This window comes from Brassica napus, chromosome C5 (assembly GCF_020379485.1).
Source record: "Brassica napus cultivar Da-Ae chromosome C5, Da-Ae, whole genome shotgun sequence".
In the NCBI taxonomy this organism is placed as follows: Eukaryota; Viridiplantae; Streptophyta; class Magnoliopsida; order Brassicales; family Brassicaceae; genus Brassica; species Brassica napus.
In genome coordinates, this window is record NC_063448.1 from 25,423,715 (window position 1) to 25,538,626 (window position 114,912).

The 114,912-nt window shown below is 36.3% G+C and overlaps 7 protein-coding genes and 2 pseudogenes across 8 annotated transcripts; 6 read left to right on the plus strand and 3 right to left on the minus strand.

Annotated features, from left to right (window-relative positions):
- Window positions 1-31,910: 31,910 nt before the first annotated feature.
- LOC106376310 (putative ubiquitin carboxyl-terminal hydrolase 11) lies at window positions 31,911-36,270 on the plus strand. Of its 2 annotated transcripts, XM_013816375.3 has the most exons (14): window positions 31,911-32,045; window positions 32,133-32,219; window positions 32,298-32,452; window positions 32,595-32,783; window positions 32,857-33,001; window positions 33,072-33,131; window positions 33,214-33,312; window positions 33,392-33,754; window positions 33,841-33,981; window positions 34,044-34,214; window positions 34,335-34,592; window positions 34,682-34,836; window positions 35,033-35,834; window positions 35,913-36,270. In XM_013816375.3, exons 1-14 carry the CDS (start codon window positions 31,932-31,934, stop codon window positions 36,057-36,059), a joined length of 2,886 nt encoding a protein of 961 aa, XP_013671829.1. In that variant the 5' UTR covers window positions 31,911-31,931; the 3' UTR covers window positions 36,060-36,270. The 2 variants fall into 2 exon arrangements, with proteins under 2 accessions (XP_013671829.1, XP_013671830.1); XM_013816376.3 differs by lacking the exon at window positions 32,133-32,219 and having other exon boundaries at window positions 31,917-32,045.
- A 10,404-nt stretch (window positions 36,271-46,674) lies between these two features.
- LOC106376312 (glucan endo-1,3-beta-glucosidase 11-like) lies at window positions 46,675-48,837 on the minus strand. The gene is made up of 3 exons (XM_048757087.1): window positions 48,544-48,837; window positions 47,320-48,452; window positions 46,675-46,956 (listed from the first exon to the last, which is right to left on the minus strand). The coding sequence occupies exons 1-3, from the start codon at window positions 48,593-48,595 to the stop codon at window positions 46,885-46,887; spliced, it is 1,257 nt and encodes a 418-aa protein (XP_048613044.1). The 5' UTR covers window positions 48,596-48,837; the 3' UTR covers window positions 46,675-46,884.
- Window positions 48,838-60,702: 11,865 nt separating this feature from the next.
- BNAC05G51340D lies at window positions 60,703-61,265 on the plus strand. Its single transcript, XM_013814554.3, has one exon. It carries the CDS (start codon window positions 60,873-60,875, stop codon window positions 61,104-61,106), a length of 234 nt encoding a protein of 77 aa, XP_013670008.1. The 5' UTR covers window positions 60,703-60,872; the 3' UTR covers window positions 61,107-61,265.
- A 5,588-nt stretch (window positions 61,266-66,853) lies between these two features.
- On the plus strand, window positions 66,854-67,160 carry BNAC05G51330D. The gene has a single exon (XM_013814555.3). It carries the CDS (start codon window positions 66,854-66,856, stop codon window positions 67,103-67,105), a length of 252 nt encoding a protein of 83 aa, XP_013670009.1. The 3' UTR covers window positions 67,106-67,160.
- Window positions 67,161-67,401: 241 nt separating this feature from the next.
- Window positions 67,402-70,034, minus strand: LOC106376313 (beta-1,6-galactosyltransferase GALT31A). The gene is made up of 11 exons (XM_013816378.3): window positions 69,721-70,034; window positions 69,266-69,359; window positions 69,145-69,191; window positions 68,852-69,057; window positions 68,694-68,757; window positions 68,542-68,614; window positions 68,326-68,446; window positions 68,155-68,242; window positions 67,944-68,069; window positions 67,768-67,877; window positions 67,402-67,693 (listed from the first exon to the last, which is right to left on the minus strand). The coding sequence occupies exons 1-11, from the start codon at window positions 69,816-69,818 to the stop codon at window positions 67,545-67,547; spliced, it is 1,176 nt and encodes a 391-aa protein (XP_013671832.1). The 5' UTR covers window positions 69,819-70,034; the 3' UTR covers window positions 67,402-67,544.
- On the plus strand, window positions 69,857-72,724 carry LOC125587166 (annotated as a pseudogene).
- A 4,030-nt stretch (window positions 72,725-76,754) lies between these two features.
- On the minus strand, window positions 76,755-81,326 carry LOC106403232. Its single transcript, XM_048757088.1, has 2 exons — window positions 79,395-81,326; window positions 76,755-78,990 (listed from the first exon to the last, which is right to left on the minus strand). Exons 1-2 carry the CDS (start codon window positions 80,494-80,496, stop codon window positions 77,726-77,728), a joined length of 2,367 nt encoding a protein of 788 aa, XP_048613045.1. The 5' UTR covers window positions 80,497-81,326; the 3' UTR covers window positions 76,755-77,725.
- Window positions 81,327-99,194: 17,868 nt separating this feature from the next.
- Window positions 99,195-102,657, plus strand: LOC106376314 (annotated as a pseudogene).
- Window positions 102,658-102,841: 184 nt separating this feature from the next.
- LOC106376315 (subtilisin-like protease SBT3.4) lies at window positions 102,842-106,616 on the plus strand. Its single transcript, XM_013816380.3, has 10 exons — window positions 102,842-103,215; window positions 103,302-103,393; window positions 103,474-103,571; window positions 103,668-103,823; window positions 103,920-104,596; window positions 104,712-104,800; window positions 104,881-105,129; window positions 105,227-105,341; window positions 105,430-105,622; window positions 105,712-106,616. The coding sequence occupies exons 1-10, from the start codon at window positions 103,138-103,140 to the stop codon at window positions 106,281-106,283; spliced, it is 2,319 nt and encodes a 772-aa protein (XP_013671834.3). The 5' UTR covers window positions 102,842-103,137; the 3' UTR covers window positions 106,284-106,616.
- Window positions 106,617-114,912: the final 8,296 nt, after the last annotated feature.

Genomic DNA, 114,912 nt, shown 5'->3' on the forward strand with positions numbered 1-114,912 from the left:
ATTGATTAAATGTCCGAATGGGTTCAAAATTTTGGTATTTAGAGAACCGAAACCGAACCCGATCCGATCTGAAGTATTTTGGGTACTCGATTATATCCAAATTTGATTTATATACCTATATATATTAGTTATTTTTAGATTTAATATATATTAAGAACATTAAAATATATAAGATACTTTTAAGTTGTCCAAAATACTTATAAATATATACAAATAGTCAAAAGTACATGTCTAAAATAGCTAAACTATACTCAAAACACCAACAATACTTAAAATATCTATTGATTCTCAATACAAATATTCAAACCAAACCAATTTATATGTTAATTTTAGGTACTTTGACATATGATGTTCAAATTTATATGTAATATATTGTTTTGTTTATAGATTTTAAAAATTTGAAAGTAAATAATGAATTTTAAAAATTTTAAAATAATTTAAATGGGTTATCTGAACCCGAATCGAACCCGTGAAGATCCGAACCGACTCCGAACTGAAATTTAGAAATACCCGAATGGAGCTGAAATCTTTGAACCCGAAACCCGAATAGACCCGAACCGAACCCGAATGGGCACCCGAACGCCCACCCCTAGTTTCTAGATTTTGGATTTTGGTTTTTAGTTTTTGGTTTTTGAATTTTATATTTAGATTTTGGGTTTTTGATTTTGCAGTAGATTTTAGTTTTTTTGAAAAACATGATTGGTGATTTTAGATTTTGGTTTTTAGTTTTTGTTTTTTCTTTTAAAATAATAAAACAAAAAATATTTTACTTAAAATATTTTTTTTGGGAAATAATAAAATATAAAATATCATTACCAAAACACACATAACGTTGTTTAAAAATTAAAACAAAAACAGCAAAAAAAACAAATAATACAATTCTGTGTTTAAATTTACACTTAAAATTTTAAGTATATATTTAAACATAAATTATATATATTATATATACATACATCTATACTTTATTTTATTTATTTTTCTTTTACTTATTCATAATAAAATAATATTTTTAGTAAAAACAAAGAAGAACTGAAAATTCATAGGACAAGTTTTGAAGAAAACCAATGAAAACCATAATTTTATTTTATTTTTGTTTAGAAATAGATATTTTTTTTATTTAAATAGTTTCTCTGTACTTTTAACTGGTGATTTCTGTAGATATTACTTTATAAATATACAACTATTTTAACAAAGAAAAAACAACAACGATAGTTTGCTAAGAGAAACCAAGAAAACATAGATTTTAGTTTTTGTGTATAAAGAGGTAGTTTTCTCAAAATCTGGTTTCTCTAAATTTTAGGGAATCTATTTTAGAAAAATCTTGATTGGTGAAAAAATAATTTTTAGAGAATCAAAAACGAAAATCCATTTTAAAACCCACAAACAATCAACCTCTCTATCAACAATGGAGGACATATATATTTAAGAAAATGGCCATTATGCGTAGTTAGAGTTAGGTAAATAAATAGGGTCTTAACGAATTAAAGGTAAAAAAGAAACCGTGGCCTTCGAACCTAGAACCTGAAGGACAACAACTGTGTGTTTCGCCACTATACTAAAAAAATATTGGAACTCTGTCGCCTCTGGAATGTTTATATGCTTTGGCACCTAAAGCCAATGTTTTATGGGCTTTAGCCCAGGACCGGCTCTGATGTAAAGCTATCTCTGCAACCCTAAAATCATGTTGTGATTTATCGCGAACAAAGATCAAATTTTGGTGATTGTTTTGTCTTTGCTACCTGAATTTTTGAAACAAATCGCCTCTTACCGTAATTCACACCGTCTACTGTAGTTCCTAAACCAACACACGATAAAATCATGGTACCGCGAGATAAAAAAGTTCTTGTTATAAATCATATTGTGGATGTCCATAACCGGCCCGGTCTATAACCGGCCCGGTCTATAACCGGCCCATACTTAGAGAGAGAGAGTCGGCGGCCATGAGAGAGAGAGAGAGAGAGAAACTCTAGTTTCCCTTTTCCTTATAGATCTATGATTTGTAATATTTACATATTCTAGTCTTTCCATATTTGTGTTTCCTTTTATCTCTCTTGTAATTCTCCATATATAAAGGGCTCTTTATGTTTATGAATAATACAGAAACAAAAAAAACATACAGATTCTATTATCTTGTTTCACAACACGTTATCAGCACGATTACGCTCTAAACCCTAAGCTAAAGTCCGAACCCTAACACCCTAATCTCATCCCGGCGATAAACCCTAAACCCGACGACGAACCCTAATCTGATCGAGAACCTAAAACCCCATACTCAAGGCGTTCCCGATCTCAGCACGCGACCTCAGTCCGTTCCTCAGCTCGCGACTTCAGCCTGTTCGTGAGACACGATCTCAGCCTACTCGACGCGACCCGATACCGTTCGATAGCCAGCACGTTCACGACCCGATAGCTGCTTGCTCCCGTTCGCGACTCGTCTCAGCTTCAATCCGTTCGCGACATACAGCAACCCGTTCACGACCCGACAGCAACGATCAGCTCGCGTTCTTCTCTATTCGGTGGTCCATTCAACCCGACTTGAGGTTTAGGTAAAACTAAAACCTAAAAACCAAACCCTAAGGCAATAGATCCAATCCCTAATAACCTAAATTGAATCTTATTGCTTGATTAAAATCGAAACCCTAATTCCCTAAAGCCTAGCCGCATGCATACCATGCAAACCCTAATCGAAATTTGATTTGATTGTTTATGTGATTGAATGTTTTGAATCTGATTATCATACCATAGAACCGATTGCTAGGATTGATTAATCTCATACTTGAATTTGGTTGATTGAATTGATGAACTAATTGAATGTTATCTTGCGATAGAAATCGCCTAAGTTGATTAGTTCTCATCTTGTTTAAAACTTGAAACCGACAGGCTTGTTCATATTGAAACCCTAATTGCATCAATCTCATTGAATATGATCGTTAGGTTGATAGTACTAAACCCCTTGATGCATTGCTTGATTGTTTTATTGAGGTTTCATGATCACTTAGAATCGTTCTTGCTAAGATGAATAACCGATTACATTAAGATCATATAGAAATCGATTGCTAAGATTTTTCATACCCTTGGTCGTGCGGCTTGTCTTGCGTTATGCATGTTCGGATTGTTTGGCCGTGCGGCTTGTTAGCATATCATGCATGCATAATCATATGAACTAAATGCATCATATCCGTTTGGTCGTGTGACCAATTTACATTATATATCTGATTGTCTTGTATGCATTATAAGAACATTATAAATTCTAAGAATGAAATATATGATTTCAGATGTCGAAAATCAACAACTTGGATTTTGCTGCCCTAAATCTCTCTGGAGATAATTACTTGCAATGGGCACTTGATGCTAAGATCATCCTAAAATCCAAGGGACTCGGTGAATGTATCACCGAGGGTAATAATGCAAGTGAGAAAGATAGATATGGAGCTATATTAATTATACGCCATCATCTTATTGAGGTCTCAAAGATCAGTATTTGACTATTGAGAATCCTCTAGACCTTTGGACAGAGTTGAAAACGAGATATGATCACCAGAGAACGATGTTATTACCAAAGGCTATGTATGATTGGAGGAATCTCATAATCCAGGACTTCAAGTCCGTGGACAAGTATAACTCGGCCCTGTTTAAGATAGTTTCTAAATTGAAACTGTGTGGTGAGGATATAACGGATAAGGATATGCTTGAGAAAACCTTTTCCACCTTCCACACAAGCAATGTGTTGTTACAACAACAGTACCGAGAGAAGGGCTTCACAACTTATGCTAATCTGATCTCTTGTCTCTTGTTCGCTGAGAAAAACAATGAGTTGTTGATGAGAAACAGTGAAATGAGACCTCCTGGATCAACCCCATTACCTGAGGCACATGCGCTGTAGAGCCTAAGAAAGAGTCGAACCATGTCCAGAGTGATAGCCAACACGGCCGTGGTCGTGGAAAATGGCATGCATGTGGTGGTCGAGGCTGAAACTCGTTTGGTCGAGGCCGAGGCAACTCATATGGTCGTGTCCAAGGAAACTCTTATGGAGGCCGTGGTCATGGCCGAGGCCGTGGTACATCATTTAAACCATAAAACTCGACCAAATCTGTGTGTCATAGATGTGGTATGGATAATCATTGGGCTAAGACATGTAGGACTCCCAAACATCTAGTTGACCTCTACCAAGAGAGTTTGAAAGGGAAGAATCCTGAAGCTCATATGACTTATCAAGATGGTGAAGATGATTTCGATCATGAACAAGACGATCTCATAGAGTATGAAACGTCTGATTGTTTAAAAGAATGAAGTTGAATTCGACATCTATGTTTTTGTGTTCTTTGCTTTGTGTTTTCTATGTTTTGATTGCTTTGAACTTATTTTATTAATGAATGAAAGTTTTTGATATAAAAGTCTCTAAAGTCTCATAGAGGGCTACGGCCAGGCTAATATCATGTTGCCTAAGGGTACGCATCTAGAGATATCTGATGAATTGTATTCACCCAGCTCTAAGAGAAGCCTGTTGAGCTTTAAAGACATTCGAATGAATGGCTTTCATATTGAGACTAAGGGCGAAGGAAACAAAGATTTCCTTCAGATCATAGAGATCGGCCAAGGCTATAAGAAAGTCCTAGAGTCTATACATGCGCTCTCTACTGGCCTTTTACTATGCTAAGATCGGAATGATAGAGACCAATGCTGGTGAGTTCACGTCCCAAGCGTTTAATAATTACTGTATGTTCATGGGGGTAAGTGTGAAACACTCTGTGGCACATGTACATACACAGAACGGCTTGCCCGAATTATTCACAAAACGAATTCAGCTAATAGCTAGACCATTGCTTATGAGGTCTAAGCTTCCGGCCCATGGGCAAGGGCAGTTGGCGGGGAAGCAAGAAGAAATCCAAGTGGCCGAACTGATTTGTATAAGACCGTCTAGTGAACATAAATATTCCCCATTACAATGGCTTACAGGTCATGAGCCAGACATATCCCATCTTAAGACATTTGGCTGTGCCGTCTATGTGCCAATTGCTCCACCATAGAGAACAAAGATGGGACCTCAAAGGAGGATGGGGATATATGTTGGATATGATTCTCCCACGATTATTAAGTACCTTGAGCCAACTACGAGTGATTTATTTAAGGCCAGGTATGCGGTAGTCTAGACAACGTTTGAAACGTGGTAGACCAATAGGTTCCAAAGATAAGAACCCTTGGAAAACTAAGAAAGGTGCAGAGAATGAAACCGAGGTTGTTGAAACCCTAGACACGACCGCGGCCGTTCCTAAATCCCGGGACTTAACCGCGGCCGATCCCAAAACCCTAATAGTGATCGCGGCCGATCATGAATGCTTAGATGCGGCCGGCCCTGATGTATCTAATACTGATTCTTGGGACGCCAAGATTCAAGATACTGAAGGTCCTGATAATAATGAGATCTCAATAAACTATGTCTTGTCTGGGATACAATGAAACAAAAAGAATGTCGACATTGATGATATATTTGCATACAAGGTAGCACTTGAACTTATGTATTTAAATGAGGATCATGAACCCACGTCTATTAATGAGTGCACTCAACGATCAGATTGGATCAAATGGAAAGAAGTTATAAACGTGGAGTTAAACTCTTTAAAGAAGAGTGATATCTTTGGACCAATAGTCCGGACACCATATGATGTTAAACCAGTCGGCTATAAGTGGGTCTTTGTGAGCAAAAGAAATGAACACGGCAAGGTCGTGAGATATAAAGCACGGCTTGTTGCACAAGGATTCTCACAGAGACCAGAAATCGATTATGAGGAGACATACTCCCCTGTGGTGTATGCTACTACTTTTAGATTCATGATAAGTCTGGCTATAAGAGAGAAATTAGACTTGCGGTTAATGGATGTTGTAACTGCATACTTATGGGCCACTAGATAATGAGATTTATATGAAAGTACCAGAGGGTATAGAGTTGAAAAAAAAATCGAGTACTCGAGAACAACACTGTATAAAGTTGAATAAGTCACTTTATGGATTGAAACAATCAGGCCGAATGTGGTACAATACGTTAAGTGAGTACCTAGAGAGAGAATGATACAAGAATGATCCGATCAGCCCTTGTATCTTTATAAAGAAATTCGGCCAGGGCTTTGTGATTATAGCAGTGTATGTTGATGATTTAAATATCCTAGGAACCTCTGGAGAGATTTCCCAAACAGTTGAATATCTTAAGAAAGAATTCGAGATGAAAGATCTTGAAAAAAACAAAGTTTTGTTTGGGATTACAGCTTGAGTACATAAGAGATGGAATCCTTGTGCATCAAATGGCATATACAGAAAAAGTACTCAAGAGATTTAACATGGCCGAGTCTCACCCCTTATCTATCCCCATGGTCGTGAGGTCTCTCGGCCTGGACACTGATCCATTCCGTCCTAAGATGGACGATGAAGATGTCCTCGGTCCCGAAGTGCCATATCTCAGTGCCATAGGAGCTTTGATGTTCAGACCAGGGGGAGTAATACGTGTTGTACTCTTTTTTCTTCACCATGGTTTTGTCCCACTGAGTTTTCCTGGTAAGATTTTAATGAAGCAACATCTAAAGCGTATTACAATCCATGTATGGTTATGGCATCCAAGTGGGAGTGTTATAAATCATATTGTGGATGTCCATAACCGGCCCGGTCTATAACCGGCCCGGTGTATAACCGGCCCATACTTAGAGAGAGAGAGAGAGAGAGTCAGCGGCCATGAGAGAGAGAGAGAGAGAGCCGGCGGCTAGAGAGAAAGAGAAACCCTAGTTTCCCTTTTCCTTATAGATCTATGATTTGTAATATTTACATATTTTAGTATTTCCCTATTTGTGTTTCTTTTTATCTCTCTTGTAATTCCCTATATATAAAGGGCTCCTTATTTTTATGAATAATACAGAAACAGAAAAAAACATATATATTATATTCTCTTGTTTCACAAGAGTTCTTTTTCACTATAGTGAGTGACCAATTTACGTATTTTTAGCTACTTTTTCGGCAAAACGGCTGCATTTCGAACATTGTTTATAGTTATTTTATAGTCCATCAGAGGAAAGTAAATATTTTTAATCTAAAAATCTATTGAAAAATTATTAATAATTCTAACTAAAAATTGACCAATTTTGTTCGATTAAACATTAAAAAATAATGAAACTTTATAAATGAAATTTTAGATTAAAAACTAAAAAAATTTGTAGGCTACATTGAAAATGCTTTATAAAACTCTCAAACATTACTTAAAGTTCAAAACATCAGTTCCCATGATCTTTATAGTCATGTGCTTTGATTCACACAATCAATCATTACATGCATCACAAAAAGATGCAGTGATATACAAAAAATACTCAGTGATGACATTCAGTATCATTCACATGCAACCAACAATCAATATAATCAAATTTACGAATTCCACTCTAAAACCTAGCAATATCTTTTTCATCATTTTCTTAATTAGATATAATCTTTACTACTTAGTCATTTTCTTATTACCTAACAATTTGACAAAAAAAAAAAACTTAACCATTTTACACACGTACACCCAAAGATCAACCGACCCAATGGCCGTTCAATCGAAGGTCCACCAAACCGACGATCCACAAAACCTGAAGGTCCATCCTACAAAAGGTCCACAAACTCGGCGGTTCTTACAATCGAAGGTCAAATGACCGACGATCCACACAACCTAAAAGTCCTGTTAGAGATAAGCTTCAACATCAATAAAAAAAAAAATCACGAAGAAAAGGAAGTTATCCTTAAAGGAATTATGATAACTAAAGCTATTAGAATTAGGATAAATGAAATTTCCAATTCAAAGTGTAATAGGATAGAAAAGGAAATCTAACTCCTATACATTGTGATTATCGTGTGTGATGAATCATAAAAAAGAATAATAGCTTGTGTTTAGTTTTTGAAAAGTTTTTTAAACACTAATAAATGAAGTACTCTTTATTAAGCTATTGTGTTCAAGACCTAAAACTAGGTTGAACACTTTCATTCTCTAGTCACTTTATTTGGTATCAGAGCTCAAGGTTTAATGTATTGAAAAAGTTTTACCGAAGGAATGAATGATTCAAAATCAACATTGAAAACAAGAGAAGTCGTTCCTTCCACGGTGGTCTGCCCGATGTTATCTTCAACGAACTAAACGGTGTGAGCGATGAGAATGAAGGTGTTACTACGAGTACACAAGGTTTGGGAATTAGTTGAAACATGGACAAACGATGAAGAGAAGAATGATATTTCTACTGTTCTCCTGTTCCAATCGATTCCGGAAAACCTAATCTTGCAAGTTGGTGAAGTCGACTCCCCTAAAGAAATCTGGGAAGCCGTGAAATCAAGAAATCTTCGTGCTGAACAGGTGAAGGAAGCTCGTCTTCAGACCTTGATGAATGAGTTGAACGTCTAAGGATGAAAGACACAGACTCAATCGATATCTTTACGGGCAAGATATCAGAATTGGCCTCAAAATCCGCAGCTTTAGGTCAAACGTTAGAAGAACCTAAGCTAGTAAAGAAGTTCCTGAACAGTTTACCGCGAAGCAAGTATATTCAGATCATAGCCTCACTTGAACAAGTTCTCGATCTGAATAAAACGAGCTTCGAAAATATTGTTGGGAGACTCAAGGCTTATGAAGAACGGATTCAGGAAGAAGATACGCAAAAGCCACAAGGGAACCTTCTGTATACGAACTCCAATCAATCATACAACTCAAGAGGAAGAGATAGAGGTTGGAATCGTGGTCGAGGAAACAGAGGAAGAGGGCGTGGAAGAAGCAACACACAAGAGAGAAGCAAAGAGAAGAAGAACTACTCTCAAATTACTTGTTACAGTTGTAAGAAGAAAGGCCACTTCGTCTCTGTTTGTCCCGAGAAGAAAAAAAACGATCACGAGCTAAACAAAGCAGATACTGAGGAAGCTGATGTCGCTTTGTATATGCACGAGATCATATTCCTTAACGAAGAGAATGTCATACCGAAGACGTTGGTACAAAGCAAACGAGAAGATGGAATGTGGTACTTGGATAATGGAACTAATAACCATATGGACGGGCGAGAGTAGGTACATGCATTCTCCAAGTGAGTCACACAGCAATGCACTAAAACATGTGCTAAGGTATTTGCGAGGCACAGTCGGATACGATTTGGTGTTTAAACAAGGAGGACCTCAAAGACTCATTGGGTACAGCGACAACTGTCATAACATGGATCAAGACGATGGAAAGAGCACGCCAGGGCATCTGTTTTGCTATGATGAAACGCCAATTACATGGTGTTCTCAGAAGAAAGAAACAGTGGCTTTGTCATCTTGTGAAGCTGAATTCATGGCTGCAACGGAAGCTGCGAAACAAACGATATGGCTTCAAGAATTGTTGAGTGAAATTACGGGAAGGGAGTGCGTGAAGACAACATTATATGTTGACAACAAATCTACCATTGCACTTACCAAGAATCCAGTGTTTCACCGTCGAAGCAAACACATTCACAAACGATATCATTTTATTCGAGAATGTGTTGAGAAGGAACAGATCGATGTTGAACACATTATAGGAAGTGAGCAAGGCGCAGACATTTGGACCAAGGTGTTGGCAAGAATAAAGTTCAAAGAGACGAGGGAGCTGATTCAAGTTCAAGACCTTTCAAATGGAAGCTTGAAGCTTAAGGGGGAGAATGTTGGAGATAAGTTTCAATATCACTAAAAAGGAAGCCATGAAGAAAAGAAAGTTATCCTTAAAGGAATTAAGATAACTAAAGCTATTAGAAATATGATAAAGGAAATTCCCAATTTAAGGTGTAATAGGATATAAAAGGAAATCTAGCTCATATATATTGTGATCATCGTGTGTGATGAATCATAAGAAAGAATAATAGCTTATGTTAGTTTTTGAGAAGTTTTCTAAATACTAGTAAAGAAAGTACTCTTTATTAAGCTATTGTGTTCAAGACCTAAAACTAGGTTGAACACTTTCGTTCTCTAGTCACTTTAGGTCCATCCTACTGAAGGTTCATCACGACTTGTACGATCAGAGGTCCATAAACTCAAAGATCAATGCAACAAGGTCCATCACGACCGTCATTCCATCACGGGCTGAAGCCATACGACCTGAAGGTCCATCATGGTTGAGGCCAATAGAACAGCTGAAGCCAAAGCACGCTCATAAAAATACAGCTCGACTCCAAAACATACTTTCTTTATTTAATCTCGTTCGTCTAATTCTGTACTTTCATTATTTATTTCTATTTTCTTCAATTTTTTTCATTTATCATGCCACTTCTATTAAAGATCAATTTCTTATTTTCACCTAAACATAACAATTTAAACATACATTTATCACATACAATTTATCCTTCAAAATTTTAAGAAAGCGAAGAACTTTTTTCAATTTCGTTTTTTGATTCTTAAAGAATTAACTTCGAAGAATAAAGAAGAAACTATCCATAAACATTTTACTTAAGCAAAAAAAACTCGAATAAAAATATCAACACTCGTTAAAACATAAACTATCAGGTTGCGACAAATCACGTCCTCTCATTAGATGAATCTCAAGGATAAAAGAGTCTAAATTTTCTAACATTTCTGGAAAACATTCTTTTGCTCCTCTTTCAATCCTTCTTCTCTAACTTCTCTCACTACAAACTTGTTTTTGCACTGAATTTTCTCTAAGACTTGTATTCTGAGCTTCAAGCATAATGAGAGCTGCACGTCTCTTTTTATAGCATTTTATGGCCATACTCACCAAGCCGGATACTTAATGATGTTTTATTATTTGGCTTGGTCAAAATTTCTCATCAATTACCTAACTAATTTTCCATTGTTATGAACCAGATTGTGGATGGCTCATAACCAAGAGATTATAATTTGTAATCTTTCCATTTATCTATGACGGAGTAATCTCATATATAAGGAACCTCTATGTTATGAATAAAGATAGACTTTTCCATTACTTTTATAACACGTTATCAGCACGAAACTCTAAATTCCTAAGCTAATACTCAAATCGAAAAACCCTAAAACCCTAACCCTAGCCGGCGATCCGACGAACCCTAAACCCCGATCGCGTCTCTTGTTCCCGCATATGTTCCAGCTCGCGTCCCTGATCAGCTTAGCCCAAGGCGTTCCTGATCCTAGCTCAGACGTTCACGACCCGAGAGCAGCTCCAGCACGCGACCTCTTCCTTGTTCGCGACAGCATCAGACAGCTCACGTCCGACGATCAAGGCGTTCCCGATCAAGCAACAAAGGACGTCCGCGACCCGATAGTAGCGACTCGATCCATTCCAGCTCGTGTTCCGTTCGTGTCCAGCTCGCGACTCAACTCTTTTGGGGGTCCGATTCAACAATCATCTAAGGTTAAAAGGTAATTCAAAACCTAAGAACCCATAATCGAACATGGATTGATTGATAAAGAATTAAACCCTAAAACCCTAATCTTTATGAATCAAAACCATAGGGTAATAGATCAAAAATCATAATTGAGTAAATTGTAGCTCTAAAAGTTCGATACCCCCAAACCTTAAATCATGTTCCTACATGATTAAAACCCAAAATCGGTTTTTACAAGTTAAAATCCGATAAACCTTAACCCTATATCTATAAACCCTAAATAATATAAGTATCAGAATTAATTATACTATAATTATCAAATCACATATTAAAACCCTAATCGAATATTTTGAAATCAAAATAGTTTTCGGTTTTGATCATTGAGGTTTTAAATCAAATTGAATCTGATGCTATGTTGCTAGAATTGTTTGACCGTTAAATTGGTAGATTTATTTTCTCATCATGCTTGGTTAATTGTTCATCTGATTTAAAATTGTTTAAACCGACTAGACTGTTAAAACTTTGATTGAATCTGATAGGTTGTTAGCTTGCTTTGCTTATATAATCCGATAGGTTGATAGATTGATTGAGTTTTACTTGTTTAAAATCCAAATGATCTGATTGCATGATTCTTGAGGTTTAATATCATCTGCTAGGATTGATAGTTTTGTAATCTGATCTGTTTTAAATAGAAACCCTAAATAATCCGTATGATAGGTTATATTGGTATGATTTGGATGTCTTTGAGAATTGAGAATCCGTATGCTAGGTTGATAGATTCATGATAAAATCTAATGTCTTGAGGTTTAAGATTGTATGCTAAGTTTGATTAAATTGATTGATCTGATTATATGTTTTTGTGGTTTGATAAATTCGGATACTAGATAAATTATTTTCACATGGTTTATGCTAAATACCAATCAGCCTTGAAACTGATTCATTGAAATTCATGCTTGAAATCTATATTCTAGTATTGCTAAAATCAGCCTTGAAACTGATTCATTGAAATTCATGCTTGAAATCTATATTCTAGTATTGCTAAAATCAGCCTTGAAACTGATTGAGTGATTAATAAATCTTTTTACTAGTCTTGCTAAAATCCATTGATTGTTAAACCCTAATTGCATGATTAATTGAATATGTTTTTGCTAGTGTTGATAAACCATAATATTATGTAGGCATGGGCATTCGGGGTCCCAATCGGGTTTCGGTTTAGTCCAATCAGGTTTCAGTTTTTCGGGTTTATCAAAATCAGCCCCATTCGGGTTATATGAAAATTTGGTTCGGGGGACCGGTTCGGGTTCTATCGGGTTCGGGTCGGGGTTAGTAAATCTTCAAAAAACCGGTACAACCCGATGTACTTTCGGGTTCGGGTCCCAATCGGTTCTTCTGTTTAAATGTACCTGATTTTTATCTACTTTGTAACCAAAAAATAAGTAAAATCAGTTCTTCGGTTTTAAAATACTTGATTTGTACCTATTTTGTAACCAAAACATAAATAAAACCGGTTCAAAAAAAGAAAGGAACATCAAATGTGATCATTCAAAATCAAATGAAAGTTAAACATAGTTATTAATCGAAAGAAAACCAAATAAATGAAAGCATAAAACTAAAACCAAGTTCTCATGAAATAAAAAACATTATTCAATGAAAACAAAACCAAAATCTAAAAACTTTAACCTTCAACCATAAATCTTCGTATAATAGATAATTATTTTAGATGTTCAATATATATTGAATACATATTAGGAATTGAGATCATGTTTGGTACAAGTTATTTTTGAGAATTTTAAATGTTTCAGGTTCTATCGGATATCCATTTAGATTCGGGTTCGGTTCGGATAATACCTATAACCCAATTTACCATAAACCAAGATCCATTCGGTATTTATGCCGGGTTTGGATCGGTTCGGATTCATTTTTATCGGATCGGATTCGGTTCGGGTTTTCGGGTTCGGTTTATTTGCCCAGCCCTAATATTATGAGCACATAGAAATAGTATTGCTGAGACTTGCTAGAAATTGACTGATTGATTAAATGCCTTTAAGATTGATAGTCTCATTGTCCTCACAAGATTGAAATCCGAATTGATTTTTTTTACGAGTAAGGCCGCATGAAAATTATACCTAAATATTGAGTGATATATGATTTGAGATGTCAAAAATCAATCTGGATTTTGCTGACCTAAATCTCTCTGGAGATAATTATTTACGGTGGGCATTGGATACAAAGATTATCCTAAAGTCAAAAAGACTTGGTGAATGTATCATAGAAGGCAATAATGCCAATGAGAAAGATTGATACATGGCAATATTAATTATTAGCCATCATCTTATTAAGAGTCTCAAAGATCAGTATCTGACTATAGAGAATCCTCTAAACCTTTGGACATAGTTAAAAATCGAGATATGATCACCAAAAAACGGTGTTATTACCAAAGGCCCTATTTGATTGGAGGAATCCAAGAATCCAGGACTATAAGTTCGTGGATGAGTCTATTGCTAGCTGGGCAAAATAATGGATTACTGATGAGAAACAGTGAATTGAGACCTCCTGGATTAACCCCATTACATGATACCAATAAGGCCGCAGAAGAAAAAAAAAAAAGGTAACCACGTCCAGAGTGATATACCACACGGTCATGGACGTGGAGGGTGGAAAGGACGTGGCCATGGCCACTATAACACATTTGGCCGTGGGAATCACTATGGCAGAGGCCGTGGGTAATGTGTGTTGTACTCTTTTTTCTTCACCATGGTTTTGTCCCAATTGGGTTTTCTTGGTACAGTTTTAATGAGGCAACATTAAATCACATTACAAGCTCTAAATGATTATGGCATCCAAGGGGGAGTGTTATGAACCAGATTGTGGATGGCTCATAACCAAGAGATTATGATTTGTAATATTTCCATTTATCTATGACGGTGTAATCTTTTATATAAGGAACCTTTATGTTATGAATAAAGATAGATTTTTCCATTATTTTTATACCATCCATGATACTTTACTTAATTGATTCCTACAGACCCAACTTTTCTTTCGTATAATCCCTCATCAATAGTTAGTCAAACTTGTATTAATTGGAATCTACATTCAAACTTTTCTAAACTGGCTTGTGGTTCCATCTTTCTGTACTTTAGACTCGGTCATTCCATAGTCGGTTTATCATCACTCAACCCAAGAGAATGGCGTTTCAAGTGTTCATGGAACATCCGACACAGTCAAAATTTGGTATTTTCACTCCAAGCTTTAACAGACACATGTGTTTTATCACTTAAAGAATCAATATAATTTTAAAAAGTATTTCATGGTCCATTTTATTCAAAATTAAATTACTCCAAGAGTAGGTCCATACAAAAAGGTACACAAGTCGTGTGAATTCAGCTGAAAGAATCTGACAATCTGCGATGGAGCTAAGTGAACCTAGTGAATTGCGCCAATCGTAATAAGAACCTAGAAGAATGATGACCTATGCCAATGATCCTACTTCAGAGAGAGAGAATAAAACTTCCTAATAAATATGAAATAATAGTCAAGAGAAAAAGGCATATAAATGAGGGAAACTTATTTTTCAGAGCAAGAAATGATAACTATATCCTTTTAAACTAATATCTATTTTATGTCATTTTTGCCTATAATACCTTTTAAGATTTTTGAAAATAAATTTAATAAATAGTTGTACAAACAAAACAATTTTGGATAAATAGTAACTATTGATAAAATACCTATACGAATTTAATGGTATTTTTTTTAGTTCTAAAAATGTTTAAATCCTAATTTTCAGATTCTGTTATAAATAAAGTAGAATTGACATTCTACGAAGCAGAAAGCGAAATCCAGTTTTTCATTGAATCTACAATGTTCAGAATACGTGATCTACGTAAATAAGAATATTCTAAAAATATTTGGAATACACATTCCGCGCTTAACCTACCGATCTAAAATCTTTAGAAATCAAAATCTACACATTAATATAAATCTAAAATACGTAGAAACCGACTTCTACAGATTTAAATCTAAAACATGTAGAATTCAAAATCTACACATTACTATAATTCTAAAAACCTATAGAAACCGATTTCTACAGATTAGATGTATTCTACGGATAAGAAATCAGTTCCTAAAAATATGGAAACAAAATATTTGGGAATATTCACTTTCATATTTTGAAAAAACGATTTTTTTTAAAAACAAAAACAAAAAAAACGAAGAAAAAAACGTGGTAACATTCTTCTCACGTCGTTTTCTATATTCCATTGATTGTTCACAAAATTTTCACAAAAATTTTTACATTATCGTCCAAATCAGTGTGAAATTGAGTGAGTTAGGGTTTATAAACTTGAAACTTTGATTTTCTCCCCCTTTGTTCGTGAAGGAGATGAGAAATTATGGGTTTCATCCCAAAGAAATCGAGTTTAAAGAGTTGAAATCGTGTTTGATCGGTTCAAATCAAGTGGGAATCAAACCGGATATAACCGAAGAAAACCAGGAATCGATTTGGAGTACTTACCTGGGCACGGGATCGATCGGTCTATAATTCGAGATCGGTCGATCTGTATGAAATCGACCTTTGCCGATCGAGTGAAATGGACCAGGTCGATCAGTATATGCTCCGCTTTTTTTTTGTTCTGCATAATGATCAGGATCGATCGATCCGTTCAACCTTGTAATTTCGGATCGATCGATCCCGCTTGATCGAACTCATTATTTATTATATTTAAAAATTACAATTTTAAGGGCATTATTATCATTTTGAAAATAATTAGCCTAATAGGACATAAAGTATACGAGATTAGTGTAAAGGGGACATAGTTATCATTTTTTGCTCTGAAAAAAAAAATCTCTGTGAATAATTACAAATCACAATAACTCTTGTAGACGACCTGTTGATAGATTGGTCGACGACTTGTTCCCCTTCATATTTTTATTTGTATGCTCTAACAACCATTATAATCATACTTTAGTTAATCAAAGTCCCCAAGAATTTTTTTTAATTTACCTTTTTTATTGATTGAAACTGATATCTTCCTTCAAAAATTGGTGTCCACCATTGGGCCGGGAGATTTATCATGCACAAAGAAAATCAATGGAAACATACAAACTGACCATACCAGCGGCCAAACTACAGCACGTTCACGCCGGAAGAATGGTTAGAAAATGCGACCGAACAAGTTCATTCATCAGTCATTACTAAGTACACCACCCTCGCTCCATTAACCCTCTTTGTCCTTAATTGATATACTAATCGCCGGTGCTATGAGTACACCATGTTTGTCTATGCTAGCCTCATGCACGTCTCACCCTTCACGATATCCACAGCTCCACAAATGTTCAAACCACTTTTGCAAACTCTAAGTACGGGCAACGATCGCCCCCCATGCCTCCAAGCCCTAATATGCAATAATGAACTTCAAACAGGGGCATGCTCACTTACCACCATCACCAACAACACCAGCATCGTTCACGACATCATCTACCACATGTCCATCTTAGCTCCCTTGAGGTTCAGTGGCATTCCCAGATGGCTGGATCCAGATCCTCAGCCGTAAACACTGGAAGATTTAGTGAGATATCCAAATCGCCAATCTTTAGATCGGCAACATTCACTGCAACCAAAAGGGTCGAGCCTGCCGCTAGAACCACCTTTTTCTCGTGATTATTTTTGGGATTGTTGTCTCCTTTTTCACACTGATCTTGAGGCAAGAGAGGACGCCTAAAATTTAGTTCTCGACTTGATCTTTTTTTTTTATTATCATCCTTCTCATTGACATAAGCTCTCACTTTGGCCAGGTATCCCTCATACCTCGACACCATCAAAATACCCACTATTTCGTGTTCAAAAGAGTAACCATCTCCCTGAGATTTCCTTATGAGAGATACCTTAGTGTTTGATGCCTCCTGTTGGGCTTACAGAACATCCTTGCAAATGTCCATGGAAAAAGGACAAACCAAGAACAAGCCTAACAAGATCAGTTAGAGTTTACCCTCTTGTTGGGTTTTCAGCACCTTCTTGTTGTCCTCCCTGCTGACTCAGCTTAAGTAGCTCACACCCTTATTTACTCTTCCTTATGCTTGGCTGACAAAATCAGTTCATAAAAATCATCTTGGCCGAATTTCTCTCTCACCATGAAGCATTGTATGAGATTCTGAAGGTAAGCTATATGAGTCCATGTTTGGAATGTGTCAACCATATAGGCTGGATCCGCATTTTGATATTGCTTTCATCCAAGGATCTTTGTCTTAGTTTGCATGTAAATCGTGAGATCTTTCTGAAGATTTTTATCAACCAAGTTCAATAGCTTAACCTAGAAGCGATCGCAAGCCGTTCAACCTAGTCCGGCAAGGTGTTTAGCATTTTTATGGCATCAATTTTTGTTATAGCCGACTGACTGATTTATATTTTCTAATCAGATATATTTAGGTTCAGGTGGTCGAGGAGAAAGGTGGGATTAATAAAGTTATCCCTTTTACCGATTGTTTTCTCAATAATTCAGTTAAACTGGCCGAATGCTTGTATTGAATCCGCCTGAGTAAGCATTATGAACCTTAAGCTTTTCACAAAATTTTCAAGCCAAGTTTTTTGCTCTAGTCCTAGTCTTTCTTAGCCAAAAACGTGTTCAAGTCTATGATGAACCTTGGCATTTGTGTTTCCATCATAAATTTGTTTTAGTGTTAAACTTAAGTGTTTGGGGGTTTGGCTCTAATGACGTGTATAGATGACTGCTATGTTGAAAATTTCATGTTGATGACAGAATTAGCTATACTAGGCTCATTTAGCCTATGTGACTTCAAGTTTAGCATATATTTATATTTACAAGTATGTGGGAAGGCATGTAGTATGGAAGAATATTTTAAGAATAAGATTATGTAATGATTTTTAAAAAGACCAAATTATGATATTAGTACTTACTTAATTTTTCTTATGCACTTTCATGTTTGATGGGGTTAAAGGTTGTATGTGTAGCGAGTAGAAACTAAACTCACCGAATAAAACTTCGGGTCGACAGACTCCTTATTTCAATATTACCGAAAGAAATATTTGACGGACTCTTCTAATCTCCCCGGCGATTGGGGGTGACACCCTGCTAAGGTAGATTTTTTTTCTAAAAAATACCATACCTTAACCTATTTAAGTGTAGAACCCGTTTAGTGGCTTACACTCGAAGTCAATAATGTATTCAATATCGACGAAATTCGATTAGGAATATTTTTGGTTCCGATTTGGTTTGCAAACCATGGAGGATCAACCTTATATTGCATTACAGTTGGCTAAACAACTATCCCTTACCATACATCATCAAAATGAGATCTAAAGAATTTATAAGTTTAGAAATCATTAATTACTTATGACTCATTTTTGTGTGAATTAAACCAGTAACCGAGAGCCTCTCATCTTATGGACGTAAATGAACATTAATTTTTGTTGTTCTTGCAATGATTATCTTGATGTAACCTCCTACGAAATGGAGAATTTGCAACATACACGTTGATTTGCAAAACATTTCGGGGTTGTCGTGATTAAGTTGTCTCCAATCCAGCGGCCCTAACTCACATATTCTCGCAATACCTTTGATGAAATTTTGTAGGAACGCAAAGAGTTTGGATGGTGATATGTAAAAAGGTGGTAATTAAGAACATCAAAAATCTAGATCATCGTAGATATAAAGTTTGATATAAATGATTAGCTACCATGAGCTGGGTTCCAATCAGCCTTGAAGGATGCATTGACATCACCCATCGACGCCAAATCCAAAAAAAAATGTATATGCATTTAATCGTAGGACTTATAGGCCGATGAATATACAAGATGTCATACTTCGGTTTAATGTTCCTACCAAGCTGGGAAAACTCCTAGAAATAACAAAGATCAACGTCTATATTAGCCTCAACACCCATCACGAGTGCATCACCCATATTCCTATCACCTACAGTGTTAGATGTGAAAACGGCTTAGTAATCCTGATAACAGGCATTAGAACGGAAAACCATAACCTCGACTGATAGTAGAACGTCTCATAGAGAAAGATCCACCTGATAGGAGGAGTCCAGGACATATCATCCGACAATGGCTGCCTCATATAACCAGACTGGCATGGAACCAGTGGCGGAGACAGAAACTTTTTTTATTGGGGGCATAATTTTTTCAAAAAATATTTAATTTTAAATAAATTATTTTATATAAATAAATAAATATTTATTATTAAATAAAGTGATAAACAGCTGGTATTTTTAAATAAATATTTGTATTATTTATATGATTTAACATATAACTTAAATATTTTTAATCAAAAATGTATATAGTGTTTGTAAAGAAAATAACCTAATCATGGTTCATGGGGAAATAATAAAAACCTAATTATCTCATCAAAATAATTAACCAATAAAAAATATATAAAAGAGTTATTGAACACGAAAGTTACTGAACAAACCTCTTTAAATAAAATACAAAAATGCATTGAATATTTTGTTACGGATATTAGTGTACATGCAAAATAGGAAAGTATCAATAATTTATTACAACTGATAAATATGAGATTAAGAAAAATGAAATGGTGAGATGTGAGGCTTGAACGAAGGTTTGGTGGGGGCACGAAGAAAATTTCAACGGGGGCAAGATAAACTGATCTAGCGAAGCTTTGGTTAATTACTTAACGATTTTGATAAATATTTTGTTTTATCTGGGGCAGCTGCCCCCCTCTCCACTAACGTAGCTCCGCCACTGCATGGAACTGGCAGGTTTTGTCGAGATTCATTATGACTTTTTCAAAAGATTGTCTACTATTTGGCATCAGCTTCCCTTCCTTTGTCTGCATATTTTTTCATGCTCTTTAAGCTCCTCAGTAGAAAAAGTTTGATGAAATCCTCACTGGAACCATCATGAACCAATGAGAAGCAGAAATTTGGAACCAAGACACTGGCAAATGGTCTCTTCCTCTATGTTAGTAATGAATTTTTTTTTTACGAACGGCTTCATATGGAATCACGACATTATCCTGGAGTGGGGTCACTAGGGAGTCGCATTTATGGTGCCAGATAATCCGATTTAGTCTGGTTGGAGTCCCGAACAAAAAAGTATGAGAAAAATTCTAATTCAATGCAAAATTTGTCTATTTTAAAGAAGAAGAAGAAAATCGAAAAGAAAAAAAAACACATAAAACACTTGCAAAAGCCTAGACAGAAGCAACAATTTGAGAACTCTGACAAAGACGTGTAAATCACAACTAAACAGAAAACAAAGAGAAATGAAAATGGGAAGGGGCTCTAAACTCACAAAACAACAAAAATAGAAAGATTTAGAAGAGTACTTTTTGCTGGTATAGTACTCTCACACATCTGTGGTGAGCTCAGCGGGTTTGCCACACTCATATCTCTTCACGATCCAGTCACCCTTCCTGTTGGAGATCGTGTCCAACAAGCAAACTTTCGCCTTTGTGTAAAACACTTTCCTCACCCTCTCATTGACCCCCATGGACCAGTGATATTTTTGCTGTAAAAAACAAATTAAATTAATAATTTTTTTAAAAAAAATATATATAAATCATGAAAAAATTAAAGTACATATAATTAATTAATAGTAACTTATAGGGAAAATTTTGTACCACGTCTTTTTGACATAGATCGGCGTCTTTTTCCAGTTCGGATGTGACTTGGAGAAGTAACCTTTCATTGTGTCGGTTACGTCCGATGCAAGACATCCGTCAACCCCAACCCTGAAAAAAAAACAAATTTAAAGTATAAATTATTTATTAATGTTATAAAAGAATTTAAAAAGAATAAAAAAAAAATTAATGTAACATACCACAAAGTTACGTCCGGTTGGTCGGGGTCTATGACTGGTAAACCTTCTCTGCCTGGCTGACTGAGAATGTCCTCGAAAGTGTACTGCGAGTAAGGAGCACTCGGAGGCACCATCAAATCGGGATGAATCTCGGCGGGCATGGGAGGAGCCATCGGAGGAGGCACAGGAGGAGGCATCGTCGGAGGAGGCACAGGAGGAACCGATGGTGCACTAAAAGAAGGCGACCGAGAGACTCTCTGAGAAGGCTGAGTCTCGGGGACAGTCTCCGGACCCGAAGAACCGGGAGCTGAAGAAGAACCGGGAGCTGAAGAAGACGACGGGTCTAAACGACTACCAGGCTCACCGAACATCTGTCTGTAATGTGGAGTAAGTCTGTTCTTTCGAATCGTCTTGAAAAAAAAAAATTAAATTAACATCAACAGTAATTAACAAATTCTATAAATCTAGCTAAATTTGGCTGCAAGAAAGTTGTTATTACTGAGAATCAGACAGAAGATACATTCTGGCTATGAAGTCAGATTTTGGGAGGACCCATGGATTCCAACGACTCCGGCGAGACCAGCTATTCCTCTAGCGCCGGTTATGCACCCCAACATGAGAGTCAGTGATCTCATTAATCAGGAGTCAAAGGATTGGGATGTTGGTCTTTTGGAGAACTATGTCAATCGTGCTGACATACCACTCATAAGGAGTTTGGCCATAAGCTCGACTCATCGTCATGATACATTCTGCTGGAACTACACAAGGATTGGCCAATATACGGTTAAGTCTGGATATTGGGTGCCTCAGAACTTATTACAGACACAAGAAGAGAAGGAAGTATTGGAGCCTAGTATCACGAAGCTTCAAGCCTTTGCTTAGAAGTTAAAGGCGCCTAAAAAGATATGTCATCTTATATGGCAATTGTTGACTGGCCATGTAGCAGTAACGAGGAACTTAGCAAGACGAAATATGCGGTGTGACAATTACTGCCCAAGATGTGGCGACCCAGAAGAATTTGTAACCCATGCCATATTCGAATGTCCGCCAGCTCTACAAGTTTGGTCTTTATCATTGACTCCAACAAGCCCAACTATATTTCCAGTATCAAGCGTTTACACAAATATGGATTACCTATTCTGGAGAAAAAATAATATCATCGAGCCACAACAAGACAGGAATCCTTATCTCTGGATAATCTGGTATATTAGGAAGGCTAAGAATGAAAAGCTTTTCAGGGGGATAGACAGAGATCATTTGGATTTAGTTCGACATGCAGAAAGTGAATGCAATGCATGGTTTGATGCAAACGAAGCAGGCAACCAGTGGTACAAGATAATAATACTGAGGAACCCCAAGTTATAAGCTTAGGGACTATATGTTTGCTCGATGGATCTTGGACAGCCTCTGCCCCTTTTAGGGAATGTGGATGGGTCTGGATGGGCAGTGGTGGAGTCATTCAGCTAATGGGGACAAGAAATTTCACTCGGCGCGAATCATCCTTGCATTCGGAAGTAGAAGCACTACGGTGGGCAATGGAGAACATGCTTCAACATTCACCATGTCAAACCTTTGGGACATATTGTAAGGAGCTGATTGCAATGATAAAGGAGCCTAAAGCTTGGCCAAGTTTTGCTACAAAATTGGAGAGAATAGAGACGCTACTGATATGCTTCCCGGACTTCAAAATCATTCACGTACCACGAGGGCGCAATCATTTTTCAGACTTTTTAGCTAAGATTGCTTGATCTTTCCATAGGGAGTTATATTTTGTTGGTTGTTCTATTCCGGTTTGGTAACCCAGACCACCTCAAGCTTGAGTAATAGAATGACCGTTTGACGTCCAAAAAAAAAAACCACCAAATCAACACTAATTAACAAAAAATCAGTAAACCTATCTAAATTCCCTACACTAACCACCTAATCTACCCTAAACTAATCAAATTAGAGAGGAAATAGAGAGAGAACGTACCATAGCTACGAAAGAGAGAGGAAGTGGATAGGAAATGGGAGAGCGAAGTTCGCATGTTTATATAAGAAATTAGTAATCATCGTAATTTCCTTATAAATTTACGAGGAACTAGCGAGGCCCGTGTTTTTCCTTACAAGGAATTAGCGAGGCCCGCGTTTTTTTTCCTCGTAACGTCCTCGTTGATTAACGAGGGATTAGCGAGGCCCTCGTTTTCCTATTACGAGGTCTTTACGACGAATTGTGCTTACGTGAAATTAACGAGAAACTCGCGAGGCCCGTGTTGGGTTTCCTCGTAATGTCCTCGTTCACTTACGAGGAATTAGCGAGGCCCGCTTTTTTATTTACGAGGAAGGAGCTGAAGCTAATTGGTCGTAAAATCTTTCGAAATTTCCTATAAATACACACCAGTTTGCTTCTCAAATCAAAGATAAACTCACTGATTTGCTTCACAAATCAGAGATAATTACTCACCAGTTTGCTTCTCAAATTAGAAAGACTTGAAAAAAAAAGAAGGGGAGAAAGATACGGGAACACATGTGGGCGGAGACAAGGCTAGACTTACGTAGGTCTCGCCTTGTTTCTTCCCTCCTATGATTCCGGTATCTTTCTTCTCATTCTTTTTTTCTCTTCTTTTTTATTGGTCGTTCATTTACGAGGAAGTAGCGAGGCCCGTGTTTTTATTTACGAGGAAATAGCGAGGCCTGCGTTTTCCGGTTACGAGGTCTTACTAGGTCTTTACGACGAATTGTGGTTACGTGGAATTAACGAGTCCTGCGTTCTTTTCGTCGTTATTTACTCGTTAACTTACGAGGAAATTATGAGGATTATGTTTAAATCCCCAAAATCCGAAACTCCAAACCTCATCTTCCTTATCTTCTACTTCATATATCTCAAACCTCAAACCCATCTTCCCTTTAACCTCAATCTATTCTTTCCATTCCAAACCCCAAATTCTAAAACCAGAATTCCTTAACTTATAATCTCAATCTCTTATTTCTAATACAAACTCTCATTACCTTACACAAAGTCAAATTATATAAATAGTTTTTCATGATTAAATCCATCAAATCACATGCATTAAGTCTGAAAATCAATCTTATTAAAAACAAATACATCAATCGGATACATCGACATTCTCGTCAACACTAGAAACATCATCATTTTCATTAAACACGTCTTCAACAGCATCGTCTGTGGCATCGTCGGTAAGATCTTCGTATTCATGATTAAGCGGATCAATGAGAAGGATGTCATCAATTTCTTGTTCAGGTTCCTCGACTTCATTTATCTGTTCTTCTTGCAATGGTGGTTCTTCTCCACTGATGATTATTCCTCGAAGTGTAACTTTGATCACGGTTAACCAATTTATTCCCGATTCTCTCATCCAAAGGTATGGAAGGGAGCTAACTTTGTCTGCTTGTGAAGCTAAGAAATGCTCGAATTTGTTATACCTGCAAAAATAAAGAAAACGTAGAAATTAATTTATTTTGCTCATGTATGACAAAAAAAAAAGAATTTGTTGTACCTTCGTCCACCATTGACATCAACTACACCGAATTTGTTAAACCGAACACCTCTGTTGACGACGGGGTCGAACCATTCAGATTTGAACAGGACGCATTTCAGCTTCAATATCCCCGGGAATTCGACTTCAATAATCTCCGTCAAGATCCCGTAGAAATATGTTTCCCCTTTCACACACATTCCATAGTTACTGGTCGTCTGCTGTCTACCATACTCATATGTGTAAAAAGTATAGCCTCGTATGAAATACATCTGTGATGTGGTGACCTTTACAAGTGGAGATTGAATTACTTCGTGTAACCATTTAGGATAATCTGCATCGTCGTCATAATCAACCTGCAAAAATAAAGAGAACGTTGAAATACAGATCATGTATGAAAAAAAAGTTTGATCGACCTGAAAAAAATAAGGTTTTGAGTTAATACATGATTCTTCAACCACTTAATAAAGTGTTGATCTTTCCTTTTGTCTACGCCACTTGTGGATATACCTGGGAATGTTTCTTCGACTTGAGAAACAAATAGGCTGTAAAATCACATTTTATATTAATTAATCTTTGGCAATTATATAATTTATACTTATAGGTGTTTAGAAGTGTCCATATATGTTACCTTTCAAAATAACGCATCAATGGATCCTCGCAATTGGTAGAATATAGGTGTGTGCACTATGAGCGTCTTCTTCACTCGACCACCAAACCTCTTTTAATTTCCCACCAAGTCGTCCAATCTGGCTAAAAATGTCTGGAACACCAGCAACTGCATATGTTGGCGCGACACCACCATCATCATATCTTCTTGGAGCTCTTTTCCGGGTACGTACTTTTGACGCAAAGTAGTACGATGTGAAGTGAGAAGTTTCTTCCGTCAAACTTCTAGCAATTATAGAACCTTCAACTTTTGCGAGGTTCTTTGCTTTTCCCTTCAAATATGTCATGGCTCGCTCATACTGATACATCCATCTGTAATGTATAGGTCCACGAAGCAATGCCTCATATGGGAGGTGGACAGCTAGATGCTCCATGACGTCAAAAAATCCCGGAGGAAATATCTTTTTCAAGTTGCACAGTAAGATGGAAATGTTCTGCTGAAGCTGTTCCACGACTTCTTCTTTAAGAGTATGTGTGCTCAGATCCCTGAAAAATGCTCCAATGCCTTGTATATTCCAAAAACAATTAAACACATTATATTAGTCATATATTATTGTAAACTAAACCATTATAAAATTACTGCGTTATAATATACTACCTGCAAGTGCTTCATGTACGTTTGTTGGAAGTAGCTCCGCAAATGCAAAGGGAAGTAGTCGCTGCATAAAGACATGGCAATCATGACTCTTCATCCCGGAGAACTTTTGACCATTTTCAACACATCTAGAGAGATTTGAAACATACCCATTGGGGAACTTCACTTCTGATGCCACCCAGTTGAACAACACCGACTTTTTTTCTGAAGACAATCTGAATATCGGAACGAGAACTTGTCCATTGCTTTTTATATGTAACTCACTTCTTGAACAAATATCCGGCAAATCCAACCTTGATTTTATGTTGTCTTTTGTCTTCCCTGGGACATTCAATATTGTATTCATGATGTTCTCAAAGAAATTCTTCTCTATATGCATCACATTGAGGTTGTGGAGCATAAGAAGATCCTTCCAATATGGCAACTCCCAAAATATACTCTTCTTGTGCTAGTTGTGATGAACACCGTAAGAATTAGGCATATTACGAGGGACATGCCAATTACCACCACAACGAACTGTTTCGTTAGCTCAGTAGTAGTCGATTTGCGCTTCAATTTGTTCTCCAGTTAGATATGGAGGAGGAGTGTCTCTCACAACCCTTTTGTGCCTAAACAAATTCTTGTTTCTTCGGTAAGGATGGCCAATGGGAAGAAATCGACGGTGACAGTCGAACCAACTTGTCTTCCTACCATTCTTCAGTTGAAACGCATCTGTCGTTCTATTACAATATAGACAAGCTAATCTCCCATGTGTAGTCCATCCAGACAACATCCCATAGGCAGGAAAGTCACTTATGGTCCACAAAAGCTTCGCTCGCTCGTAAAATTTGTCTTTGTTGAGCAGTCTTCCTCACCCCTGTTGACCACAAATCTTTCAACTCTTTTATCAGTCGTTGTAGGAAAACATCCAGAGACCTTTTTGGATGGTTCGGACCAGGTATTAATATGGTCAAGAATAGCAACTCCCATTGCATGCACATCTCTGGTGGCAGGTCGTATGGCGTAAGAAAGACTGGCCACAATGAATATTGTCTCCCTGGCATTCCGAATGAACTAAATCCATCTGTGCATAATCCGAGATACACATTCCGGCTATTGCTAGCGAAATCCGGATGTACTTTGTTAAAATGTTTCCAGGCTCTTACATCTGATGGATGAGTTATCTCACCATCCGTCTGAGTATGCTCGGCATGTCATCTAATCTTTCCAGCAGTCTGCTCTGATTGGTACAATCTTTTCAATCTGTCTTTAATTGGTAGGTATCACATCCTTTGGTACGGTACCCTATTACGTCCCCGTCCTTGTGGCTTGAATCGTGGCTTCTTGCAGAATCTACATTCTTCTAACTTCTCATCATCTCCCCAGTAGATCATGCAGTTGTCGATGCAAACATCTATCATCTCCGAAGGCAACTTAAGACTATAAACCAGTTTCTGAATCTCATAATAAAAATCAGGAGACACATTGTCTTCCGGCAAATACTCTTTAAACAAGTCTGCCCATTCATTCATGCAACTTTCAGGTAGATTGTGATCAGTTTTAATATTCATCATTCTAGAAGCCAACGACAATTTAGAGAGACCTTCTCTACAACCACTGTAAAGTGGCTGATTCGCCGCATTTAACATTTCATAAAACTTTTTTGCATCTATATTAGGTTCTTCATCTTCATCATGAGCTACGAATGCATCAGCTACCATATCATGAACCCTATCATAATCTACCATCTTCTCTTCCTGATGGTAATTATGTTCATTATGCAAATGATGATCAACCGGTTCTTCCTGAAAATTGCTATTACTACTACTAGCTTCATTCTGATCATAATTATAACCTTCTCCATGTTGAAACCAGATATAGTAATTTGGCGTGAAACCTCTATTTATTAAATGCTTCCAAACATTTTCACGATTTGACAATTTCGAATTGTTGCATTTCCGACAAGGACAGAACATCTTACCACTTTTTTGGGCGAGCGGTGTGGAATCTGCTTGATGCATAAATGTCTCCAGCCCCGAAAGGTATTATGTCGTCACTCTCCCGTTAGCATCTCTATGCATATACATCCACCTCCGCAACTCAAAAATATTCCCGGAGCCCGACATTTTTTTTTCTTTCACGTTTTTTTTTTCTTGTTGGTGTGTTTAAAATGATGTTCAAATGTCCATATTTATAGGAAATTTTCGAATCTGGTAGTGGTAATTTTCCTACGAATTTACGACGAAATTTAGTTAGGTGCCCGGAAAAAAACGTGTTACAACTACAAAATTGGTGGATTCAAAATTTCCTTGCTAAGTAGACGTAAAATATTTCCTCGTAAAGTACACACTACATTTACGTCGAGTTTACGAGGAAATCGTAATTCCTCGTAAAAGCCACGTGATATTACATCGACTTTACGACGAAATGATTTCGTCGTTATTTTACGAGGAAATAACGCTGATTTTATATTTCCTCGTAAGTTCCTCGTAAAGTCGACGTAAATTTACGATGATTACTTTTCCTCGTTAAATTTCCTCGCTAAACTTGTGTTTTCTTGTAGTGAATAATTTACTGAAAACATGTGAATTTTCTAGACGATGAACTAAAATTACACAAAAATGACAATTATCTCAAATAGCTTTTTTTAAAGTTTTTATCACAAAAATAGTCCAAAAAATGACCAAAATAGCTTTTTTTATTTTGAAAATTTTAATATTTATTTTTTAAAATTTGAAACCCTATCCCTAAAACCTCACTCCTTAACTCTAAACCATAAGTCTAGATTAGTTAACCATAGGGTGAAAATGTACTTTTACCTTTTAATAAAACTTCTTTGGGTCATTTTTCTCATTGAAGCCTATTTTTGTGACAAAAAAAAAAAAAAAAAGGCTATTGTAAGGAATTTCTAAAAAAATAACTCAGAGGAAAAGGCAAAAAATATATAATATACCTTACCTTCTTTGTCATATAATCTATATTGCTTCACCAATATAAACTCGCTAAGGAAACAAAACAGAAAAAGGAATATAATCCCCATACCGTTTATAATTCCATTCAAGACTAGTTAAAAATCCAAGATAAATACTGAAATACACACAAATATTTTAAAAAAATTAAAAAGAAAATAAATAACCAACATATAATATAAATAAATAAAATAAAATATATATATATATAAAGTAGTGTTTGTTTCACTCCTGGGCTATCCACATAGGATGCCACGTCACAAATTCGTCTCTTGACGTTGCAACACGTGTCCTGGATGTAAAACTCAGTGTTTCATTAATTCTGGTGCGGGCTTCGATTTTCATTTGGTATAATCGCGTGTTTGGGCCGATATCGTGGTGTGGCCCGTGAAGTAGAGTTCTTCTGTAACCCTAATAACGCAGAGACGATGAATAGGTGTTCGTATATCCTCATCGTGCGACGGCGACACGGTGACGTTTGTGCTTCTTCTCACCACCTATCCATTTCCAATCAAACGTTCAGATCAACTGGAAAGACACCAACGGAGACGTTCTTGAATGATGTCGGTCTCGAATTGGGACGAGCGGAGCTTCGATTCTGGCTAATTGATTTGTTTGGATTTTTTTTGGGAAGCGAGGAACACGGTGAATGGGCATTTTAATTGGTTTATAGCTTCTGCTTATTGACGAACAGGTTAGAACTCTGTGTTGATTAATTTTACTGCTTTCATTTGTTCCTATTAACTAATATCATTCTGTGAAAGGCAACTGAGCGTGGACAAGAATAAATTCTTATTATTTTCTTTGCAACAAAAGAAAAAGAAAAGGTTCTGCAACTCCGGTTGGTGATTTTGGAAATATGAAGAAGTGCAAGCAAGGAGCTTTATCAGACATTTATTCTGCTAGAAAACGTAAGAATGTCTTAATGGATATACTCTTCTTTTATCTTTTTAAAAAGTTACCCAACTGCTCAAGTTATATACTTTAATCATTCTTTCTTTATAAAAAGCAGTAAAGAACAATTGACGCTCAACGTAATTCTTCACAACAAAACTCACATCAGGTTATGGCAAATCGCAGATTGTTAGATGCATCTGATGGTTATAGACTATGAGAATTATGGAATACCTAATGCCGAGTACCATTCAATTGTGAGGAGGTGGTAGAGAAGTCGATTCCATTCTCCAGGTTTCACCTTTTTCTCTCCCTCACTGATTGCTCAAGTTCCTTCTTGGAAGATTGTGTAGTAATTGATTTGCTTTCTCATCAGGTGGTGCGCTTCTTTGAGGACAACGATATTTATCATGTCGGTGGCAAAGAAAATCCCACGTCTAACCTTGATTTCATCAATCTCGAACTCATTTTCTGCGACTTGGATCAGGTTACACTTACTTATTCATTCCCTTTCTCGAACCTGCTGGCTAAGCATAGTTTTTAAAGCTGATTTACTTCACCTTCTTACAAGAAATACAGATTTGTAAAATACTCGGAACTTACGAAATGCAAGGCAAGAGGTTTCACAATCTAAAGTCAAAGAAAACTATTGTCTGAATGCCTTTGGTATAATCGTAGTGTGCTTTATAGTGATACTGCAGTAGATGTGTAGCTACGTAGTCTAGACAAGTAAATTCAGAAAACACGAAGGATCAGTTTAGCTTCTATAGATAATGGGATTTGATGTATTTGATTCACTAAATGAATGGAGTTATAGCTTTACAAAAAAAAAATGTTTCTTTTATTGCATATCTTTTGGCAATTTTTGACCCGTTCAAACTAATGTGTTATATATGCACACAACTATTCTGATGGATCAAGATTTCTTGCAGGGAAATTGAGAAATTAAAATTATCTGAGATGTCAAGCAAAGAAGACGTCATTGAAGTGGCGAAGATGTGAGCAGTGCTTGCTTCTCATATACTCAACTTCAGTAGTAAACTTTTGTGATTCTCTTTATAACGACCGATGATTGTTTGAAACCATATGTTTTTGAATCTTCAGAGTTTCATTTTAGAGCAAGATCTAAAGTGAGGTGCATGTGCAGCATTTACAAGCTACACGATGAAGCCAAATACAAGGTCTTCATGCGCTGGATATCTGATGAGTCAAAATGGGAGCACCAATTTAAATGTTGTTCTAAAGATGGTGTAAAGAAATGATGTTCTAAATCTTCCCATAAACCATGTTTTGTTCTTGGATATGATCTTGCAACTTTGAATTTAATAAATTATTTATTATTTTGTTTGACTTAAAAATTATTAAGCTGTCAAAATCCATTTATAAAAAAATTAACAAAAATTAGCTCTTTTGTCTTCTTTTTTGTTTAACAATATACAGTCACGATCTTATACTTGGACCCCAGAACTACTATGAATGTATCTTGATCTAAAATTATAGCACACGATACATTTTTAACTAATACATATATCATATTATGTTTTTTTTCTGTTTCATAATAAATTTATAGTAAAATTCTAAAATAAAATAATAAATTATTCGGTATAACAAATAAAAACAATATAGGAGGTAATATAATAAGTAAAAAAAGCCACCGATTATATATAAAACTGAATAATAATATTTTATAAAAACACAAGTACAATATATACAAAATATAAAATAATCAATATTTGGAGTATTAAACCTAACAACAACAATACAAACTTGAATTTACTTACTATATATAAAAACATTAAGCAAACCTTAAGAAAATATATACCATTTCAATCATGAAATTCGTGTCATACAACTCTATAATCTCTTACAAAAATAATAAAAAATAAAGAATTTTAGTTAGAGATTTGCCAAGATATGTATTCTCATTATAAAAAACATAATAAGAAAGAAAAACAATACCTAAAACAGCATAATGTCATAAAATATATTTGACAACAAATAAAAGAACAAAAACAAGTTACAAAAAGAAGCAAACATCAAACGTTAAGTAAAATGAATATAATATTTTTCATCACTTAAAATTTTCTATTAGACAACAATCATTTTAATACATATTTCTTACAAATTCTAACCTAAAACACAAATCACAAAATCGTACAAAAAATTAAAATATAGATCACAAGTAAAATTATATTCCGCCCGTAGGGCGGGCCTACCCTAGTATATATAAATAAAGAGAGGAATGAAAGAATGGCGCTAGGGATTGGGCGTTGTTTACTGGAGAAGAGGAAAGGGCATAAAAGGGATCGTGAATCTGACCACAAGTCTTCTTCTCCCTATCTTTGCCGATTTCTCTCCAACGCGGTCTGGTCTTTTTGTCTCCTTCCTTGGATCTAGGGTTCCCTTACACATCTCCTTATATATCTTTCCTGTCAAATCTTGTTGAAACAGAGGAAAAAGTGTTTCTCCGGATTCGGGTTTCCATCAATTTCTCGAATCTTCTCCTATTCTTCTTCTTTTTCTTCTTCCGATTCCACCGTACGTTGACACAATCATTGATCCTCAATCCCGTGTTTAGCTATTGAATCGTGATCTTTAATCTATTGTATTGTGTAGTGTGATTCGATTAAGATGACAAACTCTGACTCCGAATCAATGGGTTGTGACTTTCCGTGCACTCTCGAGGAAGAGAGACGTATTGTGACGGAGCTGATGAGCGAAGCTGAGGATCAATTGAAAGAGGGCAACTTGTACTTCGTCATCTCAAACAGGTAACAACGAATGAATGATTCTCTTATTGCATTGCCATCTCTCGTCAGACTGATTGTGTATAAGCTTTGTTGGAAACTAGACAATGTGTGTTTGGTTTCACAAGTTTTTGGATGTGTTTTGAGGCTTAATCGGTTATTTCAGGTGGTATACAAGCTGGAAGAGGTGTGTTAGTCAAGAGGCTTCAGAAGTTACTAGGCCCGGACCAATTGACAATCATGATATTATTGATAGCGAAAGTGACGCTAGTGATCCGCAGCTTCTTAAGAATCTGGAGGAAGCTGTTGACTACGTTCTAGTTCCTGAACAAGTTTGGAAAAAGCTCGTCGAATGGTGACTGATTGTTTCCTCTGTCCTACATAAATAAGAAACGTCCGGTTTTGTCATACTTGTATATCTTTTTCAGGTATAAAGGAGGTCCTCCAATAGAGAGGAAGTTGATCTCTCAGGGGTTTCATAGTAAGAGCTATAGCGTTGAGGTTTACCCACTCTGCCTTAAGTTGACAGACAGCAGAGACGGAAGCAGTTCCATCATAAGGTTGAGCAAGCAGGTATGTGCTGTCAAGTGTTTTGTTAGAGTTCTTTTGTTCCCTTCTGATATGGATTCTGTTGACGTTACAGGCTTCTGTAGGTCAACTTTTTGAGACGGTTTGTGCTGCAAGAGGGGTATCAAAAGAAAAGGTGTCTGCTCGAAACCTTTTTCTCTTCTTCCTTGTATAGGATGATATGATATATTCAACTGTTTGATGATGTGTATAAGCAGGCTCGCATCTGGGATTACTTCCAGAAGAATAAAAGCGTACTCTTGGATCCTTCATCTGAAAAAACCTTGGAGGAATCTTGCCTTCAGATAGACCAGGATGTAAGTGTCTTGGTTCATGACAGCTTTTGATGGTGAAGATTGTTTCTTTGTTTGGCACTGATGTATGTATTCCATGCAGATTCTTCTTGAAGTTGATGGGTCTGCGTCATCTCAACATGACATGAGCTCGACGGGAAATGAGTTAGCTCTCGTACCTTTAGAGCCTACGACGAATACTATGCTTAGCGAGGGGACCGTATCGAATGGTCACTCCAACGGTTCCATGTTTAGCCTCTGGAAAAACCCTTTCAAAGATGATGGTGGTTCCTCGAGTGGTTTTGGGAAAAGAGACAAGAGAGGCTTGGTAGGATTGCAGAATCTTGGAAACACGTGTTTCATGAATAGCACTCTTCAGTGTTTGGCCCATACCCCTCCTATTGTTGATTACTTCTTGAAAGATTACAGCGGTGACATAAATGAAGATAATCCTTTGGGAATGAGAGTAAGCTAACTTGAATTGGTCTCTCTCTGTTTATATTCTTTCCAATGTGAAAAGTTGTTTATAACGAATCTGTATATGTAATGCAGGGTGAGCTTGCGGTTGAGTTTGGTGAACTTTTGAGGAAACTGTGGTCATCCGGACAAAATACAGTTGCGCCCCGCTCCTTTAAGACAAAGCTGGGTCGATTTGCACCGCAGTTCAGTGGTTATAATCAGCATGATTCTCAAGTAAGTTGACAAATAAGAGAGAGTATGTTGAGAAACAAATTTCTTAACTCTTTTGTTTACAGGAAATGCTATCTTTCCTGTTGGATGGGCTTCATGAAGATTTGAACAAGGTTAAACAAAAGCCTTACATTGAATCTAAAGATTCAGATGGTCGTCCAGATGATGAAGTTGCCGAAGAAATGTGGAAATATCACAAGGCTCGTAATGATTCCGTCATTGTTGATGTCTGCCAAGTAAGCAATCCTTCCTTGCCTCTTTTTTGTAACCTCTTTCGCTTCTAAATGTGTTTGAAGTTTCTGCCCCTTCTCTGTCTGTTGTTTACTTATATGCTTGTATGTGTTTTTTACTTACAGGGACAATACAAGTCAACGCTGGACTGTCCAGATTGTGGAAAAATCTCAATCACCTTTGATCCCTTCATGTACTTAACTTTGCCGCTGCCAACAAGTCGCACTCGATCAATGACAGTTGCAGTGTTTTACGGCGACAGTGACCGTCTTTTGACGCCGTACACAGTAACAGTTCCCAAAGATGGTTCTTTGAGAGATCTAAGCAGTGCAGTAGGAGCTGCTTGCGGCTTGAAAGATGATGAAAGCCTTTTATTCGCAGATGTAATGATTTTTCACGACCCCTTTACGCTGTGCTTAACATGTAAGAACAAAAAAAAGACATCTAAAACGTCGGATTTTCTCTCTCTCAGGTGTTTTCTCACAAGGTGTTTAAATATCTTGACAAACCCCTGGAGCCTCTGAGTGAGATAAAAGACAACGATCGTGTTGTGGCGTATCGGTTCAACCAGATGCACAGAGGACCAGGCAAAGCCAAACTTGAAATTCTTCATTGGGAGCAGAAAAAGTAATCTTGCTTTCTTTCTACTCCTGTGATATGATGTTTTTTATTTAGAAAGTATACAAAGTTAAATGTTTTCTTAATCCATATGCATAAATTTAAAACGATACTTAAAATGAAACGGAGGGGTGTTTTTACTATATCATTCTTTTTCGGTCTTGAGTTGGAGCTTCTAATGGATTGTAGCTTTCAAATTTTACAGGTTTGTTATTGGCAGAGACACAAAGTATTTTGGAATCCCCCTTGTTACTTATGTCAACACAGAACCACTTAGTAAAAGTGATATTGATGCAATTATATCTGGATTGCTGTCACCTCTACACCGGACTCATTCATCATCATCTACTGTTCATGTTGGAGAGGAAAACGGTCACATTCCAGATGTTGCTGTTGAAACATCTGGAATCTCATCACCTAAAGACACTGAAATAGAGGAGGATAATGCAGGTGGTGATGGAGAGTTATCTTTCAACGTCTTCTTTACAGAAACCTATTCCAGCAGTCTGAAGCCACTTGAACCCGGTTTTGTTGCGAATCCTTGTAGTGCTACAAAGGTTGTAGTCAAGTGGAGCGAGAAAGAGCATGAAAAATATGATTCGAGCTCCTTGGATGTTGATCTACCTGAGGTTTATAAACCTAGTCTCTTTGTGAAGAAGCCAAAGAAAGAGGTTTCTTTGTTTTCGTGCTTGGAAGCCTTTATAGCAGAAGAGCCTCTCGGCCCAGAGGACATGTGGTACTGTCCTGGTTGCAAAGAACACAGACAAGCAAAGAAGAAGCTCGACTTGTGGAAGCTGCCAGAAATACTTGTGGTCCACCTCAAGCGGTTCACGTACAGCAGATTCTTGAAGAATAAGATTGATACGCTCGTGAATTTCCCGATTCATGATCTGGATCTAAGCAAGTACGTGATGAATAAAGATGGTCAGTCGTGTCTTTACGAACTGTACGCGGTTAGCAATCATTACGGTGGTATGGGAGGTGGTCACTACACTGCTTACGCTAAGGTTTTGTGCCATCTTATTTTTTTTTCATTTCCTATGAGTATAATAATGACAAATGCGTGGTGCTGTTCCTTTCTGCAGCTGATGGATGAGAACAAGTGGTACGACTTTGATGACAGCCGTGTTTCACCTGTAGATGAATCCGAGATCAAGACTTCGGCTGCATATGTTTTGTTCTATCAAAGAGTGAAAAGTGAATCAGCGTCATCATATATGGATGAAGATTAGTTGAAGAAAAGCTTTTCATTCTTCAGGATTCATGACAACGGTTGCTGCTTTTCTCAAGATTCATTCATTAGAAAAAGAGTTTAGATTCTTTAAGATTGATTACAAAATTTTTGGGCAAACAGATTATACAAGTATCTAAGGCGGGGGAGAATTGGCATATTGTTGTTCTTACCTTTTTTAACTAATTACTACTAAGTTAATTGTTTCAGCAGATGATTTGGTCTGAATAGCTTATGTTTTACCGAGGAAGGACAAGAAACCTCTTCTGTCTTGGCTATACAAGAACTAAAAGAGAATGCTTTTTAACTAGGGAAGTTAACTTAATTATACAAAATTTTAGCACAATTGACAAGAACAATGCCGATCTTTTTTTTATTACTGGTATTTTTTAAATACCAATCGTGTCCTTTTTTTACGTTATGAGAAAAAACATATTTACAGGAATGCCATTACTTTTCGCTGCAACATAAGCAAAAATCCGGTGCCACGTAGGAATTATGTTTTGTGTTTTCATTAAGTCAGCCGTAATACACGCTACATACGTCGTTACGGTTGATTTATACCTACATCTCGGCTGAATAAACAAACGCGGCTGAGTTAAGAGGAAAAGACTGACTTAAGAACATAAGTCAGTCGGACGGTACGACTGAATTACAAAAATATGGCTGATTTATGAGATAAAGGCTGACTTACAGACAAAGGTTACGGCTGACATATAATCGGCGGTTTGTTTTCTGGAAAATTTGGCTGAGTTGTAACTAAGAGACGGCTGAGTTATGTTTCCACGGCTGAGTTAATGAATATCGACTGGCTGAGTTATATAATTTACGGCTGACTAATGTGATGTTGTTACGGCTGAGTTTATGATTAGTCGGCCGTAATAGGATGGATTAACAGTAAACTCAGCTCGGTTACGGCTGACTTATTTGCGAAAGATTAATTACTAGAATATCATTCGTTTGACGGCTGATCTATGTGACGATACGGCTGATTTATCGTTTTTCATCCTAATTACGGCTGATTAAGGATCAAAAGATTAATTACTGAAATATTTTCATGGTTCGGCTGACTTACATTGTAAATGCGAGCTGATTTACGGAGGCTGAGTTATATATTTGTTTGTCGGCTGATTAACCGATTTTCCATGTCATCCGCCATGTCATCAACTCGGATTTGCCATGTCATTGCTAATGAACTACTTTACAACTACGTTTGTCTGTCTGTTCATCTTTTTTCTTCATCTTCTTTATCTATCTATATATCTATCTTCTTCATCTTATTCTTCACCTTTCTCCGAGATCTTATGGATCCGGTAATTATTGTTTATGGTAACTGGATTAAGAAAAACAGATATGTATTCAACGCCGACAGTAGAGAGTGTAGAGTTCTGCATTTAAATAAGAAAACAAAACATGAAGAATTCGCAAAGTCTGTATTCGATGATTACAGATTACAGATTGAATGAATTAAGAACAACAGATTGAATTCGCAACAACAGATATGTATTCAACGAACGACACTCCACCAGTTTACGGAGAACAAGGATGACGAAATGAATCGGAATGACAGAGCAAGAGAGACGATGAAAAGAATTGGGTTTTAATGTTTTGTATTACGACTGGGTTTTGGGTTTTAATGTTTTACATTACGACTGAGTTATATAAACATGTTACAATTATATTGGGTTTTCTTGATTAGTATAACGGCTCAGGTATGGATTTTAATGTTTTCGTATTACGACTGAGTTATCGTTAATTTCTGCCTTATTTAACTTTTTAAACTCCTCGTGATTATCTTCTCCATGTTATAAATGGCCTCGATATTAGTTCTGAGCCGTCAAATCAAGAAAGACGAAATGTCCCATTATTATAAGGCGTTTAATATTATAAAAAAGGATTACCGTGAATGTTAAATCAGTTTTTAAATACTAAAGTATTGTCTCGATGTTATAAAAGCTTCGATATTAGTTCTGAGCCGTATTTTCCACACTCAGCTGTCCCAAAGTATCAATCCTAAATCTCGATGGGCCATGATAAAACCCAAAATATTAACGGCTGAGTAATGTTGATATTAATTAAATAATAAAGTATTACCGTATCGATCTCTACGAAGGCATCGATGTTATATTAACCAACATGGTTGAGTTATGTCAAATATCATTGCTTAGTTATATGAACGTTACATTAATGGATTATTTCCCGATACTTGAATTGCCTGAAGAGATTCAGACATTAGTGGTTGAACGTGTGGCCGGTAAATCCTTCACAGATCTCTATGGCCTAAGAGCATCGTGCAAGACGATGAAGGCGTTAGCAGAGCGGAGCAGGGTAAACCATTTTTATGATGTGTTATCCGTTCCTAGGAGACTCAATATGCCTCCTGAGTTGTTTAAAACTTGCTATGCAGAGAGAAATCCAAGCACACTTTTTATGAAGGGTGTACAGTTTTTCTTCACATTTAACCTTCTGGAAGAAGGACTTGCTTTCATGAAGCTTCCAGCTGATGAAGGATATGAGCGTGCTGTGTATACATACGCAATGACTAGAAAAATATTTTGGGGTGATGAGAAGTATTTTGCTCGTTTTACGAGGGAATCAGTTGTCAGGATCGGGAAACTAGTTCGATCTCTAAAATGGGCATGGGGTTTGTCGCACAGTGACGAGTTTCTGGCAAAGAGGGACGAGTTCATTTCAACCGTTGTTCCTTCATTCTATAGTTGCCAATGTGTTCCTGTTATGGAGCGAGATTGGGTCTTGTGGTACATTGAAAACAAAAAGGGTGACAAAATGTGTAACCGCTGGTTTAGGATCAAAGAGTTGGGGCTCTTCTTCCGTGAGTTTGAACCGATGAGCGTGATTATAGACACAAGGGAGTGGTGAAGATGTATTCTATCAGAATCTTTTCTCTTTTTATGTTCTTTGCTGTGACATTATTACGGCTGGTTTATATTTTACATTATGGTTGGGTTGTTGTCTTTTAATTACGGCTGATTTTTGTAAAAAGGGTTCTCTTCAATTACGGCTGAGTTTTAATTTCATAATGACTGAGATATTTTGTTGGAGTGTTATTAAATACGACAAGGCTGGGTTAATTAAATACGTGATAGCCGATTTATTGTTGCTTAAAGGTTGAGGTAATGTTAACTTTTTGGCTGAGTTTTGTAAAAAAATCCAAGATACAGACTCGGAATCCGCCATGTCAACAAACTCCTTGCCTTGTCATCACTAACGAACAAAATTTATAACTTGCTTTATGAGACTGTTCATGTTCTTCTTCATCTTTCTTAGTTGGTTATCGATCCGGTAATTATTGTTTCTGGTAACTGGATTAAGAAAAACAAATATGTATTCAACGTCGACAGTAGAGGGTGTAAAGTTCTTCATTTAGATGAGAAAACAACACATGAAGATTTCGCAAAGTCTGTTCTCGATGATTACGGATTGAATGATTTGAAGGATCATATTCAGCTTAGCTACATGTTCTCGAATAAAGCATTGAAAAGGATGGCGCACGACACTCCACCAGTTTACGTGTCCAATACTCGACAATTGCAAGGTTTTCTAAGACTGAAGAAAATCGAACAACTAAGTCTCTGTGTGGAGATTACGGAGAACAGAGCAAGAGAGAAGAGTAAAACATTTTTGAGCTTTAGCTCAGAAGCAGAAGCAGAAGCTTCAGTAGTTGAGTCTAGAGACGAAAATTACAGTGGGAGTTACGATGGTTGCAGTTTGGAGAAGGAACAAGAGGACAATGAGAATGACTGCTCTAGTAATGTCGAAGGAGAAAAACATGACGTAGTCGGAGAAGATGAAATAGGCGAAGAAAACAAAGAAGATGATGAATTTGAAAGCCGATTTGATATGTTCGACGATTCAGACGGTGCGTCATCTGAAGATGATAACTTCAGCTCATACGGTGAGTCTCCTACAGATGACGAAGATTCACCAACGCTACCTCCCAAGAAGAGATATCAGAACTTCTCAATGAGCGGATCTAAAGGGAATCTGGAGGTTCTAAGTTTGGAGATGTCGTCGATAGACATTGCGGTAGGTCAACGATACGATAGTAAAGACGATTTGGAGAGATGACTGAAACTTCTTACAGTGAGGTATAAATTTGATTTTGATGTAGAAACATCAACCCCGACATCATACGTTGTTAAGTGTTGGGTTGATGGATGTCTCTGGAGAGTTTGTGCTTCTACCCAAGGAGAATCCAAGGCGTTTTATGTTCGTATTTACGATTCGAAGCATACATGTTCCTGCACAAAGCGTTCTAATCGATCTCGACAAGCAACACCAGCTATTTTTGGTATGTTGTACAAGAACTTTCTCGGCGACGTTGGTCCGGCCGTTCGCCCTACGAGCGTCGGAATATCTATCACTAAGCAGTTTGGTATAAAGGTAATTACTTTGTTGTGGCTAAATTATTTTAATGACACGGCTGAGTAATGTCAAATGTACAGGCTGACATAATCATACAATTCAGCTGGGTTACTATATATTTAGATGCGGCCGAGTTATAGTAAAATAGGGTTGAGTTATTCAGTACGTTATCTTAATTATTTCATGCGGCTGAGTAATGAGGATCGTTTTTTCATGTGAACAGATGGATTATTGGAAATCACACCGGACGCTGAAATTTGCAAGGGAAATCGATGAGGGAACACCTGAGTGTGGGTTTGAAAGCTTGCCTTCTTACTTATACATGATAAGAAGGGCAAATCCGATTACAGTTATGCGTCTTCAAATCGATGAGCTTGGAAGATTCATGTATGTGTTTCTTGCCTTTGGTGCGAGCGTTAATGGGTTTCCTTTTATGCGCAAAGTTGTTGTAGTCGACGGTACGTTTCTCAATGGTAAATACAAAGGGACGCTACTCAAAGCACTAGCTCAGGACGGTAAATACAAAGGGACGCTATTTTACGATGTGTTATCCGTTCCCTAGGGACTCAATATGCCTTCGCAGTTGTTGAAATCTTGCTACGCTGAGGGAAATCCAAGCACACTTAATATAAAGGGTGTACATTTCTACTTCACATTCGGCCTTCAAGAAGAAGGCCTTTCTCTCATGAAGCGTGCATCAGATGCAGGATATGAGCGTGCTGTGTATACACACGCAATTACTCAAGCAATCTTTTTGTGTGATGTGCAGTATTTTCATGGTATTTCAAGAGAATGGGTTCATAGGATAGGGAAACTAGTGACACAACAGAAAAATAACTCAGCAACGCTATGCTGCCATTTTAAGTGGACAAACTGTTCTTACAGCGAGTTGAAGAAACCAGTGTTCCTTAAAATGATCGGGAATTGCACGGTATGTCGGCCAATCATGAACCCAGCCTTCTGCAAGAATCGACGGGATGACGAGAGAGAGATCACTTAAAAATTTGAACCAGATAGTCCTGGTTGTGTCAAGTAATTCACCCAGACCAGGGTATAGAAGAAGGAGGTTTTCACGATTTGCAGAGCTTAGTATCGCATTGACACTGTTCTCTAACATCGTCGAATAACCAGAAACAATCGTCATAACTTTTGATGGGGATAGAGAGTTTTTGTTTAGGTTTTTTTTAGAGAGAGAAAGGTGTAAGAGAGGAGACAGTATATAGAAAGGTACAGAACGTCAAACGTCTCGAGTTAAAATTTCCCAAGAAGCAATTATCTTTTTCCCGCCAAACATCAGGATGAAGTTACACTTTACGGCTGAGTTACAGACCACATTTACGGCTGACTTAGTAAATGGGGTTTAGGGTTGCTTAGTTAGGGTTTAGGTTTGCTTTTTTGGGTTTTTAAGTTTGGGATTTGGATTTATGGTGAATAGTTATAAAACACACAAATTCATGATAAATAACACAATAATAGTTTATGAGTTTTGAATTATGCTCACACCTTATATGTATCAGTTAAGTTTATGAGTAATTGTAAAACAAACATATACCTCAAGATCATGATTGATTCTAAATTCGTAGATTCAATAAAGAAGACACATTCAGTTGATTATATATTCACTTTAGATATATAATTGGAGTTTCAATTTAACATTTTAAAGTATAAACATTTTTTTTTATTATAGGGTATGTTTGAGGTATGGCTGAGTTATAATATCGTAACGGCTGACTAATACTAATCGATACGGCTGAGTTATATAAACATGTTACGATTATAGGGTATGTTTGGGGTAAGGCTGAGTTACGTATATACGACACAACATGGTTATAAAAACGATAAGACTGAGTCAAATACTTAATAACAACATAAGTTAAGTACAAAATAACAACATAAGTTCATCATAAAACAACAACAACATAAGTCAAGTACTTCATAACAACACATGTTCATTTAGCCATCATTTGGTCTGTCACAACATTTCCTCCTTCAGCGAGGATATCTGCTGCCATCTTCATCCGTAAACCTTGAATATTTTGATCGTTTATCCCATCAAACGTTACACCAAGCGCTAGACAATCCACAAACTTCAACGAATACACCCCATAATCGCCAACCTGGGTGTTTTGTGGAGTGTATCTTTTGCTCCTCCTTCTGAATGAGAACTTCTTCCTGCTAATGGGTCGGATATTGGCAGGAATATGTACACTCAACATAGCGGGAATCATGTGCGTCAGCGGTTTAAATGAATTCAGAATTCTCTGCTCACTTTCGAGTTTTACCTCTCCAAAGATTGGATTGTAGCAATCAATCTTCTCCTTCTTCAGATCCACGTGATACGCAACCCAGTGATTTCCGCCGGTTTGAAGACATCCGTACAAGTGATCCACATCTTCATACCACTTCAAGTTTGTTCGACAATGATCGGGAATCCTACCATTTATCATATCTTCATAACCATTGCCTTTGAACATGAACATTGTGGGTTTCATCTTGAACTGAGCGTAATCGTGAATCAAAAAACTTTACCACCAAACGTCAACGAAGGTAATCCGCTTGGACCAGAATGGAGTGGGCTCTCGCATGGACCTTTTAATGAGGACGTTCATATACGCCACAACATGCTACATAAATAATATTAACAAGTCTGCCGTAATCAAATATATAACTCAGCCGTTATATAATAAAAAGAATATATAACTCAGCCGTGATATAATAAAAGAATATATAACTCAGCCGTAAAAATTAGATAACACACCCGTAATAAAATAAAATAATATATAACTCAGCCGTAAAAAAGACTTACATTACACCCATCCATACTCATTCTCCAGCCACATTCTCTCATGGATGAGTATGATGTAGAAGTCACTCTCATGATCAGCTGTTAGTACTTCTTTTTTACCTGGTGCTGCTGGTTGTTTGGGTGGAATTGCCTTGATGTGTTGCATAAGTTTTTCCAATAGCGCCGGATCAACAGGTGCTAGAGGGTCATATATTTCTGATGAAGGAGTAACATTCTTTCTCATGCACGTCGTTCCATTATGTCCTACGTTCGGAAAAACTAATGATGAAGAAGCTGCCGTCATTGACAACCCTTTTGGAGTTAACCGAACATTTTTCTCCCGGTAGTCCATAATTATGGCAGATCTATTCACTTCAGAATTCTCGACATCAGACTCCGGTGCGAATTCATTCTGTTCTGCAACAACTTTGTCAGTTATATCAGCCAATGAACTGTCCTCTACATCAGGTTGTACCTTGCATCTTGTTACACCGTCACGCGGTGGAGTCACCTTTTGTACTTTGACCCAGCCTGTTTTTGCTTCTTTAGCTCAGCCTCTTGTTTCTTCTTTAACTCAGCCTCTTTTTTCTTAGCCTCAGCCACGTTTTTCCTAGCTTCAACCTATTTTTTCTTAGCTTCAGCCTCTTTTTCTTATCCTCAGCAGCTTTTTTCTTAACCTCAGCCTTCTCCTTCCATTTAAACGCAACATCTGCCTGCGCTGCTTTTTTCTTCTCATCGGCTTCCTCACCCTTAACAATACGCTTGCGCCTGCAGCCACGTCCATAGGCTGGATCCTTAGCAGCCTTATCATCCTTAGTAGCCTTTGCAGGAGAAACTACTACGAAATCAAGAGGCCGCATACCAGTAGCTTTATTGACACTACCAAACTCCTCATCCAAAGTCCTTTTCAACCCTGATTCCTTTTCAAGCTCTTTGGCCAAATTCTTTTTCGGTCCAAACTCTTTACCAGGAGTCGCAGCTACTAACGTTGGACTATTGACAGACTTCTGATGCGTTCGAACCACCGGTGATGCCATCGATAAAGAGTTATCTGATAATGGTAGAGAGGGGTTATCATGGTTTTCGGGAATTTTCCCAATCCCCAGATCTTTCAGACGCTCCTCCAGTAAATCATTCACCATGTCATCAATGGTCTTTTGGTCCATCAATGGTCTGTTCCGGTCTAACTCGTAAGCTTCCAACCGTGAGTCAACCTGATCAAATTTTCTGAAAATAATATCCAGAGTACTCACAATGGTCGTTACAGTCGCTTTGTTCTCCAACTCCAACTCTTTGCTACCTTCCTTCTCGATAGAACCCTTTCCCCCTGCATCAGCTTCAGACTCATTATGTGTCTTAACTTTCTTCTGCTTCTTAGTGGGTGGCTCATCTTCTGACGAAACTCCACCATTCATTCTCTTCTTCTCATTCCCCTTCCCCTTTGCATTCCCCTGCACTTCCCACAAACCTTTCACAAATCTACCTGAATGTATGTCTGTTATCAACCTAACGAGTTGTGGGTCGTCATCTTCATCCGGCCAAATAGGAAACATCTCTTCAATTGAGTCCTTCAAAACCATTCTCCTCACACGCACCCGCAACACCAGGTTATAACAAAACTCAGCCTCCAAACTAACACAAAACTCAGCCATCAACTAAAATAATCCAGCCGTAATTTAACACATAACTCAGCCATTAAGTAACTCCGAACTCAGCCATCAAATAAATTAAGTCAGCGTTAAACCTTACTTCGCCATGCTTTTCGATTTCGGCAGACAACAATTTATCAAAGCTTGCACGTGTACGCTTTCCACCCCATTACAAAAGCGGAACGTCTTCGTTATTGATTACTCTCCCAAAACTCTCACCGAAGCATGTGACGGATTCATAAGCCCAAATCAATAACGCGTCCTTCATGCCGCTTATTGTGTATGAACCTCCATCTGGAGCCAACGTTTTAATAGAGTCAATTAGAACTTCGTATGCAGTCTGACCCCATGGATACGACCTCATGGCTTCATCGTCGAATACCCTTATTGCACTTTGAAAGGGTATCTTTGAATTGTGATGCAAACAATAGACTCCCATGGCTCGAAGAAGTAGTAGCCCCAACCACTTGCGCTTTTCAAAACTCCAAAGCGGACAGAACGCTAATGCTGCCTTCAGTTCATCTAACTTTGGTCCCATCCCAAGCGGCACCTTCAACGCCCCCCAAAACTCGTTGTATTGACCAGGATCAAATTTTTCTGTTGGCAATGGACCTGTGTTTAGCCCAGTGATCTCACCAAACTCGAGCAAGCTAAACCTGATAGCCTCATCAGCCACGAGACACCATATCTCTTTCTTTATAACTCGCAGCTGTCTACACAGTAGATAGTGCACGGTCCTACCAGACCACATGCTTTCGCGTTCAGCTAGCCTAGCAACTACTTCAATGGGAGAGTTCACCAGTTCTTCCCACACATCAAGTACTATTGTTTCTCTAACGTGGGGGAAATGCCCTAGATGGAAATTGTGATTAATAACTTTACCATCTAGGTTAGAAGACCCTTCAGGGTAAAGTCTTGGTGGGTAATCCTCTGATTTAACTTCAACAGCATCCATCTGATCATATAACCCAACAATAAAATTAGCCACAACAAAACAGTAACTCAGCCGTATCATAAGAGTAACACAGTCATAACATAACATTAGGTTATTCACGACACAAATATAACTCAGCCATAACATAACCATAACTCAGCCGCAGCAAAACTCTAACTCAGACGCAACGAAACCCCCAACAAAACAAAATCACAGCCGCAACACAACCCTATCTCAGTCGCAACAAAATTTAAATCAGATGAAATATAATACATAACTGGCCCACAAACTCAACAAAACACAATATATAAGGTCGCGATATCCTACCGGAAAAGACGAACTCGAAGACAAGAATGCGGCGAAGACGGCGGCGAAGACGATTTCGTACAAACGAGTTCAGAATTCTGATTTCGGGCACGATGATAACAGAGAAAACAGAGTACAACGACAGAGAGCTATTTCGACGAAGAGGAAGTTAACACAGACAATGTCGATGACGGAGAATGGGAGTATCCTCGCGGTTCCTTCTTCGACGGTTCTTCTTCGAGACGACAAAACGATGTTCTTAGTTAGTTTTTTTTTTTGAAACTTCGATTTAGTTATGTTGGAAAAGAGACGGTTTGGTTTCTATTGTGGTGGTGATGTGTAATTTTAATTACTGATGTGAATTATATATTTAAAATAATTTCAATTAAAAAAAACTAACTAAAGGCCCTTAGAGTCATTTACGTCCAAATATTATAGTCATTTAAAAAAAATGTTTAACACTCTAATAATAAATCAACTTTTGTTATACATTCAAGTCATTTTCTCTTTTAACTATTGTGATTTTATTGGACACCGAATGTGATCATCACTAACATTAGCATAATAAGAGTATTATTGATTGGGAATATAAAAAGTGAATTACATAAGGTGACAAAATGAATTTCTAACATAAATATAATAATAGATAAAAGAAAAAAATAGCCGTGAAGATAAGCTCCAATGGTATGAGTTTCGAAGAATGCAAAAACAGATTTTGCACTCTTTAATTAACCTCTTTTATAAGTTAAACTCTGTTTTCGTGTAATCAAAGTAAGTGTCGGGCCAATAACATGATCACCACCATTGACAATACTGCCTCTTTCCCTTTTCTATTCCCCTGCAACAAACGGTAACACATTAAAGCACTTTATCACTAGATTCATTAAACACGCAAAGGTAAAAGAGAGTAACGTCTCTAGCATTGGTATCATCACATATGTTATCTGAATATTAACAAGTTCAGTATCATCACGTCTGTCCATTTTAGAGCATTGCTCAAGCAAAATGAAATGTAAAAAGAAAATCCCATCCTAAAATCGCCTATTAACCATTTTCAAAAAAGAACTACGAAAATGGAATAATTATGAGCGCATGACAAAGTTGTAACGTAAGGTTGAAAAGGTTCGAATCTTTCACTTTACTCAACCAAAACTAAAAAATATGGCAACTTTAACGAAAATGAAAATGCGAAGAATCTTACTGGAGCTGACGAAATTGCCAAATAACCGGTCGATGCATTATCTGGAGCCACCGGCGTCATCGGTAAAACTGGTGTTTTTCCTCCTCCATTGCTACTACTATTACCACCGCCACTACCACCTTTTACGACATCGTTGAGAGTGAACCCAAGCGAGTAAGCCTGAGTCCCGTCAGGTTTAAACAGACCGTAGTTCCTCTCCGAGGTCGGACCAGGTTTCATGTTCTCGTTGAACAATGCAAACACGTAGATGATAAGATCGTTGTTCGGTCGTAGGGGCGTTTTGGTCTTTTCATTCTTCATAAGCTTAATCAAGTTTCCATTGTACCTCTTCGCATTCTCCGGCGTGGCTCCGAACTCGTCGTCGTCTCCTTTCGACGGCCACCCCGTCTCCGATATCTGCACTTTAAGGGTTTTATATCCCGCCGCCGCTAAAGCAGAGTAGACGGCGTCGATCTGCGCGAACAGCATGTTGTCGTAGTGGAAACCGGTGGTCGGATCCACGACTCCTTGGTTCTGTTGGAAGAGGACGAAGTCGAGAGGGATCTCTTTAGGGCTTCCTTTGTAAGCGAAGAAAGGGTAGGCGTTGATCAAGAACGGAGAGTCTGTCTTCCGGTGAAACTCGAGGATCGGCTTGAGGTAATCTATTACACCTGGTGAAAACTCTCCGGCGGAAGGAGGGAACGATGTTTGGAGGATGGCGAGAGAATGTGCGGTGGTGACGGCGATTTGATCGGAGAGTCCGGCGGTTACTAAAGCGGAGTGGACCCCTTGCATCGCCGGGAGGAGACTGTCGGTGAGGGAAGAGTCGTTGAGAGCTAAGATCTCGTTACCGATGGTGATGCAGGTGATGTTCGTCGCCGGTAGAAATGGAGTGACGTTTTGTTTGATCCATGTTAAGGCTTTGGAAGGATCTTTCATTTTGGAGAGGTACTCGTTGCCGAGTCCGACGATGAACTCTACGCCGGTGCCGGAGAATGCTTTGAGGATCTCTGGGTTTGCATCGTAGAGTTTCACTTTGGTTGCTCCGATTGATTTCACTAGTGGAACTACTTCTTCCGGTGATGGGAGGTTATCTCCGATTTGACCGTAGTTTACTCCGATTGAAGTCACCATCACCGGGGAAATCATCACCACTGTGTACCACATTGAGGTTAAAGTGTTAATAAACTGTGACAAATAAACACTTAAGATAATAAAGAAGGAAGCTGTAATAAGATTTTGAACCTGAGAGGAGGAATAAGAGGGAAGAAGAGCGGTGGAAGCTTTTAAGCTCCATTTTAATGCGGCGGAATCCAGGAATGCCGGTGGTGGAGACCGGCGAAGAGGAGGAGAAGTGGTGATAGAGTGGAATCGACACGACGGAGACTTATTGCAGAGTGGAGTTTTGTGTCTATTAAAAGTGGTCGGACAGAGAACGCCGGAAGCTGAGGTTGTGTGATGTTGATATATGATTCGTTATTACTTTTAATTATTAAATTTTTGATTTGAGATATTTTTTTACGTCGGCCATCTAAGGAGGGAATCTCGATGTAGTTTGCCTATATATATTTTTTTAAAATTAATAGTAATTCGAAACAGTAAGGAAATAATAAGTGAACTGAAGAGAAGATCCAAGCGTGTTAAAGACAAGGAGTTACAATAAAAGAATGAAGAGTAGATATGAAACTAAAGTAACTATTAATAAATTTGCAGGTGTCATTTTAAATCATCATAATCCATCCTCCATTTTCAAAAATTTAATTTTATAGTTTGTTTAAAAACTTGCTTTGACAAGACAATTTTTTACATATACAGCGAATGATCTAGAGAGAAGCAAAATCAAATAGAAAAAGCAAGAAAACAAGCTTCACATGGACGACTCATTCACTGATTTTTTTTTTCGAGACTTAGAGCATCTCTAATGTATTATTCTATTTTCTACTCCAAAATAGAGTAACTCCAAAATAGAGTTAAATTTTACTCCAATGTATTACTCCATTTCCCACTCCAAAATAGAATATTCATAATATTTTATATTTTATATTTATTTAAAAATTAGTAATATCACCTTTCATTTATACTATTTGCAAAACAGTCTATTTTCAGATTGTAATAATTATATTAAATACAATATTAACCACAATTAATTTTTTATTATATAAATACTCGACAAGATTTAAAAAGAAAATATTTATTACATTAAAAATTACATTACATAGCATAAACACAATAATACATCAACTTAAATTATTCATTAGAATTAGTATAATTTTCCCACAAATGATCAACTAATGCATTTCGAAGTAAAAAATGAGCTTCTTTATCTTTGATTTTTCTGAAACGGGAAAGAAACTCTTGGAATCTCGCATTATTATTTCCTACAATCTCGCATTATTACAAAATCGAAGTCTTCAACAACAAGCTCAGCAAGCTCATCTTCCATCTACATCATTTGGACAATATTTTAATAACTTTAATGGATCCAGAGGTGATTTACCGGATTATTAAGCAATTATCTTTGTTGTAAGATTTATTTTATGTTATTAAACAATAATATTAATATACTTATTTATAACAATTTTACTGAAAATGAAAATATTTAAAGGTAGAGGACCATTTTATAAATAAAAAAGTTTAACTCCATTTTGGAGTAATGAGTTGGTTTACTCCATATTTGGAGTAATCATGTCTATTACTCTATTTTGGAATGAGTTTTGCAGTTGGGTTGAAGATGATTTTACTGTAAAATTGAGTTTGGAGTGGGTTTTAGAGTAGGGTTAGAGATGATCTTACTTACTGATTGAAATCCCTGAAAATACATTTTTTATACATTTCTTTTTGGGGAAACTGACAAAGGTTTTTTATGAGAATGTCCATCGTTTATAAGCTCAACGGCTCTGATCTGCTCTTCTTTTTCTCTCATGATCTGACTTTGCGTGGCGTTTGCACTTTGCACCGCCAAGGGTCGGCTCCATACTCATAATTTAATTTTCTAACAGAAAGTACCTAATTTAATTTATGAAAGAAATAATCTTAGACTTAAATAACAATTTTCATTTGGTGTTTGTGACATTCGGATAATATATGTTGGTCTATTGGGTAAGGAACATATTCTTATCTTAGCTTTCTTGGATGAATGTAGCTAGCTAGTTGTCGCCTTTACACAGCTTTCACCTCTATATGCTATAACTAAAAGTGCTTCGTCCCATCCCTATTTTCATCTTCAAAATAGAAATTGCTATTTTTTCTTCTATTTTTAGAGTCATATTTTTTTATTTTCAAAATAGTCTTTTAACTTTCAAATTTTTATAGTTGTAACCAAAATAATTATATTTATAGAGAAATACAGTTTTTGTAGGAGTATAATAACATTTTTTTATTTACATAATAGTCTTTTAACAAAACTTTACTTTAAAAAAATTCATAAGTTTATGAAAATATTTTAAAAGTTAAAAATAAATATGGTTAGTTATCAACTTTTATAAACAAAATGTATCTTTTGTAAAATTAAAATAGAATCTTTTGATAATATTCTTTTATAGAGGCAAAAATAGAGAAATACATTGGAGAGAAACTCATCTCTATTTTAGAGATGTTCTATTTTAGAGGTAAAAATATGGGAATACATTGGAGATGGTCTTAGGTTCAACTTAAAAACTACATAACAATATGCCTTTTATAACGGAAAGTTTCTGTGGTATATATTGTTTTTTGAGGTGCCTTCCTATTTTAACAATATTTAGTTATTTACGGGACACTGCCAAGAGATTATTTTTAAACTATAACTAGATCTCGATGTCCACAACCGCGCGCGGATTTTGTTTTCATTTATTTTTATATAAATATTTTATTTTCAATTCTAAATTGGTATATATTATAATATATATATGTCAATCAATTTTAAAACATAATAAATTTACGGTAAATTTTTTTCATTGAATAGATTGTTTTAAATTTTCACATGTATTTGTATCTTTTTCTATATATATATTTTCGGATTATTATTTCATTATTAAAATCGTAACTTTATATATAAAGATTAGTAAAATATTGTTTTATTGTCATATTCAAAGATATTGTAACATTTCACAAATTTAGAAAGTTTTTAAAAAATTAAATTTTTCGCTTCATAGATTTATATTATCGAGTAAATAAATAAAAATTTAGTTTTTGTTTAATTTTTAAAATAAACTATATAGTTTAAAAAAAAATTTCATTGGTTTAAGGTAGTAAAAATTAATCATTGTTAGATAATATGATTTTCGTTATTTTAAAAAAAATCTTTATAATTTTAAAAGTTGACATCGACAAATATTTAAATATTTAATATACGAAGGTATAGTATTACAACATTAAATTATATCCATTTAATTTATACTATTTATAAATCCAATGGATAATCTATTCTTTAAATCTAATTATTGATAGTCCAATAAAAATTTCTTGTAGGCCCAAAATTTAAATGATAAGAATAAAGATTAAAAGTAACATAACTTTCTAGGAATAGGTCCATTAGATCCATTTTCTAAAAAATCACACATGAATCAAGGTTGTGACTTATGTTTTAATATATAAATTTTTTAATTATTGATATATTCAACTAAATATCTTTTGATCCAAAAAATTATTTATTGTTTAATTTCCTTTACTGTTATGAAAATAAGGGGAAAGTCTGTATATTTATTAGACAATAAGGAGCTTTTATATAGGGAATTATATAAGTATGAAAACCTAATACAATATGGGCTAGGAAATACGAAGACATAAGAATATGGGCATTCAAATATGGGCCTTCGAATATAGGCTTCCACCAGACCTTGGTTTATAACACTCCCCCTTGGAAGATCATCTCCGAAGTGGTTTGTAATACGCTTTGGATGTTGCCTCATTAAAACCTTAGCAGAAAAACCCAATTGAATAAAACCATGGTGAACGAAAAAGAGTACAACACGTATTACTCCCCCTGTTGAGTACATCTCTGAATGTCAGTAACGCCTTAGTAATTAGATCCACCAAATCCTCGCTTGAGTGAACTTGGACGGACAAACAACCTGTATCATCAAAATAATTTACCCTTATTCGGGTAGGTTAGTATCAAATGGACCCAAGTCTTTAGTTCCTTGTAGGTAACAAAAATATGTATAATATCGTTCTAATGCCTTTGGGTCGATCATGAGCTATATCTAGCTCATAGATTACGGCAAATTATTTATCTAGCCTTGTATGGCTCGCCAAATCCGTCAAAACTTTATGGCACTTAGACATGGCATTTCGGGACCAAAGATCTCCTCATTTTCTTCATTAGGGCCGAAATTATCTTTTCTAAACTGAAGAACCTTATAATTATGGGACTTGTCAATTCGTAAGCTTAGTCCATATCAAACTTCTTGAGCACGTTATCTATGTATGTCATTTGATGCTAAGGATTTTCCTTTCAAGGTGCTCAATGTATAATCCAATATATAATCTTGTTTTCCCAAAACCTTTCATGTTGAATTTAAATTCTTTCTTGATGTATTCTATCTTTGGAAAATTTCTCCAGAGGTTCCTAGGATTTTCAAGTCGTTCACATAAAGATATTCAATATTGTTCTCGAGAACTTGATGTGTTCGGTAGTTCGATACCCTCTGAAACTTTCACATAAATTTTGTTATCCAGTGGACCGTATAGATATGTATTTTATTTGCTAGACTTATAAGGAATCAGAATTTCGCTGCATCCACCACATAGGAGTATGTCTCTTTTATAATTGATTACAGGTCTTTGTGAGAACCTTATGCAATTTCGACATTCTTATTATGTTTTCTCACCAAAGACTTACTTATGTCCAACTGGTTTGACTACATCTCTTCTCTTAAGAGATTTCATATACCGCGTCTTATATCATTATCAATTTGCTTAATCAATTTCCCTGAGTAATTTTTCTGAGTGCACTCTATGATAGACGTTGGTTTCATGATCCTCGCTTTTGTCAAGCGCTTCTGTATTCAAATATTATATCATCATCGACGTCGATATTATTTTACCGGTTCCATTTATAATCCAGACATGACATAATGCATTTAGATCTTATTATTTTCAGGTATCTGATCTTTATTCATGGTCATTCTAAGGTTTCCTTTGGAAAACCTTAATTTCGGATCTGCCATTTCAATTTTATGCTCTTCTCATTTTCGAGTAATACATGTATGGAACCGTCTTATCTTAACTAAGTCCAATATCAATTTTATTAGAGCATAACCCGCTGGTATATTTCAATTTGGGTCATCAAACATGTCTGGCAATTGACTTGTTTAAGTTCTGAGAATGATTCATTCTTTGGACTCTTATTCTATATTCATATTTGAGGATCATTATTCATTCTCGAAATCGTTTACCAGCTTATTATTTCTCTCTCTGAAGTTGGATATACGGATTTATCTAATTCATGGCTTAGCCTTAATCATATCTCTCGTGGCCTTATGTATTCTTATGGAGATTTATATCCAACGTATACACTTAATTAAATTTCAGATCTCATCTTATAACTTTGTGGTGGAGCAACTTATTTAAGTTCTCTATACGGGAACATTAATTCTTGACCCTTTATCAAATTTATGGGAGAGTCTCTATTTGTTCTTTGGCATTATGCGAACAAATTTTGCTGCAACTTATAAGGATTCATAAATCCACCGGTATCACCAATTACTCTTGCAAACGTATTGCAGATTTTGACAAGGATATGTACAACCATATGTCGTCATATATGATGGATGATCAGTCCATCCGTGGGTGATCAAGCCCACGAAATTTCTTGCTTATTTTTTGAAATATCATGGTGAATACACATATTATCAATTCTCTTATTCAAAGGGGCAGCATATCTTAAACCATTCAATAGAATGTCGCATACTTAACCGGAATGGCATGACCGGGTTTCCAATCATTAATCTCTATATAATCTTTTTGTTGTGCAATTTTGTTTTCAGATTTGATTTTGGCCGAGTTCTATTTGGGCTATTGTTGTCGTGGATGCTTAACTTATTTAAGGATTCTCTGATTCTCCCCCTCGAGATAATAACATTTAATGTTCATTTATCTCGTATTGAATCCGAAACTTAGGTAATTTAATATCAAATTTTGTTCCCTTAGACAATAATTTTGAAAACATCATGCATTAAATAAATCAAAGTGTGCAACAAATAGCCAGAAATAAATTAAGTCTGATTGGATTAATAGAGATTTAAATTCGGCCAAGATAGATTATTCAAAAGACTTTGGCCAAGGGGATTCGGCCAAGATGATTTTACCAAAATGCTTTGGCCAAGAGATTCTATTAGTTTGACTAGATTTCATATTTGGCCAATAGAAATTTCAATTTGGCCAAGCTTTTGCCTTCGGTCAAGGTCTTTTAAAAGTTGGCCAAGAGAATTTAGAATTTGCATTTGATAAGATTTAAGCTAGGCCAAGCTTTTAATCATGCAAATAGGATTTCATGCAATCTCTATGTTTTAAACAAGCAATGCATCATTTTCAATCAAGTAATCAGCTAGCATATCAGATTTGGATCATGTGAGCATGTGACTGAGCAAATTAAATCTAGGTTCCATGCTGCATGCAATCGGATTTTATCTTTAACAATCAATCCATATTTTAATTTCTTAGCATGCGAGCTAGGCGATCAAACAAATCAGATTTTGGGTTTGAAGCATGCGAATCAGATTTGGTTAAGACATACGATTCAGATTTTAAACATATCATGTGATCAAGCAACCAAATCAGATTTCAATCAATAGCATGTGATCAAGGCAATTTCTATTTCTAATAGGATTTAATCATGCGATTTCAATTTCCTACGTCTAATCGATTTTTAATCAATTAGCATATGAATAATTTCAATCTAATCATGAAATTTTATCCCTAGGTTTCATATGATCAAATTCTGGAATTATAATTTAAATTTATTAAGTTTTAAATTTTTCAGGAAATTCCAATAAACATGCGATCAGATTTTAGGTTAAATTTCAAATCCTAATTCTAATAGGATTTAGACACAAGAACATGTAATTATTCTTAGTCTAATTATGCAACCCCAAACATGTATTTATGCATGAAAAATATCAAGTTATACAAGCATAAAATTGGCCAAGACAAAAACCCTAATAACTTAGGGGTTCTAGGTTTTAGCATGCAATTTCAGTTTTAATGTTTATGTTTCGATTTCTAAAATTAAAACATGTAATTTCTATTAGAGATCAGATCAAACAATTAGGTTTTATCAATCCTATCATGTGATTAACAAAAACAGATTTTAAACCTAAACATGCGATTTAATTTTCTATGTCTAGCATGCGATTTTGATTTTAATGTTTAGCATATGATTTGCAAACCTAAAACATGCAATTTATATTAACAAACAGATCATACAATCAAGTTTTAATAATCCTAGCATGTGATTAGGTGGTTTCTATCAGTTCATACGAAATATGCATGATGCAATCAATACAGTAATGCACAAACAAATCTCTCGGCCAAGTCAAAGATCAAGCCACACGGCTACTTGATGGAATCAATTCATTACCATCCTAGCATAAGATTCTAAGCGTAATTGCAATCAATCAATATGATCAAATTAGGTTATGTATGAATGATGCAACAAGCCGCACGACCACAAGGTATGATCAAGTCTAAAACAATTAACCTAGCATGTAGTTTCAGTTTCAACCAGATTATACATTTTCAGATTCAAGTATTCGATATCAAACAATCAAGACTAGGTTATATGGAAACACTTATCATAACAGGCGGTTTCAATTAGGGTTTCAATCTTGAATCATTCAATCAATTAATCAATTTTAGTTATGAATCAATACTAGCAACAATTCTATGTGATCAAATTCAAATTTCGATTACAAAATTAGGGTTTTGGATTTCAATCTATCAAAGCTAGTAATTTTGATTTCAATATGATCAAATTCAATCTCAATCAACATTCAATTAGTTTTAATCAATCAATCAGATTTCAAATTAGGGTTTATGCAAAAATTGAATGTGTTTTAGGGTTTTAGGTTTTCGAGTTTGATCTTAGATCAATGGGATTCGATTTGAGATTCAAAACCATTAAAGATTTCGATTTTAATTGATCAAGTGATCAATCTCGATTAGGGTTTGGGGTATCGAACTTTTGAGCTTCGATTTACTCTTTGGGGTTTTGATCTATTACCCTATGGTTTTTGATTCATAAAAGATTAGGGTTTTATGGTTTTAATTCTTTGTCAAACAATCCATATTCGATTATGGGTTCTTAGGTTTCAAATTACCTTTAACCTTACATGTTTGTTGAACGGACCACCAAAGGGATGAACCGCAAACTGGAGCACGAACGGGACGCGAGCTGACTGCTATCGGATCGCCAACGGATTGAGGCTGAGGTCGTGAGCTGGAGTTGTCGCGAACGGGATGCTTGCTGTCGGGAACGCGAACTGTCCGGGATGCGAGCTGAGGCTGAGTTCGTCTGAGCTAGGATCGGACTGAGATCGTCTGTAGGCTGAGCTGAGACGGATCGGGAACGCCTACGAACTCCTTTTGATCTGAATGGAAAAAAAAATTGATCTCACGGGCAGGAACTCCTCTCGGCTTGAACTCCTTGTTGATATTAGATTTTAATTCCTTCGACTCATGAAACAACACGAAGAGCATTAGATAACATGAATGCCAACAAGATAACATGAATCAACTAAGGTATGATAAACTTATCTTGCACAAGAGTTGAGTTCGAATATGGGCCTTCGAATATGGACTTCTACCGTACTTTGGTTTATAACATTTACTTTATTTTCAGCCTAATGAATAGTTGAAGGAATTAGATTTCTTTCCAGTTTTTTGATGCGATGAAGAAGCTTTGTTGTTTCCCAAAACTTAAGATTTTTTCTCATTAGTTCGTCCATTCTTTGTTTCTTCCATTGTTCTACCATTTAGTTAAAAAAATAGTCTCTTTGCTGACTTTGGCTCTTCACCTTTTGCTCCTTTCGCTCTGTGATTTTTTTTTGCTGATTCATCTTTCTTTTCTCGCTGATGAAGCTCTCAAGTCTCAGGTATGTGTAACCACTTTCTTCTAAATACAATAAGAGTATGGTTCTATGTTTGTAAAATCAGAAAAAATTCCTTGAAATCAAAACTTTAGAATTGAAGCTCAATGTACTGTGTGATTTATTTTAGTAGCTATTCTATAAAATTTCAAAATATAGTGTGATTTCTTTTTCATCAATGTATTGACATGATTCAGTTTATTGAAAGATATTTGTTATGATTGAAGTTTTTGATACAACATACCAAGAAACATTTTAACCATTCAACTACGCCTTTCTTTGTCTACCACGAAACTCCACTCGTCATTGCAACTACACATCCATTCACCAGATTTAACATAGATTAGAACCATGTTGTATTGATAGAGAGAAGAGATGATTATGTCGATGAAGAAGAGAGAAACACAAAGAACGAAAGAGAAAAAGATCAGGGAAAGATCATGGGAGGAGCCAAAAAAACGTGGGAGAAAATATTCTATAAGAGATTTATGGTAGATTTAGTTTAGATTTAGGAAACATCTTTAACCGAATATGGAAGTTTCCATATTTTTCGGATTTGCCTAGAATATGTATCTTACCTTACGCAGAACACAGTAGAGTAGGTGAGAAACATATTCTTCCTTAAGCGTCACATAAGGTAAAATACAGAAAAGGTTATGGCAAATAATATAGATAAGGTATATCATTGCGTTGTGGCTATATGTCGTTATCAAGCTGTAGGTAGACTGAAGACAACTTTCTTGATTATAACGTAACGGATTATAGCTTCGTTAGAATATATAAGAAATGTTAGTTTACGCTATATACGATGGATATATCTATCTATAAAACTTAGTATCCGATTTCTAAACTAAGTAGATTACTAGAATGAGTTTTCTAACTGTAGTTAGAAGATAAAATAAAATTTGATTTCTTTTTAAAAAAAAATTAAAGCATATATAGTGTCATGTTTATGTTTCCAATAGTTTTCATATTTTTCTTTTACTTTTTTAACATTCAGTTTATTATTTTCTCATAAAAGAAATGTAAAACATGTCTAGAATTGCAAAAAATATTAAAAGTATTAAAAGGACAATTAAAAATTGAGAGTGTCTATTTTGTCTAATTTTCCATTTATTTTAATTGGTTTAATTTTTCAGAAGCTCATTAAGAGCTTTACCGATGCAGATGGCTTTATACCTTTGGTGGGCTTTACCGATGCAGATGGCCTTCTACCTTTTGTGGGCTTGTTCTCTTCGGAACAGTGAATATTATAAAAAAAACAAGCGATTTGTCATCGGTGATCGGTCCAATAAGCCGCATATGCACTTTATAAACCCTTTTTTATTTGCAACAAATATGTGTATAAACTAATAAAGTTTTTAACGTATTTATTTTGGTCTCGAGGTGGTGGAAACGCAATTTCGAGTGTTACGACATGCCTAAACACGAGAAGGAAAAAGCCATGTGAATGGGAGGACCCACAACGCAAACTATTTAAGATTCAATAACGGCCTTCCAATGTCTATCCACATTCAAGTTTCAAGTTTCAAGTTTCAAGTTTCAACCCCAACTTGGACCATATTAGACCATCTCCAACCCCACTCCATTTTATTTAGGACAGAACTTAGGTTCACCCCATAAGGTGAACCTTTAAATTTACCCCACCCTTTATGATCAATCAAACTGATACATAGATTATTAATTAAAAAATATTAAATTAAACAAAAAATAGTTACAAAAACTAAAAACGCTAATTTTAACGACACTAACGCTTCCAGCTAAACTCTAAACCGTATATCCTAAATTCTAAACCCAAATCCAAACCTTTAAACTCAAACCCTATACCCTAAAACCTAATCCTAGATCCTAAACCCAAATTATATACCCTAAACCCAAAAACTAGACTATAAATCTAAACTCTAAACCCTAAACCCAAGTCCTACACCATAAACCCAAACCATAAACTTTAAACTCTAATCCTAGACCCTAAACCCTAATCCTAGACCCTAAACCCAAATTATATACCTTAAACCCAAAAAATAAACTATAAACCTAAACTCTATACCCTAAACCCAAGTCTTAGACTATAAACCCAAACCGTAAACCTTAACCCAAACCCTATAGTATCTAAGTTTGGGGTTTCAGTGTAGGGTTTACTATTTGGGTTCTAGGTCTAGGATTTGGGTTTAGGATATAGGTTTTGGGTTTAGGATTTACGGTTTGGGATTAGGATTTACCGTTTGGACTTATAGTTAATGTTTTGGGTTTAGGATATATAATTTGGATTTAAGGTTTACGGTTTGGGTTTAGGGTCTAAGACTTGGGTTTAGGGTATAGAGTTTAGGTTTATAGTCTAGTTTTTGGGTTCAGGGTATATAATTTGGGTTTAGGGTCTAGGATTATGGTTTAGGGTATAGGGTTTGGGTTTAGGGATTTGGATTGGGTTTAGAATTTAGGGTATAGGGTTTAGAATTTAAGATTTAGGGTTTAGCTGGAAGCGTTAACGTCGTTAAAATTAGAGTTTTTATTTTTTGTAGCTATTTTTTATTTAATTTAATATTTTTTAATTAATAATCTATGTGTCATTTTGATTGGTCATAAAGTGTGCAGTTAATTTAAAGGTTCACCCTAGGGGGTGAACCTAAGTTCTGTCCTTTTATTTATTCATCACTCCATTTTTTGCTTTATTTTACAGTAAATTATGGAATGGGGTTGGAGATGCTCTTAGGCTGCTTCGTGCTCCATCTTCTCTTCAGCGCGTGTAACCTACGCCACACCCTTTGTAAAAATTTATCAATCAAAAGGATTCTTTCGGATAATTGAAACTTTCTTCAACTAGATTGCACGTAAAGAAACGAATACACTTATGACTTATACAAATCCTGTTTTCTCAGTAATGCACGCTTACAACCTTTATTCTTTCGGTGAATTATAATTAAACTTTTTCGTTTCTGGTAATATTTGTAAAAGCGTTTACATCCATGTTATCTTATAAAGAAATTCAAATATCATAAGTACAAGTAACAGTATAATAATTATAAATTCAAAATTATAAACTAATTTTCATAATGAAATATCATATATTAATTATTTTTTGAGAATTTCTATGAGATATGTGCGTTAAATTACCTTTATGTTACCCTTTAAATACGGAAAACGAAAGTGGATTACTTGCGAATGACTGACTGTATCATGTGAGAATCTGACATGGTGACATGACTTATATGTTTTTTTTGCAATTTGTTACGTAACGCGCAGGGGTGGCTTCTCACGCGTCCAAGAAGCAACTTGGAAATAAATTGTTGGGGAAAGCCACCCAAATTCTTCGTCATTGTAAATAAATAAACCCAGAGTCAGAAGCAACACGGTCTCTCTGACTCTCTCTGTATATAAATAAACTCTATTCGTCATTGTAAATCATAATAACCTCACAAACACATTTCTTAATTTGAAAAATCTCTCTCTCTCTCTCTCTCCGGAAACTTCAAAGTCTCTTGGTCTTGTTAATTATCTTTAATTTTCATCATGAACTCGATGTTCAGTGCCTTCGACGCCCTCTTCGTAGAGCTTATGGGAAAGAACCTTATGGTTTCTTCGCTTAACGCTACCTCCACCGCCACCCTCAAACCTGCCGTACTGCAAAAGCAAACGCAGAAGGAGGAAAACGCAAGCAATAAGATAAGTTTGGTGCAGAAGACTCCGAGGTTTGCTCTGGAGCTCGACGGTCTCCACTGCTTCGAGACAATAGTCCGTTCTTGATTTTGATTCGTATTGGTCCGTCTTGTAGCTTGACCTCGAGATCAAGAAACAAATTTTCTGAGATTGTTATTTTAATTGGATTTATTCATTATATCATATTATCATGTGTTTGTGAATACATTTTTTAATATCGATTGATTATGTATAATTTATTTTATATATTTCTTATCAATTTAGTTAAAGTCGAACCAGAACATAACAAATTTCAGTATTGGTATTCTTGAGTTTGCTCATAGCCTCGAACTTTAGATTCCTGGAAATACATCATCAGATTAGTCGTATTCTTAAAATCGAATCCAAATTAAAACATTAGATTGTTTCAAAAAAAATAAAACAATTAAAACATTAGATTAAACAGAACTAAAGAACATATTACATACGGATTGAAACAAAACCAAAAGCGAGATTAGGTGTACCCTACTTGATAAAGTGTAGTTTCATGGTTAATTAATTTTTATATAAGATAATTTAATAAATTGGCATCTAAGCAAATGGAACAAAAATGATAAGTTGATAACTATTCCCTTGCATTCCAAGTGTATGGTTTAGGATGTGTTCTCTATTCCCTTCCCTAGTTTAGAATGTGTTTTCTATTCCCTTGCCTAATTTAACATTACGTAGTCCGGATAAAGAACACGATAGATTCAACATAACGATATTGGATATTTGTGCATATATAGATACAAACAAATTAATTTTGTAAACAATATAAATAGAACTGCAACACGCAAAAGTGTTTTTTCATCTTTTAAAGAATTGATACTTTTTTTTTATTTCAGGTCTTAGAGCTTCTTTTCGTTCAAGTTAAAGAAAATGCAATGAAGAAAAAATATAGAAGATATTTTTAAAAGGGTCTATATTTAATGTTTCGCCTAGAGTCATTATATTGGTTAAGACGGCACTGGGTTGGCGTATGTGGTATTGAACATGAATATATGTTAAAAATAAACCATGAAGCTATTCCAACAATATCCGTTTATATATTAAAACAACCATCGAGAAAAGTTCACAATACACATATACCATTCCTAACGATGTCTTACAAACATGTATCTAAAGAAACAGATATATTCATCAACTTTTGTAGTTGAAATTTGACCAAGTACTGGTTTATATGACTGTTTATGTTTGACTCGGTTAGCTCTACTACAGAAACAGAACTTTCCAAAAGTCAATAATAGTATTCCAAGAAATACTTTTCATTGAACTGCGATTATAAGTCAATGAATTCTATAAACAGTTGAGGCTGTCTAAGCTCTCGCGTCACTAATCACATAGAATTGCGAGTGGTGTGCACGGGGCCGGCCCTCAAATTTTGGAGGTTTTAGGTGATTTTTGTAAAGATTTCATTGAAAAAAAAAATTTAAAAAATTTAGGGGCCTTTTTAAAAAATTTGGGGATCCTAGACGAATGTTTCATTCGGCTTTGCCCAGAACCAGCGGTGGGTGTGCACTATAAAATCAGTTATCCTATCCACGAGGTTACTAAACCATTGTTGCAGAGGTTCACAGGCTGTTGATTTGCATTAGTGCTTGCGAACTAGCTATATTAGCATCCGTATTTAGTGAAGATTTGTATGTACACATAATCTGAAGACGTTTCCACTTTCCACCAATAGTAAGGTAAGAACAAAAGTTATGTCCACCCCATATGAAAAACTTTTAAATTCGCCTTTTCTTCTATGACCAATCAAAGTGTCACGTACATTATTAATTAAAAAATATTAAATTTATTTTAAAATAACTAAAAAAAATAATGTTAATTTTAACAACGCTGACGCCGCCAGTTAACCGTAAACCTGAAATGTTAAATTCTCAACCTTAAACCATAAATCTTAAACCCAAATCCTATAACGTAAACCCAAATCCTAGACCCTAAACCCAAACCCTAAACCTAAACTCCAAACCCTATACCCTAAACCAAATCCTAGACTCTAAACCCAAATCGTATACCCTAAACTCAAATCTTAGGGTTTAGGTTTATGATTTAAGGTTCCGGGTTTAGAATTTAAGATTTAGGGTTTACGGTTTAGCTAGCGGCGTCATGACGTTATTTTTTTTTTAGTTATTTTTAAATAAATTTAATATTATTAATTAATTATCTATGTGGAACTTTGATTGGTCCTACAAAGAGAGATGAACATTTAAATTCACCTCACATTCTATGACCAATCAAAGTGCCACGTAAATTATTAATTAAAAACTTTTAAATTTATTTTAAAATAACTAAAAAATAATAATGCTAATTTTAACAAGACGCCGCCAGGTAAACCGTAAACCTGAAATCTTAAATTCTTAACCCTAAACCGTAAATCTTAAACCCAAACCTTGTACCCTAAACCCAAATCCTAGACCCTAAACCCATATCGTATACTCTAAACCCAAATCCTAGACCCTAAACCCAAACCGTGAACCCTAAACCCAAACCTATACCCTAAACCAAATCCTAGACCCTAAACACAAACTGTATACCCTAAACTCAAATCTTACTTTGAACATTTAAATTCACCTCTCCTTCTAGGACCAATCAAAGTACCACATAAATAATTAATTAAAAAATATTAAATTATTTTAAAATAACTAAAAAATAATAATGCTAATTTTAACAACGCTAACGCCGCCAGCTAAACCGTAAACCTGAAATCATAAATTCTTAACCCTAAACCGTAAATCTTAAACCCAAACCCTATACCCTAAACTCAAATCCTAGACCCTAAACCCAAACCGTATACTCTAAACCCAAATCCTAGACTCTAAACCCAAACCGTAAACCTTAAATCCAAACCCTATACCCTAAACCAAATCCTAGACCCTAAACCTAAATCGTATACCCTAAACCCAAATCTTAGACTTAAAACCCAAACCGTAAACCCTAAACCCAAACCCTAAACCTAGACGCTATAAGGTTTGGGTTTAGGGTCTAGGATTTAGGTTTAGGGTATATGGTTTGGGTTTATGGTTTGGGTTTACGGTATACAGTTTGGGTCTAGGGTATACAATATGGGTTTAGGGTTTAGGGTCTAGGATTTGGGTTTAGGATTTAGGTTTAGGATTTAAGGTTTAGGGTTTAAAATTTAAGATTTACGGTTTACGGTTTAGCTAGCGGAGTCATGGCGTTTTTTTTAAAGTTATTTTTAAATAAATTTAATATTTTAAATTAATTATCTATGTGGTATTTTGATTGGTCCTAGAAGGTGAGGTTAATTGGCGGTGAACCTAAGTATTGTTCGTAACTAAAACATCTCTTCGTGTCCATAAGGAAACCCTATATTAGAGCATGATTATCGGGTGAGGGTTTTTAAATTTTTTTTTTTTTTGTTTTATCTGATTTAAAAATAAAAAATAAAACGAAACCAATCGCGTGCCGCCACGTGTCGTGGGACCCGCAAAATAGTGTAACAAACTGGCCAAGAGCGATCCGTAACTGAGAACTTTAGGGACCGCTTTTTAAAAAAAACGTGGGTTCACATCCTTATTTGATGCAGAAACCCATTTTGGATTCCGCGGTAAAGCTGCTCTTAGTTATTCACCAAAAAGGTAATAAATTTTGGTCAACACGATTCCTGACTCCGGTCTCTGGAGGGAAATCAAGTTGGAATGGAAATTGGAAATAGTTATAAACTGGTGAGCATTCAAAAAGAGCGTTATTGGTCAAACTATATTCTCTAGGGTTGGGAGAAAACCCGAATCCAAAAAAAGAACCGAATCCGATCCCAAAAAGTAGTACCGAAACCGATCCGAAAAAGTATTTTAACATATTTTATTCAAATTTATATGTAATATATTATTTTGTTTATAGATTTTGAGTAATTTAAAATATATAATGAATTTTAAAATTTTAAAGATAATTTAAATAGGTTATCCGAACCCAAATCGAACCTGCAAAGATCTGAACCGAACCCGAACCCGAACCGAAATTTAGAAATATCCAAATGAGACTGAAATCTTTAATCCCGAAAACCTAAAACCCGAATAGACCCGAACCGAACCCGAATGGGTACCCGAACGCCCACCCGACATTCTCCAACTAATAATGTTTACCACAAAATAGTGAAGTAAGACTTGCCAAACAAAATGTTCGTTTTCCATTTGATAACGAAATTTAACCGTAAGACTCAGCTTTTGTAAAATGTCAATGTATTGAATTGTTTTTAGGGATGTTCAATCCGGATATCGGTTCGGTTTAGGTTCGGTTTTTTTCGGTTTCCGGTATTTCGATTAGTAAAATATAACTACCATTTTAAATCCATATTTACTTCGGTTCGGTTCGGTTTATATACCGTCGGTTTTCGGTTTATTCGGTTTTATACCAAAAAACATAATTATTTAGTTTGAGATCATATTATATGAATTTTAGAGTCATATTGTCAACACAATCATTTATTAAAAATATATTACATGTTCAAATAAATGAAAAAAAAAAATGCTTCTACCATCAAATAAAATAATCAAATCTATAACTAAAATCAAAGCTTGAAATTTTAAAAATAAAAATATGAAACAAAACAGAAACATGAAAGAAAATTTTTTCCACTCTTCCATATTTAGTGTTCATTAAAGTCATGCTTTTTCAATTGAACAAGAAACTCTGTTTGTTTACAGATAAGAAAAAAAGTTGTGAAATTTTTTCATTAATTATTGTCCATCAAATTTATAATCTTCATATTAATTTAGTGAAGACTAAAATAAAACAAAAATATCAAAAGAAGACGTAGAAAATAAAATGTCTGAATTGCGATGTATTGTTATTTAATTATGGTTCAAGTGTTTTACAAATTAAGGTTTTTTATTACTATTTTATATGGTAATAGTTATTAACACAAATTTAACTTATGTCACAGATAGTTTTTCATGTATTGTTATAAAATAGATACATATTTACATGTTTCTACTTTTAATCGGTTTTGTTCGATTTATTCGGTTTAATCGGTTATATACCAAACCATATCCAAATCCTACGGTTTTTATAAAATTATATCTATTCAGTTTATATGGTATATACCAAAACCAAACCATATTGTCTATTTCGGTTCGGTTCAGTTTTACCATATTGAACGGACTTATTTTTAATTAACAGGATATCGGATCGGTCAATGTCTTCCAGCATGTTAATTTATATTTTTGTTAGTTGGGTCTAAATAAGTCGGCTAACCTTGCCTTTGGCCCCAAATATTTTTTTGAGATAAAATTTTTTCTTCAAACCAAACAAATGACCTAATTCTGTTTCTGTTTTTGTTTTTGGCTACCGGAACACCTAATCAACACCAAAAAGACAATTAAATATTAGTTTCGAAATGGAACCAAACATTAACTTCTATGTAGATCATAGTTTTCATGAACCAGGTTCAGGTGTATCTAACCCAAAAACACAAGAATAATTAACATAAAGCACGAACATGTTCCCTTCTATAGTAAGATTCAAGGGTGACCATTAATTAGTTTTTTCATACAAAAAAAAGTACTTGGATTTGATAAATTAAGTTCAATCAGAAGTCCAAACCTAAAATTCTAAAGGCCGTCGTAGTATTTGTCAAATTTGCCATATATCACGCAGAGCAAATTAAGAAAATAGGTCGAGGCGTGTGGGGTTGACACGCTCTTGCAAAAAAAAAGAGAGGAAATTTTCAACTTCGCTTTCCTAATCCAACAAGACCGAGTTTCGTCGCGTCTTTATAAACTCTTTTATATAAAAAAAAAAAAAAAAACAAAGCTTAAGTTTTGTCATAATCTCTCCTAATTCTTGAGATAATGAATTCGATGTTCAGTGCTTTCGACGCCATGTGCGCTGAGATGATGGGCAAGAAAGTCACCGCTGCGTCTTACATCTGCAACCGCTCTGAAATCAGCGGTGCTTCTTCCGGCGGTGGCGGCGGCGGCGGCCAAACCGTGTCTTCGCTGAAGAAAGACAAAAAAGCTACAAAGTTGGCGGCGGTGAAGCAACCGAGGTTTGCTCTTGAGCTCGACGGGCTTCAATTCTTCGAAACCATTGTTCGTTCTTGATTCCAACCCAAAGATTACATATCTTTTTCTGAGTCTTTCTTTGTTTTCTTCTTTTTTTTTTTTTTTTTTTGTGTTTCCGAATGTAAATACAATTTTTTTTGGAAAAATATAACCAAACACTTTTGCAGTTTTATGATTGCTTCTGTTTCGTTTTCTGATTCTTGAATAATGTACATAATAATAATATAAAAACAAAAGAAATTATTTTTGTGTTTCTCTAATATAATCCAAACACAAAAAGAACCAAACTTTGCAAGTAGAACCATTCATTATCAAATTTAGGATTTAGAATTTGATTAAGGAGGCAAAACTTGAGGCTTTAGATGATGATCCCTTTAATGTTAAACATGAACATCATCATTATGATCATAAGCTATACTAATCATCATCCATAATATAAGAAGCTGAAGCTATACAACATTAAACTTGGTCAAAGAGTTTAGAAACTGGTGTGCCAGATTGCTCCTTGGCCTTCTCCGCAACGTTGGTGTACTTCAAGCATTCTATCCACAGATTTGCAGATTCCACTGCAGCTCCAGTCGAAGGATGCTGCGCAAGGGTTTCCTGCTTGACCCTTCCACTCACAATCTGCCACCATATCTCATCTAAACACAGAAGAACCAAACTTTGCTATGAGTCAATAGGGATCATAGATCTTTTACCTAAGGGTGTCCCGCAGCAGAGGCTTCTGTCATCGATGTGTTCAACATCTAGACCAATGAACCATGATCCTAAAGAGACATCTTCATTCGCGTACTTGTGAAGTAGTTGCCTGAAACAAATAAGACATTGTCAACAAGTTAGTGGGGTTTGAGAAAGATCATTGTGAAGAACTCACCTGTTTACTGAGATATAAGTTGCTAAATCTTTGGAGACGGCGTAGATTTGTCCAGTGGCATGTCTGAAGTATTTGTTTCCTTCTTCACCAAACTTCCAGTATTCCGGCTCATGGTACTTGACTCCTCTGCACACACGAAAATCCAGAGAAAAGAGTCAATGATCTGTGTAAAAATAAAACACGAGAGCTTGTGACAGACTTTGTTGCTTACTTTTGAGCAAGGACAGGTCCAGACTTCATGCAGCCAATGTACACTCGCGGTTTTGATCTGTGGCGAGCCAACGTAGAACCAAGCATTCCTGAATAATAACACTATAGATTGATCAAGCTTTTCTTGGAACAAATGCTTTGAAAGAGATGAGAATGGTTTATGGAAACTGACCAAGATTAACGTGAACATCATCATCCACTTTGATGTAGAAGTCTGCATCCCATTTTGCAACAGCAGATGAGAAGTATATTTGGGTTTTAGATGATAACTCATGATAACCTTCTATGTGATTCTGCAACATTTGTTTAGTTTTTTTTTAGTAACAAATGCAAAAAAAAAAAAGAACAGAACAGAACAAGACATAAGCACGTGGGAGAGGGGATGTACCAGGCGAAAGAAGTCCTTGTGTTGTTCTTCTTCTGCTTCAATGGTGTGGTCCAAGACTCCCCCAGGAGAAGAACTATTAAGGAAGGGTTTATGATATAAATCAAATAATATTCAATGTTTTGAAACTACAGATAAGTTTCAAGATTCTCTACCTGTGACCAATGACAAATCGCATAATGATTCCTTTCTCTGTCTCTAATCTTTTCAGTTCATCTCCTGCAAAAGGAAATGAACAAAGCAAACATTTTTTAAGCACTTATGTTACATCTGCAAAGGAGAAAGAAGAGGTGTTTTTTTGTTCTTGTTGAACCTTTAGGGAGCCAGGTTCCTCTTATGGAGTCTCTTCGTTTTCTGCTACTGAAAGCAGTCATGATTCCCATCACGAAGAACATCCGAGGCCGTTCCTTTGATTGATCAGCTACTGCTTTTGAAACAGCTGGAGATCCATCAGATCTTGCTGCTGCTCGAGCTGTAGCTAGTTCTACTTCAAGGGACGATATTGTTTTGTCTAATGTCCTGTACATGAAGTGCATAATAATCAGTTGAAGTTTCTGTATACACAAAACATGTTACAGGCTCCCAGACAAAAAAAAGGCAGTTTACTTGATAACATCATGAGTATGGGAAACTCGAGATAGAATGTCTCCTTCCTGAACAGAAGAATCATTTACCAAAATGAGATTACTAAGTTTGAAAAACCTTCGGTTGTGTAATTGTGACTTGCCTTGTTCTGGCAATCAACAAGAGGATGAAGTGATGTAGCTTGATCAGATGAAGCTCTCCCATTGCTATCTACGGTTTCAGAAGTAGCCAAAAGCCTAAAGAAAGAAAAGCTTTAATTTATGTAAGAGATAACAGAACAATAGAGCTTGTTTGTTTTATCTTCTGAGATTGCCTAAACTGTGACAAAGAATCAAAGATATTAATGGCATCAGAATGTTTGATGTTTCAGTAGAGTAACCAGCTTTATGAAAATTTTTGCACCAGAATGTTTCAGATTCACTAATGAGAAGACAGAACACACAGTAGAAGGGACATTCTAAACGAAATCCCTTAAAGTATCATTACGGTATAATCTGAACTAAAAAAGCTTGTTGACAGGGAAACAAGACCAGACCCATTAGAAAGAGAGAGAGAGAGAGAGAGAGAGAGAGAGAGAGAGAGAGAGAAGCAAAGAACCTGTTAATGACAAGAACACCGAGGAGGAAGCTAGAAATGCAGAGAACAAGAACCCATCTCGCTGGAACTCCAGATTTCTGATGCCTCCCCATTCCCATTTTTTACTATAAATAAAAAAAAATGTTCCTTCTCTCAGATGAAGAACTCTGAAGAGAAGAGAGAAAGCTTCTTCCTTTGGTTTTAAGGTTGTCGAAAGAAAACACCAGCTGAACTCATCATCTTCTTCTCTCGGAATAGAAACACTCTCAATAATGTCTTTAATTGATTCCTACTTTTCTTTTCTTTTTTCACCACTCCCTATTTTGCAGTAGTCTCATTTCTTTTCTTAAAAAAAAAAACAAAAAATGAATGATTTGTTATAAATCATAGCGTGAATGTCCATGACCGACCCGGTCCATAACCGGCCCAATGCTAGAAAGAGAGAGAGTCGACCGTGAGGAGAGAGAGAAAGTCGACCGCGAGGAGAGAGAGAAAGTCGACCGCGATGAGAGAGAGAGATAATCGGCATCTTGCATTTTTTTTTCCTTATTAGATTATGATTTGTACTCTTTCCATATTTGTATTTCATTTCTTTACTCTTTCCATTATTCTATGACGGTGTAATTCCCTATATAAAGGGCTCTTTATATTTATGAATAATATAGAAACATAGATTTCATTCTCTAGTTTCACAAAACGTTATCAGCACAATTACTCTAAACCCAAAGCTAAACAAAACCTAGCCGGCGAATCCATAATCCCCTCGACGATAAACCCTAACCGTTGAGAACTCCCGATCACGAACCCTAAACCTAATACTCATCCTGTTCCCGTTCGTGCCACGATCCCAGCTCACGACCTCAGACCGTCTCAGCTCGATCCCGAGACACGATCTCAGCCAGCTCGCGATAGACGACTCGATACCGCTCGCGATAACAGCTTGTTTCCGTTCGTGATCAGACGATCTCAGCTTCAGCTTGCGTTCCCGATACCAGCAAGGACAGCTCGCGATACGTTCCAGCTCTAGACGACCTCAGCTCGTTCGCGTATCAATCTCAACGTTCAGCTCGCGATCCTCATCTCATTGGTGGTCCATTCAACCCTACTTGAGGTTAAGGTAATCCTTAAACCCTAATTGAAACCCTAGGGTAATAGATCAAAACCCCAATGAGTAAATCGAAGCTCATTATCATAAGTTCGATTCCCTAAACCCCAATTGATCTAATGATCAAAATCGTTTTCCTAATACCTTTAGCCGCATACATGCATAATGCATGCTATGCATGAAATTGATTAAAACCCTAAAGCTAATGCATAATCGATTTTATCCAAACCCTAATTAATCTTTGAGATCGAAATTAATTGTTTGAATGATTGTATGTTTTGATATAGTATGCTAGCCTTGATTAATTAAAACCGTATTGAATTTGATCACATAGAAATCGATTGCTAGGATTGATAATCTCATTCTTGAATTTGGTTGTTTGAATTGATAAAACCGATTGAATGATTTTCAAATTGAAGTCGTATTGATTGTTTGATTGAAACCCTAATGTCTTGAAATTAAAATCGAATACTATCTTGTTTGATTGATTAAAACCGAATGCTTGAATTGAAATAGAAATCGCTAGCTAGGTTAAATGATTTATGCATTCTCGTCTTGATAATGATCCGGCTAGTATTGATAGTTTTCATACATTCTCGAATGAACCCTAATTGATGCATTGCTCGACTGTTTGATTGCAATTACACATTGAACTCTTAGAAAACCGTTTGCTAAGATTGAAAACGAATGACCATTGTATTGATTGCATTGAAACCGTTTGCTAAGATTGTAGCCGTGCGGCTTGTTTGCATCATGCACGCATAATAGTAAGAACTGATTGCATATAGAATCCGAATGTTAAGATTGAACATGTATGCATCATATACGAATGACCTATTTGCATCATACCTAGAATCTGGATTGCTTGAGCATATTGATTGCATTCGCTTGAACACTTTTAAATCTAAATTATGAAACATATGATTTCAGATGTCGAAAATCAACAACTTGGATTTTGCTGCCCTAAATCTCTCTGGAGATAATTACTTGCAATGTGCACTTGATGCTAAGATCATCCTAAAATCCAAGGGACTCGGTGAATGTATCACCGAGGGCAATAATGCAAGTGAGAAAGATAGATTTGGAGCTATATTAATTATACGCCATCATCTTATTGAGAGTCTCAAAGATCAGTATTTGACTATTGAGAATCCTCTAGACCTTTGGACAGAGTTGAAAACGAGATATGATCACCAGAGAACAGTGTTATTACCAAAGGCTACGTATGATTGAAGGAATCTCAGAATCTAGGACTTCAAGTCTGTGGACGAGTATAACTCGGCCCTGTTTAAGATAGTTTCTAAATTGAAACTGTGTGGTGAGGATATAACGGATAAGGATATGCTTGAGAAAACCTTTTCCACCTTCCACACAAGCAATGTGTTGTTACAATAACAGTACCGTGAGAAGGGCTTCACAACTTATGCTAATCTGATCTCTTGTCTCTTGCTCGCTGAGCAGAACAATGAACTGTTGATGAGAAACAGTGAATTGAGACCTCCTGGAACAAACCCATTACCTGAGGCACATGCGGCCGTAGAGGATAAGAAAGAGTCGAACCATGTCCAAAGTGATAGCCAACACGGCTGTGGTCGTGGAAAATGGCATGGACGTGGTGGTCGAGGCCGAGACAACTCATATGGCCGTAGCCAAGGAAACTCTTATGGAGGTCGTGGTCATGGCCGAGGTACATCATTTAAACCACAACACTCGACCAAATCCGTGTGCCATAGATGTGGTATGGATAATCATTGGGCTAAGACATGTAGGACTCCCAAACATCTCGTTGACCTCTACCAAGAGAGTTTGAAAGGGAAGAATCCTGAAGCTCATATGACTTATCAAGATGGTGAAGATGATTTCAATCATGAACGAGACGATCTTATGGATTATGAAACTTCAGATTGTTTAAAAGAATGAAGTTGAATTCGACATCTATGTTTTGTGTTCTTTGCTTTGTGTTTTCTATGTTTTAATTGCTTTGAACTTATTTTATTAATGAATGAAAGTTTTTATATGAAGTCTCTAAAGTATCATTCCGGGTATAGCCAGTCTCATAGAGGGCTACGGCCAGGCTAACATCCTGTTGCCTAAGGGTACGCATCTAGAGATATCTAATGCATTGTATTCACCCAGCTCTAAGAGAAGCCTATTGAGCTTTAAAGACGTTCGAATGAATGGTTTTCATATTGAGACTAAGGGCAAAGGAAACAAAGAGTTCCTTCAGATCATAGAAATCGGTCAAGGACATAAGAAAGTCCTAGAGTCTATACCTACGCTCTCTACTGGACTTTATTACGCCAATGTCAGTATGATGGAGGCAATTGCCGCATTTAATAAAGTGGCCACCGATAATTTTACTCTCTGGCACGACCGTTTTTTGAATACAAACGGCCATCCTTTTAAAGGCTATACGTTTTGATAATGTTGGTGAGTTCACGTCCCAAGCGTTTAATGATTACTGTATGTCCATGGGGGTAAGTGTGGAACACTTCGTGGCACATGTACATACACAGAACTGTTTGGCCGAATCATTCATAAAACGAATTCAGCTGATAGCTAGACTATTGCTTATGAGGTCTAAGCTTCCGGCCACAGCTTGGGGACACGCGGTCTTGCACGCGGCCGAACTGATTCGTATCAGACCGTCCAGTGAACATAAATATTCCCCATCACAATTGCTTACGGGTCATGAGCCAGACATATTCCATCTTAAGACATTTGGCTGTGCCGTCTATGTGTCAATTGCACCACCACAGAGAACAAAGATGGGACCTCAAAGGAGGATGGAGATATATGTTGGATATGATTCTCCCACGATTATAAAATACCTTGAGCCAACTACGGGTGATTTATTTAAGGTCAGGTATGCGGATTATCACTTTGATGAATCCGAACATCCAACATTAGGGGGAGATAGCAGTAACCTGGTAAAAGAAATTACATGGAATCAAACATCCTTATCTTGTCAAGATCCTCAGACTCAAAGAGTGTGATTTAGAAGTCCAAAATATTATACATTTACAAAAGCTAGCTAATCAATTGTCAGGTTCCTTTGTTGACCCGAAAAGAGTGACTAAGTCATATATACCAGCTGCTAATGCACCAATCAGAATTGATGTTCAAGAGGGACACAATCAAGTTACTACAGAGTCTAGGCAACGTTTGAAACGTGGTAGACTAATAGGTTCCAAAGTTAAGAACCCTCGGAAAACTAAAAAAGGTGCAGAGAATGAAACCAAGGTTGTTGAAACCCTAGACACGACCGCGGCCGTTCCTAAATCCCGGGACTTAACCGCGGCCGATCCCAAAACCCTAATAGCGATCGCGGCCGACCGGCCCTGATGTATCTAATACTGATTCTTGGGACGCCAATATTCAAGGCACTGAAGGTCCTGATAATAATGAGATCTCAATAAACTATGTCTTGTCTGGGATACAATGGAACAGAAAGAATGTCGACATTGATGATATATTTTCATGCAATGTAGCACTTGAAATCATGGATGATAATGAGGATCATGAACCCACGTCTATTTATGAGTGCACTCAACAATCAGATTGGATCAAATGGAAAAAAAGCTATAAACGTGGAGTTAAACTCTTTAAAGAAGAGAGATGTCTTTGGACCAATAGTCCGGACACCTTATGACGTTAAACCAGTCGCCTATAAGTGGGTCTTTGTGAGGAAAAGAAATCAACACAGCAAGGTCGTGAGATATAAAGCACGGCTTGTTCCACAAGGATTCTCACAGAGACCAGAAATCGATTATGAGGAGACATACTCCCCTATGGTGGATGCTACTACTTTTAGATTCATGATAAGTCTGGCTATAAGAGAGAAATTACACTTGCGGTTAATGGATGTTGTAACTGCATACTTATATGGGCCACTAGATAATGAGATTTATATGAAAGTACCAGAGGGTATATAGTTGAAAAACAAATCGAGTACTCGAGAACAACACTGTATAAAGTTGAATAATTCACTTTATGGATTGAAACAATCAGACCGAATATGGTACAATAGGTTAAGTGAGTACCTAGAGAGAGAAGGATACGAGATACAAGAATGATCCGATCAGCCCTTGTATCTTTATAAAGAAATTCGGCCAGAGCTTTGTGATTATAGCAGTGTATGTTGATGATTTAAATATCCTAGGAACCTTTGGAGAGATTTCCCAAACAGTTGAATATCTTAAGAAAGAATTCGAGATGAAAGGTCTTAAAAAAACAAAGTTTTGTTTGGGATTACAGCTTGAGTACATAAGAGATGGAATCCTTGTGCATCAAATGGCATATACAGAAAAGTACTCAAGAGATTCAACATGGCCGAGTCTCACCCATTATCTAGCCCCATGGTCGTGAGGTCCCTCGGCCTGGACACTGATCTGTTCCGTCCTAAGATGGACGATAAAGATGTCCTTGGTCCCCATGTTTGGGATTACAGCTTGAGTACATAAGAGATGGAATCCTTGTGCATCAAATGGCATATACAGAAAAGTACTCAAGAGATTCAACATGGTCGAGTCTCACCCATTATCTAGCCCCATGGTCGTGAGGTCCCTCGGCCTGGACACTGATCCGTTTCGTCCTAAGATGGACGATAAAGATGTCCTTGGTCCCGAAGTGCCATATCTCAGTGTCATAGGAGTTTTGATGTATCTGGCTAGTCACACGACCAGATATATGTTTTGCCGTGAATCTATTGTCTAGATTAAGCTCTTGTCCAACCCAAAGGCACTGGAACGAGATTAAACATGTTCTTCGTTACCTGCAAGGAACGAAAGACTTGGGTTTATTTTATACTAACCAAAACAAAGAAGGTTTAGTTGATTTTGCTGATGCAGGTTATCTTTCGGATCCACACAATGCTCGATCACAGACAAGCTATGTTTTCACACATGATGGAATTGCCATATCATGGCGTTCCATGAAGTAGACGATTGCAGCCACATCTTCAAACCATTCGGAGATCTTTGCTGTTCATGAGGCCAGCCGCGAGTTGTTCAGAACATAGGGAGTAATACGTGTTGTACTTTTTTTCCTTTACCATGGTTTTGTCCTACTGGGTTTTCCTGGTAAGGTTTTAATGAGGCAACATCTAAAGCGTATTACAATCTCTGTATGGTTATGAAATCCAAGGGGGAGTGTTATAAATCATATTGTGGATGTCCATAACCGGCCCGGTTCATAACCGGCCCAATGCTAGAGAGAGAGAGAGAGTCGACCGTGAGGAGAGAGAGAGAGAGTCGACCGTGAGGAGAGAGAGAGAATCGACATCTTGCTTTTTCCTTATTAGATTATGATTTGTACTATTTCCATATTTATATTTCTTTTCTTTAGTCTTTCCATTATTTTATGACGGTGTAATTCCCTATATATAAATGGCTCCTTATGTTTATGAATAATATAGAAACATAGATTTCATTCTTTAGTTTCACAACATGATTTTGTTTTCATTTTTTTTATTCCTTTTGTTTTAATAATATAAATTATTTTAAAAGTTTTTTTATTTCAAATGTAATTTGTTTTCATATTCGATGTAATTTTTTGCATTTATTAGATCAATTATATTTTTTTATTGATTGATTAAAGAAAAAAAGACAAAAATAACACTAAATCAAGTTTTTGTTCGCAAACTAGCACTCAAGGTCAAAAGTCACAAAAATGGCACTTAATGTTTTATCAAAAGTCACAAACTTAGCGTTTAGAGTTAAATGGTGGGATTTAGGATTTAGGATTTAGGGTTTAGGGTTTAGAGTTTAGGGTTTAGGGTTTAGAGTTTAGGGTTTAGGTTTTAGGGTTTAGGATTTAGGGTTTAGAGTTTAGGGTTTAGGGTTTAGAGTGTAGGGTTTAGAGTTTAGAGTTTAGGGTTTAGGGTTTAGAGTTGAGAAATGAGGTTTTGGGGATAAGATTTCAAATTTTGAAAAATAAAAAAATTTAAATTTTCAAAGGTTAAACTTAGAAAGGTGCTATTTTGGTCATTTTAGTTTTTGAGTGCTATTTTTGTGATATAAACTTAGAAATGTGCTATTTTGGAGATTTGCCCTTGATTAAACTGTAGCTAAAATTCTCTAATTTATACTAAAAAGGAAGAAATATATTTTTTCACACATAAATGCTTTTTAAAAGAATATATAAATGTTAACAAAAAAATGAATATACAAATCTGTGCTTTTGCTTGTGTCGCATGAATCTCAGCTTCACGTTCTGTCCCAAGACAAAATACTAACTTCCAAATTTACCCTCCTTTATTCTTACAACCACCACTAATTGGTTTTTTTTTGTTTCTTTTTGTCAACGACCACCACCAATTATTTTATTTCTGATTTCTCGTCTCTCTTCAACGGTTATGTTACAATTTCGAAAGTAGCGCCAGTTTTAATTGGTCTTTTCGGACGTCTAGTTAGGTGACAATTGTCTTTTTCTTTCTCATTTAACTATCTACAATGGTTAGTCATTTACAACACCCATTTTTTTCCTTTTAACACTCCACCTCATCTTCTCTCTCTTCCACATCATTATTCAACATTTACATAACTTTTACCTTCTACAATAGTTTTGTTTAATAAAATTACAACACCTTACCCCACCATTTTTATTTCATATTTTTCATTTTATTTATGTTTATGTTTTTTGTGATTACATATTATTAATCACCGTTAATATCAAATTAAATATAAATAAGTAAAATTAAATAATTTTATAAAATACTTTTAGTTTTAATATTTGCTTTTAATTTTATATATTATTTTAATTTTTTTATACAAATAATAAAAAAAGAGAAATAGAAATAGTCATTACTAAAACACATACAGTGAACATAGATTTAAAATGCAATACAATAAGCACACAACAAGTAAGGAAACACTCATAACTTAATTAGTACAATAATCTCAACTCACAAAATTAAAAATCTCATTCACCACGGAACATTCCGAATTGGGCCCATATGTGTTTGACTAGATCTGCTTGCAATTCGTGATGTACATTTGAATCACGCAACTCGGATCTAGAACGCACATGATCTGCAAATACGGGTAGCACTTCGGTCGAGAATGGTTGTTGTGTACTCGGCCCACTTGCCTCAGATTGATCATAATCAGTCCAATGTTGAGCATATGTCTCTCGTTCATCCTCACCAATCATATTATGAAATATGATACACGACCTCATGATGATAGCCAAATCGGCTATGTCCCACAGGCGAGCTGGTTCACGAATGATTTTAAATCGAGCCTGCAAAACTCCAAATGCACGTTCGATGTCCTTCTGACACGCCTCCTGACGTTGTGCAAATAACTTGTCTGGTTCACTTTGAGGTAACCTAATTGATTTGACAAAAGTAGGATAAGAAGGATAGATACCATCAGCTAGATAGTAAGCCATATTATATGGACGTTGGTTCACAAAGAAATTCACTTTTGGAGTATTTCCTTGTTCAACATCATCGAACACCGGTGAACGGTCTAGAACGTTTATATCGTTCAACGTGCCCGGACATCCAAAAAAAGCATGCCAGATCCATAGATCATGAGATGCAACTGCTTCAAGAATAGCAGTTGTGGTTCCCTTATCTCCCCGAGTAAATTGACCTTCCCACGCTGTAGGACAATTTTTCCATTCCCAGTGCATGCAATCAATACTCTCAATCATCCCCGAAAACCCTCGCATCTCACTAACACGTAAAATTCTCTGGAGGTCATCTTGAGTTGGGGCTCTGAGATACTCTTGCTCATACAGCCGTATGATTCCTTTACAAAATCTTCGCAAGCACTCTAAAGCAGTAGTACCTCCAATTTTGATGTATTCATCCACCGCGTCAGCTGCCACACCATAAGCTAACATTCGCATGGCCGTAGTACATTTTGCTAATGGAGATATACCTTCTTTCTTGGCTGCGTCAGATCGTTGGGTAAAGTAGTTGTCGCTGCTTGATAGGTCTCCAACGATCCGAAGGAAAATATGTTTTCGCATCCGGAATCGCCGACGAAATATTGCATCGTCATATGTAGGTTGATTGGCAAAGTAGTCGTCAATTAGTCTTTGATTTGCTGCTGCATGATCTCTTTTGAAGTATTTTCTCTTGCTACGAGCTGCATAGTCTTCCTCTATCTTGTTTCGACGCTCCCTAAACCGGTTGATGATATACCTCTCTTCAATTTCAGACTGCCTCTTGTAAGCTTCGACATCAAAAAGAAATTCTGATGGATCCATTGAGATTTTTTTAGTAAGGTGAGATTTATGGTATTGGTACATTAATGGAAGAATGAGTTCCAATTTATAAAAAAAAATGGAACCAATGAATTGAGTGGTTGTAGCCTTGGATTCGAATTGAGTGGTTCAAACCAAAAGTCACGGATAAGATGAGATTCTCTTTTTAAAAGCCAAAAATCACGGATAACATTATTAAAGCATAATATGACAATACAAATTATTAAAGTAGAAAATGACAAACACACATTATTAAAGCATAACGTGACAATACAAATTATTAAAGTAGAAAGTGACAAACACCCATTATTAAAGCATGAAGTAACAAAATACAGATAACCATTTGACAATAATTAATTTCCAAATAGATCCTGGGTCAATTTCTGCAACAGCTCTTTGCTCTTGTCATCGAGATTCTCCTTTTCAGTTATCTTGATAAACATCTTCATCTTTTTAGCCTGAGTTTTTTCCTTAATCAATTGGTTTGCTTCATTTTGCATCATAACTATTTTGTCCAACCGATCCAACTCTTGTGCCTTGAATTCTTTAAATTCATTCCACTCTTCGTTGACCACTTCCAAGGATGCACCTTTACCTTTCTTTTTAGCCTTTTTCTTAGCAGCATCTCTTCCCATTGGACGAGCACTAGATCCTACAGAGTTTGAGTCACTAGCATCACTCTCACGGGACCTTTTAGATCCACTGCTTCCAGAGCCAGTATTTCCTCCTACCTGACTACCATAACGTGGTTGATCAGGTATAGCGAGCCATTCTTTTATGTATTTGAAACTTCCTTTACCAGCACTTGAATATAATTCATGCGCTTTCGCCAATACATCATCTTCCGACCACCCGCTTTGGTGCATACGTTTAGCGTTATCATAAGCGCCAACCCATTTGTTCACGCTTTTGTTAACATAGTTATAGTGATTTCTGCATGCTTCTCCATCACGCGGAGGATTAAATGAGCAATGTTCATTACAGTATTCAACAATTTTACCCCAGTATGACTCACCTTTTTGGTTTTTGCCAATAATGCTGTTTGTTCCAAATTTAATCCACCCACTCAGTAGAACCAAATTTTGCTCAGTGGTCCATTTCGGACTTCTCCGACGAGCAGGAGTTGAATCTTCTGCATCTGGAATGGCTTCATGAATACCGCTAATATCACCAAGAGCCATCTGTGTAGAAAACTCAGGAAAATCAGTTGCTCCAACATTCAAATCAGCTACATAACCCGTTGGAGCAGAAGAATATGGGGATGCTTGAGATGGATAAGACATCATCGATCCATGATATGGACGATAATTTGGAATGGCTGACGGCATGAAGAAATTTGGTGGATAACCATAATTTGGCATATGCTGGGGTTGGTTGGGAGATTGATTTTGAAACTGATAGTTGTTGGGATTTGGATAGTTAAAAGGGTAATTAGAAGAGTTTTGGGTGTTGAAAGGGTTATTGTTTGGATCCATTTAGGTAAACGGATATTTAAAGCTAAAACAAAAGTTTATTAGAGACTAAACTTTTTTTTTTCAAAGACGAGTTTTTTTCTGTGTCCAAATCAAATGAAAGTAGTCTCTATTTATAGAGAATGATAAATTATAAATTTCGATATAAATTTTGATATATTTATTTATAAATATTATGAAATAATTGAAGTTATATAATTGAGATGGAAAAAAAAACATGAAAATCAAAGCAATTAATCATAATGCAACACTTGTCACACTTATTCTCTTCTTTCTACTTTCACGGGTGTTGAAAGTTTTCAACACTAAATTTGCCATCTCACGCCACATCACTTCCTTTTTTATTACAACAAACCATTATTGTAGGATTAATTCTTTCAACTGTTATAAAATGGTTTACAACAAACCATTGTAAGTAGTCTTTATGTGATCTAATTTTCATTCCTGCTTCTTATATTCGTACAAAATCTAACCATACTATATACTTTATATGTTTGCGTATACATATGCGGATAATGTCCACACCTTTGCTTGATGTTCTGGATCTTAACCACTTTTTCTAACCTAAATTAACTTGTACTATGAGACAAAAACTGAGCGTGATAAACAGCTTTAGGGGCTCGTGATAAATAGCTTTAGGGGCTCGACGTTACTAGTCTTCAGATAATAGATCTAGGTCTCTTGATGCAAAGACTAATATAATAAGATATGTATATGGACTATTATATCCATAACTTTAGACCATCAGGTTCCACCAAACTTATCAGGTTCCACCAAACTTGATTATAAATTAATAACTAGGGTCGGCCCGCTCTACGGACGGGATATTAGTTAATTTGATATTCACTAAATGTTCGAGTTGAAATTTGTTTTAAGATTCAAAAATTTGGTTATCTGTTATGTGTTACTTATTAGTATGCGGTGGTATAGTTGTTTTTCGATTATTCTTGCTTTGGTATTGTATCAAATTAACTAATCGTCCAACTCATAATTATAGATGTACAAATATGGATTTGTGATAAAGTTTGATGACAATACTGTTTTTTCTTTTTAATTCTTATTCATAGTGGAGTGTGCATGTGTCAGAAAGATGCCTATAACAACTTTTATGTTTTTGCGTATGGATTTTAAATATATATTATTTTGTATAATGCATACTTGCTCTACAACATTTGCTTGTAAACTAAAAAAACTGTTTTCTATATTTTTAAAAGAGAAAATATTTAGTCTATAATATAACATGGACATATGTATTGACTATATATATAGAAGTTGAGTGTTATTTTAAAATGACATATGTATAGAAGTTTTTCAACCATTACTTCACTGGCACAAAAAATTTATAACTGTAAATATCTTCTTTTAAAAGCAAAACTAATAAAAACGTGTACAACAAATGTATTTTGATATATATTATATGCATCAAGTTATAAAGGTTGGAAACATTGCAAAACTGTTTGGAGCAAAGTTTTTAACTTCACGATCTTCATCTTGACGTCAGTTCAGTGTCGGCCCTGGCCACAAGCAGAAGAAGTATGGGCTTCCAGCCGACACGATAATAAGTATTTTTGCGGCCACGTATTTATAAAAAGTGACTTCAGCCTAGTGGTTCTAAGAGAAATTACTAGTGCTAGAGGTGTTGGGTTCGATTACCCCTGACTGTATTCATTTATTTTGGCTCCAAATATAAAATGGGACACGTGTCACTCTCATAACACACGACTTGATGAAGTGGCTTCACGGGAGAGAGACGAACATTTCTTTATATATATAGATTTGTCATGATTAGTACCACTACCCATCGTTTTAAGGGGATAATGGGTTGAATCTACGGATAAGCAAATTATTATAAAGTTTCATACGATCATTTCGGCTACACATAACTTTGAACCAAAGCAACATGTAAGAAAGACGGTTGATTTCATATTGTACCCAACATAATATGCTATATTATTCATAGACATGGGCGTTGTCTTTTAACATTGATTAATGAATATTATCATGAAGGGACATAAACTTCAATCTACCTTGTCAAAGTAAAGTATTTTAAACTTTTGTTTTGCAACATAGATACCATTTAAAAAAAAAATAGTGCTGTTTAGAAACATGAATAGCAGTAAACTAGAAAAAATAATGAGTTTATGCTATTAAAACAATTGAAAGTCCTTTACATTATATTAAAAAGTAATGAGACGCCAAAAAAAAAAAAGTAATGGACTTATGTTACTTGATATACATATTCAAATCAAAATAATAATTTAAAATTGATTTATATCAAAAATTCATTCAAAAATATACATATATTCAAAATTTGATTTTTACAAACATATTTTTCAATAACTATTATAAAAATGTTTTCAAAATATATATAAGAAAAATACAATACAAAGCTCAATTTCAAACACCAACTTAAATTATGGTTTTTATATTTCACATTGAAATTTAAAAATATAATATATGTGATTATTTATATGATTGTACGTATAAAATATTATTAATTATAAGATTACTTATTTGATGGTACATATAAAATACGATTAATTATATGATAACAAATAGGGCTAGACAAAAAACCTGGATCCGAAGAACCGAACCAAACCCGATCCGAAAAAATAGTACCAAACCCGAATCGAAATTGATTAAATATCCGAACGGGTTCAAAATTTTGGTATCTAAAGAACCGAAACCGAACCCGACCCGAACCGAAGTATCTCGGGTACCCGAATGTAACCGAAATAGATTTATATACCTGCTGTCAAAAAAAAAAAAAGATTTATATACCTAAATATATTACTTAATTTTAGATTTAATATATGTTAAAAATATCCAAAATATATAATATACTTTTGAGTTGTCTAAAATACTTGAAAATATACATAAATAGTCAAAAGTAAATGTCTAAAATAGCTAAAATATATTCAAAACATCAAAATGCTTGAAATATCTATTGATTTTCAATCCAAATATTCAAATCAAACCAATTTATATGTTAATTTTAGGTATTTTGACATATATTATACAAATTTATATGTAATATATTATTTTGTTTTATAGATTTTGAGAAATTTTAAGCATATAATGAATATTAAAATTTTAAAAATAATTTAAATGGGTTATCCGAACCCGAACCGAACCCGAACCAAAATTTAGAATACCCGAATGGGGTTGAAATCTTTAAACCCGAAAACCCGAAACCCGATTAGATCCGAACCGAACCCGAATGGGTACCCGAACGCCCACCCCTAATAACACATATTTTTGTAACCTATGATGACACATATAGGATATATAATAGTGATTAGGGGTGGGCGTTCGGGTTTATTTTCGGGTTTGTTTGGGATTTTGTGTTCGGTTCAGATCTTTGAAGATTCGGTTCGGATTTGGATAACCAATTTAAATTATTTTAAAAAATTTAAAATTTATTATATGCTTTAATTTTTTAAAAAATCTATAAATAGTAGAATATATTACATATAAATTTGAATAACATATGTCAGAGTACCTAACTTAACATATGAATTGGTTTGGTTTAAATATTTGGATAGAGAATTAATAATTATTTAAGTATATTTGGAGTTTTGAGTATATATTTTAACTGTTTTAGATATTTACGTTTGATTATTTGTATATATTTTAAAATATTTAAACAAACTTAAAAGTATCATATGTATTCTGGATTTTTATATATATTAAATCTAAAAATAATTAATATATATAAGTATATAAATCTATTTTGGATAATCAAAATACTTTGTTTTGGATCGGATTAGGTTTCAGTTCTTCAAATACCAAAATTTTGAATAATTCAGATATTTAATCAATTTTGTTTCGGATTTGGTACTACTTATTCGGATTGGGATTTGTACGGTTATTCGAATTAGAGTTTTTTGCTCAAATCTAAATAATGACATAAAAAATAATTAGCATCATATTTTTTGAAAAATACATCCGCGCTGGTGCGCGGATCAAAATCTAGTTTTATTATGATTACTTTGGCATGTATTCATTTTCGCATTAGACTTGTAACAAAGGAAAAATATTTAAATATTTTTTGTGGAGAAAGTGATTCTTTCAAATAAAAAGATAAAACTTGTTTTTCTTAATTAAAATTTCATGAAGTATAACGATAAAGAAAAATAAAGGGCACAAAGAATGCAAAGAGACACAATTTGTGCAAGATGTGGAGCATCTACGAAGTCCATCATCCATGTATTTTTTGAGTGTTCACTAACGGTACATGTTTGGGTTTTTTTTTGGAGTTTAACTCGGGGTTTCAAGATTTTTTTTTGGTTTTTGGGATTTAAACCCGAACCCGTTATTATCCGAATTTATCCAAAAAATGTCAGATTCCTAAACGTTTCCTAGATACCTCAACCCGAATAATCCAAAAAAACCGAATAAATCGAACTGACCAAAACAAAAAACCTGAATTCCCATCATTTATCCATGTTACAATCATTAAGTAAACTAACAACGAGAAACTAGATATTGGAAGAAGAATTAAGGGAGGAAAGAAGACTCATGAAATCGTAGCTTCATAATCAAACAACACGCTTGTGAAGAGAGGCTGTTCTGATGTTCCCTTCACAGAGACTGGTGTGTACGATTTCGGTTTGTAGATCTGTCGGCAATTAACCATCACGGCAAGCGACGAGACCCACTTTCGAAAGAGTCCCGCGGCCACCGACACCGATTCCTAATGGAATATTTGACTATCAAGTTTTAGCTTCCGTCAACAAGGACCGCCGACTTATGTTCACAAAAACCTATATATACATGCACATTCCTTCAAATCTGCCGGTTAAAAGGAATTTCACTTTGGAGAAGAGTAGACGAGGGGAACCGCCATCCCCATAAAATGTTCGGCTGCCGCAAGAAACCTCTAAATCATGGTGCAGACTTCTAAGCACTGACTGGTTGACTTGGGAAGTCCGACTGTCATTCCACTGTCCTCTATTAGAGAAATCTAGCTCTAGTTTACGAACCACCAAATTTTCGGAGTTATCTGGAGATCTATTGCATTAGTAGATCTAACCGCTTCGCCGGATAGAAAGATGTGCCTCCAAATGACCACCAGCCTTTCATTTTTTATCGATGATGCTCAAGTGCTGAAGTGGGGGAGAGAATTTTCGACCGTCCGACATAGGCACCATAATTGGAGAGAACCCCTCCGAAAACTAAAAAAATAAAATTTTAGAATATAAAATGAGAGAAACGCATCTGCTCAAAGGTGATAATTTTTTTTGTTCAAGTTAACTAAGGAACCGCTCAGGAGTTTATACAGTCTAAAAATGATGTTCTCCTTTTCATATTAAGCGTCACTTTAACATATTTTTTTTGTTACATAAAAAGTATCGTTCTACAATTTCAATGCCATTTATATTTGCTTTAAACTCAATATTAATTGTAAAATGCATTGATTTTATAAATAAATATATTTATCTATAATGTTATTGATTAAATATTTGATATTAATGAAAACATAAAATGCGTTTCAATCAGTTTTTTAGCGTGGAAAATGTCTAAGTAACTTTTTTTGTGAAATGAAGTGAGTAAAACTTTTATTTTGTCAAAGTTAGACCATCTCCAATGGCTTAATCTATTTTTTACTCTAAAATAGAGTAACTCCATAATAGAGTTTGAGTTTGTTCCAATAGTACTCTATTTTAGAGTATAAAATAGAGTGATGAACAAAAAAAAAAGTTACTCTATATTTGGAGTAAACCTATTTTTCACTCTATTATAGAGTGAAAAATAAAGTACTATTGGAGCATTTTTACCCTAAACTCTATTTTATAGTGAAAAATAGAGTGAGGTTGGAGATGCCTTGTAGTTTTAAGTTATTCTTTTTTCAGTTTCATAATCCCCTATATATTAAAGGAGAAACATTTTTAAAACGTACCTTAAAAGTTTATTGGCAAGGAATGTGACGTGATGACGTGGCTTCACGAGAAGCTTTTATTTAGTAAAACGCTTAGGTGTCACCCATGTTCGAGAATACGCTAGGCGTGAGTCGGGCGGCCGGTCTACGCCTACCGATTTACTAAAAAATCAGAGATTAAACGGGGATTACTCGGGAAATAATTTTAAAGCATTTTACTAATATATGTTTGTTTTGGTAGGTATAATCAAGTTGTTCATGTAGTATAGTGGTTAAGATCTTTGCCACTTGGGCTTTAGACCCGGGTTCACTTTCTAGAACTTACGTTTTTCGCATTTTTTTCATTAAACAAAAATTACAATTTTGCCCCCGTCTCTTTAATCAGTTTATGGAACCCTAACCGCCGCCAGCACACCATTTTTCACGATGTCTTTCATTTTTCATGTTTTCTATAGCAAAAAAAAAAAACAGACTAACTATCGATTTCAAAGATTCAGGTGAGTACTTAACATGTTTTCGGACTGAAACTACACAGATATAAGTTATTATGCGCCGATTTTTTTGGATTTCGGGATTAACTAGGAAAAACTCGCTCCACCGCCTAAGCACGCCGATCTGCTCCATTTCGCCACGGTGAGCACACGAGCAGCAAAAACCCGGCCGATTACGCAGGCAATCCGGCGCGTTTTCGAACACGGGGTGTCACGCAGAAAACGTTTTTCACCAAAACTGTGAATTTAATGCGTTCACACTAACATTCCTTTAAAAGAACTTTATATCATCTATACTTTTCTCGACGAACACCTTTATGTGATAAACCTTCAGCTTCAAGTTCGATTAGTTGATTTATCAATCCTCTCAATATAATCATAGCATCAATAAAGATTCATTATTCCTCTATACGTTTATGTTAAAAATGGTAACCCATCTGATCTATCGCCTTTAAGTCGACAGATCCGTAGAGACGACAAAGCGATGAAACTTTAGTATGATCCCAAGTGTTAATGAAAGAACCCTTTTCTCCATACCTAATTTCATGCATTTAGCAGAGCACTCACGTTCTTGAGAACCACCTCTCATTGCCTAAAGAGGACGTTGAAAATCTATTTCTAGATAAATGTGTTGTACTCGGTTTTGTTATTGCTAGATGAGGCAATCTCTGTTTCGAGGAGACTGAATCACTGTAAATCGTCTCGGCTTAGTGTATTAGTCTTCTACAGCAAGAAATATAAGCATGGAGTGTTACCACCTTCACCGCCGTGAGAGCTCTGCATTAGACGACCTTGAATATGAGAAGAAACTTCCAGGAACAAACCCCAGCAAGTCTCACGTGTTGGTCGCATCGGGAACAACCTTTACAATTTAGAGGGTCAAATAACTTTCAATTTATTTTATTATGCAACTATGTTTTCTGAATTTAAAGGAGCTATACTTTTTTTTTTGTTTCACACAGTTATTGTTTTGATTATAATATGTTATTGATCTACTTTTTTCGATTTTATGTGTTAAACCCTTAAGTCTATAATTACTACAACGTGGTAGGCGAAATATAAAAAAAATTATTGTTTTCCAAAACTTCTTCTCAAACTTACAAACACCATATATTAAATTTTAATATTAGTGAACCCATTATAAAAAGTCTCTCGCTTCGCCTCTAATAACAATCATACCTTTAGTTCTAACTATCGCTTAAAGTATACCTTATGTTATACATAATCCCCTATATATTATTTGAGAAGCATTACAACTTCTTTTTGTAGCCACATGTCATCACTAGAATGATTCTTAGAATCATTAGAGAAATATGTTGGTTCATCTAATTATATAATAAGTTTTTTATTAAACTAACAATAAATTCATCATTAATGTATTTTATTATTTCCTTAAATAAAATTTACGGAATTGCCTAATGTGGCTAAAGTATATATGACAATTAATGATTTTGAATAATAAAGATTTGATAAAAAATTGTGTATCTTCTATCATATTTGTTTAATTTTAAACTATTAAATAAATTAAACAACCACAATAACCATATAATAAAAAATTAGATTTTTATGTATATGTTATATTTTGAATTTTTACAAACGGCTATAAATTACTAAACTGTTAAAAATCTCACATTCAAATTTTATGATCCATGGTTTAAAATTTTTGTTATGACAAAATACAAATGATTACAAAAATTATATAAGTAAAAAGTCTAATTTAATTAATTATTAAGATTAATATATATATATCGTTTTAAATTAAACTATAAACCATATAAAATACAATATTTTATTTTCAAAATTTACTTTGAACAATTTTTTTGATAAAAGTTTTGAACGATCATTGACAACTTATTTTTTTTTTTAAATTATAAATTAATAAAACTATTAATCCCACAATGAAAATTTTGTTATCAGTAATTTAAATTTTTTTCTATAAAAGATACAAACGATCAAAAAAACTATATGAGTAGAAATCATCATTTAATAGACATTAATATTAAAAATATACTAAAATATATTATCTATGTTAGTATCATTTAAATTTAATAACATATTCTATCAAATATAAAAATAAATATTTTTTGGATTAATAAAATTGATTTATATGTTCCCAATTTAATTATATATTTAATAGTTACTGACTTTTAATTATTTAATATATATTTATTATTTCATAATATGTAAAAATATTTAATACATAAAATAATTTATATATATAATGTTGATCCCGCGCAAAACGCGAATCTTAACCTAGTCATAATATATAATTTCAACATTAATAGACATCTTATTCGCGCAAAACTATCAAGTATCATTGGTATTTGATCATAATCACTATTTAGCGACGATGGATGGAGCCCACAGCTTATATACACACAATCATTTTGTTTGTTTTTATTTTTAGTATATTGTCTTCGTAATCAATAGTCTTTTTTCTTCTTTCGTATTTATTCGTACAAAACAGAAAATACGTAACTTTTATAGTTGCAACAAGACACTAAATCAATTGTTTAAAAAAATTAAGATCAGAACAAACAGAGGCATTTTAATACTTTGTCAGCCATATGAAAGAGGGAACGTAAAATTACGACGTTAATGGTTCAATTTCATTATGAGATTTGGTGGTAAATAATGGTTTTTTATAAAGAAAATTCTCAAGGAAAAAGTCTAGGAACCTATTTTACTACCATAGGACAACTGATATTTGTAAAAAAATAATAAAAACATACATTAAAATTACAATACCGAAATATAAGAATAAAAAAGAATTGCAGAGTCGAGATAGTTAATCTATTTCTTTAAATTTTTAAACGCCCCGTAGTGTGACGGTTTTATAGCACTCAGATTCCTAGGATACAACTGCAGCATTGTTTCTGTTTACCATCACCGAAAAACAGAATCTATCGACCCTAATTTTGTGTTGTACTCTCAGACACAAAAAAATAAAAAATAAACATAACTATTTCATAATGGGAGAATCTTTTGTTGTTTCATGTTCATGTTCGTATATATTCTACATTGCCATGAGGCTTTATATAGAAAAGATGAGTACCACAAAACATAACGTTTAGGTTTTTTCTTTTCAAAACCAAAAAACGTATATGCATGAATGGAGTATTAAGTGTCATCAATAATCATAATGAAGAATGATTCTTTCGACTATTGACCGTAACTTGCAAAAATAATATTAGTGTCTTTGACCAAATCAATGCTAATATTTATTTTGCTATGGGTATACATTTTTATATTTAGCCAAATATAAAAGATAAACCATGAATATGATTTAAATCATAAGTTATTAAACATAAGTCTATCTAACATATTTAAATCTAAATTCAAACCCAATATCTAATGTGTACATTTAAGTCACACATTTTAGAACTCCATTTCTCATTCAAACGAACTCCACTTTTGACATTTGGTTACACTATTTTATAGTGTCCACGGTTATTCCGATGAACGTCTTCGCCCAGAAACTTACCGAAAATGGTGTAAAACCATTTCGTCAAAACCGAGTTCCAACAAAAAGAAGATTTTTTTTTGTAATGAGAGACAAAGGTGTTATAGTAATTTACGAGTTATAAGGTGTGGATAATCATGCAGGACATAATTCGAAATTCAAAAAATGGATTGTATGTTCGTGAATCAGCGTCGGTCGGGTGGTGAAAAATAGAACCAAATTGCTAATCGAAAGACGAATTGAAGCATGACAAAATTGGCTCATTTTTCATAAATAAAATTATATTTTTTCTGATTTACCAAGTGATTTACCAAGTCATGATGGTCTGATAATATTTTGAAAGAATTTAGAGATTTTTTAATAATAATAATAGCCTTTCCAATTTATTTATTAGTTTTAGATTTATTTATACAAATACTTAACTTACTGAACAAATTCTTTACATTTTTTTTTTCATACAAATTCTTTACTTATATAAACATAAACCTCCATTGTATATAACTATTACTTTAAGACTATAAAAATATATTTAAGGCAATTTAGGAAACTCTTAAATTCTAGCTTTTTCCATCACTTTCTTTTCTTACAAGATCTCTGAAATTACATTTTAGTTATACAGTAATGTTTTAGCAAAAGTTTAGGTTCGATTGGTTGAAGTTGTAGTTTTATGTTCTTTTTTGTTCTAAAATTAAGACTTCAGATATTTAGCTTCAACTTTATTTTTTTTCTGCTATAGAAATCTTTTCAATGTACTTAACAAGAACTTTAGAGAATTTTGTTTTCTAAAGCTAACATATTTTTTTAATAATGTTTTGGCTATAGATTAAATTTTAAAACCTAAAACATGATTAAAAGGAGACTATAGAAATTAAAGTGGATATCCACAACTTCTCCAACTTCTACCAATCAATCTCTTAAATACAACTGTATAAAATAATTTTTTAGTACAATAAGTTTATTTAGAGAATCTATAACATATTTATATATTTATCTATAATAGAATTTAGATATAAAATTATTACAATCTATTTCTATTTTATAGAATAGAAATTATTGTTTTTCCTTTGTTTAAAGAAAAAAAATAGCTTTTTCTATATTTTACCTATTTTAAAATTGCTATTTTACAGGAATCATTTGATCAAATTTTATCTTTATCATAAAAAAATTTGTTTTAGAAAACAACAACACAATTTCATTAAAATGATCTTTTTTGTGCACCACATTAAAATGGTCTTAAAGCCAAAATATTACTAGTTTACTAGTAGTGCACATGAAGTGGATTCCCTTGTACTTCATGTTTAAACCTTCTTTTCGTAAGGAAATTTTTTCTTTCTATTAAATTTTCTAAGAAACCGATTCCGAACTTGGAAACACTACAACCCTAAAGAATAACTTCCAATATTTTTAAAAGTTGATTTCAATCCAAAATTAAGAGAAAAAATGCGAACACAATTTGTCCAAATGGTTGAGTTAACTTCTTCTACCCAAGCTGAAAACTCCACTCATAATCCTCACAAGGAACAATAATTTCGACCAAATTTTATATCAGTGATTTTTTTAATGTAATTTGGCAATATTTTTTTTATAAACAAATTTTAAATCTGAATAGAATATAATTCAAAAATAATATACTTAACTTTAAAACTAGACAAATTATCAACATCCAAAACCAATTCTAATTTATAGATATCAAATTAAACTGGATCTTGAATACTTGGCTCATTACTTGCAAAATCTGAGGAAGTACGACTAAATCCAATTTTAACTGAATGATTATCCAAAATATAATTGCATCAGAAATTTTAGTTACTAATAATAGTTTTTGTAATGTTAAATAACATGAGATTTATATATGGGTCTTTATTTAATTTTAATTCAATAATATATATATATATATATATATATATAGATATGTATATATTTTTGTATATATATATTATGAAATATCTTTTGTCTTTGTTTGGATTTTTCAGATTTTGAAAATTTAAATGTTGAAGCGTATTAAATTTTGCATTTTGCATTTGATGAATTTTTGTTCTTTTTTTTTTAAGTTTAAATAATATTGCTTTTTGAGGTTTTTATAATTTAGTTTTTGTTTAATTATAAATAAAGTTGCCTAAGTTTTAACAATTGGTTTCAGTATTTTTTCAGAATTGATTTTAGTATATGCTCTTTGAACAACATTGTGAATCATGATTTAACACATAAATATGGTCTATTAAATATCCATTCGAAATATGCTAAACCGGCAATGAATACATAAACCATTAGTCAAGTCCAACTATTCTGGTCTAAAAGGCTACTTCGTGGTTTGAGGTAGCGAGCTCTGAGTCTACGGATAAAACCAAGATGCGGTCACCTGGTCAGTCGGTTACCAAAAAAACCGAGATCTCCAGAGCAAGGCACAACACATGCATCCTATATACGAGGAGTAGTTGGATCAAGATGAGAAGTATAAAAACCAGCCAATACCATCATTTCACATACGCCTTTTGTCCTACTCACTTGAGACCAAGAATACTCTCTTCAAGCTTATTATCTTGTTTTTTGTTTTTTGTATTCATCATATTCATTGTCGATAATATTAGTCCAATTTGAGAAAATTATCTTAGAGTTCTACTCAAAGAGATCCTTTCCCATCGTTTTTCTAAATCTTATTCTATTCACATAAAAATTCTGATTGCAGGTTTTAGTTTCCAAAATTTAACGCTGTCCATGGAGAGATGATAAAAAATATATCACTGATTCAAGAAGCCGATCAAATATCAGCCAAATCAAAATGGAGCCTAGAACCATGGTGAAGTCGATGCAATTAAAGCAAAACCTAGAAACGATGTGAAACGGTTTCGGCTGAACTTGGTGAAGTCGCAGACTCGTCCAACACGGGATCCATAAAGTTTGAATCATCGGCGCAAGTAGCCTCAGTCCACAGTCGCAACGCCAGCACAAGCCGCAGCTGATAACTCTCCTCCGTCTGCTGCGCTCAGCTCTTCCCAGATGACGACCCCCCTGGTGTAGTCGTAACTACGTATAGCGCAAGAAACCTATTGATTCTGAGAATACCTAGGTAGCGTGCCTTCTTGAGATCGTTGAGAGTCGAAGCTCTATCTGAGAACAAGGTCAGAGTTTATAAAAAGCTCTTATTAAATTCAAAGTAAAAGTCGTGTCCTTAGAACACCACATCATCAACTATATATATGAAAGCAAAACACCAATGCTAATTTGAAAAAAAGAATTATAACTCTTCCTTATCGATAAATAAAAAGGAAACATAAAGCTTTAAGTAAAACTAGATAGATAAGGAAACAAAGAAAACCAAAGCCAATATGGAAAAGGATGTAGGCTGCATCAGGTCGCCCGGGGTAGAAAAAGATTCGTTCTCGAATCTTCGGTGTCGTCCTTAGCAACAAATGGAACCAAATGTTTGACGTTAAAAACATCAGAACACCGAATGTTAGGTGGAAGTGAAACTCGATACGCATTGCTATTGATCTTCTCCAGAATATCCAAGGGACCAATCTTCCGAGCCTTAAGCTTATTGTACTCGTGTGGTGGAAAACGTTCCTTAGTCAATACAGCCCTAACTTTGTCACCCACATGGAACTGAACATCACGGCGATGACGATCTGCAGCCTCCTTGTATTTAGCTGAAGTAAGTTTCAAGTTGTCATGGACCGTCTGATGAATATGAGCGACATTTCCAATGAAGTCAACAGCCTCGCCATGATCTCGCGTAGCATCAGGCACCACGCCAAGGTCAATGGGACCACGAGGGACGATACCATAAACGATACGAAAGGGACTGTAAGAAGTAATCCGGTTAACAGTGTGGTTGAATGCAAACTCAGCTTGACAAAGGATTGAATCCTATGAACGAATATTACTCACAACCAAACAATAAAGCATGTCTCCCAAAGAGCGATTGATAACCTCGGTCTGTCCGTCAGACTGAGGATGACTGAGGATGATACGCAGAGCTCATGTCGAAACTTGTACGCAGAAGCTTCCAAATAGTACACCAGAAGTGACTCAAAAATCTCGAATCTCTATCAGACACGATCGACAAAGGAAGCCCATGAAGGCGATAGATCTCTTTGAAGAAAAGTTGAGCTACCATGACGGCATCAATAGTCTTTTTACAAGGAATAAAGTGCGCCATCTTGGAGAAGCGATCGACGACCAAAAATATAGAATCAAATCCCCGTTGAGTACGCGAAAGTCCAAGAACAAAATCCATACTGATGTCGGTCCAAGGTTGAGTAGGCACTGGTAACAGCATGTATAAACCACCGTTTGCAGCGTGGCCCTTAGATGTTTGACAAACCACACAACGCTCAACAAAACGAGCAACGTCTCGTCGAAGCGATTGCCAAAAATACGAGTCGAGAACAAGTTTAATAGTTCTATCACGACCCATATGCCCTTCATTATGCAACTCATGTATGCTACGCAGTCGCCAACTCCCGTCTGGTATATATATAGCTTGTCCCCACGAAAGAGAAATCCCTCATGGATGACAAAGTCATTGCGTACGTGCGACTGAACCTCAAGCCAAATGCGACCAAATTATGCGTCAGTGGCATAGAGCTCAGCAATGGATGACAGACCCGGAACAGAAGTATGAAACGCTGCAAGAAGAGTATGCCGTCTGCTTAAAGCATTTGCCACCTTGTTTGTTTTGCCGGACTGATGACGAATAACAAAGGTGAATTGTTGCAAGTAAGCAATCCAAGAAGCATGGCGTGAAGAGATTTTAGATTGACTATCCAGATGCTTCAGAGCGTCATGGTCTGTAAACAATATGAACTCTTGATGAAAAAGGTAATGGCGCCAATGTCGTATAGCTTGAACAATGGCATAGAACTCCACGTCATACGTACTGTAACGAGCACGTGAACCGGCTATCTTTTCACTGTAATAGGCGATTGGACAACCCTGCTGACTTAAGACCGCAACAATTCCTGTCTTGCAAGCATCACAGTGAAGTTCGAACACATTAAAGAAGTCCGGTAAGGCCAATATAGGAGCTGAGATCAAGTGCTCTTTGATGACAGTAATCCAGGTGAATGTCATTCCCTTCATGCAGTCCGTGAGTGGGGCTGTTAAGGCACTGAAGTTGCGGACAAAACATCGGTAAAAAGAAGCTAAACCATGGAAACTTCGAACCTCCGTTATCGTTCTAGGAACCGGCCAAGATTTGATTGCCTTAATTTTACTTGGATCAACCTCAAGACCTTGCGCATAGATAATATACCCTAAGAACAGGACCTGTGATGTGCCGAACACACATTTTTGTTGAGCTGCAACGAGTTTTTGCTGGCGCAAAACCTGAAGCACGTCGCGGAGATGATCAACATGACTCTCCAGAGTAGAACTGAAAATCAATATGTCGTCGACATATACTACGACACATTTGCCAATGAACAGCCTGAGAGCCTGATTCATAACCTCATAAACGTACTAGGAGCATTAGATAAGCCGAAAGGCATGACTAACCACTCAAAGAGACCTTCCCGAGATTTAAAAGCGGTTTTCCATTCATTGCCAGGCCGGATACGTATTTGATGATAGCCACTTTTGAGATCCAGTTTGGAGAAGATCGATGCACACCCTATTTGGTCAAGGAGGTCGTCAAGGCGAGGTATAGGGAAATGATAACGCACTGTGATTTTATTGATAGCTCGGCTGTCAACACACATGCGCCACGAACCGGCTTTCTTTGGAATGAGTAAAGCTGGGACGGCTGTGGGACTAAGTCTTTCACGTATGTGACCTTTGGCCAAAAATTCCTCCACTTGTCTACGGAGTTCATCATGTTCTTGAGGACTCATTCGATAGTGAGGACGGTTGGGAAAGGCCGCGTTTGGCATGACGTCTATATGGTGCTGGATATCTCGTAAGGTGGAAGTCCTTGCCGGAGATCAGGCGGAAAGACGTCCGTAAATGATGATAGTAAAGAAGCAAACTCGGGTGGTGAGGGAAAGATAACTGGTGGCATGGTCAGAGTAGAGACTAATGCCCAAGCAATATCAGATTCTCGTAGTTCTTCTTCGAAGGCTGCTTTTGGCAACAAAAGTAACGTCTGACTGGCTTTGAGCGTTGTAGGAGGAGGTGATAATGTTGCAGGAACCTCTTGTGCTTGTTCCGGAGATGGTAGCAATGTTATTGCCATGGACAACAAAGAAGATGGTAGCCATGGTGTGATGTGTCTTTATCATATTGCCATGGACAACAAAGAAGAAGGTGACATGCGTCCATGGGGACAACATCACAGCACACAGTGTCGAGGTAGGTACCGATGGAGAATGAAACCAAGACCTGGCGTGAAACGGTAATGTCAACGCCTTTGTTGAGCCATGTGAGTTTGTATGGAGAAGGATGGGCTGTTGATTTGAGGTCCAACTTCTTGATTGCAGTCGCTGAAAGAACATTAGTACAGCTTCCACAATCAATGATTATTTTACAAATCTTCCCACTAATCGTGCCTGTGGAGCGAAATAAAGTTGTTCGTAGCCATGATTCGTCAGATGACCGAGGCAATAAGCAGTTGCGGCGCAGAACGAGAATGTTAGCTCCAGTATCTCCTGCTTTGGCTTCTGTGTCTGCTTCCTGCTGAGAGTCTGAGTCATACGTATCGTATATTGGTTCCTCGTCCAAAGGAGCATCTTGATTAATGAGACCACGACGATTTTGATTCGGACAAGCCGACTGTATGTGACCGTTTTCACCACAAGTGTAACAACGGAGCGCCCATGTTCGTGCCAGATGAGAGTGGGCTATCACGTCTGTTGGTGTAGTTGTATTTGTACGTGCTGCTTCTGGACGGTGTTGTGAAACTTCCGAAGTTGACGCTGTGTTGACTTGAGAAGTCGACTTGCCTCTATTGTTTCATGTGCTCCAAGATGAACGATATTGAATTTCCATGGCTAAAGCACGTTGGTGTGCTTCCGAGACAGTGAGCGGATTGAACTGCTGTAATGCGTTTTGAATTTGATAGCGTAGACCACCGATAAAACGTGAAACAAGCTGTTCTTTCAGTCTCGACGAGTGTTGTCCATGCTACCATATGAAAGAAGTCGGTCGCGTATTCATCTACCGTCCGGGTTCCTTGTCGCAAAGATTGCAGTTTGTTGTAAAGAGTTAGCTCGTAATTGTACGGTAAGAAGGCTCGTCTCATATGCTTCTTAAGATGTTCCCACGTAACAATTCGAGGTTTCCCAGCTCATCGTCGAGACTCTTTGATTTGTTACCACCACGCCATAGCTCTGCTTTTGAAATGCGAAGCAATTAAAGGCACACATTGATCGACGGGAACGCGTTTGAATTCCAAGATTTCTTCGATGGAACTTAACAAATTCAAAAACTCCTGGGTACTCAGATTTCCGAAAAACTCAGGAATCTCAACCCGAAAAACAGAATCCCATCGTCTATCTTCAGCCTGAATTTCATGTCTAAGGAGTTGATGATCAGCTGGAGCGGCGATGTTAGCTTGGTTACGACGGTGCAGAGGATTTGCGAACTAGTTCTCGGCCAATTCATCACCAGAGCTGTCTTCCTGGTGATGCTGAGCTTCCTGAACTGCTGGTTGCTGTATAGGGGCGTTTTGTTGTCGTTGCAGAACCGTTGTAAGGGCTACTTCGACGGCTTGAACAAGTGTCTCATGAATATTTGTAGTAAAATTCTCCAGTGTATTACGGAGTTCTACGTTCTGATCCTCAGGAGGTTGTTTTCGTGGAGGCATGGTGATGTTGATGTAGATATGTAGCGGAAGTAGCAAAGATCGTTGATCTTGATTAAGAAATCAAAACCGAAAGTCTTTGATACCAACTGGTGTAGTCGTAACTACGTATAGCGCAAGAAACCTATTGATTCTGAAAATAACTAGGTAGCGTGCCTTCTTGAGATCGTTGAGAGTCAAAGCTCTATCCGATAACAAGGTCAGAGTTTATAAAAAGCTCTTGTTAAAATTCAAAAGGATATAGTCGATGCCTTACAACACCAAGGCATCGACTATATATATGAAAGCAAAACACCAATGCTAATTCGAAAAAGGAATTATAACTCTTCCTTATCGATAAATCAAAAGGAAACATAAAGCTTTAAATAAAACTAGATATATAAGGAAATAAAGAAAACGAAAGCAAATATGGAAAAGGATGTAGGCTGCACCCCCGAAGATCGAAGCTTTGGCGAGAACAATAGATTTAACAAAAAATTCGACAACTTTACCTTGCATGTCGGCAATTGTTGGTTTCGGGAACAAGGATGTGTGGAGTGCGTTGTTCGGCGGTGGCTAAAAATTGGCCGCGCAACATATACCACCGATAGGTCGAAATGAATAAAAAACAGTTGAGATTAGGATTCGATCGGGATTAGGATTGTAAATTGAAACCATATTTGGGAAAATGACTTTCTCGGGGTTTATTTTTTTATTTTGAAATCTTGATTGCTCAAGAGGCTTAGGTTAGAAAGAAAGTAACCAGAGGGAGTTGCCTTTTTGCTGGATATTCTGGTATTTGAACAATAAAAAAATGTGTGTCAAAGTGAAAAATGTCTTATTGTTTCGGCCTACTTAGTCCCGACTAGACAAAACACAGTCGTGCCCGAGATTTCGCTTATGGTGCCAAACTATTAATAAATGAGGTTCGGTCTCTATCTTATCTTCTTTCTTTGTTGATCGATCGCGTTTGTTGTAAACTATTAATAAATGAGGTTTGCTCTATTTCACATTTGTTGAAATTTCCATGAAAACAAAGCATTATTATTGGCTACATAAACGACTAATTGAGTTTGACCAATAATTTAGTCGGACTAAAACTTAAACACGTTTCTTTATAAAAATGCGTTTAGTTTCTGAAAAGTCTTCAAGCAGAATGAAAAGAACGAAATACTATTTTCTGTGTGAATTATGTACATTCAACACAAGGAACAAGCGTAACACATTCTTGGAGGAGAAGACATCTATTCATAATAAATGCTGGGGCCTGGGGTGATTCCTGAATTAATCTCCAAGTAGAATTAAGAATTAGGAAACAGTCTTCTTTACTTCGAATGATGAATTCTAGATTATTATTTGCTGTGGTGCTTAATCTGATAATAGTTTTGAAAGTCGCAAGAGCTGGTGCTGAGAGCAAGGTAATTTAATTAATTTTCTTTGATCATACTGTATATAATAGCGTTATAACAAACTTTTGTTTGTGTTGTGGCGATAATCTTACAGGTTCATATAGTGTATCTGGGTGAAAAGCAGCATGATGATCCCAAGCATGTCACAGAATCTCATCACCAGATGTTGTCGTCACTTCTTGGAAGGTACAAAACAAACCTGATTAATTAGTAATTCAACTCTATTATATGTCTATAGCTGTTACCAATGTTTTTTTTTTAATGTTTGTGTTACACAGTGAAGTGGAAGCAGATGATTCAATGGTTCATAGTTACCGGCATGGCTTTTCAGGCTTTGCTGCTAAGCTTACCGAGTCACAAGCCAAGAAAATTGCTGGTACTCACAGGCTTGCTTCTGTCTTAAGTCTTACCATGATGTAATCTTGGATTACTTTGGTTGTGATGCTCTTTATTTTTGGAAACAGATTCACCTGATGTTGTTCATGTCATACCTGATAGTTTCTACAAACTTGCCACAACTAGAACTTGGGACTACTTAGGTCTTTCTGTTGGCAATCTGACGAATCTCCTAAATGATACAAACATGGGTGACCAAGTGATTATTGGCTTTATTGACTCAGGTATAACTAGTTTCTGTTTCTTTGGTTCCTTTATTTTAGCCCCCAGGGACTTGAGGTTTTGTGTGGTTGTAGGAGTGTGGCCAGAGTCTGAATCCTTTAATGACAATGGGGTTGGACCAGTGCCGAGCCATTGGAAAGGGGGATGTCAATCAGGAGAAAATTTCGAATTAACTAATTGCAATAGAAAGCTCATAGGAGCCAAGTACTTTATCAATGGGTTTCTTGCTGAAAACGAAGGATTCAATTCCACGGGATCACGTGACTATATCTCTGCTAGAGACTTTATTGGTCATGGAACGCACGTAGCCTGTATCGCAGGTGGTTCCTTTGTTCCCAACGTAAGCTACAAGGGACTCGCTGGAGGTAACTTGAGAGGTGGTGCACCGCGTGCTCGCATAGCAATATACAAGGCTTGTTGGTATGTGGATCAGTTAGGCACGGTGGCTTGTTCATCTTCTGACATATTGAAAGCAATGGATGAAGCTATGCATGATGGTGTTGATGTATTGTCGCTCTCGCTCGGAGCTCAAGTTCCTCTGTATCCTGAAATTGATCTGCGCGATAGGATTGCGACTGGAGCGTTCCATGCAGTAGCAAAGGGCATCATTGTTGTTTGTGCTGGTGGGAACTCTGGCCCAGCGGCTCAGACCGTGTTAAACACAGCTCCTTGGGTCATAACAGTTGCTGCAACAACTCTGGACCGGTCCTTTCCCACACCTATCACGCTTGGGAACAACAACGTCATACTGGTAAAGCAGACATCTGTTTTGTCGGTCTTGGGCAAAGCCAAATAAAACATTCCCTTCTAGCCCTTAATTTTTTTTAAAAGAAAAATGATATAAATATAGATCCTCAAATTTGTAAAATAATTTTTTTATTGAAATTTTTACTAAATGGCCACCAAAATGTTTTGATAAAGGTTATGAGTTTTTCAACTGTTAATGCAGGGTCAAGCACTATACACAGGTCAAGAAGTTGGCTTCACCAGTTTGGTTTATCCAGAGAATTCAGGGCACAGCAATGTGACCTTTAGCGGGTAACATCAAGTTTCTAGCATCTTGTGAAGACTTACGTGCAATCTCCATTGAAATAGCATAACTGATCAGTTTACTTTACTTCTCTGAATATGTCTGAAACATTAGTGTCTGTGAGCGCCTTAATCTCAACCCAAACGGTACAATGAGAGGAAAAGTTGTGTTGTGTTTTACGACAGCAACACTCTTCACTGCTGTATCAAGAGCTGCCTCTTATGTGAAGTCAGCCGGTGGTGTTGGCGTGATCATTGCAAGAAATCCAGGTTACAATCTCACTCCATGTAGAGATGATTTCCCCTGTGTAGCCATTGATTACGAGCTCTGGGACGGATATACTTCTCTACATACGCTCCACTGGGTATGAAACACTCCCTCCAAGAAACATAAAACTTGTAAGAAACTTTATGTAACTTGGCTGTGCAGATCACCTGTTGTGAAGATACAACCTTCCAGAACAATGGTAGGACAACCTGTGGGGACAAAGGTGGCAACTTTCTCATCAAGAGGACCTAACTCCATTTCTCCTGCAATATTAAAGGTATGCTTGAATCCTTTTTTTTTTTAACCCATCAGATTTTCTGTAATCATTTTCTTGGCAATGCAGCCTGACATAGGGGCACCAGGAGTGAGCATACTAGCTGCTACATCTCCAGATTCCAACTCCAGTGCTGGAGGATTTGATATTCTTGCGGGAACATCCATGGCGGCTCCAGTTATTTCAGGAGTTGTTGCACTTCTCAAAGCTATGCACCCTGACTGGTCTCCTGCTGCCTTTAGATCAGCTATTGTCACTACAGGTTATCCAATAACACAACAAACGATCAAAAGACAAAATAACAGAACACAGTGATCTCAGTATGAGTTCTTTAATTGATTTGCAGCTTGGAGAACAGATCCCTTTGGAGAGCAGATTTTTGCAGAAGGTTCATCTCGCAAAGTAGCTGACCCGTTTGATTATGGTGGAGGCCTTGTGAACCCAGAGAAAGCAGCAGATCCAGGTCTCATATACGACATGGGCCCAAAAGACTACATTATATACTTATGCTCGGCCGGTTACAACGACTCATCTATCTCTCAGCTTGTTGGACAAGTAACAGTCTGTTCAAACCCTAAACCTTCTGTTCTTGATGTCAACTTGCCTTCACTCACAATTCCAAACCTTAAAGAGGAAGTCAATCTCACCAGAACCGTCACTAATGTTGGACCAGTTAATTCAGTCTACAAGGTTGTGGTCGAGCCTCCGCTTGGGGTTCAAGTGGTTGTGACGCCGAAGAAACTAGTGTTTAACTCCAAAACCAAAAGTCTATCCTTCATGGTTCGAGTCTCGACCATACACAAAATCAACACAGGATTCTATTTTGGAAGCTTGATTTGGAGGGACTCTGTGCATAACGTGACTATTCCTGTGTCTCTGAGAACAAAGATTCTGCAAAACTATTATGATGAGAATTAATGATTCTTGTTTTTGATGAATAAATGTATACCAAATCTTGTCTTCCCAGCTAATTTATCGTTAATAATAATATACATAGTTATGGTTAATAGTATATATGATACGTAATGCTAAAAAATTGTCTATAAACTGATTGTAACTAATCTTTTTTTTTTTGGTCGACCAGCTGATTATGACTAATCATGTTTTGATCAACGGAGACCTTTTCTTTGATATTAGGGAAAGATGATACCAAATTGTGCACTGCCACTAAACATAAAAACCAATTTTTTCTTATAAAATAAGATCTCATAGGTATAGTCACGATGGCTTTATTTGCTGGTATTCTCTGTCGAATCGTTTGTTGATTGTGTTGACTATAAAACGTTGTTATAAACTAGAATATAGTTGACCTTGTACAGATTTTATAAACATTCTCTAGTTTTTATCTGTGACTAAAATAATGGAACTTGAAACCTGTGAAAAGACCAAGAACCATTCCAAGAAATGGAATGATGCATCTATATTAATGCTTGTGCTTCCTCATATAATTTTCCTAGTAGATTGAAAAATAAAACTCCTTTTCTTTTGCTTGAGATGAATAGGTCTTTATTTCTTGTGGTGCTAAGTCTGATAATTCTTTTGAATGTCGCACGATCTGGTGCTAAGAGCAAGGTAGATTGTATCTTCCTTATCAGACAGAAAAAAAAAACAGAAATGAATAATAGGTTATGATCAACTTTTTGCTGATAATCTTACAGGTTCATATAGTGTATTTGGGTGAGAAGCAGCATGATGATCCCAAGCATGTCACAGAATATCATCACCAGATGTTGTCGTCACTTCTTGGAAGGTACAGAGTTGAATGATTAACTATCCAATTCCAATGGGTCGTTATAGCTCTAACCAATAGTCTTCATGTTTGTGTCACAGTAAAGAGGATGCACATGACTCAATGGTGTATAGTTACCGACATGGTTTTTCAGGATTTGCCGCAAGGCTCACCAAGTCCCAAGCCAAGAAACTGGCTGGTACTCCTTGATGTTTTAGCTAAAAATGTCTTGGATTCTAAGAAATGAAATAATGATATATGTTTTTATTGTTGATGGACGTTATTCTGCTAACAGATTCACCAGAAGTTGTTCATGTCATGCCTGATGGGTACTATGAACTCGCAACAACTAGGACTTGGGACTATTTAGGCCTATCTGCTGCACATCCGAAGAATCTCCTAAATGATACTAACATGGGTGACCATGTTATCATTGGCGTTATTGACACAGGTATAAGTAGATTTCATCACATGGTATATTTATCTTTGGTTCTTTTGTCTCCTTCATTTTAGTGCCTCAATGAGTTATGGTTATGTGTGGTTATAGGAGTGTGGCCAGAGTCTGAATCATTTAGTGACAATGGGGTTGGACCAATACCAAACCGATGGAAAGGAGGGTGTGAACCAGGAGAAGATTTCAAGTCAACTAATTGCAACAGAAAGCTTATAGGAGCCAAGTACTATATCAATGGGTTTCTTGCTGAAAACGATGGATTCAATTCCACAAAATCACCTGACTACATTTCTGCTAGAGACTTTAACGGCCATGGCACGCACGTCGCCTCTATTGCAGGTGGTTCATATATTCCAGACGTAAGCTACAAGGGGTTCGCTGGAGGAACCTTGAGAGGTGGTGCACCTCGTGCTCGCATAGCAATGTACAAGGCTTGTTGGTATCTTGAAGAGCTGGACGGAGTGACTTGTTCATTTTCTGATATCATGAAAGCGATGGACGATGCTATTCATGATTGCGTTGATGTTTTGTCACTCTCTCTAGGTAGTCGGGTTCCTCTGTTTTCCGAAACGGATATGCGTGATGGGATTGCTACTGGAGCATTCCATGCAGTTGCAAAGGGTATTACTGTTGTTTGTGCTGGTGGTAACGCTGGCCCATCAACTCAGACCGTGGTGAACACGGCTCCTTGGATATTAACAGTGGCTGCAACCACTCTGGACCGGTCATTTGCCACACCTATTACACTTGGGAACAATAAACTCATATTGGTAACAGCAGACAATGTTTTCCCTTCTTTTTTTTTCTATAACAAATGGTTTCTCTATATATTTGTTGTCAAGCCTTAAAACTCTCTGATTATGGGCATTGCCGCTGTTACTTCAGGGTCAAGCAATGTACACAGGTCCGGAACTTGGCTTTACTAGTTTGGTTTACCCAGAGGATCCAGGGAACAGTAATGATACATTTAGTGGGTAATTAATGATATCAAATATCAGTTTTCAATTATGTGCATCATTCTTTGATCTCTTACTGAATCCGTGTGTTTTTGTAGTGAGTGCGAGTCCCTTAATCTCAACTCCAACCGTACAATGGCTGGGAAAATTGTGCTGTGTTTTACAACAACAAGAGGTTACACTACTGTATCAAGAGCTGCATCTTTTGTGAAAAGAGCTGGCGGTCTTGGCCTGATCATCGCAAGAAACCCGGGGTACACTCTCAATCCATGTAAAGATGATTTCCCATGTGTGGCCGTTGACTACGAACTTGGGACAGATATACTTTTCTACATACGTTCCAATGGGTATGAAACTATCAATTTCTATCTTCAACTCCTTACATAAGAAAATAATACTTGTTGGAGTCTGAGAATATGTTTCTGCCGAAATTCTGGTTTGCAGATCACCTGTTGTGAAGATACAACCTTCTAGAACAATGGTAGGACAACCTGTAGGGTCAAAGGTGGCAACTTTCTCATCAAGAGGACCTAACTCCATTTCTCCCGCGATTCTAAAAGTTTGTCCTGAGTCCTTATGTTTCTAACCTATATTGCTATTAGCACTTGTCCTAATTCATACAAACCACTACTTGTTCCACCATACAGCCTGACATAGCAGCACCAGGAGTGAGCATATTAGCTGCTACATCTCCCAATGCCACCTTCAATGCTGGAGGATTTGTTATGCTTTCAGGAACATCGATGGCGACTCCCGCAATTTCAGGAGTTCTTGCACTTCTCAAATCTTTGCATCCTGATTGGTCCCCTGCTGCTTTTAGATCAGCTATTGTCACTACAGGTTCTTATCTTCTTCCAACTACAGAAACATCCAATCAAAAGAGAAAGGCCAATCCTTCTTCAACTCAATAATCGTCTTTTACATTGCAGCTTGGAGAACAGATCCGTTTGGAGAGCAGTTACCAGCAGAAGGGTCATCTCGCAAAGTAGCTGACCCGTTTGATTACGGTGGAGGCCTCGTGAACCCAGAGAAAGCTGCAGAACCAGGCCTCATATACGACATGGGCCCAAAAGACTACATTCTCTACTTGTGCTCCGTCGGTTACAACGACTCATCTATCTCTCAACTTGTCGGTAAAGGAACAGTCTGTACAGACCAAAAACCTTCTGTTCTTGATATGAACTTGCCTTCAATCACCATTCCAAATCTAAAAGATGAAGTCATTCTCACAAGAACCGTTACTAACGTTGGACCAGTTCATTCAGTCTACAAAGTCGTGGTCGAGCCTCCGCTTGGGGTTCGAGTGGTTGTGACGCCGAAGAAACTAGTGTTTAACTCCAAAACCAAAAGTGTTTCCTTCACGGTACGAGTCTCGACCACACACAAAATCAACACTGGGTACTACTTTGGAAGCTTGATTTGGAGTGACTCTGTGCGTAAGGTGACTATTCCTGTGTCTGTGAGAACGCAGATTCTGCAGAACTACTACGATGAGAACTGATGACTTATGGATCTTTATGTGTTTGCGAGAATAAAGCGTCAATAATCAAAGCTAATATGGGGACATTACATAGGCCTCTTATTGTTCCGACCATTTTATCACAATCCTGATTCTACGTAAATTTGGATTTGTTATTCTGCATGCAGAACCCAGATCTCTAAAATAGAATTAAAATACTTGATACTACTTCTTAAAAACAAAAACGATTTGTGCGAGCCACTGTTTCTTTATTTGTAGTTGTTTTTATAGTGTAACGGTTTGAGAAAAAAAATAGTCTAGTATAAATGTTGTATTCTTAACATGAAAACAAAAGACAATGTGAGATTGATGATGTTGCTGTTGTTCGTGTGTGTTCTGAATTCAAAGAAAGAACTTGGATTTTGCAATTCTATGCAAAACCCAAAGTATGTTTCATGTACATAGTAATAACTGAATTTGAAAAAAATGAATTAACATTTTGGCATCGCCAGAGACATGGGACCGACACGTAGCAACACGTGATAAGTTTCAACCACTTTTGTAAGGCTACGATATCCCTGTATAATTAAAAAAAAAAACAAAAGGAATCTGATACTTCATATTCTCTATTTAGTAGATACATGGGACCGACACGTAGCAACACGTGATAAGTTTCAACCACTTTTGTAAGGCTACGATATCCCTGTATAATTAAAAAAAAAAACAAAAGGAATCTGATACTTCATATTCTCTATTTAGTTATGGGTAAATTGCCAAAAACGGAACAAAAAAACATGGTTGTTTCTTTGGTATAAAATTTTTTTTGTCTATTTTATCTCATTTTTACCCTTTCCAATTCTGAAACTAAATGAATAAATAGTTTTATGAATCAAAAATATTATTAAAAATATAAACAATTAATAAAATAGCGATATACGCAAACACATTTTTTTTGTTGAAAAACTTGATAAATAATTTTTTTTAAATTACATTCTACTAAAAGTAGAATTCGTCTTCTACGGAAAATGAGTTAGTAGAAAATGAATTCCAGAATTAACAAGTCCATCTACTTTTTTTAGAACGTACAGTCTACTTTTAATTAAAATTCTAAATATAAGGAATGCAAATTCTACTAATTGTAAAGATATCTACTTTTCTCTCGAATGCAGCTTCTACTTTTATGAAGTATTCTAAAATTTCGGGAATGCGAAATCTAGATACAACACGTACGTCTACATGACATAGAAAGTGCATTCATGATTTATGTCATTGTTCTACACACTGTGGAAGGTGCTTTCTACGGATAAGAAAACTTGTTTTTCGAAAATTAAGGAAATTTCAGTTAAGAAAATATTCTTAAAATATTCTAACTTCCTAAAAAATGTTTTGATAGATTTGCTTTGCCAAAATATAAAAAAAAAAGATTTCGCCTTCTCTTCTTCATCAATGTATGATTTCTCCATGATTTTTCTTGTAGTTTTCACAAACTCATGTTTTATGATGCATATCTATATAGCATGTGGTATTTGGGAATTAGGTGCAACTACTGGATGAGTTTTTTCGGCTGATGACAAAGGGGATATGCTACTGTTATTGGAATCAAGTTTTACCTCTTAGATGATTTTAAAAGAATGGTTTTGGAGGATTTTGGTATGGAAGAAGATAGCTTAGACGATTTGGAGTTGAGTTATGTACCTGCTGAGTTGATCAATACATCAACATGTCCACCTGTGATCATTGCAAATGATCGACATCTTAAGAGTTTTGTTGGTTTTTCTAAAAGGAGTGTTTCTACTCGATTGTGTGTAACATATAAAGTGAAGGCTGAGAATCCGAATGAAGCAGACTTTGATCTTAACAAGTCGCCAGCAGATTCCAATACTGATGAAGAGGAGGAAAACTCGTTTTACAGAGGGGACGAATAAGCTACTGTGTTTGCTGAGAGGCAGAGCGAGAAGCAGAAAGAAAAGATTAAAGGAGTTGAAGTTGATAAGGCTGCTGATGATGTTGATACCATGATCTCTGAAAAAGAGAACAAAAATAATATGTCAAAGTATTTTCTGCAAGAAGGGATAATTTGTTGAAGGCGACTTTCTAGATATGTGCAATGAATCATAACTTTGACTACCAGGTTATCAAATCAGATAGACAACTTTGGTATGTTAGATATGCGGACAATGCATGCAACTGGGCTGTTCGAGCAGACTGTTTGAAGGATTCTACATATTTCATTATCAAAAAGTATGTCGGTGAACATACATGCGCACCTTCAAGGAAAACCAAAGGGAGTAAGACTGCTTCGGCAAAAACTATAGACAGTCTTATTATGCATAAGTATGAAGGTGTCAAGGAAAGGCCAAAATGTAATGATATCATACAAATTATGCGTATGGATCATGGATGTGAGATCTCAAAATCTTTAGCATGGGATGCGCGCGATCAATGCATTTAGAGGTATTCGAGAAAGAAGTTATGGGAAAATACTGAAATACTTGCACATGCTGAGAGAGGCTAATCCAGGTACACATTCATCTTATGAGATTGACAACACTGGGAGATTTCGGTACCTATTTATTGCATTTGGTCAATCGATAAGAGGATTTAACAGAGTCATGAGTATGATTTTAGAGAATAGAATAGGTATTGAGAGATAAAAGGAAGATTATAGAAGATTAATGGGAGATTTGTAGAGAGATTAGGTAGTAATCATGTTTAAGAGTATTTAAGAATCATCATGAACAAGAGAGAGAGAGTCTAGATAGATAATCCCAAACTTCTTAATTATTAATCTGATCAGAGTTTACAATATATATGAGGAGGCAACACTAGGATGAGGGTTTCATAAAGAGGCACTATTACAAGAGATAATGTTTGCTTTAATTCAAACCATCCAATGAGCTTCTTTCTTGTGCATAAAGCTCATTTTGCTTTATCCAGCTCTTCTCCCGTCTGTCATACGTGCCTCCTCTTCCCTTGCAACGGTCTAATGCCTTAGCAAAGGGAATATGGCTTATCTTCTTCATCCAAAGTTACCCGGGTAACTAGTATAACTAGTATACTAGGATAACTAGGGTAACTTTGGTTTAACCCTTGGAAGTTACACGGGTAACTAGTATTACTATGCCATGTACAGCCTCTTCATCATACTCAACTCCTCATGTCTTTCTCTTCCCATATATTGATCTCATCTCAACAATCCCCCTCAAGCTTAGCTTTGTGAAAGTCTAAGCTTTGATAGCCATGAGATCTTCCTGATTAAAAACCTCACCAAGGAAAACCCATTGGGACAAAACCTTGATGAGGGAAAAAGAGTAAAGACCTCATGACTTAGGGGATCAGCTCATTCTCTTCCCAAGATCTATGAGTCCCAATCTGATGTGGATGGACTCCATAGTCTTTTGTCTTGCTGCCTTGGTGAACACATCTGCCAACTGATATTCACTTCTTGTATAACATGACAAGATCACTCCCAAGATTATCATCTGCCTCACCTTGTGGCAAGCTACTTCAATGTGCTTTGTCCTCTCATGAAACACTGAGTTTGTAGCAATGTGAATAGCCGCCTGATTGTCACAATGCATAGTCATTGGTGTTGCTTGCTCAATCTCCAAGTGCCTAAGAATCCCTTTGATCCATACCAACTCGTTGGTAAGCTTTAGCATAGCTCTATACTCAGCTTCAGCACTAGAGCATGATACAACCTTCTGCTTCTTACTCTTCCAAGTAACCATGTTTCCTCCAATGAAAGTGCAGTAGCCTGTTGTAGACCTTCTGTCTGCTCTATCACCTGCCTAATCAGCATCACAATAACCCACAACTTCAGTGCTTTTATTGCAGCCCATCCATATACCAAGCCCTTGAGTTCCATTCAGGTACATGAGAACCCTCTCCACCATGCGCCAGTGATGCTCTTTTGGAGCTTGCATATGCTGGCTCACTTGATTTACAGCAAAACAAATGTGTGGCCTAGTGATGGTCAAGTATATCAGCTTCCCCACAAGCTTTCTATACAGCTTTGGATCATGGAACAACTTGCTGTCTTCAATCTCCCCTCTCACGTGGAACCTTGTACCCATCCTCCATGGGCATCTTGGCTGTTCTTCCTCCATACACACCAGCATCCTTCAAGAGATCCAATGCATACTTCCTTTGAGAGATAAACAACCCTTCCTTGGATCTGCACAGCTCAATCCCAAGAAAGTACTTCATCTCTCCCAAATCTTTTATATCAAATACTGATTTCAGAAACTCCTTGGTGGCTCGGATTCCTTCCTTATCACTGCCTGTTATGATGATGTCATCCACATACACAAGCAAAACAATGATGCCTGAGGGAGTATTGAGAGTAAAGAGAGTGTGATCAAGCTCGGACTTCCTGAATCCTCTACCATTCAGTGTTGTGCTTAGCTTATTGTACCATGCTCTAGGTGATTGTTTCAATCCATAGATGACTTTCTTCAGTCTAAGAACATTTCCTGGCTTCACCATTCCTTCAAGACCCAGAGGTGGTAGCATATAGACTTCATCTTCTAGCTATCCTTGGAGGAAAGCATTCTTCACATCCATTTGCCAAAGATCCCACCCAAGGTTAGTTGCAACTGATAGTACAATTCTAATGGTATGGAGCTTTGCAACATGTGCAAAAGTATCAATGTAATCCTCTCCATAGGTTTGTGTGAAACCTCTTGCTAGCTACCAGCCTTGTCTTACGCCTATCAATCTTTCCATTAGGTAAATACTTGATGGTGAAGATCCACTTGCATGACACAGCTCTCTTCCTCTTAGGCAACTCACTCTCATACCATGTATCATTTCTAATCATGGCATCAGCCTCATCATTGACTGAATCCCTCCACTCTTGAATCAGCATTGCTTCTTCATAGCTTCTTGGCACATAGCTTTCATCTAAGCTTACCATAAAGGAGTAGTGCTCTTCCGGAAACTCAGCAAAGGAGCACACAGCTTGGGAAGGATGTTCCACAACCTGAGCATTGTATAACACTCTCGTGTTTACCCAGTTTCTCGTGTTTGCCCACTCGGAAGAATCCCTCCTTACCCGTGTGCTTCTTCTCAAAGGAACTTCTACTTGTTCCTCAACAGCTTCCTCTTGTATATGGATTTCTTCTCCACCTTCCTGACCTTCATTCTGAACTTCTCTTACTAATTCATCTCCACTTTGGACAGGAGAATCTGAGCCTTGATCTTCTAGACCTCCAGCTTCTTCTGAGCCTTGATCTTTTAACCCTTCAGCTTCAGATTCACTTCCCCCCTCATGTTCAAAGTGGGATGGTTCTTCAGCGGCCACTTGAGTAGGCTCTTCACACCTGCTCTGATCCTGAGACACGCCAATACCGAGTTCTTCTAGTATGTTTCTCAAACTAGCAGCTCTATCTGATGGTTGAGAAAGTTCTTCAAGCTCCTCCCAATTCTTCTCTTCATAATACCCTTTATCTTCTATGAACTTCACATCCCTAGACACCAAGACTCTTGTAGCAGCGGGATCAAAGCACTTGTATCCGTTTTGAGATGCAGAATATCCAATAAGCATAGCCTTGGTGCTCTTTGCTTCAAGTTTGTTTCTCATCTCTCCTGGCACCAGTACATAGCACACACACCCAAATGTCCTCAAGTGATCCAGAACTAGTCGACTCTTGTTGAGTACCTCAAATGGAGAATGATCCTCTAGGATTCTTGTTGGTATCCTGTTGATCAGATAGCAAGCAGTCATCACATCATCACTCCAAAATCTCTTAGGGACACTCTTGTGGAACATCATTGAACGGGCCACTTCCATGAGGTGTTTGTTCTTCCTTTCAGCAACTCCATTCTGTTGTGGAGTGTAAGAACAACTAGTCTGATGTAGAATCCCATGTTGAGCTAGGTGATCTTTGAATGCGTGGCCTACGTATTCTCCACCATTATCTGACCTGAAAATCTTAATCTTGGCATGATAATGGTTAGTAACATAGCTTTGAAATTTTTTAAATGCATCAAGAACCCTATCTTTTGTTTTAATGAGTGTTAACCAGGTGTATTTGGATTTTTCATCAATGAATGTGACATAATACTTATAATCATCCCTAGATAAACACGGTGTAGTCCAAACATCAGAGTGAATCAAATCAAAGCAATTCTCATAAATAGTGGATGATCTTTGAAACACAGTCCTACAATGTTTGCCCAAAATACATGCCTCAAAATCATTATTTTTAAACATGACAACTGGTAACATAATGCTTAAAGCCCTAACATGTGGATGTCCAAGTCTAGCATGCCACAATGCATCTTTACTTAAGGAAGAAACATAACTAAATGATAGGCAAGAACTAGAGATGGGACTAAGATCTTCAAGCATATAAAGGTCTCATTTGGTTGCTCCTTGCCCAATCAACTTACTGCTCTTAATATCCTGAAACTTAACATCGCCAGACTAAAAATAACATTGCATTGAAGATCCGTGGTACATCTTTTGACAGGTAAAAGATTAGAAGTAAACTCAGGCATGAAAAATGCTTTAGAGTCCTTATCAAACAGTTTCAGTTTACCAAATCCTCTAATAGGAATTCTATCTCCATTAGCAATCATAACATGTCCATGAGCCGGTTCTTTATCTTTAATCAGGTTATTATCACTAATCATATGATGAGATGCACCAAAATCAACGATCAAAGGTTTATGCATGTTTCTAGTAATCTCAGTCCTTGATGGTTCATTTTGTTTTATCAGATTTCCTAGTAATCCTAACATCTTACTAGTTATACTCAGCTCACTAGTAGTAGTGTAAGCGCTTTTAAACATGTCTAGTAACTTATCAGTATTACTAGGATTACTAGCAGTAGTGTAAGAGCTTTTAAAAATGCCTAGTAACTTATCAGTAGTACTAGGCAATGTATGAGCAGCATATAAGTATCCAAGGGTGTTTCTGAGAGTGTTACCAGACTCCTTAAGAGCTTTGAAGAAGACTTCAAGGTCAGCTCTCTTGAATACCTCCTGATCCATACCCTTTCCAATTAGTTGATGAGATGCCAAGGCTCTACCTTCACTTTCACCCATCTTAGCGCCTGAGCTAGCTCCGGATGAACCAACACCATTTGCTTCAGCAGAAAGATGAGCCTTTGCTTCCCTATCCCTGTTGGACCCATGTGGCCTGAGGTGAGGATGTAGGATCCAACACTCACTCTTCTTGTGACCGGTCCTCTTGCAATGCTCATAGCTTCCCTCATACTTTTCATACTTCCTTCCTGAGCTTCTGTATGCAGCCTTGTTTGCTTGCATTCCTTCAGCTTGATGAGCCATAGTGAGCTCACCCTTGCCTCCAAACAGGCCAAGAGATCCCTCCTCCTTCTGAAGTTGCGCGCATACTTCCTCCATGGATGGTAGGTTAGGCGATCTCAAGATGTGTTTGATGACATCCTTGTAGCAAGGATCCAATGTCATCAACAACCCAAACACTTGATCTTGTTCTCTTCTTTCCATAAGAGCTGCTTGATCAGTGGTGTTAGGTCTTAGACTTTCAAGTTCATACCATAATGATCCAAACTTTCCCATGTGTTTGGTGAGCTCTCCTCCATCTTGCTTCATGGAGTTAATGGCTCTCTTCAGCTCAAACACACGACTGATGTTGGAGACGTTTCCAAACGTCTTTAAGAGGGTCTCCCACAAGTGTTTGAGAGTCTCACAGTAGCTGTAAGCTTCAAGAAGAGGGACATCAAGAGATCCTTGCAGCACGGAGAGCACCATCAAGTCTTCTTGCACCCACTTCTTTGCTTCACCTTTGGTGAGAGTCTTTTCCTCTTCACCTTCTTCAGTTTCGTTGGCCACTGGCTTCGGACCATCATCAGTGATGTGGCTCCACAGCCCTAGCCTTCCAATAGCAGTCTTCACCAATCGAGACCACAAGAGGTAGTTTGAACCAGCTTTCAATGCAACCAGGACAGTAACTAGCTTGCTGAAGTTGTTTCCCTCCATCTTCTCTTGCTTGAACCAGAAATGACCAGAAAGCTTCAACCTTGCAACTCAGCTGAAGAACACATAGTACCAGACTTCAAGAACACACAAACTCAAAGCACAACACCACATGACTCAACTTTATCACACAGCTTCACAGAACACTCAAGAACACAAGAGCAAGAACACAAGAACACAAGAGCTACAGAAAGAAAGAAATGGAACGAGGTTTCTCAATACCAAAGCCAACCTGCCTCTGATACCATATGATTTTAGAGAATAAAGTAGGTATTGAGAGATTAAAGGAAGATTAAAGAAGATTAATGGGAGATTTGTACAGAGATTAGGTAGTAATCATGTTTAAGAGTATTTAAGAATCATCATGAACAAGAAAGAGAGAGTCTAGAGAGATAATCTCAAACTTCTTAATTATTAATCTGATCAGAGTTTACAATATATATGAGGAGGCAATACTAGAATGAGAGTTTCATAAAGAGGCACTATTACAAGAGATAAGGTTTGCTTTAATTCAAACCATCCAATGAGCTTCTTTCTTGTGCATAAATCTCCTTTTGCTTTATCCAGCTCTTCTCCAACCTGTCACACGTGCCTCCTCTTCCCTTGCAACGGTCTGATGCCTTAGGAAAGGGAATAGAGTTTATCTTCTTCATCCAAAGTTACCCGGGTAACTAGTATACTAGGATAACTAGGGTAACTTTGGTTT

Coding starts and splice junctions, on each gene's coding strand:
- LOC106376310 (XM_013816375.3), top strand. CDS start 31,932: ATGGCGCTAGGGATTGGGCGTTGTTTACTGGAGAAGAGGAAAGGGCAT. Junction 32,453..32,594: donor TACTTCGTCATCTCAAACAG/GTAACAACGAAT, acceptor CGGTTATTTCAG/GTGGTATACAAGCTGGAAGA. Junction 33,002..33,071: donor TCATAAGGTTGAGCAAGCAG/GTATGTGCTGTC, acceptor TTGACGTTACAG/GCTTCTGTAGGTCAACTTTT.
- LOC106376312 (XM_048757087.1), bottom strand. CDS start 48,595: ATGGAGCTTAAAAGCTTCCACCGCTCTTCTTCCCTCTTATTCCTCCTC. Junction 48,453..48,543: donor CCTCTTATTCCTCCTCTCAG/GTTCAAAATCTT, acceptor TGTGGTACACAG/TGGTGATGATTTCCCCGGTG. Junction 46,957..47,319: donor TGGCAATTTCGTCAGCTCCA/GTAAGATTCTTC, acceptor CGTTTGTTGCAG/GGGAATAGAAAAGGGAAAGA.
- BNAC05G51340D (XM_013814554.3), top strand. CDS start 60,873: ATGAACTCGATGTTCAGTGCCTTCGACGCCCTCTTCGTAGAGCTTATG.
- BNAC05G51330D (XM_013814555.3), top strand. CDS start 66,854: ATGAATTCGATGTTCAGTGCTTTCGACGCCATGTGCGCTGAGATGATG.
- LOC106376313 (XM_013816378.3), bottom strand. CDS start 69,818: ATGGGAATGGGGAGGCATCAGAAATCTGGAGTTCCAGCGAGATGGGTT. Junction 68,758..68,851: donor AGGAACCTGGCTCCCTAAAG/GTTCAACAAGAA, acceptor TTCCTTTTGCAG/GAGATGAACTGAAAAGATTA. Junction 68,070..68,154: donor GGACCTGTCCTTGCTCAAAA/GTAAGCAACAAA, acceptor TCGTGTGTGCAG/AGGAGTCAAGTACCATGAGC.
- LOC106403232 (XM_048757088.1), bottom strand. CDS start 80,496: ATGGATCCAAACAATAACCCTTTCAACACCCAAAACTCTTCTAATTAC. Junction 78,991..79,394: donor GCTGTTGCAGAAATTGACCC/AGGATCTATTTG, acceptor TTGATGTCGAAG/CTTACAAGAGGCAGTCTGAA.
- LOC106376315 (XM_013816380.3), top strand. CDS start 103,138: ATGAATAGGTCTTTATTTCTTGTGGTGCTAAGTCTGATAATTCTTTTG. Junction 104,597..104,711: donor GGAACAATAAACTCATATTG/GTAACAGCAGAC, acceptor CTGTTACTTCAG/GGTCAAGCAATGTACACAGG. Junction 105,130..105,226: donor TTCTACATACGTTCCAATGG/GTATGAAACTAT, acceptor TCTGGTTTGCAG/ATCACCTGTTGTGAAGATAC.